At 41.4% G+C, this 144,179-nt stretch overlaps 2 protein-coding genes across 7 annotated transcripts; both read left to right on the top strand.

Annotated features, from left to right (window-relative positions):
• Positions 1–12,583: 12,583 nt before the first annotated feature.
• LOC124137193 lies at positions 12,584–16,409 on the top strand. The gene is made up of 4 exons (XM_046503393.2): positions 12,584–12,723; positions 14,347–14,467; positions 15,149–15,267; positions 16,241–16,409. The coding sequence occupies exons 1-4, from the start codon at positions 12,687–12,689 to the stop codon at positions 16,318–16,320; spliced, it is 357 nt and encodes a 118-aa protein (XP_046359349.2). The 5' UTR covers positions 12,584–12,686; the 3' UTR covers positions 16,321–16,409.
• Positions 16,410–50,867: 34,458 nt separating this feature from the next.
• On the top strand, positions 50,868–124,935 carry LOC124137156 (growth/differentiation factor 7-like). Of its 6 annotated transcripts, none has more exons than XM_048383652.1 (7): positions 50,868–51,081; positions 60,251–60,359; positions 62,977–63,091; positions 63,257–63,262; positions 63,716–63,873; positions 65,849–65,961; positions 69,245–70,235. In XM_048383652.1, exons 1-7 carry the CDS (start codon positions 51,045–51,047, stop codon positions 69,319–69,321), a joined length of 615 nt encoding a protein of 204 aa, XP_048239609.1. In that variant the 5' UTR covers positions 50,868–51,044; the 3' UTR covers positions 69,322–70,235. The 6 variants fall into 6 exon arrangements, with proteins under 6 accessions (XP_048239609.1, XP_048239610.1, XP_046359309.2 ...); XM_048383653.1 differs by lacking the exon at positions 69,245–70,235 and adding an exon at positions 124,320–124,935 and having other exon boundaries at positions 50,869–51,081; XM_048383654.1 differs by lacking the exon at positions 69,245–70,235 and adding an exon at positions 107,596–107,845 and having other exon boundaries at positions 50,873–51,081.
• The last annotated feature ends 19,244 nt before the right edge of the window (positions 124,936–144,179 follow it).

The following is a 144,179-nucleotide window of genomic DNA, read 5'->3' as shown; positions in this document are numbered from 1 at the left end:
CCGCTTATCTCCCCATCATTTATGCGTATGTACGCATGATATGGTTTAACAAAATAAACCATTTGTGAAGCCAAGTTCGCGCCACACCTACTGGTAATGTGTTAACGTGAACCAACATTGTTGACTGGAGAAACGCTTGGCAACCAAGTCTTATTCTCCGTCCTATAGCGAGTGAGAAGTACTGGTAAATAACTCTAACCTCGCCTTTGTGATACTTTGTGACGCTCGGTTACCGGCTTCAATGTCATACACATTAACTGGGGCGCCTTTTGTGTACTGTCAATGACAACTATGGCCTGTTTACTGCACAACCACTGATCACTATGGCCTGTACTGTGCAATATCACTGACCGACTGACCGTACACTCGCTGACCATGGTGAATCTTATACCATGCAGTCACTCACCACCGTGGCCTGTTTACCATACAGTCACTTACCACCGTGGCCTGTTTTACCACGATGTTACTTACCACCGTGGCCAGTTTACCATACAGTCACTTACCACCGTGGCCAGTTTACCAAGCAGTCACTTACCACCGTGGCCAGTTTACCAAGCAGTCACTTACCACCGTGGCCAGTTTACCAAGCAGTCACTTACCACCGTGGCCTGTTTACCACACTGTTACTTACCACCGTAGACTGTTTACCATACAGTCACTTACCACCGTGGCCTGTTTACCATACAGTCACTTACCATCGTGGCCAGTTTACCATACAGTCACTTACCACCGTGGCCAGTTTACCAAGCAGTCACTTACCACCGTGGCCAGTTTACCAAGCAGTCACTTACCACCGTGGCCTGTTTACCACACTGTTACTTACCACCGTAGACTGTTTACCACACTGTTACTTACCACCGTAGACTGTTTACCACATTGTTACTTACCACCGTGGCCTGTTAACCATACAATCACTTACCACCGTAGCCTGTTTACCATACAGTCACTTACCACCGTGGCCTGTTTACCATACAGTCACTTACCATCGTGGCCAGTTTACCATACAGTCACTTACCACCGTGGCCTGTTTTCCATACAGTCACTTACCACTGGGCATGTTTACCATACAGTCACTTACCACCGTGGACTGTTTACCATACAGTCACTTACCACCGTGGCCTGTTTACCATAAAGTCACTTACCACCGTCACCTGTTTACCATACAGTCACTTACCACCGTCACCTATTTACCATATAGTCACTTACCCCCGTCACCTGTTTACCATACAGTCACTTACCCCCGTCACCTGTTTACCATACAGTCACTTACCACCCTGGCCTGTTTACCATACAGTCACTTACCACTGGGCATGTTTACCATACAGTCACTTACCACCGTGGACTGATTACCATACAGTCACTAACCACCGTGTCCTGTTTACCATACAGTCACTTACCACCGTCACCTGTTTACCATACAGTCACTTACCACGTCACCTATTTACCATATAGTCACTTACCACCGTGGCCTGTTTACCATACAGTCACTTACCACTGGGCATGTTTACTATACAGTCACTTACCACCGTGGACTGTTTACCATACAGTCACTTACCATCGTGGCCAGTTTACCATACAGTCACTTATCACTGGGCATGTTTACCATACAGTCACTTACCACCGTGGACTGTTTACCATACAGTCTCTTACCACCGTGGCCTGTTTACCATACAGTCACTTACCACCGTCACCTGTTTACCATACAGTCACTTACCACCGTCACCTGTTTACCATACAGTCACTTACCACCCTGGCTTGTTTACCATACAGTCACTTACCACCGTCACCTGTTTACTATACAGTCACTTACCACCGTCACCTGTTTACCATACAGTCACTTACCACCGTCACCTGTTTACCATACAGTCACTTACCACCCTGGCTTGTTTACCATACAGTTATTTACCACCGTCTCCGGTTTATTGTAGACACTTATCGCCATGAAATGTATAATTATATTTTCTTAAATCTTAAACCTGTTTGTTTACGTAACGCATAAGTGACGTCCCACTGAGGGACATGAAGGACAACTACGTGGAACATGCCAGTGTAATAAACACTGTCATGTATATCAAGTTATCCCTCACCACCTCAAGCACTCGCTGAACATTGTTTTCATTCTTTAGATGCCTCACGAGTGAGATAGCCTCTTGCACGGGCGACAGCGCGGTTTTGCAGTTAGCCGTCAACACCTATGGTTGCGACGGTAGGTACCACATTTCCACATCAAGGTAGCCTATTTTATTATATAAGGGCTTGGTGTATCGATGCTACAAACCAATCCAGTGGTCCGATAAATATGCAAATTAGGTTGCCTAGGTGAAGCTACTTTCAAGCTCTATATTAATACGGTGCCTTCTTTCTCCCTAAACTAGTACCAATACGCTTAGCTGGGGGATAGCTAATGTCCGAAACATGGGGAAAAACATGGCTGCTAGTCATTTGGCACTATATGATACACCTGGGCGGTTCACCCAAATATGTGTTCTTACACGGTTCCTAAAGCTATTTCATTGAGCGAATTTATGTTAGTATACGAATAACATTATATGATAAAGACGTTATATTAACCGTGTTTTTCCGTACCGTAAATATATACGTTGTATTAAGATTATTTTTTTTTAAATTAGCTCGCCTGACTCGCTTAATACAATGTGGATTCCTAATACATATACATACCGTACGGAAGCACACGCGGCTAATAATCTCTATATACCCCTGAAACATTACGCCCCATGCTGTGTTATCTTCATTAGAAAACCTTTCTATAGTCATAAAAAATCCATTGTACGATTCGAGACCGCCTCCGTGGTCTAGAGGTAGAGCGTCCGCCCGGAGAGCGGAAGGTCCGGGGTTCGATCCCCGGCCGCGTCATACCAAAAGACGTTAAAAGATGGTACTTGTTGTTACCCTGTCTGGCGCTCGGCATTAAGGGGCGGCTCGGAGTCAGTATACTGTGTCTGAGTGGGGTATTCATGTAAAACTGCGGCATGGTATCTCAGTGGGCTAGCACTATAAATCGGCATCAGTCCGGACTTGTACAAGCATCCACACAAACACACACACGTGCATGCACGTCGCTATATAAGTGCAATAATCTTGGACGCGACGTTAAACCCCATTCCACCACCACCATTGTACGATTCCGAGTTATCACGTGTATGTGAGCGTGAATCACTTATCAAACAGTGTGTTCCGTATACTTGAGAACGACACCTGGTACAACACTGGTGAAAAAACACTGTATGTTTTACTGGATGGACACAAATACTGCTTCACATTATGTGATGCAAGGAAGCAGAGGAAGCATATTTCTTTGTTTTCAAATAAATGTTGCATATTTGTACGTTACATATCATTTGAAACTTGTTTGTTTTGTTTCTTTCAGGATGTCGTTTGTTCACATCGCTGCCGCTTATAATGGGCTCCTTTTTGCTGCTTCTCCTCGCGCGTTACTGATAGCTGGCATGTCGCCCATTATAGCTAAAATGGATAAAATTATCATTTAACCGCCCACCATGTTATCAAAAATGAGCGGGCCACTGTAACTTGATAATGCCCTTATATTGCGTGACGACGGGCCATTATCACGCCCGTTGTTAGGTGACGTCATAGGATAGGGATATATGACGTCACGTTCAAAAGTGACGTCATCTGGTTTGTTCTGTAACGTTTTTATATTTGTAAAAGTTGGTCAGTGACATTCGTGTTGATTGCAGTAAATGTTTCAAAACCGATATTATTGTTTCTTCTCATTTGATGATAAACAAAAACCATCCATTTTAGCTATAATAACGGTAACGCTATTTTTAAGGGCATTATCATTTGCAGAACCATTCGGTCTTTTCAACTCCTTTTGTCGGGTAGAAATGGAAGACTTCGGGCTTCTGCAAATGATAATGCCCTGAAAAATAGCGTTACCCTTATATTACCCTGCATAATATTAACCTACGCCCAGCCAACATTTTATGACCTACAACAAGCACCACGCAGTTCCCAGGTGGGAACATAGCTAACACCTACATATTGTTGGATTGGTGAATGTTTGAAAGTTTTATTAATGTTTGAATAAAATATTATTATCTTAACCATTGTTTGGTGTTTGAATTAGGAGAGGTAAAAGTGTGGGCACGCCGATATTTGTGTAAGTATGACACGGGACTATTTTATATAATGGGTAGGTTTCTCGGCAGGACAAGGTCAACGGATAAAAAAAACCGATATCCGTTGGGGTCATATGCGGATTGAGATGCAAATATCCAAAGTAGGGACTACTGTCAATGCTTTCAAACAAACATGGCGTCACCCTTGTCATTTGCCGATCGAGTTAATACTGACCATCGGCAATCCCGGTAAACCGCTGGGATAATTGCTATACTTATCGAGAGATGTGATATACTGAATACCAGTGTCTAACTGTGACGTAGCTGAGGCATTTTACAAGTTTTGGCAACTTTCGAGATATAAATTGCGAAACAATTTAGCAAAGGACACAAGAGATGCGGGATCAGTTTTCATATCTGTGCTTGTAGACAGGTCTCTGCGGTTTGGAACCTTTTTCCCAAACAGTTGGATTTGGCAGAATTGTGTACGAATTCTTACCTTGTTTCGTTTTGTCGTTGTGTGTACATCTGACGGCGCTTCGTAACGTTATGGTAGGGCAGGCAGACTCTAAACAAACGTGACGTCTCATAGATTAGGGTTAGAGTAGCTTCCCTTTGATAAAGGCAGTTACTCGAGCGGACAGACCGATGCATTGCCGCGAAAGGTAAGTAGAAACAATTTGTATGGGCAACTGTTCTTTTGCCTATTGGTAGTTACGCTACTGTATATGAAACAGGTTTCAGATGGAACTATATGTTGATTTTCTTCACTGGCCGACGGACACGTCACTTACCTTCTAACGTAATATATATTTATGCGAACATTTAAGGAAAACTAGCAATGTTTAGGTAATGTTTTTCGAGCACAGAATTGAAGAATGACATAATATGATGAAGAGTTTATCACCCTTGTGTGTTTGGGAATGGTAAATATCCTGTATTAGGATAGCCAAGACTCGCTAAATACAATGGATATTGACCATCCCCAAACACACTCATGTGATAACCTCTATTTAAGTGTGAATGAAACAATACAACAGGATACAGGATAACAAGATAACGGAATCTACACATCATGACCAATGAATTGAGATGACAGTTCAGTTCATCCTCCGTGGCTAAAAACAACGTGAGGCGTGAGCTCCAGTCCATCCTGTGTCATTATACACTGCTTTGATGAAGTCACGTGCGTCACGTGATCGGATTGCGATTACCCACACACTGGTGTAAGGGAGGCAAATCCACTGAACTGTGGTAGGGTGCCTAACCTCCCACTTAGACAAATTTGTCTCATACTGGCTACACAAATTAGATTATAGACACAAGATGTTATAAGCTACAGTATATCTTTGAAGCGCCAAATGTATGGCTGCAATATATAGGTACAGAATAAACAGCATGTCTAACAATGAAAAGTTTCCTTAATAAACGGTAAGGATAGAAACTTAGCAATATTATTAATAAAAGGGATACTTTTATTCATGAACAACATTTTTAGTTCAGTTCTAGTAGCATACTTAGAAATCCGGTAACAATTGTCTTCTCATATGATCACAAAACAAACACCCTGTTTCTTGAACACGAATAATGCTGGGTGTAATCGTTCAATTTCGGAATCCATGTTGGTTATATATAATTATCATCCAAAACTGGCTCCCACAGGAGATATCGCTTGGATGAGATCAAGCGATATCTACACTGTAGATATCGCTGCAATGAAATTACATCACAATGCTTTGCAGACCATTGTGACGTCACTGGTTACCATGACGTCACAATCAAATGACATCACTAATGGCTCTGCTACTGAAGCTATTTGCAGTACTTTTTACACTGAAGACACTGCTAATTACTGTCTACAAATTGAAAAAGTTGAAAGAATGATGTTGGATGATAAATAAAATCTCACCCTCGTGTCTTTTGATATCAAATATATCAACACTCGTTGATAAAAGTGGCAAAAATCCTCGGCAAGCCTCGGATTTTTCCACTTTTATCAACTCATGTTGATATATTTGATATCAAAAGACACTCGGGTGAGATTCTCTATCAATACACCACTGTTTAAACACACTAAGGAAAACATTAACGTTTCCATAAATCAGATCCATAAAAGCCAAATTTGTACTCGTTAACGGTGATCTTCCGTTCAATGTCCAACAATTAGCTCAGTAAACAGCTAGAAAAGACCACACAATAACCATGTGATCACCTATCCGCCTTCAAATACCATGTCTGTATGGAGCATATGTCTGTCTATAATTAAAAACAAACGGTCCAGACTTGTAAACAGGAGACTAATGCACACAACATTAATACTGTGTACACCCCTTCGCCATCACAACATGCACACACACGAAGACGGACTATACAGGTCATGTTCTAGACAAAAGCCTGGCTGTGACAGTAAACATTTTGTACCATGCCGCGCCATTTGCATTGCAAATCCAATTTATATAACTGAAGGAAACAGCGACTTCAATGGCTTACCCCGACACGAAACTCAGGGGGATGGGAATAGTTTCTATCTGTACCTAGAGTGTATTAACTATACGTAATCTTCCTGAATACACTGCCAATAACATTCCGAACAACCAAACATTGTTAATTTATTATCATAAACTGACACTCAATACCTGCACACATTTAATAGTACACAGTTCTACACAGTTTTGACCCTTGAAAACCGGGGTAGAGTAGGTCTTCAGCAACCCATGCTTGCCGTAAAAGGCGACTATGCTTGTCGTAAGAGGCGACTAACGGGATCGGGTGGTCAGGCTCGCTGACTTGGTTGATGCATGTCATCGATCCCAATTGCGTGGATCGTACTCATGATATCAATCCCCTGATTGTCTGGTCCAGACTCGATTATTTACAGACCGCCGTCATATAGCTGGAATATTGCTGAGTGCGGCGTTAAACAACAAACCAACCAACCAGCATTACACAGTTAGTTCCACAATAGGGCTGAACATAGTACACATTGTGTTGCTGTTGCCATGCTGAACACTATGTTGGTTTTGCCTCACTGAACTGAACATTCTGAACATACAGTTGTTTGTTTCTGAGTCAATGAGTGCATATGGGTGGATAGGAATGTAAACTTGTACGTACACGTTCCAGATAACAGATTTACATTGTACACAAGTAAGGTGGATCAGGGGGGACAACGCTCTATCGCTTTCTCGCGGTATAGCAATATCCCCTATTGGCCAATATATAGGGCTCGCATGTTTCTATACGATAAAAAAAATTAATGTATATACGTAAGACAACATTAATGAATTGTGAAACCTGACCTTAGTATAACTTCGGGGCTGGCCATTGAATATTCGGATATATAAGTGGGGTGGGTGTGGGTGTAGGGTAGGAATGTTGTTGTTGTCATCATTCGGGTAGGGGTGGGGGCTGAGGTCTTTTTTTCATAAATGAGAGCTGAGATGTTTTCTTTCACATTTCAAATTATGCCCTATGGAGGGGATGGTGAATTATTCTCACCATCTACTTTAACATAATCTAACTGTACAGACGCAGGTGATTTTAAAACAATCCAGGGATTTTAGTGTAAAAAGTAATTGATTGATTTATGGCCCTATCAGAAGTTTGTTGAGACCATCCGGTTGTCAGCGCGTGGCGATAAAGCGAGAAAGCGATAAAGCGTTGCCCTCTCTCGGTCACAATGCTCACGTGGGGCATCAACCGAATCTTAGAGTGACCAGATAATGCATCAACTGATAGCCTAGCCTACAATGTTATGTGGCAATTTGTGAAGCGAGGTGAGATGGGGTTTAACGTCGCGTCAAAGATTATTTCACTCATATGGCAACGTGCATTCCCGTGTGTGTCTGCTTGTACAAGTCAGGACAATTACCGTCGCGATTTTATACTGCAGGCCCACTGACGTTATGATGCCATGCCGCATTTTAACATAAATACCTCACTCTCCTTGTTTTAGCCCCTTAATGACGACTTCAGGCAGGGTAAAAACAAGTACCATCTTCAACATATTTTGCTATGACGCGGACGGGATCGAAACCCCGACCTTCCGCTGTCCGGGTAGACGATCTACCACTACACCACGGAAGCGGTACTGTGGAAATAGGGGCGGTCGGGTATCCTAGTGGTTAGGGCGTTCGCTCGTCACGCCGAAGACCTGGGTTCGATTCCCCACAAGGGTACAATGTGTGAAGCCCATTTCTGGTGTCCCCCGCTGTGATAAAGCGGCGTAAAACCATACTCACACAGTACTGTGGAAATGTGTAATGTTTTATGCTTCAGTGAATTTAACTATTCCATGTCCCGGTCCCTATCAGTTTGTTTTTTTATGTTGCGGTTCTACTGTGTTCTTTCTTTAATTTGAGGTCCTGGTCAGACACCACATTGACACAGCGATATTTATCAAACTGCTATTTGCAAGTACAAATTCATTGTAGATTTGTACAAGACAAGCCACACAATGCAAGTTGCTAATACATACATTATTCTCGTAAAAAAGTACTAACGGAAATTAATATCATCACAGGAATATTCTATAAACTGATGTTTATTTATCAAGCAGACAGACAGGACATATACAAGACAGACAGGTGGACAGACAGAGTTTATTAAAGTAACGAGTGGAACATACAACTGAAGGATAAAGTCACTTGTAAATAATAAAATATCTTTAACAATCAGACATGTATTGGCTTTTGAGAGGCACTGTTATAACACTGGATAGATCATAATATATACACCCTAATACACTGCTAATATACACATAGTAGGAGTGAGTGGGTGAGTATGGTTTTACGCCGCTTTTAGCAATATTACAGCAATATCACGGCGGGGGACACCAGAAATGGGCTTCACACATTGTACCCATGTCGGGAATAGAACCCGGGTCTTCGGCGTGACGAGCGAACGCTTCAACCACTAGGCTACCCGACCGCCCCACATAGTAGGAAACTCAAGGAGAGACAATTAGACGAACTGTTGATATCTAAAATGCATCATACTCCAAAAGTGGTGGGACATTATTCTTATTGTACCTTAGATCTTAGTGGAACTACATTTTCATTGAGAATGTAACTTTTGTTTCCACCACTACACCATTGGCATGACAAGTGCTCTTGCGTGTGTTTGTTTGGCGTGTCTGTTGTGTGTCTGTGTGTTTGGGTGTCTGTTGTGTGTCTGTGTGTTTGGGTGTCTGTTGGGTGTCTACTGTGTTGACCTGTTTCTGTGTGTAGGGGTAGTAGCTTTTATAGCGTCATCTTGAGAAGTACTCCTCAAAATGTCTTGACGTGACGGTGCAATTTCTGGAACAATTTTGGATAACTTCTTTTAGAGGCATTTACAAGTTGGAGTACTAAGGGAGTATAAGACTTATGGATGAACAACTTCTTTATTACAAATAGAAGTTAATAATAATAAAGAAATTGACAATGTTCATTCATAAATGTTATCCTTACTTAATTTTGAAAAGCCGATAGGCCCGTAATCTCGCTTCAGTAGGGTCGGATTTATCATTCCAACTGACGCCCAAAACAAACTTTACCTGAGATAAATCTCCCATTAAAAACAACATGGAATAAAAAATGTTTATAATAGAAAAATATATCCTCGCACTCCATACGGGGAATGATTGTGATTCAGATACCAAGGATAACGTCAGACAGCGGGGGCAGACCAATCAGTTTGTTTTACCCCACTCACACACAAGGACGCCTCAGACAGAATACAAGTTACTTTAAAACAATAGCGTGTGCGACCACCCCTTGCCTCGATACACGTATATCCTCTCCATTGCACAAACGAGGTTAATCGGCGGATGACGTCATGTGGAATACTTTGTCATTCGTCTTTGAGAGCCTGCACCAGGTCTTCTCGGCTGACTGGCCCATGGACGGCGTGGTCTGCGCCTAACAAGTCGATCTATAATGACGGTGTTCAGTGGGGACATCGCATCACGTCACAACGTGGTTGGCACTGCATATATACAATGGATTCATATATAGTTAAAGAATTAATTTTCACAGCATAAATTATCTGCATGAATAATAATTGTATTCGTTATTTTTATCCAACTACTGTTTGCTAGTTCAATACGTTCGAACACGTGTTCGACAACCTGATGTTACCTCAAACATTCCGTGAATGATACAACAATCTATAGCTGATGACCCCTTAGTATGGGTGTTCAACTTCTTTATAATAGTTGTAGCGGCATTAGTAGATTCTAACACTGTTATCAGCAATCGCCACGTGCTGAAGACTGGGGAATATTGTGTTCTGCTCAATGTTGTTGTATGTAAACTCCGTTTCGTTTTCTGGCAAATAATACGCAAGAATGATGAAATAAAATGTTTACTTTTTGTCTCCAAATGCCATTCCTGAAGTCGTTACCATCCTTTGAACATGCGTTAATAGTATACTGACATTGGCTACGTAATATATATGCTGTTCAGTAAGTTTACTGGATCGGAATAAATACATGATCTTTATAATGACATTAAGCTGGTTATTTCTCTTCCATTTAGACGTGGGTACAATGTGTGAAGCCCATTTCCGGTGTGCCCCGCCGTGATATTGCTGGAATATTGCTAAAAGCGGCGTCCATACTCACTCACTCACTCACTCTCTCTCTCTCTTTCTTATAATAATTATTATCATAATCCATATAATGCAAACATGTTATCTTGTGACGAGGCCATGCACAGAACAAAGACTCGGCATGTTCACTGCTCACGATAAGTATTTGTATAATATATTCAAACAAGTTTGTCATGAAAAAAGCTTACTCCTCTCATCTCAAAGTCTATACACATATTGCCTGATTATAGGCACGACTGCAACACATATAAGTATAATCTGTAATATGCAAGAACAAATAACAAAAATAAATGCATATATCTACATGGAATGACTGTGGGGGTTGTATTTGTCATCATCAGAATATTTGATTATAAACTTTCTAAAATCATATTAATTTTGCTATATGATAAAAATATTATCTTGTGTAGAAGTACTGTTGAATGAAAATCAGTAAACATAGCTACGTCGCTAGCAGGATAGTGTATGGGTTGTAAGGGAAATAACTTGTCAACATAATAATAAATATTGTGTTACTAAAGCAGGAGGATACAACCTTGATTTACATTTAGCTCTGTATCATACACATCTTGTGGGGTAGTCAGTATGATGTGTTGTTTGTTGGGACAAATTTTCTGTAATTTACTTTATTTTATGAGCATGAGTGAAATCTGTAAGAAATGATGGACCAATGAATTAACACCTCTGATTACTCAAAGCACTTAATGGTGGGACATATTGTATAAGGGGAAGAAAAATATAGGTATTCTTATTTCAAATGATGATAACTGGTATGTATATTGCAACTGGGTCACTGATTGCTTGATAGATGCATGGTAGATTTTCTTTTGGCATCTTTCTAAAAAATATTGTTAGAATAAAAAAATTAAAATCAGATGTAACTTCAATTTCGATATAAATTTAAAATTTTAAATCAGTTGTTTTATTCTGAACGTAATTTCTTCTTCAATTATTTGTAAAGGCACGAATGTATAAAGGCCTGTCGAGTATGCCTGTGTGCTGCAAAATTAATGTTAGCGTATCTCTAATTTCTAAATACTAGAGTTGAGGTGAGGTGAGGTGAAACGTCTGTTATTGCACTTAATGCGACGTGCATGCACGTGTGTGGCTGCTTGTAGAGGTCCGGACTGATGCTGATTTATAGTGCTAGCTCACTGAGATACCATGCCGCAGTTTAACATGAATACCCCACTCAGACAGAGTATACTGACTCCGAGCCGACCAGTCCTTGTTTTAGCCCCTTAATGCCGAGCGCCAGACAGGGAAGCCACAGGTTAGACCGTCACTTATATCTCTTCAAAAGGAGAGTTATTGCCCTTTGGAATGAAACGATCGCCTATTCTAATGTCAAAGTAGTACAGTTTCTTTTGGACGTAAGTTAATATTCATATTCTTCAATTCATTTTTGGAACAGAATGCATTTGTACCACACACAGAGTGTAGCCGTGTATATTTCGTGAATAAGTGGAGTTAAGATGCTTACTTGTTTAAATGAAAACGATGAAAACCGATTTGTTTCTTTTTACGATATTCTTAAATCTGTGTGATAATGATTGTGTGATAATCTGTTTTCGTCACTTCTTGATCTGTTGATTTTGATAAACGACCTCATCTATTTCTGATAAATCTGCGAGGCATATATTTACATTTAGGACTGCTTTTATCAGATAGTATTGTCATGTATGTTAGTCTCCTAAGATAGGGCCGTAGTGCTAGTTTTCTCAATAATCTTTCACTTCAATTTTACTGCGAAACAAGATTACAAACGTTTGCGCAATACTTCCCCAAAGTTATAAATATCTGCGACATGCATTGCTTTGAACTTCATTCCCATCCTATAATATATGACGCGGTACTTGACAATGCGATGAATATGTATCTCTTATCAGACTCTTCTCATTGGTCGATGCAAAATCTATTTGCATGATATAAGCTTATGCACATACCCACGAGCCAAGAAGACACTGGCACATCATCACTAAGCCCTTCACCATGAACAAGTGGATCATTTCTGCGTTTGTAGTTGCAGGTAAGGCATATAAACTAGTCACTTTCGGGCAGGGGTGCATCGTTTCCTATTAACGTAATGAAAGATCTGGTGCAAGTTGACAAATATTCCCAATATATTATTGTCAAGAAAGGTTGCCCTAGCTGAGCCATATTCCGTGTCAGATGTTGTGACGAGGCTTTTCCAGGAAGAGTGAGTGAGTGAGTTGTGTTTTACGCCGCTTTTAACAGTATTCCAGTTATATCACGGCGTGTCAGCTTAATGTGGGAGGAAAGCCCCAAGTGATGCTTGTCTCAGACGTTTACCACTTCGGTGAAACCCACGAGCACGGTATATGGTTCTGACAAACCTAGAAACATAATCGGGGCGAACCGGGATTCGAACCAACAATCATAGGTTTCTGGCGTACCCAAGGGACGAAACTCTGCATAGCGAATCGCGGCGCCTTAGACGACTGGGCCACCCGTGCCCCCTCCAGGAAGACCATACAAGGAACATAGATTCGGCATGTTCACTGTTCACGACAAGTAATAATTATTGTATATATTCAAACTAGTTTGTCATGAAAGAAGCTAATTCCCCTCATCACATTCCTTTTACATTGTCAAAATTATCATTATCTCTCTAAACTGTGATTACTTTTATAAATTGTCATTCAGAGAACTTGAGTGAGTGAGTGAGTGAGTGAATATGGTTTTACGCCGCTTTTAGCAATATTCCAGCAATTTCACTTCACACATTGTACCCATGTCGGGTCTTCGGCGTGACGAGCGAACGCTTTAACCACTAGGCTACCCGACCGCCGCCCAGAGAACTTGAACAACCATTCCATATTGATATCGTACTTTGGAACTTGGTATGGCTGTAAACAATATATTCGCCTGATTTCTTACACAGTATTTATTCTGTGATCTACAATAATATTAGGTATCAATAAATTCCCGAAATTAAAATATACAGGTCAAAATAAATCAGATTTGATACATGTTATTTAACAAACTCCAAAACTTTGTTCCATTACAAAAAGGATGTATGCTATATTTTTGTCTTTTTTTCAGTTATGTTATAATTAGAATACAACTATATTTACTGAATAACATTACATGTTTTTGCCAAATTGTAACCATCACATTGTTCATCCTCTGCTTAATGGAAGCAAGGATAACTCTATATCACTGCTACGGCTGTATTAACCTACACGTGCATCTGCATAATTTGAATGCTACATCACTAAGACAGATATATGTATCAAACATATAAAAATGCAAATATCGAACGTTTGATATTGGTTAATTTTTTTAAAATAATCATTACGATCATAAAACATACTAGTAACTCATTATATCGATTATGACTTAGGTTATCGTCCTGGCGAAACCAGGATCCTTGTAATATCGACATTTCATTGTCGCGAAACATGGATAACTCGAATATGTCAGTTTCACTCTCAAGCACAACTTTTTTTATATTAAATCAGTTTGTCATGAAGGAATATTCAAATATGAGCAAGATATGTGTGTTCATATTCATCATGTATAATAATGACTATTACCGTTTCACCACAGTAAATATGTTTTGCTGCAACTGAAACGCTTGTTCCTGTCACGAAACGCCTCCTACTACCTGTAATGTTTATCATTGCAGTTTGTGTGGGCAGTGCCAGTGCTGACTGTTCAGTGAACGACTTGTCAGTCATCACTACGTGTGCAACCCAATTTGGAACAGCCTTTACTGCAGCTGGGACGGATAAGTCTAAAGCTTGTGCGTAAGTAATGTTTGTAAATTTCGTAATCCTTTTTTCTTAAAAGATGTCCCATAATCTCAAATGCGTATACATATAAAATGTATACTCTGTGTAACGCATGTTATTGAATTACATACATTGATTATATTGGATATTTGATAATTGGATCTTTTGTTTGATGCAGCGCCATTCCGTAAGTACCGCAAATCTCAAATAACCCAAACGTGTTGCAAATACGTGTATTTTAGTACTTAATTTGCAACGTCTACTGGCCATAGTGAAAATTCATCATGATCCACAACCATGATGCTATATGTTGTATTCCGGGGTAGAATAGGTCTTCAGCAACCCATTCTTGCCGTAAAAGGCGACTATGCTTGTCGTAAAAGGCGACTAACGGGATCGGGTGGTCAGGCTCGCTGACTTGGTTGATGCATGTCATAGATCCCAATTGCGCGGATCGATGCTCATGATATTAATCACTGGATTGTCTGGTCCAGACTCGATTATTTACAGACCGCCGTCATATAGCTGGAATATTGCTGAGTGCGGCGTAAAACAACCAACCAGCCAACTATATGTTGTTATGTTTCTTAAGCGTATTTCCGCCGCCACATCACTTCTCTAGTTAACGGTATGATTCATCAGGCACTACGTCCAGTCATGATCAAATGTTAAGCAACGTGTGTACCCATCTTTCAGCGCGTTTGATGCATTCATCACCTGCATCAACAAAGTGAGCAGCGGTTGTAAGAGTGACCCATCATTCAGTCAGGCAGTCAACCAGATAAAGAGTCAAGTGGCAAGTTTCGGATGTTCAAGTAGGTTCTTTATTATTTCTAATTATGCGCATGGTTGATACATTACGACAGTAATAAGGGTGGATAAGAATGTATTCATACTATCCCAATCTTTAGAGAGCACTTGAATACTGACATAATAACTTGAAATGGTGAAGTGAGGTGAAATAGGGTTTAACGTCGCGTCCAAGATTATTGCACTTATATAGCGACGTGCATGCACGTGTATGTGTGTGTGTGGCTGCGTGTACTTGTCCGGACCGATGCCGATTTATAGTGCTAGCTCACTGAGATATAATGCCCGCTCTCCGGGCGGACGCTCTACCACTAGACCACGGAGGCGGTCAACTTGAAATGAAGCTGTAATGAGATGTTATTGCATGACAGGATCTCCACCCTCACCCCATCTAGTCACTAGTAACCTAGTACCGGTGCCCATGACAGCAGTGCCCGAATATCCTGATAGCATCCTGATGGAATAGGGTTTTCTGACACATTTGGAAAGCAAGTCATTTGACTATTAGGGTATTTTTAACTTTGAAATTAGCCGTTATGACATATTGTTTGGAATGGGTGTTCTTCACTTATTAGACCGCCTCAGTGGTCTAGTGGTTCGATCCCCGGCCGCGTCATACCAAAAGACGTTAAAAGATGGTACTTGTTGTTACTCTGCCTGGCGCTCGGCATTAAGGGGCTAAAACAAGGACTGGTTGGCTCGGAGTCAGTATACTGTGTCTGAGTGGATTATTCATGTTAAACTGCGGCATGGTATCGCAGTGGTCTAGCACTATAAATCGGCTTCAGTCCGGACTAGTACAAGCACACACACACACACACACACACACACACACACACACACACACACACACACGTGCATACACGTCGCTATATAAGTGCAATAATCTTGGACGCGACGTTAAACCCCATTTCACCTCACCTCACCTCTTCACTTATTATTACCTGCTCAATTAATGGAGTTCCTATTATATTTCAGCTTCAGAAGCTGGTTCTGTACAGATGTCGGTGGTTGCTACAATCATGTCTCTTCTCATGGCCTATGTCTGCATGAAATAGATTATAACCATTTATTTATATCTACAAACACATACTAGTATTCAAATGTATAGTTTTTGAATGTGAATAAATGCCAATCAATCATTTTATATTGAAGTTCATTATTATTTTGATAGTCATCTGAAAGGTGACTTCAGTCTTCAAGCACAGCGCTTCAACAGTGACAGCATCTCACATCTCACTTCACATGTTGTGTCAGCACTGTTATTACAATGAGTCGTGAATTTGGTTTTGATTATATGGAGATTTGTAGTTATGAACTATTTTGCATGTATTTCTTTGGAGCATGCATCTCTTAGAAGTACTAACAGCTTGTGGTTTCGAAAGAAATGTGTTCAATTCTGTTTCCCTTGAATTATTCAACACGTGTCACTGGCGAACAGCATGTTTATTAACAGTCATCAAGTTCATCTCTGATTAGATTGTTTAATCTAACATTGTGATAATCGCATGAACTTTGGGATGGGAAATTAGGGTACAAACACATGACATACAACTACCCTTCTGAACAAACAGATATCTGCATTGCACAATGACTGTTATTATCTTATTTGATATCCTGGTATACTTGTGCATGTATACTGGTATTAGATTACACATGCATGACTTTTTAGCAGTCATTATTTGTTACTGAACGGTATGTTTTGTCAATAAAGATAAATACGAACTCGTTTATTCTTTCATGTTTGCAGAAGAATCAATTCATTGTCAAAACATGTTTAATTAATTACATAAGTTACTTTGATCTTCATAAGAACAAAATAGATCCAAATTAAAATGAAGAGAATAAATTAAGCTAGCAGATGGAATAAGAGATGAAAATTATTAAAGTAGGGTAAAACTGCCGACATATATAGATTTACTGATGCAAACACAGGGTATATGGTAAGATGCTTCAGAATTGCGTGCGTTTGAGTTACGCTGGTAAACATATATATTCATTTCCATGGACGTGTTTTCTCGTATAACGCAATATGTCTAAATAAAATTCGTACATAAAAGTAGGCTTGGTTTGTTTTTATACAACCATTATTTACTCATGGATGATACATCCCTTCCCCAGTTTTAAACTAACAATAGACGTTGCTGGAAGACATTATAAAACCCTTCTGGGGTTACACTGAACGGATCAGCCAACACATAGCTAAATCCATGCTCAAATAGCATTTGTTTTACATGATATAGGTGACAGTAGAGGGAGCCCTGAACAGTCCACTATCCTTAATAATTAACACTTCCATTTTCTACGGTATGTTCAACAGAACATGGCCCCGTTCTCATGTCTTGTATTGCACCATTGCATCACATGTGGTACAGTGGGTACCAAAATCGGCTATCAGCTATAATTTCTGCTGACAGGACGGTATGTGTCCGTATTACTGATAGACGAAATACGACCTTTGTACAGATAAAGTGTACACGAGTTCATACGTGGTATCGACACGTGGTCATGTTGATCGAGCAAGTAGCTGGATATAGGCACCCGCCTTCGCATTTTGGCTCCTGAAAGCTTCTAGGGCTTCCGTCCTGCCAAGAGTCAGTCTCCCAGAAATAAAAAGGAAATCCAACTCAAGTGTGGATTAATTTGGCAAGCCTGAAGTATTGTCATGGGCTCTATTTTTATTTTATTTTTTATTTTACTTTTCATACTTTATTTACTTACAGACAGACAGACAGACAGACAGTTAATTCAGTATTTTAGGCATCAATGCCCATAGTACAATGCAGATTGGATATTAACATCGTCACGTGATGTACATGATCATGATTAATTGGATAAAACAAGGATTGGTCGACTTGGAGTCTGTATAATATATCTGAGCGACATATTGATGTTTAACTGAGTATGCTAGCACTGTAAAACCGGCATCAGGTCGGACCTGTACAAGCAGACACACACACACCCACCCACACCCACCCACACACACACACACACACACACACACACACACACACACACACAGAGGGGGGAATAATACACCACTTTGTGAATGAATTGCAAAATGTAGCCAACAGGCTGGGAGATAAACCATGTATAACCGCAAACCACCTCAAGAAGCGGTATGAATTTATTACATATGCAGCGAACTACTGTTGAAGAAAACAAACAAGCACAGGGTATTTTTTATAAAAAAAATAAAGTGTATTGTTGATAAATGATAGTAGGTAACATACATTATATGGAAGATAATGTGAAAATAGTTCTTGGCACCAAATGGTCATTACAAATAATCTGTCATCAGAATGTTTGGAATTAGTGAGCCTCAATCTAAAGTACACGCCGATTGAAATGTAGAGTGGAAATGAAGTATTGAAGAAGAAGACTTCGTGACTGGATGAGGGGAAGTTATGCAAATGAGGTGAGGTGAAATGGGGTTTCACGTCGCGTCCAAGGTTATTGCACTTACATAGCGACGTGCATGTACCCTCGCGCGCGCGTGCGTGCGTGCGTGCGTGCGTGCGTGTGTGTGTGTGTGTGAGTGTGGCTGCTTGTACTAGTCCGGACTGATGCCGATTTACAGTGCTAGCCCACTGAGATACCATGCCGCAGTTTGACATGAATACCCCACTCATACACAGTATACTGAGCCGACCAGTCCTTGTTTTAGCCCCTCAATGCCGAGCGCCAGACAGGGTAACAACAAGTACCATCTTTTAACGTCTTTTGGTATGACGCGGCCGGGGATCGAACCACTAGACCACTGAGGCGGTCCCTATGGAAATGACATTTTAAAAAAAGTGTATTTCTTTCCTTTTGATTCACCTGATGGAAGGAAATAAATTTACCAGAAGAATTATGTTCACTCAGGCAGCCTACAGTTTGAATAATACATATACGACGTACTACATTGCATGGGAAGTACGCGATAAAGCTGCAGGCATATAGCTAATCTAGAAACTCAGTCAATGCCAATACTTTATCCTTACAAAATATTGACCTGGTGAATTTTGTGAAAGTAGATATATTTCCTCATAAAAAAATTCAAACAAAATGAACAAATATGATCGATTATCCACATTGCGAAACATGCATAAGTCACAGAATGTGACAGACGATTGGTTAAAACATGTCCAGATTAAAACACTCACTTCACTTTAAACGCTCCAATTTTAGAGAAACCGAAATGGCGCATTCCTTCAGTCACAGGTATACAGCAGTTGATGGGTACCTGGTAGAGTGAGATGGTTGAGTCGACTGCTCATTGATCCATTGACCGGGGTTAAATATTTTGAGCAAGATTTACGATCTAGATTTTGTGCATTAAAAGTATGCACAATATTATTGGGTGGTAAGGTTCGACGAAATTGTTGACTGCCTTTCATCGTATCTCATTTGGGTGGCTCGATGCTCATGATGTCAATCACTGAATTGTCTGGTTCAGAATGGATTATTTATAGATCGCCGTAAAGCGTTATGTAAATAAAAACAACAACAAAAACACAGCTTGCTAGTCTGTCATACGAACCCTGAAACAAATATATCCATTACAGCCCATGCAAGTCTATAACATTTCGCAAATCTATTGCTAGATTACTGCAATTTCAGGAAAATGAAGAAAGTCTTTTGGCTCCTTTTTATTATATTTCATAACTATAATTTAACAACACCTTTTTTCGATAAAATAGTTCATTACAGAGACTAGAAGTTAGTCTAACAGCATGTATACAGCGTGCATATACAGTATCCTGCGACAGGGACACGCGTCTGTCCCAACAAGACATTCTATTGAAGGCTGTATGTTTGCATGTGTGTGTATTGATTGTGAGAGGGACATATAGTGTCATGAATAACGATTCTTGTTACCCTATAAAAGTGAAATCTCTGCCCTATGTCGTTGCTCCGGTACCTCTGCACAGGTAACACTAAGCAGATATGGGCATCTTTAAACTTTAAAGTGTACAGGTGTTGACGATGTTGAGGTGAACAGGACACACCACGAAAATGAGTCTGTCTTAGGGGTGTGGCGGTGTTCCGGGTCTCGCCACGTGGTTGTGTCTCGTCTCCTTCTGTGACATGTCTATTGCTTGCTCGCTCCGTTGTCCCGTTGTTTAAACATGTTTATATCTTGTAGACAGCACTCAACGTGTCATCTTTGACCACGAGAAGGGATGAGGTGTGGAAGGTGGAAAGGCGACGTACATAGCTCGATAGTCAATCCGTACTAGATAACGATAACCCCCTTCTCACAATGTAACATACACGAAAACCTTTGGCCCGGGCCAAGCCGGACCAAGTCGGACCAACACAAGCCAAACACGTCTGATAGAGATTATGTTGAGAATGTAGAGGGAAAAGGGCTTCACTTTGAGCACTTAGTTTTCTTTAATGTACTGTGACACTATAAAGTGGTATAGGTAGAGATAATACTAATCTATAGATGTAAACACATTTGATGATACATCTGTGTGTTTAAAGTTGATTTTGACAGCCCGGGCCAAGTCGAACCCAACACAAGCCAAACACTTCTGATAGAGACAATGTTGTAGAGGGAAAATGGCTTTACTTTGAGCAACTTGTTTTCTTTAAATACTGCGATCTGAGACACTATAAAGTGGAATATAGGTAGATATTATAATAATCTATATATGTGAATCCATTTCATGTTACATCTGTGAGGTTTAAGTTAATTTTGACAGCCCGGGCCAAGTCGGACCGAACACTTCTAACAGAGACTTTCTTTCGAAAAAAGTAAAAGTGCTTGACTTTAACGGACCAGTTGTCTTTAAATGCGGTGTACTGTGACATTATAAAGTGATATGTAGGTAGATATAATACTAGTCTATAGATGTAACCACATTTGATTATGTGTGTTTAAAGTTGATTTTGACAGGCTGGGCCAAGTCTGACCGAACACTTACTTACTTAAATTAGGAATTTAACGTGCGCTTTCCGACATATGCGTATTTCGCGCACGGGCCCGTCAGGTGAGGCAACTTAGGTGAGGCAACTTAGGTGGGGCTCTTTAGGGTTGCTTACTTAATTTGGAGAACACTTTTGGAATTTTGAAATATTCCATAAAAGGTGTGTGTGTGTGTGTGTGTGTGTGTGTGTGTGTGTGTGTGTGTGTGTGTGTGTGTGTGTGTGTGTGTGTGTGTGTGTGTGTGTGTGTGTGTGCGTGCGGGAGGGTGGGGGGGGGGGGGGGGGGGGGGGGGGGGGGAGACTAAAAGGAGTTTGTGTTTTTATAGGTTTAGAATTTTAGGGTTTATTGGCAGCTTGTTTGTGGTACTTTTATTTTTAAATGCGGCCAAGTAGGCCTGTTTTGTTTAGATATATGCCTAATGCTTTAAAGGTTTGTAAGTCATTTAGGGGGTTCAGTACAGTTGCTAGTGTCATTTGATTGTTGCAATTTAGTGTGGATTGGAGTGTTGTTCTGTGTTGTTGGTAATGTGTGCAATATAGTATTACGTGTTCGGGCGTTTCTTTTAAGTTGCAGTGGGGTTATTTACCGGTTTGGTGTTTTATTAATTCGGTGCAGGTAGGAGTTTAACTTAGTGTGGCCTGTTTGTAGTTTAGTTATTACTCTGTCAATTTGTTTTGTTTTATGATGGATTTTTGTTTTTTTTGAGTGGCTTTTTCTTTGTAGCAGGTGTTTTAGTTTGCAATCAGATTTCTGATAGTTATTTTGCCACTTTTGGAAGATTTTTTCCTTTGTGATACTTTTAATTTCGTTTTTGGATATTGGTAGGTTAATGCTTACTTCATCTAATTTTAGTGCTGATTTGGCTGCTTTGTCCGAACACAGGCCAATCACTTCTAATATAGCACGTTGAGAATGTGGAGGGAAAAGGGCTTCACTTTGAGCACCGTGTTTTCTTTAACTACCGCAATATGAGACAATAAAGTGGTATATAGGTAGATATTATACTAGTCGTTAGATGTAAAGAATGTTTAGTAACTTTAGAAGTGCTAGGACAGTTATTAACACGTGTCGTGTCAGCCCTATGACATTCGCGAATATCCACTTCCAGAAAACATCCTGTGTTGATTTCACATGAATAAGTAAAGATTAATTAGGGATGCCCAACACGTTAATTAATGAAAGAATAGTCGAAACACTGTCATTTCCTGCCCAGGACATCACACCCCTACACGCTAAGTTCGGTGAGAAACCTTCTCATCAAAGAAAACACACAGTCAAGACACTGACTTTTCTACGAGGATTCACGGTATGTAATCATAATTATCAGTTTATTACATAGTTGAATATGCATTACGATTCAAACTCAATTAAATGAGCAAAACTATACGATTGTGGATAGTTGAGTTCTGCCTAGATATGCACGTTTCGTTTTATTATTCTGCAATCCATTTTTAGTATAACCCGCTCGCCCGGCCCGGCCCGACTTTTCTTGGCCCGATTTTTAGGCAATCCCGAAAACCAGCGCTGCCTCAGCCTTAAGCGAGGGTAGGAGGCTGGCCGTGACGGGTATCAGTGTGTTTCTCTTTATCTGTCTACTAGTGTCAACTAGTGCAAGCGTTCCTACGCGTATCTATCTCAGGATAAGGTGTTTCGATTTTTAGATATAAAATTTCAACAGACAAAAATATACAACAGCAGATTTTTTTCATCCATGTGTATTGTCATAGCTACCGATTAACAAGGTTTGTCCTAATGAACATTTCAATCCAAAGGCTTATGAAGCCATGGTATGTATACGTCTAACTTAAAAGCCATTACTAAAATCCTTTTCCATATTGTTAATCATCATCCCCATTGGATAGCATATTTACTGTCAGACAACCTGGACGACATGTGATATCTCATTAATTACTGATGTGCATATTTATGACCTAATCCGTGTCAGGTAAGGTGAGGTAAAATTGCGTTTAACGTCGCGACCAAGATGATTGCACTTATATATCGACGTGCATGCACGTGTGTTAGACTAGAGATGAAGTCTCACCCTCTGCCCAGCTAGGGTCAGGCAAGGTACTAGCACCCCAACTACTATCACTCTGTGCTGACCTGGTATATAGTGCTCCTTGCATGTATCTACCTGTATTCATTTGGATTCCCGCCCACGTAGGAATCTTTGGCAATGAAAACGCAGATAAAGCAGCCAAATTATCCCTTAAATTCCCAGATATAAGCTTAAACCTACCTATCTCAAAATCAGAAATTAAAAGTGTCACTAAACAAAAAATCACCAAAAATGGCAAAATATATACCTAAACTAAAATAGCCAATGAGAAAAGTTCTTAAAAAATACTACACCCATCCCAAAAAATCGATAAAATAATCACTAAACTACAAACAGGCCACACCAAACTAAATAACCACCTTAAAATAGCTAAACTACACGCAACAGGAACCTGCCCCCCCCCCCCCCCCCCCCCCTGCAAACAACAAGAAACACCAGAACACGTACTCATTCACTGCACACACTACCAAACACACCGAACCACACTACAAACCACCCTCAATCTTAACACTGCACTTACTCAAGAATCAATCCTGAATCCACAAAATAAATTAGAAAAATTCAAAGCCTTTGGCATATACTTAATTAAAACAGGACTAATTAGTCGCATTTAAACCCCAAATAAACCCCCAATAAACTAATAAACCACATCACATAAACCAAAATCACATAAACTAACAAACCACTCACCACACACAGCACCCTTAGTTCGCCTCCTACCCACTCTTGGCATTCATTCCAAATCTCAAAATTACTATATAAGCAACCCTTAAACGCCCCTCCTGGGTTGAACCATCACTTCCTTTTCCCTCTTAGGGAAACACAGGCGGGCCTGTGTACGACATACGCTTGCAGTCGGAAAGCGCACGTAAAATCTCCAATATAAGTAAGTAAGTAATCTACCTGTAAACTCGTATATGATCCGAGTTATAAAGTTCACGCTATCACTTCCTACCGATGACCGTGCACCGAATCCTAGTCTGTCATACATGATATATTATAAGTGTATTCTACGAGTGAGACAAACATAAACTTGTCTGTCTGTCTGTCTGTCTACAGACCCTGAAACAAATATATCCAATGCAGCCCATACGAGTGTATATTTGTCAAGTCTAGATTACTGCAGTTTAAGGAATAAAGTAAGTCTCTTTAATGGCGCCCATTTTAATTATATTTCATAACTATAATTTGATTAGATGTTTGTCTAACCTAATTATCGCATATAGGAATAAAACACCTACTAGTTTCTATATGTTCCCAAAGTGCAACGAAAATTGATCCCCTTTGTCTGTTGAATGAATGGAACAAACGTTCGGCGTAACACCTCTAATCAATAGCCCGCACTGGGCAGGGCCCTTCCTCACCAAGCTATCTATTAAATATAGAATACTAAACGAGCTCCCGTGTAATACCAATTTTATGAAACGAGTGAATAGTTGTGGTATGTGACGAGCGAAAGCGAGTCAGATACCACAACTATTCACGAGTTTCATAAAATTGGTTTTACACGGGAGCTCGTTTAGTATTTTATTTATTACTTGCCATTTATAACGTTTTTAGAATTATACTGTTGAGTGTGAATAGGCTGACACCTACACGATCCACGCCATAATCCAATTGAGTTTAACACAATAATACTTCAAACACGTCAAAAGTTGAAACGTATGATATGATACCATACAACGGCCCACCTTTAGAATTCAGGCGTCCGTTCAACAAAATTATCGTAGCGTTAAGGTTATCGCAACTCACATACTTTAACTTAGACCAGCGACTGTCGTTGTGCTACAGTACGATCGCCTTGTGGAACGGGGCCTTGCACCTCAAAGTTTACAATCACGTCACAATGCCCAATGACGTAATTTGTGGAAATTTGTTGCAAGATCCTTCGGCGAAACAATGCCATGTGACGTCAGCCTAGCAACAAGGTTGCTGGGGTCATCGAGTGTGCATAAGCTCCTCTCAGTGATCTATTATCTCCACACGCAATGTCGTTGAATAAGCCAAGGGATGTTGAGAGCTTTCAATATTTGTTCGTAAAACGTGTTCCGGGAGTACATAAGCACGTGTTTTAGTATTACACATTGTGTAATACAGCTGTATGTTTATTAAACGGGTGATCTCTTCACGGGCAAGTAATAATGCCAATTAACCCCTCCTTATGTGGCCGGATCTGACGTATTGGCCACTTATTATTATATTATTATCCTTTTTATTCATATCTTATGATTTGTATTATAATGTTCATGTCTTATAAGCTCAAGAAGGCTGGAAGTTGGCATTATTTTTCTGTCTTATGTTTTTATATGTAAACAAATAAACAACTTAAGAAAAATAAACTAACGTGGGTCACTGGCCTTAAACCACGTTATGATACACCCCATCAATCATGATCAATCAGGGAGACAGGTCCAGATCATCGATAGAAGCGTACGGGATGTGCGTCTTGGAGTGGCGTCGGCTGCAACCGCCGCCTCACCAACGACTACGTCGACTGTGAAGAATCGCCGTGCGACTTCCTGCCTATACATGTGCAAGAGACAGAGCAGGTCTCCGTACCGGGAACGTTTTGCCCACTCTGTCCCGATGTCCCGTTCTGTCATATGATTGCCGGGAACGTTTTGCCCACTCTGTCCCGATGTCCCGTTCTGTCATATGATTGCCAGGAGCGTTTTGCCCACTCTGTCCCGATGTCCCGTTCTGTGATTTGATTGCCGGGAATGTTTTGCCCACTCTGTCCCGATGTCCCGTTCTGTCATATGATTGCCGGGAATGTTTTGCCCACTCTGTCCCGATGTCCCGTTCTGTCATATGATTGCCGGGAACGTTTTGCCCACTCTGTCCCGATGTCCCGTTCTGTCATATGATTGCCGGGAATGTTTTCCCCACTCTGTCCCGATGTCCCGTTCTGTCATATGATTGCCGGGAATGTTTTGCCCACTCTGTCCCGATGTCCCGTTCTGTCATATGATTGCCGGGAATGTTTTCCCCACTCTGTACCGATGTCCCGTTCTGTCATATGATTGCCGGGAATGTTTTCCCCACTCTGTCCCGATGTCCCGTTCTGTCATATGATTGCCATTACTTGTATCTTTTCGATGGATATTCCCCATCAACAATAAACATGGTTGCTGTCTCTTAAACTTCACCCGTGAGTTTTGTCTTTTGTCGTCCACTGAGCTGTGCCGCTCGAAGGCAAAACGTATCCTCTTGGACTCTTGGATTCTCTGGCAAAGTGCAGCCTTACGAGGCTTACGAGACACGAATGTACATAAAAAATATCAATTCCTATTAAAGTCATGTGTTTGCACACAAAAAATGATTGAACTAAAGAATATGTAATAATTGAGATACAACAATGAGTAAATTATAGCATGAAATGATGAAAGTAGCACTTAGGAAGAATGATTTTACGTTTGTACATGGCGTAGAGAGTTGTGGAAAAAAGATAGATCATCATTAATAGCATAATTTATCAACAGGGTTCGAATTAAGAAATTTTACAGAAAGGATCCTACCTTAAGTCGGAGTAAACAGGACATGCAAATAAAAAATGACATCCGTCTTCAACTGCTTTTATATTGTCGTGTTTTCACAAGCAAGGGGTTCCTTGGCGTGTTTAGCGGTCATCTTCAATTTCAAGTGAAATATACAATGTACACGTAATCACAATGAGCGTTATAAAACACATGTGTCACGGTGCGTTGTTAGTGCCATACCATCTCTGTGTTATCAAAGCATATGTTTTCGTAATATACACACTTTTATACAACGACAAATTTAACAGCCAGAGACATATAACACACAGATCAGCGATTATCATATACAGTGATTATGCACAAACCAAATTAAATGATTCTTAACAATAACTCGTTCCAGAAAATACGCCATAACGAATTGCCTCACGTTTTATTAAATAGAATTGTTCGTTGGACATACTTATTGTCCAAACGAAAAAATATCTTGTTGTGAAAACATGAATTATCTAAGTCCATCCTTTCAGATAAGAATATTGTACATTAACGGTAGCCAAGGATACGCAGCCTTCTGCTTCCCCAACCGCGACATCAGCAACGCCTTTGAAGCCGACGTCATCGTTAGTAATATCAGACCTCTACTCCAGAGAATAACAAGTCTCGATTATCTGCTGAAACACATTATATTAGGCGTAAAAGGCAAAATAGCAGTTAAAATCACATACATGCATCAACGAAAATCAGTGATGACACCAGGTGTTCGCGAACAGGCAAGCATGTCGTGTCCTAGAAGCAAGTGAAGTCATTCCCAGTCAAGAAGCCATTACATAAATGTAGATGAAGCGCTCGTAGAAGGCGTTTGTCCAGTCGCCTCATACTTCGCCACTTTGGTGTCATCTTTTTTTTCTCGTTATTTCAATCATTTAATATTTTTAGAAATTTGGGGTTATTTGTCTCGTAATTTCAATCATTTTCTCGTTATTGCAATTAGTTTCTCGTTATTTCAATTGTTATGTGGTTATTTCAATCATTTTCTCGTTATTTCAATTTATTTTAAAAATCGATTTTTTTAATAATAAAATAATACTTAACTTGAGATAATGAGAAAATAATCAAAATTACAAAAATGAAATAACGATACAAAAATTTAAACACGTCAAGGTTAAGGTGGTTGTTGGCGCTATATTAAATTACATAGATATAATAAATGACATATAATATGTCAACATAGCTGAAGTTTACTTTTTGGTGACAGAGTGGTGTCTAGCTTTTAACCACCACTCCCTCGTAAAAGACTATAGCACTGATATCTGAATAAAATTGAATTCCCAAAATTCCAGGTTCGCGTTATTAACTTGCTTTTTTACCTTATTTTGTACTTTGCTGGATAAAATGCAAAACGTTAGGTACGTCTCTTGTATTCATTTGTTTATGCTGTCGTATTCATTCAGTGCTGGTAAAAGCGGTTAATCAACTTAAATGCAGATAAATACGTCTGATATTATGAGATAATATATCTGACGGATGGTTCCGAATGACTGCTTTAGTGATATTGAACAAAATGTATTCTCCCCTATCTACTTGCCTTTGCATGTGTTTGTGACGCGTGCCACCGCTGGGGCAGGATACGCTCACCTTTCAACGGACACCCGGTGGTATCATGCTCGCATGCTCATGAAATAGTCGGAATCGCTTATTTGACTCTGGTTTTGTCTGAGATTTCCCATGAATAAGGAAAGGGTTTTGCCGCTTTTGTTTGCCAATTGGGTTCCAGAGAGATTGGCATTGACATTCATTTCTAGCAAGACCTGCAAATGATCTCAACATTGTTAGGCCAAGGTGCCGATACTGGCAATTATGCTTGTCCCAGGTGAAAAGTCCATAAGAATGAAAGACACGACGTGACTAAGCCCTAGGATTACTATGACACAGGGGAACTCAGGCGTACGATAGAGAACATTACACAATGTACACACAAAGATTCCCATGTACTCTCCATGCCTCGCGTATTAACCTTGAAGCTCGAAAATCCATTGGGGATGAGTTGCATCTACTACTTAGAAATATAGATGAGATTGAAAGGATTTGAAAATGAAGGCATGCGACATGGACAAGTGTCTGTTTGCGAGGAAAGAGAAGGCAGGTCATGTTGATATAGTTCATTGTATCAGGTCCTGAGGAGATTCTTCTTCTGTTTTGGAAGTGAGACAAGTCTCTCAGGTCAGGAAATGAAAAAAGCTTTTGAAATATATACCTTCATAGCTGAGGCAAAACAATCCTGACACCTCTTCATCAATCTTTGGCAAAACCTTTCAGAAATTTATTCCAAAATGTGCAGTCCAGGTACCTCAGCAATGGAGGTGTTTCAAGTATCTAACAGTTCGGTTCAGTTATTCAAAGATGCGAATAACACCCTATATTCACAGTTTGGTTGACCACGTCCCTGGTTTTGTTGCTCGCTTCGTGACTTCAGTTGTCAGGTCCTTGAAACAACGCAAAAAGAATAAAACAAATACATCAGCCAAAATGAAATGAATGGGATGCAGCTGTTGAGGCACTGAAAGTCCGGAAACGATTGGAAAACCATAGCGATCTGAATCGAGAAAAGCGCCAAGCTTGTGTATTGGGAAGATAATGAATAAATGAAGTGAGACAGGGGAGAAGGCCAAACATAACCAACGAAAGTACATCTCAACCATCAAAAGATATGGGTTTGAGTGAACTGTCAGTTTCGGGGCTCCGTGGCTTCGTACAAACTCGTTATGTGACAACGAAGTCCATTTCAAGGCCCAAACTTTTGGAGATGGCAAGTGGACTGAACTTATATTTGCAGGTCTGTTTATGTGTGTAGGACATGTGACTGCCTTGTGTTTAAATTTAGCATAATGCAGTTGTTTATTATCTTCATATAAACATATATTTTACCTGAGTACAACACGTTATTTATTTAGTATGTTAGCTAATTTTTCGGCTTGTAAGGTGCTTGTATGATTATTCTACGCATTCGGTATATTATTTCTGGAGGTAGTTTAAAAATCAGATTATATCGCAAAATATTTTTGAAATGATTGCATATTTTACATATTTATTTGTTTTAACATTCCGATTATACATCAATATATGACGAGAGTACTAAAGTATTACGTACCAAATTATACATTCATAAACATAAAACAAAACAATGCTGTTTAAGTTATTCAAACAAAATACAATGTAAAATATCTACACAAAAAGTATCGAACGTAGAATTTACAGAACGAGGGTCGTGCTTTTGTTTGTTGTTTAAAATGACGCCAAAAGACGGTGGTCTGAAAATAATCGAGTATGGAACAGACAATCCAGTGATTGGCATCATGAGCATCGATCCACGCAATTGGGATACGACCACATGCATCAACCAAGTCAGCGAGCCTGACCACCCGATCCCGTTATTCGCCTCTTACGATAAGCATAGTTTGCTGAACCCCTACTCTACCTCGGATCTTCACGGGTCATGATTACAAGAAAAACATATTTATAAAATTAGTAGCCTTGGTATTTTAAAATGATGGATTCAACACGAGATATAATAATGAGAGATTAAGTGGGGTTTAACATCACCTTTTGTAATTTTCAAGTATCTAACAGCAAAGAAACCAGTTAATGGCTTCACCATACTGCATCAGTTGGGAATCGAACCCGGGACTTTGGCCCGTGGAGCAAACGCTTCAATAACTAGAAACGTGGGTACATAGCCAAATTAACTAAAACAGGTCATAACCCGACATTCCATAACAGTTTCCACAGACACGACGCTCGCCCAACTAAATAGGTTAATGGCTCTAAACTTCTGCCTGGGGTCCCAAATGAGTCATGCTTGCCACGAAAGGCACATTCGACAACGGGTTTGCGAATGACGCCACGCCGATTTCGCAATGCCTATAATGACCCTAAGACCCTATAAAGAGCAATTGGACGCACATGTTTAATTCCTGAGAAGCCATACCATATAAAACCAGCCTGCGCTACAATTAAACTCCTTGACAACATGTTCATGTTGTGTATGTATTATGAAGTAGAAGCATAGTACTGCATGGAAGTGCCACGCAGATGAGGACAACGAGTGTGGCGACAAGTCACTTACTAATTTAGTTTTTAGTTGTTGTTATCAACGCCACAACGCGCTATTCTAGCAACATGACTACTGCCCGTGAATAGTCGCGTCTGGACAAGCAGAACAAGGGATCGATATTATGAGCAGTGATCCACGTTGTGGGTACTATCGTAATCAACCAATCGCCGTTCATCCGTATCTTTCAAATGTATTTTACTATTGCTACTATTTCTATTGCTACTTTTACTATTAATAACTTAATACTTTACATGAATATTTATTGACAATATTCGATTTCGTTCGGTCCTTTAAATTGATTGACGTTTCGCTTCTAAATATATTTCCGAACCTGCAACTGTTCGGTTGAATTCTATTTTTGCTTTGTGAGTAGCTTGGTGATCTCGGGTAAGCGCGTTACAAATAGCATCCGGGCTGGCCTCGCGACATGCGTGTTAACAATGTTTAAAGGTTATTTTGTATGTCCCACTCCATGAGGCAACTGTTGCATTGTTGTGTCAAGTTATACATCATATTTATCAGAAATACATATTTTTATTGGAAGGTTGCCATTTCTATTAGTCAAGGTATATAGATAAGACTGCACCTAATTGCTTCCTTCAGAGCAATATATATGAGATGAACATGTGAACGTTCTACGAGGCTACCATTCCAACATACAAAGTAAGGATTTCTCATTATGTCGAAATTCTGTGATCGACCCCTCGAAATAACATTGAACTCGGTGGAGACTTGTATAAACTTTTATTAAAGTCATCTCGTAAATATATACTATCCAATTGCATCCATCTTACTATCATTCAAGAATAATATCATAAACATTCCGGCATGACTCACAGCGGTGCCGACCCGTGAAGATTCGGGGTAGAATAGGTCTTCAGCAACCCATGCTTGCCGTAAAAGGCGACTATGCTTGTCGTAAAAGGCGACTAACGGGATCGGGTGGTCAGGCTCGCTGACTCGGCTGATACATGTCATCGATCCCAATTGCGTGGATCGATGCTCATGTTTTCAATCACTGGATTGTCTGGTCCAGACTCGATTATTTACAGACCGCTGTCATATAGCTGGAATATTGCTGAGTGCGGCGTTAAACAACTAACAAACAAACAAACAAACAAACACAGCGGTGCCTGCCTTATTGTTGTCAGATACACATACTGAGTGGATATAGCAATAAGTATTTCTTTTACTTATTCTTATACTTATTATATTGACATAAAGGTTCCTCAAATTACACAGAAAGGGGTAATGGTGATCCTTGTTTTTGTCGCTTCAGGTTCCCCAATATAACGCACGCTTCATGTACGACAAACCACAGTATATTGGCCCAAAGGATGTCACCGTACTTGTCATCATTGCAGTAATTCGGAGCCTGAAATAAATATATCCAATTCAGCCCTGACAAGTCTATAACATTTTATTAGGATAATTACTGTTTTTTATGTAAACTATGTTCATTTCAGAGACTAGATGTTAGTCTAGTGTTATTAGTGCCCAGATAATTCACTTATTCTCACTTTCCTTATTCTTAGTCCCTACCAACCCACTGTCACTGTTGTCAGTACCCACTAACCCACTGTTCCCGTTGTCAGTCCCCACTCACCCACAGTCACTATGTTCAAGACCCCTTCATTCACTGTCCCTGTTGTCAGTCCCCACTCACCCACTGTCCCTGTTGTCAGTTCCCACTCACCCACTCTCTCTGTTGTCAGTTCCCACTCACCCACTGTCCCTATCGTCAGTCCCCATTCACTCACTGTCCCTATGGTCAAGACCCCTTCACTCACTATCCATATGGTCAAGACGTCTTCACCCACTGTCACTGTTGTCAAGACCCCTTCACTCACTGTCCCTGTTGTCAAGATCCACTCATCCACTTGCCCTGTTGTCAAGATCCACTCACCCACTGCCCCTGTTGTCAAGTTCCACTCACCCACTGTCCCTGTTATAACTACCCACTCACCCACTGACCTTGTTGTCAGTGTCCACTCACCCACTGTCAGGCAAACCATGTATATCACGCCTTTACACATGCAGCGGATACAGTTACACCAATAACTTAAATGTAAACACACATGCATAATACACCCCCTTTCATATGCCACATCAATAACTAGCTATTACTTACATGTATGTAATACGTTCATCCTCATCAGAAGCACCTTTACTTTGACACCCTGATCAATATATGTCTTTGGAGAGTTTACATACAGTGTCTGCTACAGATCGTGGTTGAAACAATTTGAAAATATGCAGGGAGTTTATATGTCTTATATAATAAATATTCACAGTGCTGCCCAATACAAATTATAACAGCAGCTGGACTATTGTTACCATGGCCACACGGAGTCATGTGCAGGTCAGTGGCTCCTAATCAGCGCGAGAGAATGGCCGGTTGGCCACTGAAGCTTTTAATTAACATTGTGTATGTGGTGCAAGATACTGCAGACTGACCAGAGGGGTACCGTATTCGATACGTGTCAGCTGGACAGAGACTTGACTGGTTAAATTTAGAATACATATTATTGGTCGGGACTTGACCCTCCGCTGGGCAGGTTGGCTCTCTCACGCCTTGTTCTCAGATGCTGGCTGGCCATGTCTGTCTCGTTACCATAATCATCACTATATACATTTAGATGTTGTAATTATTTTATCACAAATAAAGTGTTGTGGACCCACTGATGGACTGTGTTTAAAGGGCAGATATCGCAAACAACAAGCCCGGGATACATGGGACTTTTTATGTTCCATGGCATTTATTCCACATAGGATCGTGCAGTGAGGTGAGGTGAATTTGGGTTTTACGTCGCGTCAAAAATTATGGCACTTATATAGCATGCACGTGTGTGTGCGTTCGTGCGTGCGTGCGTGCGTGCGTGCGTGCGTGCGTGTGTGTGTTGGTGTGTGTGTGTGTGTGTGTGTGTGTGTGTGTGTGTGTGTGTGTGTGTGTGTGTGGCTGCTTGTACTAGTCCGGACTGATGCCGATTTATAGTGCTAGCTCACTGAGATACCATGCCGCAGTTTAACATAAATTCCCCACTCAGACACGACTCCGAGCCGACCAGTCCTTGTTTGTGCCCCTTAATGCCGAGCGCCAGGCAGGGTAACAAGAACTACCACCTGTTAACATCTTTGTTTGCCCCCTTTGTTTGTTTGTTGTTAACGTCGTACTCAGCAATATGCTAGCTATATGACGGCTGTTAGGAAATAATCGAGTCTGGAACAGTCAATCCAGTGATTGGCATCATGTGCATCGATCCACGCATCGATCCAAATGCATACGGCGACATGCATGAAGCCTAAAACCCGATCCCGTTGGTCGCCTCTTACGACACACATGGGTTCCCGGATCTTCTAACACGGGTCTTGCTTGTTGTAAGAGGCTACAGAATAGGAAAAGGCAGACAGACAAGGTACTTTGATCGATTGCCTCGGATTGTGTCGCTTACAATGGACCACTTGTTTTTAACAAGATTCCATAATTAATAAACTCTGTGATATACCCAGTACCACACACAAACACAATATATCATTGCTTTACACGTTTTTTTTCAGTAGCAACCTTGATCCCTTTGTAACGGTTAATATATTTCTATATATCTGTATGCATATATTATCATAATGACAAACAGGGAAAAAATGAGACGTCCCCTGACGAGGTATCTAGAGTCCATTCAGTTCATATGTGTTATGCAAGCTTGGAATTGAACAAAGGCAATTACGAAGAATTAGCCGTATTTGTATCAACATGTAGCTTGCGTCAACAGGCCTAGTCGCATAATATGGGAAATTAGACATTCAGATGATTGTATTTTATTGTTCCTTCGCCTGTTAACAATCCCTTGGGCTGCCTCTGTCATCAACTAATAACCAACGATATAGGCCAGTGATCCTCGGAGTGATGTCGAGTGAGATGACATTCACTCAACTAATAGGATCCATGTCCCTTTGCGTAACGCAATTTCTCTTAATTGTTTTGAGGACCTTGTCAGTGGTAACGTTGACGGGTAGGAACTATCGTTTCAGTGAAATGCATTAATAATGGAGCAAATGTAAACCACTACAGACGCGTCGATCCTGGGGACTGATCCCGTTGGAAAGTTAGAGTTGAATGCATCTACATCCCTAACAATAAAATCCAGCTGATTATATGCTCTGCAAAACAAAGAAAAGAAAAAAACTGATGGGTATCGATTGTTTAAAATTGCAACACATCATTGTCGTTGACTCAGGGTCCGTATGGCACACATGGATCAGTAGATTTTCAAGATGTATGTCATCTGTTCCTAATATCCTGTATGTCCAAAACCGAATGGTTGCGTCGTCCCATTGGAAGCAAGCCCAAATTGTGGCCTGGAGAATGTTCACCCACTCTGCCTGCAGTTATTGCAACCGTGCCAAGTGTCGGAGGGTCTTGTTCTTGTTGCTTACGTGCTCGCAGTCGTTGATCCAGTGTATTTTTATAAATGTTCGATCGGGTTTAAGTCTGGAGACCTGGAGGGCCGCCATGGCAGGACCATAGAACCACGGTCCCTAGGGAAAATGTCGTAGGATCCGACGAAGCCGGATGTTGCTCATACCCTTATACCCCGCCATGAACGTGACAGGCTGCACGTGGATTTCTAGGAGGAATATAAATCCCTCATACCCCGCTTCGATGAAAAAAACTGCAAGCTTTTTGCGGAGTCAATGAATGTCACTTGACATAACACTAGGTACCTTAGCTCAGTCGAGCAGCTGTTTTCTATCAGTTTTGAGTTTGTTGTAGCAGGATCACTGGATAAATGGGGTTTTATGTGTCCCGCGTTAGGTTTTATACGAAGCCTTCGGCTCGTGGTATAAAACCTAACGCGAGACGCATAAAACCCCATGCTACCCTCGTGATCCTGCTATAACTCATAATGTATCCCGCCTTGGAGGGAAATACATTTCTCAGCGGGAGTATATATCTTTTATACCCCGCTTCGAAGCAAAACCCGAAGAGCTGTTTTCTACAAATTTGGAATTTGTTTTTATTATTTTACAGCCTCATATCACGTCGCTATACTGCTACAACTTATATTATTCTCGTTTTGTTTACATGAAAACATGCTTCACTTCTGTGTTTCAAGACTGTCAATAGGATATATCCAAACAAAACAACAAAAACTTTATTGTGTTCAAGTGTATATTTGACCAGCAGTGACAGCTGAAAATGATGAGGGATGTTCTATTTTTCAAGACCCTGAGTGCAGTTTGAAATTTGAACTCTAGTTTGTCTTATTGAAATGTGATTATGAAGACAAGCTGAAGTAGAGCTTTTTTTGAAAGTTTTACAATCAATACTGGAATTGTTACATTTCTTTCGATACCTTCATTAGATATTCTTCTTGCCATTACAAAACGTGTCATTAACGGAACATCCTACCTGCTGGACTTCCACTCATCATTATTTGAATAGGGTCACAAGACTATAATGTTCGGTGGGAGGGTTTCGTGAACGGCATGATGGACCATATTTAAAGTGAAAACGAAATAATGATACAGGTTTGGGTTATAGAAAAACATTGATGATGTTCAACCTACACATTGCACATTGATAGTTGGGCATTTTCTTCTGAACTGCCATTACTAGAGGTAATTTGCTGTTGCGGTAATAACTTTATCATGATTTCGCGTCTTAAATGGTATTTGCAAATTTGTTATACTTGTTTGAAGGGATACGTTAATGTGCATTTTATTGTCATTGTCGAACCACTTTTAGTTGCCTGAATGTATTTTTCAGACAAATGCATAACGACGGCTGGTAAAAAGTTCTAACTCTTAACTTTGGTCCATAACAAATCGAACTAGTCAATGTAGTAGTGAGTAATGTGAGTAGTTCACTGCAAGTGTATTTGGTCTGTTGGGGCCGTTTTCATATTAGTGACAGCCAGTTGAACGTGATAGGGGTCCAAATGGACAGAATTGAAAAAGAACGGGTACCGAGCAGTCAGCAAGTTTTTTTACTTTAGAGTTTGTTTGTTTGATTTTTAACGCCGCACTCAGCTTATATTCCAGCAATATGACGGCGGTCTGTAAATAATCGAGTCTGGACCAGATAATCCAGTGATTGACATAATGAGCATCGATCTACGCAATTGGAATACGATGACATGTACCAACCAGGTCAGCGAGCCTGTCCACCCGATCCCGTTAGTCGCCTTTTACGACAAGCATTGTCGACTTTTACGGCAAGCCGAAGACCTATTCTACCCACGGGTCTTTTGACTTTAGAGAAAAGTACTCCCCAAGAAATTCATGACCGCATGTCAAAAGTGTATGGGCATAAGTGCCCTCGGTATTCCACTGTTACACGCTGGGCAGCTATGTTTAAGGATGGGAGAACAAGCCTTGAAGATGACCCTAAGTCTGGACGTCATTCAACTTCCATAACGATCAAGGACAATGATGACATCAAAGCTGCCGCAAATGGTTTTGTTAGGGTGGCTTCAGAAAACTTTTTCCTGATTTAAATTGAAAAGCTTTACTATCGATATAAGACAATTATTGTTTCAAACTAGGTTTTCATATATGTGGTTGTCTCAGGATTGCGGCGATATGAAATGCTTCATGGTTATATTCAAACAACGATGTAAAGATATAGAATTTAAAAACTGGCATTACAAAATCACAAATTCATCTTTCCTTGAGGTTTATTCATCTTTTAAATCACTACTCGAACCAGAAAAATATCTACTTCAGCATGTGAAAGAGATCTTATTTTCTGCACATTTCCTCAGTTATATTGTGGAAACTTGGCTGCGGATTTTTTTATGAAAATTAATTATCATTAATTAAATTAATCATGCCAAAACATATACATTTATTAACCCCATATGCGATGAGAGCAAGTGTCAGTATTGCCACTTTTGGTAGAATCACCTAGCTACGGTTGAATAGGTACAGGCTGCCTATCAGAACGTACTAGTTATGTTGGTTGGTTGGTTTGTTGTTTTACGCCGCACTCAGCAATATTCCAGCTATATGACGGCGGTGTGTAAATAATCGAGTCTGAACCAGACAATCCAGTGATTAATATCACGAGCATCGATCCACGCAATTGGGATCGATGACATGCATCAACCAAGTCAGCGAGCCTGACCACCCGATCCCGTTAGTCGCCTTTTACGACAAGCAGAGTCACCTTTCACGGCAAGCATGGGTTGCTGAAGACCTATTCTACCCCGGAATCTTCACGGGTCTACTAGTTATGTGGTCCTGATTGCCTGGTACATTGTAAACCGACCTCGTGGATCACTGGCTCATCTAGTCTAGCAAGTTCCTGAATTAAGTTCACTTACTCAAGCGGAACCTCGCATATACACATTTCGTAAGGCTTCCAACAGATCTCAGCGACAGACATAGTCCGAAGTGAATGCTTTGTTTGTTTATTTTTAACGCCGCACTGAGCACTATTCAAGCGGCGAAACCGCATTATCAGTGGTTCATATTGGGAAAGGGAGATAACTCTAATTTCAATCTGGATTTATCTCCGTTGTGTTTACGAAACATGGCGTCAGTCACGCTGAACGTTGTCGTTGGTCCAATTATTAATTGGCCATCTAATCCCAAAGGTTAACCGTATACGTAGTTAAATGGTTGCCGGTGCTTGCCAATGGAATTAATATCTCGTAAATATTCGTTTTCAACAAATGTGGGTCCTCTTTATTTTCTTAATAGAGATGACTGCACGTGCGCCCACATTTTAGAAAGTCGATAGTTGTCACATGTTGAGTGTAATATGTACATATTCTTTGGTTTGTTTAGTGCTGGTAGCAATTTTCTAAAATGTGGGCCCACTTTACCCCCGTCATATATGGTGATCCAAACAAGTGGGCCCACATTTGTATAGGACTACAGAAAAGCTATATTAGGTTGGCATGGTGCTGATAATCTATTTCTAAATTTGGGGAGGTATGTTTTGCAACAGGAAGGACCAGATTTATAAATCGTGAAGTTACCATTAAGTTAGTGATAACTTTTTTCTATAACGTGGGCCCGACCGCCTCCGTGGTCTAGTGGTAGAGCGTCCGCCCGGAGAGCGGAAGGTCCGGGGTTCGATCCCCGGCCGCGTCATACCAAAAGACGTTAAAAGATGGTACTTGTTGTTACCCTGTCTGGCGCTCGGCATTAAGGGGCAAAAACAAGGACTGGTCGGCTCGGAGTCAGTATACTGTGTCTGAGTGGGGTATTCATGTTAAACTGCGGCATGGTATCTCAGTGGGCTAGCACTATAAATCGGCATCAGTCCGGACTAGTACAAGCAGCCACACACACACACGTACATGCACGTCGCTATATAAGTGCAGTAATCTTGGACGCGACGTTAAACACCATTTCACCTCACCTATAACGTGGGCCCACATTGTTCCCGTCATTTATGGTGATCGAAACAAATGGGCCCACATTTGGACATCGCTTAGCTTCATTAGGTTGCTTAATTAGACCTGATAATCAATTTCTTAATGTAGGCCCACATTTTCCGTCATACTGATTGCAACAGGAGGGACCACATTTATAGATCGCTACGTTACCTCCACGATAGGTACACAAAGTCTATGAAGTTTCAATAACGTCATCAACTGATCACTCTCGTTCCAATTAAAGTTTTACGAAAATAGTTACAACGCAAGAAACGTACTTCAAATTACATTTGAGAGACAATTACATACAATCCACGTTTTCAAGTATAACACATCAATCTAATCATAAATGTCGGTGGCGATATAAACCTGAAAATTATATCTATTTTTGAATTGAACTCGGTCATGATACAAGCCTATATGACGTCAAAACATTTCCGGGAACTTGTTCCATAAAAGGAATAACTCATGAATATCAATGACCCCACGACCTAGTTTTGCGATGTTTGTACACGTGAGTTTTGCTGCAGTTTTTACGCATTTGTATATTCTAATCCAATTAAAAGCCCCAATACTCATTTTAAATAGTCAAAATAGTAGTTCGTTCTACAGATATTTGACGTAGAACACGTCCCATTTTAATTCTGGAAACCCAAAAGTCCAGAAACTCTACGGTCTTTGCCCAGTCTCGGTTAAAGGTATTTACAAAATTAAACATGCCGTTTTCATGGGAACATACCAAGGAAGAAAAAATGAAAAAAATATTGTTTAAAAACTCAATATTTAGACTATGTCGCCCATGGGCCTGCCCATGGGCGAAGTCTGGCCCATGGGTAGGCCCATGGGCAGGCCCATGGGCGAGAATATGTTCCTTTACTTAAAACTCATGTTTTTGTTTCGCAAATACATTTAATGTATTCATTCAAGTATCATGACACAAAATTTAACTCATTTTAACTTAATTCAACGATTTTATAACGATATTGAAATATTTCGCCCATGGGCGAGAAAAAGGTTTGGCCCATGGGCGAGTATATGTTCCTTTACTTAAAACTCATGATTTTGTTTCGCAAATACATTAAATGTATTTATTGAAGTATCATGACACAAAATTTAACTCATTTTAACTTATTTCAACTATTTTATAGCGATATTGAAATATTTCGCCCATGGGCGAGAAAAAGGTTTGGCCCATGGGTAGGCCCATGGGTAGGCCCATGGGCGAGAATATGTTCCTTTACTTAAAACTCATGTTTTTGTTTCGCAAATACATTTAATGTATTCATTCAAGTATCATGACACAAAATTTAACTCATTTTAACTTAATTCAACGATTTTATAGCGATATTGAAATATTTCGCCCATGGGCGAGAAAAAGGTTTGGCCCATGGGCGAGTATATGTTCCTTTACTTAAAACTCATGATTTTGTTTCGCAAATACATTAAATGTATTCATTGAAGTATCATGACACAAAATTTAACTCATTTTAACTTAATTCAACGATTTTATAGCGATATTGAAATATTTCGCCCATGGGCGAGAAAAAGGTTTGGCCCATGGGTAGGCCCATGGGCAGGCCCATGGGCGAGAATATGTTCCTTTACTTAAAACTCATGTTTTTGTTTCGCAAATACATTTAATGTATTCATTCAAGTATCATGACACAAAATTTAACTCATTTTAACTTAATTCAACGATTTTATAGCGATATTGAAATATTTCGCCCATGGGCGAGAAAAAGGGTTTGGCCCATGGGCGAGTATATGTTCCTTTACTCAAAACTCATGGTTTTTTTTCGCAAATACATTAAATGTATTTATTCAAGTATGATGACACAAAATTTAACTAATTTTTACTTAATTCAACTATTTTACGGCGTTATTAAAATATTTCGTCCATGTTTACGTCAGTCCCTTTCAAGCATCAACTAACTGTTTGCAAAGTATATTGTATCATGTGAAATATACTTTATATTATATCATTACATTACTATTTAAAAAGGGCATTTTGTTGGATGTTTCCTTTAGTTCTACAAATTTCACCTGTTTTACATATTGTAGCGATCTTTAATGAACCCGGCCTTACCTCTCAAAACGTTTTGACAGTTTATCATACGAATTCATGTGCGTGTACTCCAATTCATTGGAGTTATTTTCCACAACATTAAATTTTAGTTAGTTTCTATTTCATTTCCCATTTAATGTCCCGTTGATACATCACACTGGGCAATTACGTGACACCAGGTATGCAATATACAGGTACGCGTGCGCGTATTTTAATGAAAAAAACTATTCGTCTTTTATTGCATAACGTTTGGCTGAATATCTTACATTCTAACGAAATCTCGAAATAATTATTTAATTACATGCAGTGTCGAACTGACCAGTGGGAATTATGTTTCAATGCGATTGAGGAAAACGTGAGTGAATATTGTGACACTAAAGCAACTTTTAACTGCATTGTCACTTTTGGTATGAAAATGGTAACAGTTCAGAAAAAACAACAGCCTCCTTATGATAATTCTCATTAGTACGTTGTATCTAATTACAGTGTCGGCCTTATTTACAGGTGATTCTACAATACCTGCTCTCGGTCAATTACGATCTACCACACCACGCGTGAATAAACAGTTATGCAGGTGTTGCTGTGGGCAAATACCTAGCCTGAAAATGTTTATTTTTTTTAGGATACATGTTTTACAAATGTTCGTTGATATGTGGATATATTAAGCACAAAGACAAAAAAATGTTTATGAAAGATGAATTAGTGCCTTGATATATTCATCGAGATGTGTATTATCGTTTAAGGGGGTCATTCAATAAACGTATGTTTGGAGGAGATATCAAAGGAGCCGCCCAATATACACAGTGTCGTCCGGTGAACTACCACCCCACCCTGTCCATTAGAGTTATGTAATCGGTACACAAATATATTTGATGCGGTGTCAGTGCGGAAGGAGTTTGAATTACGTCCGCCAGTTGTCACAGAAATCCTCAAAGTATAGAAACAATAAACAAGGTCAATCCGTACTAATTACCTAGTGACGCACGTAACAACGACTGTCAATAGGGAAAATGGTGAAAACAAATTGAAATAGATTTTAATAAAACATTACTGTACTACATAACTCGCAAAAGCGGTGCCTAAAATTTTTGACCGTGTTATGTGTGTTGTAAACTGACGAATAGCAAGTAATTGTCATGCTGTACGCATGGTTCCATATACAAATTCAGTTATACAACCGGTATGAAACTGAGAACTGAGATACCAAGTACAACCTGCATTCACACACGGAAGCAATATACTTGTGTGTATGCCCTCTCCTCTAAAAAATGTATCACTAAAGTATTTGCATTGTAATAAATATAGTAATGATAAAACTTGGTAATTTGGTAGGTCTCCGACAGATATGATTTTCAGTTTTTTTACACCTTTGATTGATACGGATTACGAACCTGTAGTCTAGTCACTGTCTCTAATGTATCTGCTTGTTCAAATGTCTTGTAATAGCACTGTTCCTAAAATACGACAGTTTCTTTTATCGGGTATAAATAGTTGATTCGTCTTGTCACGCAGTCATTTTTTACTTGATCGAATGATTTCCACAAAAAATTACGGCAGAGAGTTTTGTATTTTATTATATTTTTAGAAGATTTTAGAAGATGCTTACATCACTGTATCTCAGAACGTAAAACTGATAACATTCAAACATGTAATTAGTACACAGTTAATTGTTACATATAATTTCCTGCATATTCCTTTTTGAACAAAAAGCCTGCATGTATACTGATATCGGTGTCCACTGTTAAAAGGGTATTAGTGCAGTCAGCCATGGTAAATGGAGAGACAATAATAAGGTGATTAGTTATAGTCTGTTGCAGAATATGCGGTATAAGTGTAGTCATTGATACATATACACATTACACATATACAGATGAAATACACGATATGATGCAGTGCAAGAACAAATTAAGATACGGTTTCTATTAAAAATAATTATACGATTTTGGATTTAATTAGCATGTTTAAATTTTCAGGCCAACACGGCTGAGATACAGCATCGGCATACTCAACTGGAGTTGTTTTCTGCCGGTCGTAAGTTCATTGTTTGACTGAGCACACTCGTGTCGGGGTTGCGATATTTTCTTCTCTTTGTTGGCAACCTGCCACCGGTCTGAATTTTGAGAAAGGTCTCAGCATGGGACTGTTAATTACTTGTAGATGTTGGGTGCGGTTAGGACCAAACATTTTCAGCTCAGAGTGTTAGTGGTCCTGGAACCCATAGTGTCAAACAGGTTCTGCACAAAACGTCCATCAGATTCTATTGTTCAGCAACATTGTCACTGAATTTCAGAACTCTGGCATGATATAATAATCAAGGATTTCGAAGGTGAACGAGGGGAAAGGCAGACGCACGTGGATTTACCCTCAGGTTATTATTGTCTGGAGTTCACATTTTGGGGCATTTCATATACTAATTGAACAGAGTTCACCTGCACATGTCCACTTTAGTGATACAGACTGTAACCAAAAATGCAATGAGCCGTAGCTCTTAATCCCTTATAACAACGGTAACAACAACCAGGGTGAGGACACAGTAAGGTTAAACCGTGTCCAACAGACAATCTGAGGTGGCTATCTCCCATCAAGTCAGCTCTGTTTTTAAGCGCATAGTTATGTTTTTACATATTGAAATAAAAGGAATGAAAAAAATTATATTTAACAAACCTACACATTACCAAATACAAAACTGTATAACCCTCTCTAGACTTCGTTCCAATTAACCTGGATCATTCAACTCGCTCGCGAAGGTCGTATGCGACTTTAAAGTGAATACGTCTACAGTGTACAAGTAACTTTTAACTGTATCATATATACTCATGATAAGCAATTATTTTCGTTCCTAATTCGAATGAGCACATTCTGAGGCTAAATCTGCAAAAGGACAGATAAAATATTTCTTTGTACAATGCAAACGATACAAACGTAGCGGCTGATAATAGAGACAATGATTTAATAATCTGCAATATATCAAGTGTTCTCGTTCAATCTATTGTACATATTGAAGTGATTGTAAAGTTTCAAGGAGTACTAAAATGTTGTGGTATTATGAATGTATTTAGAATATGAATAGCGAAAAACAGTCACCATATCGGATGTACATGTATAACTTGTCTTCCAACACCACGCTTGTGCCGAGGCCCATGGTCATAAAACTAATCGGTCCCATAAAAGGAGCAAATAGTTTCGCAGATACTTCTTGCTATGGTTCACTCACAATTGTCAGACGACCTAATCATCAGTCAGACCAGTCAAGTGTGACCAGCGTACCTGCCTGGTTTTGGCTCCTAATTACTGAACTGCCCAATACTTTCATACTGTGGGCAAAGTAAGCGGCCTCGTTGAGTGATACAGACTAACCAGATTATGATTGTGTTTGTAAGTGCGTTTAATCTGTGTCGGGTTGCAGTTGTTTTATTAGTCAAGACTACGGGTAGTTTATTCAATGAAACCTTTTAGCCGTTGAGTTTGTTTTGCATTCATTTCATTAAATACATTGTTAGGTAGAATAGTAACACGTTATACGGATAAAACATCTCCCTAATCTGAGTATAATCTCACATGTACTCTAAGTACCGTACTATATTACTTTGCGGAGACACTGAGTATAATTTTTTAGTTGTCATTGTATGCTGTCTGACTGACTTTATACAAATCCCTGCATTCAATAGACCCGTGAAGATCTTCAACAAACCATTCTTGGCGTAAAAGGGCGACAGCGCTTGTCGTAAGAAGCGACTACCGGGATCGGGTGGTCAGGCTCGCTGACTTGGTTGATGCATGTCATCGTATCCCAATTGCGTGGATCGATGCACATGATGTCAATCACTGGATTGTCTGGTCCAGAATCGATTATTTACAGACCGCCGTCATACAGCTGAAATATTGCTAAGTGTGGCGTTATACAACTAACAGACAAACAAAACACAAAAAGAGAAAGTGTATGAGTACTAAAACTTGCAATAGATATGCCTACCCTACGTACACACATGTGTCCCATTCGACAGTCTACAACACACGTATAACTGTCAAACAAGTTTGGGTACCCTTTCTGTTCAGGCAAGTTATTTAGTTCGATAATTTTATATTAAAATCCTTTTCAATTTGTTTTCATCCTTTTCCCTATTCCATGCATGTTTATGTTGCTACATCTTATTGCTCATGTTTCCAAGTATTGTAAAACACTTTAATGTTTCTCCTTCTTAATCTAACGTTATAATATTTCCGGTCATTGCCATCATCTAATACACAAGAGATGATACCAAGAGATATTTTATTCGGTTTTATGGTCTATGCGGTCTTACAATTGATTTTATTAGTCTTTAAATCTTATGTCTAGTAAATATTTTCACAAACAGGGCTGTTAACTGATATAAGGAATGTAACATCCAGTTGAGGACTGAATACGACGTACGTTAGTCTGGTAACGACATTTCTACAATTAATATTTTGAATAAGCCGTTAATACGCCAGTTGTGACAGGGATGATGGTATGGTAGATGTAGCAGACATATTGACAGCCGTTGTTACGCGAGTCACTAGGTTATTAGTACGGCATTGGCCTTGTTGATTGGTACTATACTTTCTGTGGCCACTGGCGGACGTAATTCAAACTCCTTCCACACTGACATCGCACCAAATATATTTGTGTACCGATTACATAACTCTTACTGACAGGGTAGGGTGGTAGTTCACGCGAAACGGACGACACTGCGTATATTGAGCGGCTCCTTTGATATCGCCTCACAACATACTTTTAATGAATGACCAATTAAACGATAATACACATCAGGATCGCGGAGAAAATACAAGCTTCGTTCGCGTTGAATATATATATCAAGGCACAAATTCATCTTTCATAAACTTTTTGTGTCTTGGTGTTTAATATATCCACATATCAACGAAAATATGTAATACATGTATCCACAAAAATATACATGTACAGGCTAGGTATTTGCCCACAGCAACACCTGCATAACTGTTTATTCACGCGTGGTGTGGCAGATTGTAATTGACCGACAACAAGTATTGTAGAATCACCTGTAAATAAGGCCGACACTGTAATTAGACACAACGTACTAATGAGAATATGAGTATTATCATAAGAAGGCTGTTACGTTTTTCTTAACTATTACCATTTTCATACCAAAAGTGACAATGCAGTTAAAAGTTGCTTTAGTGTCACAATATTCACTCACGTTTTCCTCAATCGCATTGAAACATAATTCCCACTGGTCAGTTCGACACTGCTTGTAATTAAATAATTATTTCGAGATTTCGTTAGAATGTAAGATATTCAGCCAAACGTTATGCAATAAAAGACGAATAGTTTCTTTCCATTAAAATACGCGCACGCGTACCTGTCACGTAATTGCCCAGTGTGATGTATCAACGGGTCATAAAATGGGAAATGAAATAGAAACTAACTAAAATTTAATGTTGTACACGCACATGAATTCGTATGATAAACTGCCAAAACGTTTTGAGAGATAAGGCCGGGTTCATTAAAGATGTTGGGTGCGGTTAGGACCCAACTTTTTCAGCTCAGAGTGTTAGTGGTCCTGGAACCCATAGTGTCAAACAGGTTCTGTAAAATACGTCAATCAGATTCTACTGTTCAACAGCATTGTCACTGAATTTCAGAACTCTGGCATGATATAATAATCAAGGAATTCGAAGGCAAAACCTTTTCTCGCCCATGGGCGAAATATTTCAATAAATCTGTAAAATAGCTGAATTGAGTAAAATTGTGTTACATTATGTGCCATGAAAATAGTTAGAACTCCTGCATGTATTTACGAAACAAAAACATAAGTTTTAAGTAAAGGAAAATATTCTCGCCCATGGGCCAAACCCTTTTCTCGCCCATGGGCGAAATATTTCAATATCGCTATAAATCGTTGAATTAAGTTAAAATGAGTTAAATTTTGTGTCATGATACTTCAATAAATACATTTGATGTATTTGCGAAACAAAATCATGAGTTTTAAGTACAGGAACATATACTCGCCCATGGGCCAAACCTTTTTCTCGCCCATGGGCGAAATATTTCAATATCGCTATAAAATCGTTGAATTAAGTTAAAAAGAGTTAAATTTTGTGTCATGATACTTCAATAAATACATTTAATGTATTTGCGAAACAAAATCATGAGTTTTAAGTACAGGAACATATTCTCGCCCATGGGCGAAATATTTCAATATCGCTATAAAATCGTTGAATTAAGTTAAAATGAGTTAAATTTTGTGTCATGATACTTCAATAAATACATTTAATGTATTTGCGAAACAAAATCATGAGTTTTAAGTACAGGAACATATTCTCGCCCATGGGCCAAACCTTTTTCTCGCCCATGGGCGAAATATTTCAATATCGCCATAAAATCGTTGAATTAAGTTAAAATGAGTTAAATATTGTGTCATGATACTTGAATGGATACATTAAATGTATTTGCGAAACAAAATCATGAGTTTTAAGTACAGGAACATATACTCGCCCATGGGCCAAACCTTTTTCTCGCCCATGGGCGAAATATTTCAATATCGCTATAAAATCGTTGAATTAAGTTAAAAAGAGTTAAATTTTGTGTCATGATACTTAAATGAATACATTAAATGTATTTGCGAAACAAAAACATGAGTTTTAAGTAAAGGAACATATTCTCGCCCATGGGCCTGCCCATGGGCTTACCCATGGGCCTACCCATGGGCAAGACCTTTTTCTCGCCCATGGGCGAAATATTTCAATATCGCTATAAAATCGTTGAATTAAGTTAAAATGAGTTAAATTTTGTGTCATGATACTTCAATAAATACATTTAATGTATTTGCGAAACAAAATCATGAGTTTTAAGTACAGGAACATATTCTCGCCCATGGGCGAAATATTTCAATATCGCTATAAAATCGTTGAATTAAGTTAAAATGAGTTAAATTTTGTGTCATGATACTTCAATAAATACATTTAATGTATTTGCGAAACAAAATCATGAGTTTTAAGTACAGGAACATATTCTCGCCCATGGGCCAAACCTTTTTCTCGCCCATGGGCGAAATATTTCAATATCGCCATAAAATCGTTGAATTAAGTTAAAATGAGTTAAATATTGTGTCATGATACTTGAATGGATACATTAAATGTATTTGCGAATCAAAAACATGAGTTTTAAGTAAAGGAACATATTCTCGCCCATGGGCCTACCCATGGGCCTACCCATGGGCCAGACTTCGCCCATGGGCCACACTTCGCCCATGGGCAGGCCCATGGGCGACATAGTCTAAATATTGAGTTTTTAAACAATTTTTTTTTCATTTTTTCTTCCTTGGTATGTTCCCATGAAAACGGCATGTTTAATTTTGTAAATACCTTTAACCGAGCCTGGGCAAAGGGCGTAGAGTTTCTGGACTTTTGGGTTTCCAGAATTAAAATGGGACGTGTTCGTACTATTCTCCACAGCAAGTGCGTTTAGTTTCGAATGTGGGTCCACCTCAAACTTTCGATTAGGCAAGTGGAGTTAGCTCCCTTCTTGAACCACCGATAATGCGGTTTCGCCATTCAAGCTATATGACGGCGGTCTGTAAATAATCGAGTCTGGGCCAGATTATCCAGTGATTGATGTACATCGATCATAGTCAGCTAGCCTGACCACCCGATCCCGTTAGCCGCCTCTTACGACAAGCATAGTCGCCTCTGACGACAAGCCTAGTCGCCTTTTACGACAAGCATAGTCGCCTTTTACGGCAAGTATGAAGACCATTGCTGAAGACCTTTTCTAACCCATATCTTCACGGGTCCCGAAGTAAATGCAGCGTCCATGAAGTAAATGCAGCGTCCATGGTGTTGAGTTGCCATATACAAGTTTGATTTTGTTTTTGTCACACAGACAGGAACCTGTCATATAGAGCGAACTCACGTATGCCATGTACTCTACGTAGTGCGAAGCAGGAGCTTTGATATATATTTTTTTCCAATTGTTGTTTAAAGAGTTATAACTGAAACATAATATCGGGGTGAATATCCTAACAGATACTCCCAAACGCTGTATAAAGTAAAACGCCAATCAATAATGACAGCTCTTATGCTAAATGGATTGTTGCATTGTGATCAGATAACGAGATAGCCCGCAACATCCTCTAGAGGCTGCAGGAGAGGGGCAGGATAATTATCTCTAACGATAAAAGATTACCCCCTGGAATCTAGCTGTAGCACGGCTTGGAGTCAATACAAATCCATTATAAAAGCAACGGTTAGGTAATATGCTTCCACGGTTCAGGAGAATGCTTGAAAATGATATAAAGCATGAATGTATGTGCCAAATGCAAGAACAGAACAAGATACCAACTGTTTTAACAGTCTTACGGTTGCTAAAGCGCACTGAACATATTTAGTTTGTGAACTGCTACATAAATTAAAATATTATTATTATGAGAGAGAGAGAGAGAGAGAGAGAGAGAGAGAGAGAGAGAGGGGGGGGGGGGGGATTTCAGTCTAATATTTGATCTCATCACACCGCAGGGTTAGTGTTCAACGTCAGAATGGTTGTATTGAAAATACGTAATGCAGTTTATTCTTCTTGTTTTCATATTGCTAGTAGTTGTCAATGACACAGCAGTATGTTCGATTATATCAGTAGCATAACTTCATGGCCTACCTATATCCATTTCAATTGAATCCGAGAAAATAAACTCATATTGACAGCCCATGATCACATAATCCACTATGCAATCACGGTGCCTGCAAAGTGTGATTTGTAAACATGTATCGTTGTAGTGTCCGAACAAAAAGGACACAAGACCTCTGATACAAAATCAATATACGCTATCAGTACATCCCATCTACAATCCTGACCACGATATATCCTGGCAAGAAACCAAAATTCTCCTCACCAGAATCGATAACTGACAAAAAAAACTTCCAAAGAAGAAACATACCATGCTTTAAACACAGACATTCTCTCCTCGGTGTTACACTGGTGCATTGTTACCCAAGTCAGTGTTTTGTTTACACGTCCCATCTTTGCAAGACCTGGTCCGGTCGAACACAGCCGCTGGAATCTGGGTCTGGAGTCCGTTGCAATTTAATCCTAGCCATGCGACCCAATTCTAAGAATAGCGAGTCGAGGGCTGGGCCACGCACCGTTACTCTGAAGCAAAGCTTTCAAGGCTACCACAGGCCAAGAGAGAACCACAAGACCGTGTATATGAAACAGAACTAGTATACCAAAATGTCGATATCCTGGACGTCTCGTAATGCTGAACACCACACTGTGAATGATATTTTAAATGAAGGAAAAGGATATTCAGCAGAAACGTAGTAATGTCAGGTTTGTCGAATCAAAGGCAACAGGAAGAGTATCCCTAATTTGTTTTTAACAAGATGCAAACACACAAATACTTTATTAACTGTGTAAATCACACTCGCATATAGGTTCATATTTTCAAGAACAATTTGGAAAACAGCTTCATCCTTAAACAGTAGTATATCGAGAATTGAAATTCCAACAAAACTTTACAAGCCGTGAAGCCTGAGTCGGGACGTTATCGAGCATAATGTTATTGTGCAACTACTCCTGACTCACGTTCTTGATCGATGAATGTTTGGCATTCCCAGGATGCGCTGGCTGTTGCGAGGGTCGGACTTCATCCTTAGTGGCTGGCGTAGAAGCTTTAAGTTACTACTGACATACGCGCTGCGGTTGCCGAAATCCTCATTCAACTCCTGGCGTTGTAAGGGTAACATTGATCTATCAGCCGGGACTATTCACCATGGACAGGGTTATTTTCTCCATCATCGTAGTTGCAGGTAGGGTTTGCTATAATCAAAAATGATACTTTAAGAACATTTGTCATGATATATTTCATAAAGTCTGGCGTGACTGTTTTATAGCGTGTTGGTATGAAATGCTGCTATGTGATAGAAGGATGATTGAAGAATGCTTTTCGTGTCATAAATGTTTTGTAAATAAATGTATTTGCCCGAAATAAGCTGCAGTTATACATACATATACATGCGGTGTAATGTTGCCGTGTCCCTAGTCATGCTTCATGACTGTGGGTATGCATTTTATGAATCCCAAACCAATGTCGATTATATGTCTAGCGCATCAGAATCAGGGAAATGAATAAGAGGAGAGAATTGTATTGTGTAACAAAGGATTCCATAGACTATGTGTAAGCGGATTTATATCTCTGGTTTGTTTGTTCTGTTTGTTGTTTAACGCCGCACTCATCAATATTCCAGCTATATGACGGTGGTCTGTAAATAATCGAGTCTTACGACAAGCATAGTCGCCTTTTACGGCAAGCATGGGTTGCTGAAGACCTATTCTACCCCAGATCTTATATCTTTGGCGCGGTCGGGTATCTTGGTTGGCAGCGTTCGTCAGGTCTGGTGGAAAGTGTCATATTGTGACCCATTTGAATTCAACATATCTCGCAAAGCTTTACACACGCGCGCAGCTTCCTTTGGCTCACTTACATCTCTCTCTTTGAGGCCTGTCTGCTAATTACAGAACTGAGAAGGGAATTCCAGTCTCGTTCTGGGTCCCATTGGATAAACACTTAAACAAATCTGATACCCTGACATCGCTGCCTTACAGAACTTGAAAATAAAACAGTTTACTGCTTTGAAAGATGTTCAAATATTTGATTTGTGACATTCCATTTTCCATGTCACACATGTTAGCTCCTTTCCAACTCATCCATGTGAAAAACAAATGTTGTATTATAGCTTGTTTAAATCACACATGATTCCCATTTCAAAGAAATAATTCCACTTCCAAATCCGACCTATTGAATCAGAGCGTGTGCGTGTGCGTGTGCGTGTGCGTGTACGTCTGTTCACTGAGCGGTATATTATGTTTGTCGTCTGCTTGCTCATCCGTCCTAGAAAGTACGGGAAAATCAGATATCGTGGGAACACCCGCTCAAAGTGGTTGCTGAATACAATTATTGTCAGTTTAAAATGGTCAAAACGTCTTATTGCTTCAAGACAGGTACAGGAACACACATTGTGTAGACAGGCAGACATATCGTCAGACAGAGGGAAAGACAAGCTGACAGACACGCAGAGGACATATACTATATACACCTCTAAAGATACATACATACATACATACATACATACATACATACATACATACATACATACATACGTACATACATCATGCATACATACATGTACATACATACATACATACATACATCATACATACATCCATCCATCCATACATACATACATACATACATACATACATACATACATACATACACACATACATCATACATCATACATACATACATACATACATACATACACACACACACACACACACACACACACACACACACACACACACACACACATACATACATACATACATACATACATACATACATACATACACACACACACACATACATACATACATCATACATACATACATACATACATACATACATACATACATACATACATACACACACACATACATCATACATACATACATACATACATACATACATACATACATACATACATACATCATACATACATACATACTTACATACATACATACATACATACATACATACATACATACATACATACATACTTACATACATACATACATACATACATACATACATACATCATACATACATACATACATACATACATACATACATACATACATACATACATACATACATGCATGCATACATACATACATACATACATACATACATACATACATACATACATACATACTTACATACATACATACATACATACATACATACATACTTACATACATACATACATACATACATACATACATACATACATGCATACTCTACCCGTGAAGATCAGGGTTCGAATAGCTCTTCACCAACCATGCTTGCCCTAAACGGCGAGTAACGGGATCGGGTGGTCAGGCTCGCTGCCTTGGTTGATGCATGTCATCGTGCCCCAACTGCGTGAATGTTGCTCATGATGTCAATCACTGGACTTTCTGGTTCAGACTCGATTATTTACACACCGTCGTCATATAGCTTGAATATTGCTGAGTGCGGCGTTAAACAACAAACAAACAATAGTGGCTCATTTTCAAAAGGTTATTTATGTTTGCTGAACAGTGTGTACGAGAGATATTTAACGACAATCATAGATCAACAGGCGGTAATAATGTACATCCTGTGGATAAGTCTTCCCCGCCCAGATCATCTCCATGTTGCCTTCATAAACCAGGACACTTGCTTAGGAACATGTTTTTAATGTGACGCTTTCACAATATACATCTTTTCCATTGAAATGAACTGACTTTTATGAGCGAACGGACGACGCATTTTGACGTTTATACTTTTTTCACGAGATTGTATTCCGCAAATGACTTTAATATAAAGGACAACTCCCACATTCGCGGGTTAAGCCCTGGGAAATTCCGTCATCCTGTATACGAAGTTAATGTATTTTGACGCACTTACCCTGAATCAGCTATCGTTTGGGAGATGTCTTCTTTCAGCAAGGTGGAAATCAATTCTTAAATTAAAATCGTCGAAATATTGTTTAAGCTGTTTAGGATGCTTTTGTTTCTGCTTTTCGGAGTAACATTCTAGTGGGGCACGGGTGGCCCAGTCGTCGAAGGTGCCGCGATTCGCTGTGCAGAGTTGCGTCTCTTGGACACGCCAGAAACCTAAGTTTGGAGGTTCGAATCCCTCTTCGGCCCGATTATGTTTCTAGGTTTGACGGGCGGTCAGGTAGCCTAGTGGTTAAAGCGTTCGCTCGTCACGCCGAAGACCCGGGTTCTATTCCCGACATGGGTACAATGTGTGAAGCCCATTTCTGGTGTCCCCCGTCGTGATATTGCTGGATTATTGCTAAAAGTGACGTTAAACCATACTCACTCACTCACTCTAGGTTTGACAGCACCATACGCGTGCTCGTGGGTTTCACCGAAGTGGTAAACGTCTGAGACCTGCATCACTTCGGGCTTTCCTCCCACATTAAGCTGACACGCCGTGATATAACTGGAATACTGTTAAAAACGGCGTCATTCCCAACTCATACATACTTACATACTGGTATTCACTGATGCCTCTAAAGTTTTGTCAAGGAATCTCACTTCTGATATACTTGGAGATAACCCTGTGCTATGACTGTGGAATTGTATATTATGAACACAAAACCAATCTAGATGTGTATAAAAGCAAGTCTGGTTAGCTAAAGTTAACAATCATCGTCAGAATATTTGTTTTATTTTAAATGAGAAAAAATTGTGTATAATACAATCCTCCCTAGACTATCATCATGTCGACAGTAGGCAAATTAATGTCATTTTAACCTGAACGAGTTAATACAAAGGGAGTTGAAGGAGATTATGTTTCCCAAATACTTCCGCAGTCCGTATTGTGTTCGCAATGCTGTTTTGCATTCAGGAAGTGGTGCGACTTTATGTATTTTACACTTCTTTTGCCTATGCGGACTTTGCTCTCAGTCTGGGGATATGACGTAATTCTGCCAATAACAGCGTCGTTGGTATTAAATAGGACACAAACACGTTCCTATTGATGTCAAGTTTATGTCCCTCGTGAAATGGTTTTTTCTCTGGCAGGTAAAATGATTCCACACGGGACATTAATTTCATATGTTTATCCTAAAAAACTATGCCAGAGTAACTAAGATAATTCTGCAACTTCATCTATACTTTTGTTATCTTTCGTTCCTAAGTAAACGGGTGTAAATGATGTTGCTCTACTGAAATAACCTTGAAAGCTGGGGGTTAATACCGCATGTTGTGGTTCAAGAGCAGTTACAATTGGGTTGTACACGTGAAGATCCGGGTTACAAATTGATCTTCAGAAGCTCCTGTTTGTCGTAAGAAGTGACAAACGGGATCGGGTGGTCAGGCTCTCTGACTTGGTTGATGAGGAGGAGAAAAGTGTTCAACGCCAACCTATCGTGGGATTGATGGTGTTTAACCCAATTAAAGCCTCGTATAAATGAGGTCGCGTTAAAAATAGCTTGCCAGTGCAATACCGTGTATTATGACGCGATATAAACAGAGCCTGTTGTGTGGGGGTCATGTGTAACATCAACCTGATCTCTCCAGCATCGACTAAAGCATTCTCTGCGTGAAGCACGTACCCAACAGCTATCTACAGCCACCAACAGCAACATCACGTCAGCAACAGCAGCAGGTAAACAACTTTTTACCACACCAACAGCAGCAGCAAGTAAACAGCTATCTACCAGCTCAATAGCAGCAGCAAGTAAACAGTTATCTACCACACCTTCATCAGAAGCAAGTAAACAGCTCTCTACCACTTCAACAGCAGCAGCGAGTAAACATCTATCTATCACCTCAACAGCTCTCTACCACTTCAACAGCAGCAGCGAGTAAACAGTTATCTACCACATCAACAGCAGCAGCGAGTAAACAGTTATCTACCACACCTTCATCAGAAGCAAGTAAACAGCTCTCTACCACTTCAACAGCAACAGCGAGTAAACATCTATCTATCGCCTCAACAGCAGCAGCAAGTAAACAGTTATCTACCACAACTTCATCAGAAGCAAGAAAACAGCTCTCTATCACTTCAACAGCAGCGGCAAGGGAACAGCTATCTACCGCATCAACAGCAGCAAGTTATCAGCTATCTACCGCATCAACAGCAGTAGCAAGGGAACAGCTATCTACCGCATCAACAGCAGCAAGTAATCATCTATCTACCGCATCAACAGCAGCAAGTTATCAGCTATCTACCACATCAACAGCAGCAAGTAATCAGCTATCTACCGCAGCAACAGCAGCAAGTTATCAGCTATCTACCTCATCAACAGCAGCAAGTAATCAGCTATCTACCGCATCAACAGCAGTAGCAAGTAATCAGCTATCTACCACATCAACAGCAGCAAGTAAACAGTTATCTACCACACCTTCATCAGAAGCAAGTAAACAGCTCTCTACCACTTCAACAGCAGCAGCGAGTAAACATCTATCTATCACCTCAACAGCTCTCTACCACTTCAACAGCAGCAGCGAGTAAACAGTTATCTACCACATCAACAGCAGCAGCGAGTAAACAGTTATCTACCACACCTTCATCAGAAGCAAGTAAACAGCTCTCTACCACTTCAACAGCAACAGCGAGTAAACATCTATCTATCGCCTCAACAGCAGCAGCAAGTAAACAGTTATCTACCACACCTTCATCAGAAGCAAGAAAACAGCTCTCTATCACTTCAACAGCAGCGGCAAGGGAACAGCTATCTACCGCATCAACAGCAGCAAGTTATCAGCTATCTACCGCATCAACAGCAGTAGCAAGGGAACAGCTATCTACCGCATCAACAGCAGCAAGTAATCATCTATCTACCGCATCAACAGCAGCAAGTTATCAGCTATCTACCACATCAACAGCAGCAAGTAATCAGCTATCTACCGCAGCAACAGCAGCAAGTTATCAGCTATCTACCTCATCAACAGCAGCAAGTAATCAGCTATCTACCGCATCAACAGCAGTAGCAAGTAATCAGCTATCTACCACATCAACAGCAGCAAGTAAACAGTTATCTACCACACCTTCATCAGAAGCAAGTAAACAGCTCTCTACCACTTCAACAGCAGCAGCGAGTAAACATCTATCTATCACCTCAACAGCTCTCTACCACTTCAACAGCAGCAGCGAGTAAACAGTTATCTACCACATCAACAGCAGCAGCGAGTAAACAGTTATCTACCACACCTTCATCAGAAGCAAGTAAACAGCTCTCTACCACTTCAACAGCAACAGCGAGTAAACATATATATATCACCTCAACAGCAGCAGCGGGTAAACAGTTATCCACCACACCTTCATCAGAAGCAACTAAACAGCTCTCTTCCACTTCAACAGCAACAGCAAGGGAACAGCTATCTACCACATCAACAGCAGCAAGTAATCAGCTATCTACCGCATCAACAGCAGCAAGTTATCAGCTATCTATCGCATCAACAGCAGCAAGTAATCAGCTATCTACCGCATCAACAGCAGTAGTAAGTAATCAGCTATCTACCATTTCAACAGCAGCAAGTAATCAGCTATCTACCGCATCAACAGCAGCAGTAAGTGAACAGCCATCTTTTACTAAAAGCCTAGGCAAGTCTAGGTCACACAAACCAAGTCTAGGCTGCTTGATTAGGACAGCAGAAGAGGAAAGGTTCTTTCGTTAAGTGTTAGTCTACCGCACAGCATCAGTATGAAAATAGGATTTCGTTGCAGTCCCGAAATCCCCCGGCCTTCTGTGTCGTCGCTCGGTCTAACCGCCATCGTTCGTCTGTATCAATTGAAATACAACACCGTAAAATACGTTTACAGGAAAAGAAATGATTCTTTGAAATGGCAGACATGTGGAGGCTTATATAGATAAAATCATTCCGGTTCATGCTGAACACTAGCTGCACAGAATGGTGACGTTACAGAATAATGCACACATTTTCACGTATCTGTTAAAGTGATTGTGGTAATAATCCATGGGAGCTCCTCATTGATTTTGTAAGTCATGCTTGTTGCACTCACCATTCCAAAATTGCTTGTTCTCCTTTGCTGGGTGAATCGTGACCTACTAACTTCGCGATGTACCGACTTGTTGATTATTAGCACCGCAAGCTCCTCACAGCGATATGTTGTAGGCCCTGCAGTGAGCTTGGCAGCGTAAAGGACAACTGGTAGGTCAAGATGCTTCAGTTACGGAATGGAAATAGTCCGTGTTTTAATAACTGTCTTCGATTGCTCAGATCGTTCTGAAGTTATTTTGAAGCATACTGAACAATCGATCAAATCAATATGAATACGACCTTGATTTGGCACAGCAGTGAAATGTATCTCTGTATGAGACGCGAAGTAACACTTACATGTATGTATGGCGTAAACTGACGAAAACGGTCCGTCCATGTACTCGACTGACACTGAGTCCCAGAATCTTATTCGAAAATATATATCCACAAAATAAACAAAATAAAATCCAAATGGAGCCCAGAACAATCCTTGCCAAATCCTTCTGGACTAAAGTTGAACTCTTTTTTTCAATTTTATTCTCTAGGGACTGGGAGAGAGGCTACCCTAGACGTGACCTCAACATTCACCCGACGTATTTGTTTTAAATCTTGGATTGGACGACTAATGGATTTTTACAATTTGTGACTGTAATCCTTTGACAAAATCACAAAATTGAAAAAAAAAATTCATTGATTAGATGTTGTTGTGTCTTTATTGAGAGTTTTTGTTTCATTGAACAATCCATATTGCGTAGGGAAACCATAAATGTCAGTCTGACCTAACATTAAAAAAGGACTTACCCGTCAATATGTTAATATCAATACTGACCTCGTCTGCTGGAAAATATATTCTGCTAGTGGCAGTTAATTCGGTGTTTAGCGACCTGTCTTGTAGTTTTTTGGTGTTTAGAACATTTCGTTCACATGCTTGACTTCAGCGACAGAAAAGGTCAAAATAAAGCTCCGTATAACTGTATTCCGGTATAATGGAACAATAAATGTTTTTGGAGCTAAATATGGATCCTCAACACGGATTGAGGTCAAAGGCCACCTCAAGGATAGGTTGATTATTTTTCAATAATATCCCTTATTCGCCAAGAGCAATTGTTTGTATAATGTGCGAGCAAGTGGCAGTTGGACTGAACACGCTGTACCAACTGAACACAGAACAGCTCTCTCCCCCCTCCCTCTCCCTCTCTCACCCCCTCTCCCTCTCCTTCTTCCTCTCCCCCTCTCTCTCTCTCTGTGTGTCCCTTTCTCCCCTTTCTCTCCCCACCTCTCCCTCTCTCTCTCTCTCTCTGTCTCTTTCTCCCCTATCTCTCTCTCTCTCTCCCCCTCTCTCTCCCTCTCTCACCCCCTCTCCCTCTCCTTCTCCCTCTCCCCCTCCCCTCTCTCTCTCTCTCTCTCTCTCTCTCTCTCTCTCTCTCTCTCTCTCAAGTAGTTTTGTACCACAGATGTAGGTTTACTTCAATCAGTGTAATATTAGAGTTAGTGAGTTGGGTTTACGCCGCTTTTGGGAGGAAAGCCCGAAGTGATGCAGGTCTCAGACGTTTACCACTTCTGTGAAACCCACGAGCACGGGTATGGTGCTGACAAACCTAGAAACATAATCGGGGCGAACAGGTATTCGAACCCACAATCATAGGTTTCTGGCGTGCCCAAGCGACGCAACTCTGCACAGCGAATCGCGGCGCCTTAGACGACTGGGCCACCCGTGCCCCCGTGTAATATTAGACATGCAGGTACATATTGTACACTCCTGCTATCACAGTCGGATAGGTCGTTAAATCCGGAGGTGTTGGTGGGCCCCTTGCATGATCCTTCCTAGCAATGGTATCATAACAATGGTATCATTCCCATGGCATCCATGGTTGCTTATGGTAGACATTAATAAAAATGTAAACGTTCAAAAGTTTTAAAACAGTCTTTAATCAACCACATTTTCCCGGATCGACCCTTGTAGTTTGTCCAGCATGCAGGAACATATGCCTCTTGATTCTAGTCCCAGATCCGCCCTGCTATTCCAGGGGTGTCGTTATTATTGCAGGATTGTCGGTCCAATTACCTTGCTCGTGGATTTCATCAAAGTGGACTGTAAGACCAGCACAAAGTCATGCTCTCCCCACCCCCGTGATGTACCTGGAATACTTTTCAATCAGAAAATAACACAATTCACTCACTGAAATATTCGTAAGCTGCGAAATGTAGGCATAAAGGGAATGTTGACTATTGGTAAGTTGAAGTCATCCGTCTTGTCATACAGCCTCGTGGATCGTTATTGTTTGTCACTCTGAGATGTCTTCCTTCTGTAAGATATGAAATGCACTGCAACTGTAGTTCCGCCTCGTTGAAAATTCGTTATAATCAATGTTGCACGATTTTGACAGCACGACAGAATAATTCCCCCACGTTAGGTTTCTGTTCTTTTCTTGGCAGGTCTGGTATGGAGCTGCTGTGCTGACTGCGACTTTGCCGCTGTGGGGAAATGTTCCGAAAACTGGGGAAACCAAGCCCAAAATATAAAAGACATGGCAACGGTTTGCAGGTAAATACGTTAATAGCTTACGAAAATATATTATGAGTGTCTTTGTTTTCAGTAACCTCACAACCACTGTCTTCGTTGTAAGTACCCACACATTCACTGTCTTTGTTATCAATACCCACACATTCACTGTCTTTGTTATCAATACCCACACATTCACTGTCTTTGTTATCAGTACCCACACATTCACTGTCTTTGTTATCAATACCCACACATTCACTGTCTTTGTTATCAGTACCCACAGATACTGATGTCTTTGTTCTCAGTACCCACAGATTAACTGTCGTTTGTAATCAGTACCCACACATTCACTGTCTTTGTTATCAATACCCACACATTCACTGTCTGTGTTATCAGAACCCACACATTCACTGTCTTTGTTATCAGTACCCACAGATACCGCTGTCATTGTTATCAGTACCCACACATTCACTCTCTTTGTTATCACAACCTACAGAATCCACTGTCTTTTGTATCAGTCCCCACACATTTACTGTCTTTGTTATCAGTACCCACACATTCACTGTCTTTGTTATCAGTACCCACAGATACCGCTGTCATTGTTATCAGTACCCACACATTTACTGTCTTTGTTATCAGTACCAACAGATACTGCTGTCTTTGTTATCAGTACCCACAGATACCGCTGTCTTTATTATCAGTACCCACACATTCACTGTCTTTGTTATCAGTACCCACAGATACCGCTGTCTTTGTTATCAATACCCACACATTCACTGTGTTTGTTATCAGTACCCACACATTCACTGTCTTTGTTATCAGTACCCACAGATACCGCTGTCTTTGTTATCAGTACCCACACATTCACTGTCTTTGTTATCAATACCCACGAATTCACTGTCTTTGTTATCAGTACCCATAGATACCGCTGTCTTTGTTATCAGTACCCACACATTCACTGTCTTTGTTATCAGAACCCACACATTCACTGTCTTTGTTATCACAACCTACAGATTCCACTGTCTTTTGTATCAGTCCCCACACATTTACTGTCTTTATTATCAGTACCCACACATTCACTGTCTTTGTTATCAGTACCCACACTTTTTCGTTGTTTGCTGTCTGTAGTCACATATTCACTGTCTGTGTCGTCAGAACCCACAGATACCGCTGTCTTTGTTCTCAGTACCCACCAATTTACTGTCTGTGTTATCAGTACCCAAAGATTCACTGTCTCTGCTATCTGTAGCCACATATTCACTATCTTTTGTATTCATTTTTCACAGATTTACTGTCTTTGTTATCAGTACCCACTCATTCACTGTCTTTGTTATCAGTACCCTCACATTCACTGTCTTTTGTAATCAGTACCCACAGCTACTGCTGTCTTTGTTCTCAGTACCCACAGATTACTGTCGTTTGTAATCAGTACCCACACATTCACTGTCTGTGTTATCAGAACCCACAGATACTGCTGTCTTTGTTATCACAACCCACAGATTCCACTGTCTTTTGTATCAGTCCCCACACATTTACTGTCTTTATTGTCAGTACCCACTCACCCACTGTCTCTGTTGTCAGAACCCACTCACCCACTGTCCCTGTTGTCAGTTCCCACTCACCCACTGTCCATGTTGTCAGAACCCACTAACCCACTGTCTCTGTTGTCAGAACCCACTCACCCACTGTCCCTGTTGTCAGTTCCCACTCACCCACTGTCCCTGTTGTCAGAACCCACTCACCCACTGTCTCTGTTGTCAGTCCTCACTCCCCCACTGTCCCTGTTATCAGTACCCACTCACCCACTGTCCATGTTGTCAGAACCCACTCACCCACTGTCTCTGTTGTCAGAACCCACTCACCCACTGTCCCTGTTGTCAGTTCCCACTCACCCTCTGTCCCTGTTATCAGAACCCACTCACCCACTGTCTCTGTTGTCAGAACCCACTCACCCACTGTCCCTGTTGTCAGTTCCCACTAACCCACTGTCCCTGTTGTCAGAACCCACTCACCCACTGTCTCTGTTGTCAGTCCTCACTCACCCACTGTCCCTGTTGTCAGTTCCCACTCACCCTCTGTCCCTGTTATCAGAACCCACTCACCCACTGTCTCTGTTGTCAGAACCCACTCACCCACTGTCCCTGTTGTCAGTTCCCACTCACCCACTGTCCCTGTTGTCAGAACCCACTCACCCACTGTCTCTGTTGTCAGTACCCACTCACCCACTGTCTCTGTTGTCAGTACCCACTCACCCACTGTCCCTGTTATCAGTACCCACTCACCCACTGTCCCTGTTATCAGTACCCACTCACCCAGTGTCCCTGTTGTCAGTACCCACTATCCCACTATCCCTGTTATCAGTCCCCACTCACTCACTGTCCCTGTTATCAGTACCCACTCACCCACTGCCCCTGTTATCAGTACCCACTCACCCACCGTCTCTGTTGTCAGTCCCCACTCACCCACTGTCTTTGCTGTCAATCCCCATTCACCCACCGTCTCTGTTGTCAGTCCCCACTCACCCACTGTCTCTGTTGTCAGTTTCCTCTCACCCTCTCTCTCTGTTGTTAGTCCCCACTCACCCACTTTCTCTGTTGTCAGTCACCACGCATCCACTGTCTCTATTGTTGAAAGCTATGTGATATGATTTTGCCCACAGAATATACGGCGAGTTCAAAAATTGTGTATCAGCCCAAAAAGACTGCGATCTGACTTCATTACTGAAAACTACTGAAGATCAAATGAAGCAATCTGGTTTTGATTTGAATTCATGTAAGTACTATTATATTAACTTCACAACGTTTTATACATAATATCAGAGGAACCAAAAACATTTTCTTTCTCTCTTCATCAATTACAACAACCGTCTTAGCGGGAGGTATTCCGCGAGTTAATTGTCCAAATATCCTGTTACATTGTCTCAAAAGCAATCTTCTAAAGCTGGTTTCCAAACCATCAAAGTGTTTTCCTGATTTACCAGGAGTATTTGTCGATAAACGGTGTGTAGCGGAACAGTGCTAGTCCTTAAAATATGGATCAACACCAAACCTAAAAGCATACTTTCGTAGTTTTCAAGTTTTTTTCGACACATATATGTGTGCGTTAGTGTATGTGTGTTTTTGTTTGTGTGCGTGCGTGCGTGTGTTTGTTAGTGTGTGTGTGTGTGTGTGTGTGCGTGCGTGCGTGCGTGCGTGCGTGTGTGTGTTAGTATGTGTGTGAGTGTCTGTGTGAGTGTGTGAGAGCGTGTGTGTGCGTGTGCGTGTGCGTGTGCGTGTGCGTGTGTAGCGATTGCCCACTGAGATTGCTGCCGCAGTCTAACTTGGAGAGTTTAGCCGATCTTTCTCCAGAGCGGAAGAAATACTACATTCATCAGCTTCTGTTTGTTTTTGCTCCTACTAGGTGCTGGTGGTGCTGGTGGTGCTGGTGGTGCTGGCGGTGCTGGCGGTGCTGGCGGGGGGCCTGCTGGTGGAAGTGATTGCGACTTCCAAGCTCTCGGGAAATGTTCAGAGATACTAAGCAAAAATCAGGGGGCAGAAGACTCTGCAACGTTATGCAGGTAAAAATTATTAATCAAATACACCCACTGTCTTCTGATGTCGGTACCCACTCACCCATAGTCCTTTCGGTCAATTATCCACTGTCCCTGTTGTCAGTAGTCACTCACTCTTTGTGCCTGTTGTCAGTATCCATTAACCCACGGTCCATGTTGTTAGTACTCACCCAGTGTCCCTGTTGTCAGTACCCATAAACCCACCGTCCCTGTTGTTAGTATCCACTCACCCACTGTCTCATTTGTCAGCACCCACTCCCCCACTGTCCATGTTGTCAATACCCAGTCACCCACTTCCCCTGTGGTCAGTACCTACTCACCCACTGTCTCTGTTGTCAGTACCAACTCCCCCACTGTCTATGTTGTCAGAACCCACGCATCCATTGTCTCATTTGTCAGCACCCACTCCCCCACTGTCTATGTTGTCAATACCCAGTCACCCACTTCCCCTGTGGTCAGTACCCACTCAACCACTGTCTCTGTTTTCAGCACCCACTCACCCAGTGTCCCTGTTGTCAATAACCAGTCACCCACTTCCCCTGTGGTCAGTACCTACACACCCACTGTCTCTGTTGTCAGTACCCACTCCCCCACTGTCCATGTTGTCAGAACCCACACATCCATTGTCCATATTGTCAGAACCCACTATCCCACTGCTCTTGTTGTCAGTCCCCACTCACCCACTGCCCCTGTTGTCAGCACCCACTCACCCACTGCCCCTGTTGTAAGCACCCACTCACACACTGTCTCTATTGTCAGCACCCACTCACCCACTGCCCCTGTTGTCAGCACCCACTCACCCACTGTCTCTGTTGTCAGTACCCACTCACCCACCGTCCCTGTTGTCAGCACCCACTCACCCACTGTTCGTGTTGTCAGTACCCACTCAACCACTGTCTCTGTTGTCAGTCCACACTCACCCACTGTCCCTGTTGTCAGTACCCAGTCACCCACTGTCCCTGTTGTCAGCACCAACTCACCCACTGTTCGTGTTGTCAGTACCCACTCAACCACTGTCTCTGTTGTCAGCACCCACTCACCCAGTGCCCCTGTTGTCAGAACTCACCCACTGTCCCTGTAGTTAGTACCCATTAATCCACTGTCCCTGTTGCCAGTTCCTACTCACCCACTTCCCCTGTTGTCAGTACCCGCTCACCCACTGTCCCTGATGCTAGTACCCATCAATACACTGTCTCTGTTGTCAGTACCCACTCATCCACTGCCCCTATTGTCAGAACTCATCCACTGTCCCTGTTGTTAGTACCCATTAATCCACTGTCCCTGTTGCCAGTTCCTACTCACCCACTGTTCGTGTTGTCAGTACCCATTTCGCAACTGTCTCTGTTGTCACCATCCACTCGCCCATCCACTCTTGTCAGTACCCAAACCGCCTCCGTGGTCTTGTGGTAGAGCGTCCGCCCGGAGAGCGGAAGGTCCGGGGTTCGATCCCCGGCCGCGTCATACCAAAAGTCGTTAAAAGATGGTACTTGTTGTTACCCTGTCTGGCTCTCGGCATTAAGGGGCTAAAACAAGGACTGGTCGGCTCGGAGTCAGTATACTGTGTCTGAGTGGGGTATTCATGTTAAACTGCGGCATGGTATCTCAGTGGGCTAGCACTATAAATCGGCATCAGTCCGGTCTAGTACAAGCAGCCACACACACACACACACACGTGCATGCACGTCGCTATATAAGTGCAATAATCTTGGACGCGACGTTAAACCCAATTTCACCTCACCTCACCTTGTCAGTACCCACTCACCCACTGCCCATGTTGTCAGTACCCACTCACCCACTGCTCATGTTGATTTTGTATTTTGATGTATATCAGTTTCGTTCATGCTTACTTCTTATCAAAACATGATTTAGAATTCGCTTCAAACCCAATTGTTTCATGATATTAGGAGATGAGACCAGCAGAAGATGTAACTGTCAGCCGACTGTGTGTATATGCTGTGTACCCCCTCTGATTCCCTTACAGAGTCTTTGGTGAATACGAAGGTTGTGTGTCGTCGAAAAAAGGCTGCGATATTGATTCAGTATTGAAAACTATGAAAGATAGCATGAAGAAAAGTGGTTTTGATTCCAGTACATGTAAGTATCATATTACTTTCATGTGGCCATGCGCCACGACTCTCTACAACGCTGTATTACCCATTCTCCATCCCTGTCGCTCTGCCGAGCACTTTATTCATCCCACCCTCCACATATTTCTCTTACGCTCTTCCGAACACTATAGTCATTCCGCTCTCCATCACTGTCCTCTGTCTCTAACGCTCTCCTGAACGCTTTATTCATCCCACCCTCCACATATTTCTCTTACGCTCTTCCGAACACTTTTTTCATCCCGCTCTCCATCCCTGTTTCTAACGCTCTTCCGAACACTTTTTTCATCCCGCTCTCCATCCCTGTTTCTAACGCTCTGCCGAACACTTTATTCATCCTGCTCTCCACCCCTGTCTGCAACGCTCTCTCAAACACTTTATTCATCCCGCTCTCCATCCCTGTTTCTAACGCTCTTCCGAACACTTTATTCATCCCGCTCTCCATCCCTGTCTCTAACGCTCTCTCAAACACTTAATTCATCCCGCTCTCCACCCCTGTCTCCAACGCTCTCTCAAACACTTTATTCATCCCGCTCTCCATCCCTGTCTCCAACGCTCTGCCGAACACTTTATTCATCCCGCTCTCCATCCCTGTCTCCAACGCTCTCTTAAACACTTTATTCATCCCGCTCTCCACCCCTGTCTCCAACGCTCTCTCAAACACTTTATTCATCCCGCTCTCCACCCCTGTCTCCAACGCTCTCTCAAACACTTTATTCATCCCGCTCTCCACCCCTGTCTGCAACGCTCTCTTAAACACTTTATTCATCCCGCTCTCCATCCCTGTCTCTAACGCTCTCTCAAACACTTTATTCATCCCGCTCTCCACCCCTGTCTCCAACGCTCTCTCAAACACTTTATTCATCCCGCTCTCCATCCCTGTCTCCAACGCTCTGCCGAACACTTTATTCATCCCGCTCTCCATCCCTGTCTCCAACGCTCTCTTAAACACTTTATTCATCCCGCTCTCCACCCCTGTCTCCAACGCTCTCTCAAACACTTTATTCATCCCGCTCTCCATCCCTGTCTCCAACGCTCTGCCGAACACTTTATTCATCCCGCTCTCCATCCCTGTCTCCAACGCTCTCTTAAACACTTTATTCATCCCGCTCTCCACCCCTGTCTCCAACGCTCTCTCAAACACTTTATTCATCCCGCTCTCTACCCCTGTCTCCAACGCTCTCTTAAACACTTTATTCATCCCGCTCTCCATCCCTGTCTCCAACGCTCTCTCAAACACTTTATTCATCCCGCTCTCCACCCATGTCTCTAACGCTCTCTCAAACACTTTATTCATCCCGCTATCCATCCCTGTCTCCAACGCTCTGCCGAACACTTTATTCATCCCGCTCTCCATCCCTGTCTCCAACGCTCTCTTAAACACTTTATTCATCCCGCTCTCCATCCCTGTCTCCAACGCTCTCTCAAACACTTTATTCATCCCGCTCTCCACCCCTGTCTGCAACGCTCTCTTAAACACTTTATTCATCCCGCTCTCCATCCCTGTCTCCAACGCTCTCTTAAACACTTTATTCATCCCGCTCTCCACCCCTGTCTCCAACGCTCTCTCAAACACTTTATTCATCCCGCACTCCACCCCTGTCTCCAACGCTCTCTCAAACACTTTATTCATCCCGCTCTCCACCCCTGTCTCCAACGCTCTCTCAAACACTTTATTCATCCCGCTCTCCATCCCTGTCTCCAACGCTCTGCCGAACACTTTATTCATCCCGCTCTCCATCCCTGTCTCTAACGCTCTCTCAAACACTTAATTCATCCCGCTCTCCACCCCTGTCTCCAACGCTCTCTCAAACACTTTATTCATCCCGCTCTCCATCCCTGTCTCCAACGCTCTGCCGAACACTTTATTCATCCCGCTCTCCATCCCTGTCTCCAACGCTCTCTTAAACACTTTATTCATCCCGCTCTCCACCCCTGTCTCCAACGCTCTCTCAAACACTTTATTCATCCCGCTCTCCACCCCTGTCTCCAACGCTCTCTCAAACACTTTATTCATCCCGCTCTCCATCCCTGTCTCTAACGCTCTCTCAAACACTTAATTCATCCCGCTCTCCACCCCTGTCTCCAACGCTCTCTCAAACACTTTATTCATCCCGCTCTCCACCCCTGTCTGCAACGCTCTCTCAAACACTTTATTCATCCCGCTCTCCATCCCTGTCTCTAACGCTCTCTCAAACACTTAATTCATCCCGCTCTCCACCCCTGTCTCCAACGCTCTCTCAAACACTTTATTCATCCCGCTCTCCACCCCTGTCTGCAACGCTCTCTTAAACACTTTATTCATCCCGCTCTCCATCCCTGTCTCTAACGCTCTCTCAAACACTTAATTCATCCCGCTCTCCACCCCTGTCTCCAACGCTCTCTCAAACACTTTATTCATCCCGCTCTCCACCCCTGTCTGCAACGCTCTCTCAAACACTTTATTCATCCCGCTCTCCATCCCTGTCTCTAACGCTCTCTCAAACACTTAATTCATCCCGCTCTCCACCCCTGTCTCCAACGCTCTCTCAAACACTTTATTCATCCCGCTCTCCACCCCTGTCTGCAACGCTCTCTTAAACACTTTATTCATCCCGCTCTCCATCCCTGTCTCCAACGCTCTCTTAAACACTTTATTCATCCCGCTCTCCACCCCTGTCTCCAACGCTCTCTCAAACACTTTATTCATCCCGCTCTCCACCCCTGTCTCCAACGCTCTCTCAAACACTTTATTCATCCCGCTCTCCATCCGTGTCTCCAACGCTCTGCCGAACACTTTATTCATCCCGCTCTCCATCCCTGTCTCCAACGCTCTCTCAAACACTTTATTCATCCCGCTCTCCATCCCTGTCTCTAACGCTCTCTCAAACACTTTATTCATCCCGCTCTCCACCCCTGTCTCTAACGCTCTCCCGAACACATTATATTCATTCCACTTTCCACACAATTATCTGACGCTTTCCCACACAGACACACTGTACTCAGAGAGAATATACAAAGATATGTGAGAGGTATTACCTTTACGAAAGCAAAATTCTTAATCTGCAAAAACAACGTACATCGTATGAAGTTATAGATCATGTACCTGTAAGAGACATATATTTACAATGTTAAAATCTAAGGGTATGATGTTGAAGTCTTGACGAAAGTCAGGTCAACGGAACCTAGAGAAACATATCATTATTTATTCTTGGATCACATGGGTTATTTGTATGCTATGTGATTGATGTTCGGGTATACAGTCATGTGGACGTTTCTCCTCTATCTTACAGGCTCCTCCGCTGGGATGTTTCAAGTGTCCATTGCTTGTGCCCTCCTGGCCCTCATTGCGTCCTTCTTTACGCGATAATTACACCCACTGAGTGCCTTAGTCAACTTTTTTCATCTACTTTTATGTCACTCCATTACTGTTAGTCAACATGTTTACAATGCCAGTTGTCAATTACAACTTTCGTGCTCAATTAATTAACGTCGTCCAACTGTCTGTCAATATACACGAGAATACATTTTTTATAAATATTTTTCTCTTGTGTCTACAAATCTGTATATGTCTGCTTGACCACCCCTCTATCCTATGTGTGCCACGTTCTCCTGCAGGTGGCAAATTACGCCCATATTATTACGAAGAACCAAATTTATTTCACAAGTCTTAAGAAAGAAGGTGTGTGGATGTTATTTAATACAGCAGGTAGCAGCCAAAAGGAAATATAGCAGTGAATATTTGTTTGGGTCACTGAAAATCATCGAGGACGCCGGGTGTTCGCGAAAAGGGTAAATCCTAAGCCCTGCCCCACCGGAAGCTCCAGGCACTGGCACAATGTGCACAATGACGTAGGATTCCGACTGTGACCGATGCCACACAGCAGCACTCCTGCCATACGACGCCTCCCGCAAACAGTCGAGTCTGGACCAGACAATCAAGTGATGGACCAAACAACTCAGTGACACCATAGCGCATCCACTGATTTTGTTGAATCTAAAGACGATATACCAATTTTGAACATCTGTCGTGTACAACTACATTGTAAACAAACCCTAGTTTCTACCGGGAATATCACCAGGTGTTATATTTTGTCAAAGACGAGGAATTTGTCTGAAGCCACATAACTTGTTTTCTTGCCTTATTCAGAAACGAAAGCACCGAGCACCGAATGCATCACAACGACAATTATGATCATCAGCGCTTCCTTTAAAACTAGTCATGTCAATGCTTTGTACCCTGCCCCCTGTAGGTGTTTATTTACAATAAAATCTTCGTCTTCCTCTTTTCCTTACTCCATCATGTACGAGAAGTCGTACTTCATACTGCGCATCCACTTCGGGATAATGCATTTAGAACACCCACCTGCCACATTTGTTTTAGAGGCCTCCGCAACTCGTAGTTGTACTAATTCGTGTAATGAAATATTTACGCAAAACCTATACGTTAAGGTAAGATTTTTTTTTATTGCACAAACATCCTTATGGCAGGGTGCAAAATTTCTCCAAACTACTGTAAACGGGAAATATATAACATTTGATTAGACACAGGTACAAGGATACAGTGAGTGAGTGAGTTGGGTTTAACAGTATTCCAGTTATATCACGGCGTGACAGTTTAATGTGGGAGGAAATCCCGACGTGATGCAGGTCTCAGACGTTTACCACTTCGGTGAAACCCACGAGCACGGGTATGGTGCTGACAAACCTAGAAACATAATCGGGGCGAACCGGGATTCGAACCCACAATTATAGGTTTCAAACGTGCCCAAAGGGACGCAACTCTGCTCAGCGAATTGCGGCGCCTTAGACGACTGGGTTACCCGTGCCCACTATAAGAATACAGAGCATAATGTTAAACGCAGATTGTAATCATGAATTCCAAAGAGGAGAGACCCGTGTTTGAGCTACAGCTTTGGAAAATAGAGATGCATGCGCATGGGTTTAATTCGCTGTGCAGAGTTGCGTCCCTTGGCCAAGCCAGAAACCTATGATTGTGGGTTCGAATCCCGGTTCGCCCCAAATATGTTTCTAGGTTTGTCAGCACCATACCCGTGCTCGTGGGTTTCACAGAAGTGGTAAACATCTGAGACCTGCATCACTTCGGGCTTTCCTCCCACATTAAGCTGACACGCCATGATATAACTGGAATACTGTTAAAAGCGGCGTTAAACCCAACTCACTCACTCACTCACTTTACTGTGAATGTCAAAGGTATGCACTGAAACGATTAATTTATAAACTTACTCTACACCTGAACACAAAGGGCAAGACTGGTCGGTGAAAAGGAACACGGGTGTCCAAGTCAGAGACCACTTACACAAAGGGCAAGAGTGGTCGGTGAAAAGGAACACGGGTGTCCAAGTCAGAGACCACTTACACAAAGGGCAAGAGTGGTCGATGAAAAGAAACACGGGTGTCCAAGTCAGAGACTACTTAAACAAAGGGCAAGAGTGGTCGATGAAAAGGAACACGGGTGTCCAAGTCAGAGACCACTTACACAAAGGGCAAGAGTGGTCGATGAAAAGGAACACGGGTGTCCAAGTCAGAGACCACTTACACAAAGGGCAAGAGTGGTCGATGAAAAGGAACACGGGTGTCCAAGTCAGAGACCACTTACACAAAGGGCAAGAGTGGTCGATGAAAAGAAACACGGGTGTCCAAGTCAGAGACCACTTAAACAAAGGGCAAGAGTGGTCGATGAAAAGGAACACGGGTGTCCAAGTCAGAGACCACTTACACAAAGGGCAAGAGTGGTCGATGAAAAGAAACACGGGTGTCCAAGTCAGAGACCACTTAAACAAAGGGCAAGAGTGGTCGATGAAAAGGAACACGGGTGTCCAAGTCAGAGACCACTTAAACAAAGGGCAAGAGTGGTCGATGAAAAGGAACACGGGTGTCCAAGTCAGAGACCACTTACACAAAGGGCAAGAGTGGTCGATGAAAAGGAACACGGGTGTCCAAGTCAGAGACTACTTAAACAAAGGGCAAGAGTGGTCGATGAAAAGGAACACGGGTGTCCAATTCAGAGACCACTTACACAAAGGGCAAGAGTGGTCGATGAAAAGGAACACGGGTGTCCAAGTCAGAGACCACTTACACAAAGGGCAAGAGTGGTCGATGAAAAGGAACACGGGTGTCCAAGTCAGAGACCACTTACACAAAGGGCAAGAGTGGTCGATGAAAAGAAACACGGGTGTCCAAGTCAGAGACCACTTAAACAAAGGGCAAGAGTGGTCGATGAAAAGGAACACGGGTGTCCAAGTCAGAGACCACTTACACAAAGGGCAAGAATGGTCGATGAAAAGAATCACGGGTGTCCAAGTCAGAGACCACTTAAACAAAGGGCAAGAGTGGTCGATGAAAAGGAACACGGGTGTCCAAGTCAGAGACCACTTAAACAAAGGGCAAGAGTGGTCGATGAAAAGGAACACGGGTGTCCAAGTCAGAGACCACTTACACAAAGGGCAAGAGTGGTCGATGAAAAGGAACACGGGTGTCCAAGTCAGAGACCACTTACACAAAGGGCAAGAGTGGTCGATGAAAAGGAACACGGGTGTCCAAGTCAGAGACCACTTACACAAAGGGCAAGAGTGGTCGATGAAAAGAAACACGGGTGTCCAAGTCAGAGACCACTTAAACAAAGGGCAAGAGTGGTCGATGAAAAGGAACACGGGTGTCCAAGTCAGAGACCACTTACACAAAGGGCAAGAGTGGTCGGTGAAAAGGAACACGGGTGTCCAAGTCAGAGACCACTTACACAAAGGGCAAGAGTGGTCGATGAAAAGGAACACGGGTGTCCAAGTCAGAGACCACTTACACAAAGGGCAAGAGTGGTCGGTGAAAAGGAACACGGGTGTCCAAGTCAGAGACCACTTACACAAAGGGCAAGAGTGGTCGGTGAAAAGGAACACGGGTGTCCAAGTCAGAGACCACAATTCGCTGTTCGTCGATCATGGAAATCTTCGATCGTGGGTTCGAATCCCGTTATCACCCCCATTCTGTTTCCAGGTTTGTCAGCACCATACCCTTGCTCGTGGGTTTCACTAGAGTTTGGGTTTTCCTCCCACATTACGCTGACACGCCGTAATATAACTGGAATACTGTTAAAGCGGCGTACAATCCAACTCACTCACTAACCATGATAAGAACTATCGTTGCTGGTGTTACTCTCTCAACATGGATCAAGGCGCTGGCCTTATCAGTGTTGTATCATGCCAAACTCATTTGAGTGATTAAGTCAGGGAGTTGAGTGCAACACCGCCTTGGACGGTATTTTATTAAAATCTCATATACCACTTGAATGTGTGATGCAACCAGCGAATATTATATAAGCATAAGTATGGTGCAGACAGACCAAATTATCATAATTTCTTGAATTCGAATATGCACACTGGAATATCGTTATAGCGTAGTACCTACAATGTAGCTTAACCCTCTGGGCCACCCGTTTCAGGAAAACGTGGGAGAATCTGGGATTCGAACCCATGATCTTCAAATTTGGTTACAGTGAGTCAACTGGGCCTCTAGTGTCCACTAAAATTTAAAGTTTGTGGAAGAATTACAAGGACGTTGATATATTAAACCATCTTTCACATTTCCTGATTTAACTAAATGTAGTAGACTAGCATCTAGTCTCAGAAATGAACACATCTTACATAAAAAAACAGTTGTTCAGGTATCTTAATAAAAATATAATAAAAAGGAGCCCAGTGACTCTCTTCATTTTCTGATACTGCAGTGATCTAGACTTGCCAAACATTATAGACTTGCATGGGCTGTATTTGATATTAATTTGTATCAGGTTCTGTAGGACAGACTACTATATGTAGATAAAGGTGAACATGATACAGGCGTTCCTCACGGAAGTCATAGAGTTAACGGTTTAACCCATTGTGTTGTAGCCGTTGCTACATCCTGTTGCGATGCCCTCTCTACAAAGATCTGAGAGGGGAACTAAATTCATCACCCGGCTTTGCTATGCACCCAATATCGCTAAAAACACTATTAATTCCACCAGAGCCCTTTGCAAAAATTATATCTAATTTCATTCACAAAATGTTCAGGCAACGAAAATCTGCATCTCCTCCCTAACAATATAATCATAGCAATATTTGTATTCTGTTTTATGTCAATGTTTTAATTAGTCATGTTCATGTTGTGTACCCTGCCCCCTGTGGGTGTTTATGTACAATAAATATTCCTCTTCTTCTTCCTATAACATATGGCCGATGGTTCCAAACTTTACATGGCAGTTGACTTTGACGCGGTGGTTTTGCGAAGTAATATAATCTCAATTTTCTGGCCTGAAGATCACTCATCCTGACCTCTCTCTTCAGCCTGTTTGGCCACCCATCGCCCTCCTATGTCACAATATCATGTGGTATTCGTCAGCCGTTGAAGTGTGTAATTTTAAACTAGGATAAATCCTCCGACAATTGACAGTGGAAATACACAGAGCATAATGCTAGACTAAATGGAACCATTTCTTATAAACAAATTTCAAATGTGATGGAAAATTTAAAAAAAAAGACATTGTAGCTCGAAATAAGAATTAGCACTCAGTTGATTTCATCATATGTTTTATTTTCCATCGGAAATAGCTTATATTCAAAACATGAATGTGCTGGCGCTCAGTCAGCACTCGAAGGATACTTCTTCATGGTTTTATCGTTTAAAATATGATTTGAATATAAAACTTTTAAATTTTACAAAAATCGCATCTTACACAACTGCTTGTGGGTATCTTAAACATCTTATCTTTGAAAAATCAATGTTTGTTTTTTTTTCGGCACAAATTTACAATATTTCAAATATGGTAGGGGCAAATCTATTTCGTATCTCAGTCTTCATTGAACCAACTTATGTTTACAGAAAATTATCCAGCCACAGAATATTTTTCATAAACTGTTTTAGGATTGAGTGATGGTTAAATAGACATAATCAAATTTAAGAACAGATCTTTCATTTTTCAATTACATAAAAAAACATCTATGTATACTTTCTTTTGCTTCTTAGTTTATCTATGTTCAAATACAAATAATTTCATACTTTAAAGCTTGCACTGTTTCGTTCATGCTGAATGGCGGAATGGGTGGTCACCTGATCTGATATTTGGAACTACTTTCCGGGGTTTCCCCAAACTCTCGGTGTTAACAATGAACTCGTTTTCTATTTTCTTTTTTAATCCCTGCATTTATCAGCATTATAATTAATTTAGTATTGTAGCCTGGCCTCGTAACATTTTATCTGACTTAAACATAAAAAAAATATTTGGTTCTGGCGTTGGTTGTCGTATGTTAAATGAAACAAAATGGATTGTCCTTACGATGATATTGATATGGAAGGGCCATCTATGAATACTAGCACCACAAGTGAAGAAAATGAAATCTTGAAAAATTACTGAGGTGAACGAAATTGATTTATTGTTTGTTTGTTGTTTTACGCCGCACACAGCCGCACACAGCAATATCCCAGCTATAAGTCGGCGGTCTGTAAATAATCGAGAGTGGGCCAGACAATCTAGTGATTGACATCATGAGCATCGATCTACGCAGTTGTAATCGATGACATGCATCAACCAAGTCAGCGAGCCTGACCCCCCGATCCCGTTAGTCGCCTCTTAGGACAAACATAGTCGCGTTTTACGGCAAGCATAGGTTACTGAAGACCTATTCTACCCCGGATGATGTTCTTCGGCGAAATCAGAGAACTTCAAAGTAAGCAACCATTGTTGCGATATTATTCGGCGAGACCAATAAACTAAAAAATATGAACTTAAAAGAATAGAACGTCAGTTTTGTTGCGTTGATTGATTGGGTGAGTGAGTGAGTATTGTTTTACACTGCTTTTAGCACTATTCCAGCAATAGCACGGCAGGGGACACCAGAAATAGGCTTCACATATTGCGTGACGAGCTGACGCTTCAACCACTAGGCTACCCCCCCCCCCCCCCCCCCCCCCACCGCCCCGGGTTCATTGAAGTATGAACGATTTAAAAGCACTTGTTAAACTTGCGAGGTATTCCCATGAACTAGCCCTTAGTTTACACGGATATGATTGATCAACTCGATTTCATTTGACATATCTCACATTAACATTTCAGGAAAAAATCAAAACGGTACAGGTCATTATCATTTGCTAACCACAATTCATTGTGGCAAATGCACAGTTAGACTATATGTTCATTCCTACTTCTCGTGGTGGTAGATACTTGTGTGTTTGTTTGTTTGTTTAACGCCGCACTCAGCAATATTCCACCGTTATGAAGGTTATATGTTCATTCCTACTTCTCGTGGTGGTAGATACTTGTGTGTTTGTTTGTTTGTTTAACGCCGCACTCAGCAATATTCCAGCGTTATGAAGGGTGTCCCCCGACTGTGCCCTGTGGGGGTAAACCATATGAAGGCGGTCTGTAAATAATCGAGTCTGGACCAGACAATCCAGTGATTGACATCATGAGCATCGATCCACTCAATTGGGATCGATGACATGCCTCAACCAAGTCAGCGAGCCTGACCACCCGATCCCGTTAGCCGCCGCTTTCGACAAGCACAGTCGGCTCGTACGGCAAGCATGGGTTGCTGAAGACCTATTCGGCCTCGGATCTTCACGGGTCCTTGGTTATGACGTCTGTTTGGTGTCATGAAAGTATGCAGGATACCATGTTTCTTATTCTACTGGTTTAATACAGAATCAAATCTACACTCATAGCACCTGTTTCGCCTCTGTGTTCTTTCCATTCCTCCATTATTTGTGCCTGTTTCACTGGACAGCCAATAGAGTTGAAAAATTGCTTGTCAATACACTTAAGAACCACAGTCTTCAAAACCATATTACAACATTTGCCCCAATTTTTCCAATATAGATGTTCTAATGAAACGTTTGGGATAATATCTTGTTGGTTTCTTTTTGAGGGTCTGTTCTCTGTCAAGTGTAAAGTTATTTTGGTTTCACCAACACTTTGTCCTTGGCACTCTTCTCCTGCTGGGGTGCCAATCAGATCAACAAGGGGTCTCTCCACGTCGGCCATGTTGGTCTTGTGACACTGGCGAAGCACATGTTGAAATTGTGATTCTTTAACTGTGATGATTTAGAAGTCCAGACATTGTTGACGGGGTCACATCCTTGCCGACATCTCACACTGTGTTTAGCTTTCTTCAGAGTAACCCACATCAACTCAGCTGCAGATTTGCATGACCTATCGACTTGCAAAGGATGCTGTGCGACAATATCGGTTCGAAGAGCTTTCAACCCTCCATACTCGCCAGACCTGGCACCAAGTGATTTCCATCTGTTTCCTAAACTAAAAGAACACCTTCGTGGAAAGAGCTATGACGACAACTATGACCTCACAGCTGCCGTGTAAGGGTGTTTCAGGGTGGCTTCAGAAAACTTCTTCCTGACTGGAACTAAACAGCTTCACTATCGATATGAGAAGTTTATTAAAAAGCAGAGGGAGATTATGCTGAAAACTAAAACTAAAAACACTCTCACAATTGTTGGTGTTGTTAGTTAGGCTTAGAACGTTTTGACCAGCCCTCGATTGACAGACTATCACTTCTCAGCCATATTACGAAACCACTGGAAGAGAAATGCTCTTTCCGGAATACATCACATGCATTGGCATATGACATGCCTCAACCTCTGATGTCCCACTTGACAACTTGAAATAAAATTTGTTCACCAGATATCATGTTTATGATAAATTGTTGCAATATTCATTGATTACCAAAAGTGGTTGGTACGCATTTTATTCCCACGTGTATAGCCCCGATGCAACATCAACATTTATGTTGTTCGTTTGGTGGTTTTAGAATAAAGGGTTATTATTTGAGATTAATCACAAGCAATGAACACCGGACTACCTTGTGTTGGCTTGTTGGCGACGATAGTGAGCTGGTACTGAGTCCTTTCTGGGGCTGGTTCAACTTCCGGAGGTTAAAGTATCCACTAGCCTACATCAAAGCAGGCCTAGTTTCCACAAGACTTTGATACAGGCTGGTTAAACTAACACTTAGTTTATGAGAACTCTACCACAACACAATTGTAGTTTGCTTGTTTTCAATACACCCTTCCCTCCTCTGCTGTGGAATCAAGGATACTAGACTTGTTTTAGTTTGATGTAGACTTGCCTAGGCTCTTTTCATATTTATATAATTATGTGTGTGGCGCGGGGAAAACATTGACTAACATTTAGTCTATGAAATCTTATATTACACAATATCCTTCTTGACTCTAAAAATAATAAAAAAATCCCTATGCTGACTTGTTGCAGTTGTTGTTAGTGCAATCACTGGTATGCCTGGAGCTAGTGCCCTGAGTTCTCCAAGTGTTCCATACGCTGGTCGAAAGACCTTTTTATTTCTAATATTGTTTTCACCTTTGTTACATTTTCCGCTGAAAAAATACACAATTTAAGTGAAACTTTAGTCAAGACGAGCATTATGAATGTCTTAAGCTGTTAAGGTTTGGTTGTCATTCCTAATTCATACATATTCTGTATGTTGTTCTTTATGATTGATGTTGAACTTCAATAATCAGCAGCTTGAAAATTGGCAGATTCTTTTATGAAATTCAACTCCTTATAGAATAAGATCAACATTTCTATTGCAAAAACAATTGTTGTCAGATGATTATTTTTTTAACTGATTTATTCAAGATCAACTTCAGTGTTTTAGTGTTTTAACTTGGTTAATGTTAGCAGTGGATGTATGCATTCCTTTTTCATGAGGACATTAACATTCATTACAAAATGCCTCTACCTGGGACTGCGGCCAAACAAACACACACAAACAAACACACACACACACAAACAAACACACACACAAACAAACACACATTATGTACACTTTATAGCTATTTGTGATCAGTGTACATATTTTTTATACCTTTAGATTGTGCAGTTTCATAGTGGGTAGTAAGAATATTTTGTGAATTTATACTTTCTTTATCACAAAATATGTGAATGAGTGAATGTTGTCTCATGTAGTCCTGCACCATGACCGTGGAATATATTTATTTTATGAAAAAATAATAATCTAGAAATGCATACAAAAGCAAGTCTAGCCATCTCAAGCTAGCTCTATTCCACAAATCAGCATAGAGAATTGTTTTTATTTTTAGAGTCAAGAAGGATATTGTGTAATATAAGATTTCAGAGACTAAATGTTAGTCTATGTCTCATGCTGCAGTCAGCAATATTGCCGCTATAACAAGGCAGTCTGTAAATAACTGGCTCAGACAAACCAGTAATTGATATGAACACCATCCTAGTCATTAAAACGTTCGCTCGCCATGCCTTAGACCCGGGTTCGATTCCCGACATCGGTACAATGTGTGAAGCCCATTTCTGGTGTCCCCCGCCGTGACATTGCTGATATATTGCTAAAAGCGGTTAAAACCAACACTCTCTCACTCACTCACTCATCATCAGGAGTAGGGTCATGTTGACCCTTCAAATGAACAAATTACAATCACAGTAGCATGGTTGGAGTTATTAAGTTTCACGACTGCTGCTATTTCAAAAGTAAGTGATTTTCCTGTTCCTGTTGGAGAACAAAAAAGGACATCCTTTCCTCTGAGGTAACTAACAACCACTTGTTTTTGATGATTCCTGAAGTGATCAATATGTAGCTGTTGCTTTCCAAACGCTTCGTCAATAGCATTACCTTTGTCCTAACTGCTTTCGGGCGTCCAGAGCGACCCTAATACAATACGAAAAACAAAGAATGGGATCGTCTTAAACATTTTGTTCAAGAAAAAACCCGCATACACCACCAAGTCGTAACTGTATTAGGGTCGCTCTGGACGCCCGAAAGCAGTTACGACACCTTCCATACCAAAAGTTATACATGTAGTTAAATAGAGGGTATGCAGTTAAATAGAGGGTATGCAGTCAAATAGAGGGTATGCAGCAATCAGCCCATACTTAAAACACAACATCAGTTCTTTGCTTTGTTCAGCTCAGCAGTGTCAGATTCATGACAGCCACATGTGTGGAGATCAGCCACCCAAGGTCATCCTGGTATTCCCCTCAGTATCTCCCCCCCCCCCCCACACACACACACACAAACACACACACACCTTCGCCTCGCCCCACTGTCCCAGCTGTATTTTGTTACAGTAAACTAGATGGGAGCACTGCCAGTGCTAGGCTGTCATCTGAACAAGATTCTCTGATAAGATATTTCGACCGGTCGTCTCACAAAATGACATGATTGTGGAATAGAGCTTGCTAGAGCTGGCTGGACTTGCTGTTGTATGCGTTTCCAGATTTCCATTCATAAAGTAAATATATTTCACAGTCATGGTGCACTGACAGCAAACTACGTTTTGTAACGAACACCCTTAAAACGAACTGACGGATAGGACAAACTTGTGGATTATTAATGTGGTGGCCTTTTATCACCGCAATGCACGTGGGGAATTTTCATGTTATAAGTAGCTACTAATTGGCAATTAAACCAGTGACGTACACTCCTGGGACTTTGTATATGACTGCCTAACTCTCTATTGCGCCCAAAAAGTGACATGTGACATGGAGAACACAGTGTTGAAAGTACGCGTGCATAACAGACAATGCGGGCTCGTCTCGACCAGCATATGGAAAGACTTCTGCCTTTCTGAATCTCATCGTAACAATGTCCTACGAAAACGGTGCCTGGCTCTAGCCAATAGGCATATGACAATGGCCGGATGCACTTGACTATGATGCCACAACACCATGTTTGAAAGCTACTCGAGTTGTAAGTGGTTTAGTGATCGCTGCGTGATACGGACGAACTTGCGGAAGATCGCTTGAGTGCGAATCATATTTCATCACATGGCTGTAATAATATGCTGCCCACTTACTTTCGAATGCGGGCGCGGTCGGGTAGCTTAGCCGTTACAGCGTTCGCTCGATCGTCACGCCGAAGACCCGGGTTCGAATCCCGACATGGGTAGAATGTGTGAAGCCCATTTCTGGTGTCCCCCGCCGTGATATTGCTAGAAAAGCTAAAAGTGGCGTAAAACCATAACCACTCACTACTTTCGATTGCACCAGAGACGCAGTATATAGATGTATGTCGACACCTGTGACTGTATTCGTGTATTGTGCTTGCATGTTCACAGCAGTCAAATGGTATAAGGTCCAAGTATCACATTTCTTCTGGTTATTTCAATCGTTTAAACTACTCTGTATGTTTACAGAGTGTAGTTTAGTATTACGGTCACCGGCATTGTGCTTGCATGTTCACAGCAGTCAAATGGTATAAGGTCCAAGTGTCAAATTTGTTCTGGTTATTTTAATCGTTTAAACTACTTTATATGTTTACAGACAGACAGAGTGTAATTTAGTATTATGGTCACCGGTCTTGCATTCTAGTCATTACTTATATGATATATTCTAGATTTCCTCAGGGGCGGTCGGGTAGCCTAGTGGTTAAAGCGTTCGCTCGTCACGCCGAAGACCCAAGTTCGATTCCCGACATGGGTATAATGTGTGAAGCCCATTTCTGGTGTCCCCCGCCGTGATATTGCTGGAATATTGCTAAAAGCGGCGTACAACCATACTCACTCACTCACTAGATTTCCTAATTGTATTTAAGAAAAAGAATATAATAGAATAGCTGTTAGGATCATCTAATTTCTGCTACCATGTACTGGCATCATGTTCGATGTCTTTTCTGTTGTGGAACTATGAGGGTTGCAATCTTGGTACATCAACTTCAAAACAAATAAAATACGTATTTCATCGCAAATGTAACAATCACAGATTAACCAACATGCATAACCTTTCTGCGATCGTCTGAATATATTCCAGGGCGGTCGGGTAGCCTAGTGGTTAAAGCGTTCGCTCGTCACGCCGAAAACCCGGGTTCGATTCCCGACATGGGTACAATGTGTGAGGCCCATTTCTGGTGTCCCCCGCCGTGATATTGCTGGAATATTGCTCAAAGCGGCGTAAAACCATACTCACTCACTGAATATATTCCGGTCTAGACATGGGTTCAATGTGTGAAGCCCATTTCTGGTGTCCCCCGCCGTGATATTGCTGGAATATTGCTCAAAGCGGCGTAAAACCATACTCACTCACTCACTGAATATATTCCGGTCTAGACATTTGCAAGCCAAATTTACTGCATCTGAATCCAGCTGGCAATGATTGACTATCGACATATAAAAGGGATTTTGTTATGTCTTTCGCTGAAAGCGACCAATCGTTTCCAACATTTGAGTACCATTTACATGTTTTGAATTAACTGTGTTCTATCATTTTGCAATGAAAAGACCCCGCTGCGTCAAATTCATACCAAGGAACTGGTAGAATCATGTATACTATCACAACATTTATTTTAAAAACAGTTTTTGTTTGTTTGTTTCAAGTCTTTGAATGTATTTGAAAAGTGATACACACAAGGAAGAGAATTTATGGATGTCATCTTCTTTACTATGAGGAACACAACGTTTCGGAGTATATACTTACTCCTTCATCGGGTGAATATATGCTACGAAGCAGACAACTTATATAATGTACCTTAAAGTTTGTGCTAATTATACAGCTGGCTTCCATTTGTCCATTCGTCCATTCCCATTGCTATTACCGATCAGCGCCAATTAACTGTTAAGTGTTGGCTTCCATTTGTCCATTGCTAATCACCTATCAGCGGCAATTAACTGTTAAGTGTTGGCTTCCATTTGTCCATTGCTAATCACCTATCAGCGCCAATTAACTGTTAAGAGTTGGCTTCCATTTGTCCATTGCTAATCACCTATCAGCGCCAATTAACTGTTAAGTGTTGGCTTCCATTTGTCCATTGCTAATCACCTATCAGCGCCAATTAACTGTTAAGTGTTGGCTTCCATTTGTCCATTGCTAATCACCTATCAGCGGCAATTAACTGTTAAGTGTTGGCTTCCATTTGTCCATTGCTAATCACCTATCAGCGGCAATTAACTATTGGCTTCCCTTGTTAAGTTTCCACAGTTGTTCACTTATTACTATTGTTGTTCATACAGGAAAGTAATTATGTTCTCTTCTGCATCGTAGCATATATTCACGGGTGTGAATGAGTATGGTTTTACGCCGCTTTTAGCATTATTCAACTATATCTGGACGGGGACGACATGTAATGGCTTCACACATTGTATCATGTTGGGAATCGAACTTGGGTCCTCGGAAGAAGAAGAAGAAGAAGAAGAAGAAGAAGAAGAAGAAGAAGAAGGACAGATATATATTCATGAAAAAGACTTGGGCTTCTGCCCCTCGTCCAGCAGATACAACAAAGATATATATTGACAATGGAAGTAGGAGGCGAAGAAGAAGAAGAAGAAGAAGGACAGATATATATTCATGAAAAAGACTTGGGCTTCTGCCCCTCGTCCAGCAGATACAACAAAGATATATATTGACAATGGAAGTAGGAGGCGATTTCATATTTACTGTAAACATGATTTAATATATTTAGAAATGTATAACAGTTGTGTTTTACAACTTGTTTGTAGCAGGCTAACTAGTTTTAATTCAGATGGCCTTTCCCAATAATATTTATGTATATATTTTACTCTGTTATCTATATATTTGGGACATATTAATAGAAAATGATACTCATCTTCAAGTACGTTAACACTTAAAGCAGAATAAAGCGGTTCTTAACGGACAAAACATACAGTGATTGCACCTAGCTTGAACTGCCAACACGATGAGTCATTTACTGTTACATATATTACCCTTTAAATCTTTAACACAATGTTACGTCCGACATACTGTCATACAATGAATCTTTCGTGATATATGTTTAGTTTACCAGGTCACAGGTGGCAAGCGCAAGAACGTGGCCAAGTGGTGTGATTTGTTGCAACATTTCAGAGATAAATGTATGCGGGTTACTACAAACATCACTCCAGTATATTCTCTCACTCGGGCACTCCATCTAAACTTGACATGAACTGTTTCAAATGTCATAACTAATGTTGTGCAATTCCGACGCTACGATATCTGGTTTCATCTGAAAGTCATGTCTGGATGTTTCATTTTTCAAAATGTTCATGCAAGGACAATCAGGTGATAAGGCTCGCTGAGTTGGTTGATACGTGTCATCGTATCCCAACTGGGTGGAATGATGCTAATGATATCACTCACTGGCCTGGATTGTCTGGTTCAGGCTCACTTATTTACAGACCGCCGTCATATATCTAGCATATTGCTGATTTCGGCGTTAAACAACAAACAAACAAGCGTTTCCTTTCTAGACCTTGAAATAAAACTATTTCCGCTCATTGTGTTCATCAAAGTTTGCAATTTCCTTCTCAGTTAGTCATGTGGGTCTTTTTGTACAATAAACCTTCCTCTTATTTTAACGTCCTTGTGACATGACTACTGACACATCACATTTTTGGTCCAGGCTGTTTCAGTTTCAATAAAACGTATACCATACTTGAATCGAAGAAGAACAATAAACTTCCCTTGGTATTCCTTGAAACAACTTTATCGCCACTTTGACGTTTCATGTTGTATGATACCAAAACAAAATTTAATGAATATAGCTTTTACCTCTTTTTCACAAAGATGATGATGATCCAGTTAAACTTCCAGTGTTCAATTCACAAAAACGGACACAAAGAAATGAAATTTCTTTTTTTCTCTTCCCAGTGACTACTAACTGAAGTCTGACATTATATTAAGAATTGTCATATCTAGGGAATGTATGGCATATATATGTTGATAATGAAAAGGATTAAAAGACAGATTAATTAGTACTTGTTCATAATGAATTAATCCGTGTTAAAATTTGACTAATTGTGCCATGTTTGACATGATAAATAACGGACAAGGTAAGTCACGGCCTCGTCCTGCACCATGACTATAATATTAGAACAAAACCAATCTAGATTTATATAAAAGAAAGTCTATCCAGCATTGGCCAGCTCCTAAATCAGCACCAGGGAAATGATTTTTTTATAATTTTAGAGAAGAGACATATGTTGTGTAATAAATGATTTCTTAGACTATATGTTAGTCCTGCACCATGACCGTGGAATAAATTTATTTTATGAAAAAATCTAGAAATGCATACAAAAGCAAGTCTAGCCAGCTCAAGCTAGCTCTATATAGGGAATTTTTTTATATTTTTAGAGTCAAGAAGGATATTGTGTAATATAAGATTTCAGAGACTAAATGTTAGTCTAACTATATGTGAGTCTAGTCACAGCCAGGAGTATCCATCTCCGTTTAGTCATGTCATACAGACCAGGAAACAAATATATCCAATACAAACCATGCAAGACAATAATACTTGGCAAGTCTAGATTACTGCAGTATCATGGGTGAAAGGCAATCATAGATTTGCAGATTTGTTCAGTCTCTGAAAATGAAGAACGTCTCTGGGTTCCTTTTAATTATATCTTATGACAATAATTTGACAATTGTTTTTTTTGTGTAAAATATGTTCATTTCAGAGACTAGATGTTAGTCTTATCTCCTTCCAAGTGGCCGAATACTCTCTGTGATAGCCTTGCTCCGAGGATGTACTGGAAGTTATGTCCATGGATGTGTAGTACTTCTATCCTCATAATAGGCAAGTCTAGATAAGCGGATATGACGCCAGTCTCTTATAGGGATAACTTGTTCTTATTATTTATTTGATCTAGAAGTTATTAACTAATAAGTGTTGCCTCAAAGACTTGTGCCAGTCTATCTCTGGGAGACCTTTTCCTGTAGAGGGGCGGTCTACAAGTATACACATTCTGATAACATGGGTATCATGTTCTCCCAGAGTGGGCCAGGGAGGGGGTCCACACAGAGCATTCTCCGGACCGCAGGACAAAGTGTCTATTGGCTTATGTCCGCTGTTTATCTAAACGATGCATACAAAAAGCCTCCAGCTGTCTTCCACTCTTGGTGAACTTTAACATGGCAATCTCGCCTGTAAGACCAGAGGTACGTGCCGAGCCATGGCAACAAATACCGGACCAGATAACCATGACCCTCACATACGTACACTAGCCAGATATTCTCATTTTGAGATCGTGGCTTAATGGCTGTCCGTAAGTTGGTTCCAGGGCGCTAGGGAAGACGATTTAACTGACTCTCCGTGCAAGTATCTTGGTGTAGGGTGCATGTGAAGACGAGGTAACTGGCTCTTCTAGTCTGTCTCCCAGACTCTAGAGGAAAAGAAAAAAATCAAGAATGATTTGGCAAGTCTCGCATCCCTGAAATTAAGGATTGTCCTCGGTTCTATTTGAGTTGAATATTTTTAATAGATATATATTTTTAAAATAAGATAAATTTATCTCTGGGACTTAAAGTCTGTCTATGGCTCTCAGCGCATGTATTTTGGTGTAGGCCGGGTGTCTGTGAAGGCGAGTAACCAGGTGTATGTGCATGTATCTACTTATAGGGTGCCTGTGAAGACTAGTTAACCAGGTGTACGTGCATATATCTAAGTGTAGGGTGCCTGTGAAGACGAGTTAACCAGGTGTATGTGCATATATATAAGTGTACGGTGTCTGGGAAGACGAGTTAACCAGGTGTACGTGCATATATCTAAGTGTAGGGTGCCTGTGAAGACGAGTTAACCAGGTGTACGTGTATATATCTAAGTGTAGGGTGTCTGTGAAGACAAGGTTATCAGTCGTATGTGCATATATCTAAGTGTAGGGTGCCTGTGAAGACTAGTTAACCAGGTGTATGTGCATATATATAAGTGTACGGTGTCTGTGAAGACGAGTTAACCAGGTGTACGTGCATATATCTAAGTGTAGGGTGCCTGTGAAGACGAGTTAACCAGGTGTACCTGCATATATCTAAGTGTAGGGTGTCTGTGAAGACGAGGTTACCAGTCGTATGTGCATATATGTACTTGTAGGGTGTCTGTGAAGACGAGTTAACCAGGTGTACGTGTATATATCTAAGTGTAGGGTGTCTGTGAAGACGAGTTAACCAGGTGTTTGTGCATAAATCTAAGTGTAGGGTGCCTGTGAAGACGAGGTTACCAGGTGTATGTGCATGTATCTACTTGTAGGGTGTCTGTGAAGACGAGGTTACCAGGTGTATGTGCATGTATCTACTTGTAGGGTGTCTGTGAAGACGAGTTAACCAGGTGTATGTGCATATATCTACTTGTAGGGTGTCTGTGAAGAAGAGTTAACCAGGTGTATGTGCATGTATCTACTTGTAGGGTGTCTGTGAAGACGAGGTTACCAGGTGTATGTGCATGTATCTACTTGTAGGGTGTCTGTGAAGACGAGTTAGCCAGGTGTATGTGCATATATCTACTTGTAGGGTGTCTGTGAAGAAGAGTTAACCAGGTGTATGTGCATGTATCTACTTGTAGGGTGTCTGTGAAGAAGAGTTAACCAGGTGTTTGTGCATATATCTACTTGTAGGGTGTCTGTGAAGACGAGGTTACCAGGTGTATGTGCATGTATCTACTTGTAGGGTGTCTGTGAAGACGAGGTTACCAGGTGTATGTGCATGTATCTACTTGTAGGGTGTCTGTGAAGACGAGTTAACCAGGTGTATGTGCATATATCTACTTGTAGGGTGTCTGTGAAGAAGAGTTAACCAGGTGTATGTGCATGTATCTACTTGTAGGGTGTCTGTGAAGACGAGGTAACCAGGTGTATGTGCATGTATCTACTTGTAGGGTGTCTGTGAAGACGAGGTAACCAGGTGTTTGTGCATGTATCTAAGTGTAGTGTGCCTGTGAAGACGAGTTAACCAGGTGTATGTGCATGTATCTACTTGTAGGGTGTCTGTGAAGACGAGGTAACAAGGTGTTTGTGCATATATCTAAGTGTAGTGTGCCTGTGAAGACGAGTTAACCAGGTGTATGTGCATGTATCTACTTGTAGGGTGTCTGTGAAGACGAGGTAACCAGGTGTTTGTGCATGTATCTAAGTGTAGTGTGCCTGTGAAGAAGAGTTAACCAGGTGTATGTGCATGTATCTACTTGTAGGGTGTCTGTGAAGACGAGTTAGCCAGGTGTATGTGCATGTATGTACTTATAGGGTGTCTGTGAAGACGAGTTAACCAGGTCAAAGTGTATCTATCTAGGTATAGGGCGTTGGTAGGTGGTGTGATGTAACTGTCTGCCCATGCATGTACGTATCTGCGTGTCGGGTGTCTGTGAAGGTGGTCTGAGTGAACTGTCTGCCCATGCATTTATCTCGGTGTAGGGTGTCTGTGAAGGTGGTGTGAGGTAACTGTCTTCCCATATATTTATCTCTGTGTAGAGTGTCTGATCTGTGACGGTTGTGTGAGGTAATTGTCTACCCATGCATGTATCTGGGTGTAGAGTGTCTAATCTGTTACGGTTGTGTGAGGTAACTGTCTTCCCATACATGTATCTGGGTGTAGGGTGTTTGTGAAGCTGGTGTGAGGTAACTGTCTGCCCATGCATGTATCTGGGTGTAGGGTGTTTGTGAAGGTGGTGTGAGGTAACTGTCTGCCCATACATGTATCTGGGTGTAGGGTGTCTGTGAAGGTGGTGTGAGGTAACTGTCTTCCGATAGATTTATCTCTGTGTAGAGTGTCTGATCTGTTACGGTTATGTGAGGTAACTGTCTGCCCATACATGTATCTGGGTGTAGGGTGTCTGTGAAGCTGGTGTGAGGTAACTGTCTGTCCATGCATGTATCTGGGTGTAGGGTGTCTGTGAAGCTGGTGTGAGGTAACTGTCTGCCCATACATGTATCTGGGTGTAGGGTGTCTGTGAAGCTGGTGTGAGGTAACTGTCTGCCCATACATGTATCTGGGTGTAGGGTGTCTGTGAAGCTGGTGTGAGGTAACTGTCTGCCCATGCATGTATCTAGGTGTAGAGTGTCTGTGAAGCTGGTGTGAGGTAACTGTCTGCCCATACATGTATCTGGGTGTAGGGTGTCTGTGAAGGTGGTGTGAGGTAACTGTCTTCCGATAGATTTATCTCTGTGTAGAGTGTCTGTGAAGGTGGTGTGAGGTAACTGTCTTCCGATAGATTTATCTCTGTGTAGAGTGTCTGATCTGTTACGGTTATGTGTGGTAACTGTCTGCCCATACATGTATCTGGGTGTAGGGTGTCTGTGAAGCTGGTGTGAGGTAACTGTCTGCCCATGCATGTATCTGGGTGTAGGGTGTCTGTGAAGCTGGTGTGAGGTAACTGTCTGCCCATGCATGTATCTGGGTGTAGGGTGTTTGTGAAGGTGGTGTGAGGTAACTGTCTGCCCATACATGTATCTGGGTGTAGGGTGTCTGTGAAGGTGGTGTGAGGTAACTGTCTTCCGATAGATTTATCTCTGTGTAGAGTGTCTGATCTGTTACGGTTATGTGAGGTAACTGTCTGCCCATGCATGTATCTGGGTGTAGGGTGTCTGTGAAGCTGGTGTGAGGTAACTGTCTGCCCATACATGTATCTGGGTGTAGGGTGTCTGTGAAGCTGGTGTGAGGTAACTGTCTGCCCATGCATGTATCTGGGTGTAGGGTGTCTGTGAAGCTGGTGTGAGGTAACTGTCTTCCGATAGATTTATCTCTGTGAAGAGTGTCTGTGAAGGTGGTGTGAGGTAACTGTCTTCCGATAGATTTATCTCTGTGTAGAGTGTCTGTGAAGGTGGTGTGAGGTAACTGTCTTCCGATAGATTTATCTCTGTGTAGAGTGTCTGATCTGTTACGGTTATGTGAGGTAACTGTCTGCCCATGCATGTATCTGGGTGTAGGGTGTCTGTGAAGCTGGTGTGAGGTAAATGTCTGCCCATACATGTATCTGGGTGTAGGGTGTCTGTGAAGCTGGTGTGAGGTAACTGTCTGCCCATGCATGTATCTGGGTGTAGGGTGTTTGTGAAGCTGGTGTGAGGTAACTGTCTGCCCATACATGTATCTGGGTGTAGGGTGTCTGTGAAGCTGGTGTGAGGTAACTGTCTGCCCATGCATGTATCTGGGTGTAGGGTGTCTGTGAATCTGGTGTGAGGTAACTGTCTGCCCATACATGTATCTAGGTGTAGGGTGTCTGTGAAGCTTGTGTCCGTCCACAATTAACCTTATTAACTGGTGTATGCTCAGTGTAGAGGAAGCAAACGTTATCGGTCGAGTGCTGCTAATTGGTGACTGGGGGTCAGACTGACAGTGTTTACGAGAATTCTTCTCTTAAATTTAGAAAAATTGTAATTAAGATTCAAGATACACCATACACTACAATGTTTTTAAAGAGATTTGTTTTCGAAACAAATGTCAGGTACATCTACCATGTCTCAATTAGTATGAGTATTATAAATACATGCAGCCATGGTGACGCCACAAAACTTGAACTGTTAACATAAATGTCAAAGCGTAACTTACTACTCATATACATGCATATTAGCATTTGTATAGATTGGAATGTTTCTAGTTTTGCCATTTGTAGTCCCCAGTGGATGTAAACGCAAAACGTTAACTCAAGAACGCCAGAGAACAATAAGTATCAATTATCTGCCGAATCCAGTGGATGTAAGAAACCATCGGTTATGAAAAGACGATTAATAAATCTCAGTAATTGTATGGAGTAACGGGACATTAAATGTATGAGTAATTAATTGATTGCCTGAATGTGTTCTTTAAATTGGTGCAGCTGTACTCAGAAGCAGAAATGTGAATATGGCAGGTTTGTAGAGGCTTTGGCCTCAAGAAAGATATCCCTAATTTCGCTCCTGTACAGGCATCATCCTACATGTTTGCAAAGACATCATCCTACATGTTTCAGGAATGCTTTCTCGTCGGACCTTTAGTAGTCTGTCTTACAGACCCTGATACAAATATATATCAAATACAGCCTATGCAAGTCTATAATGTTTGGCAAGTCTAGATCACTGCAGAAAATGAAGAGAGTCACTGGGCTCCTTTTTATTATATTTTTATTAAGATAACTGAACAACTGTTTTTTTTTATGTACGATATGTTCATTTCAGAGACTAGATTTTAGTCTAGACCTTTAGCTGCACTCCAGTGATACCTTCTTAACTACGTAATTCACATTCTCATAAGCAGCCTAGATTTAGTTTCCGTCAAGAATTGTAGATTTCGCGTCACCTCCTGACAAACATTCTTACACATGGAGTAGTAAGCTTCTCGGTAAGTCTCCCCATTCCCACAAAATGTCCACCCATCTCACTCGCAATTCAAGGTTCATTAGAAAATCAAAACCATCCCGATCGGTTGCCATGACAACAAGCTAATGTCGAACATGCCATTGAGGCAGATACAAACAAATATTCGGTAATCCTAGGAGGCGCTGCTGCCAGCGAGGGTTGGGGGCTGTTCGCTTCCGCAGTGAGTAGTGGGCGGGGCTCCGTTATATCAGGCCTTCACTCGCCGACAGCTTCATTTAACTTTGGAAGTTCTGACGATAACATCTATCAGAGAGCAATAGTCAACATGAACAAGGTTATTTTCTCCATCGTCGTAGTTGCAGGTAAGTTTTGCTATGGTTAAGAACAACTGTTAATACAAGAACATACATATTTAAATTTGAACCTAAAACGATGTTCATAATGTTATAGGTCTTACAATCTGGTATACTATCTGTTAGCAAGTTGGCATGAAACGCCGTTGAGTCAACGCAACCATGATAGAAACATACTCCTACCGTCGGAAATGTATTGTAATGAATGTTCCATGTGTTATTTGGCGGACATATGCTTTATTCATGTATACTGACGCAAACGGTTTAACTTTGCCGTATCCCGCGTCATGCAACATACCTGTGGGTATGCAATATTTTAAATCATAACCTATCAACATGCCAAGCAAATCTAACGCATCGGATTCAGGAAAATATAAAAGAGGAGATAATTATATTGCGTAACAAATGATTTCATAGACTACATAGCTTGCTGTATCGAGCGGGGTCTTTGGTAGTCAGCCATCTTGTTGGTATCTCGCGGTATGGGGTGGGAGGGCCTTAAACAAATTCTTCAGGTTCCGCGTTCCCGCTGCGCATTTGTCAATGTCAATTTTTGATGCAAGTGGTTGGTATGTCAATCCTGAATACTGCCCCGAGCTGGCAGGCTATTAGACGTACACAAGTCTCAAAGGAATGGAAAGAAGTCACAGAGAGATATACAGCATCTTCATTTGAATAAATCAGAGTCAGTATTAGTAGAACAATCTATAACATCCTACCACCATAATATAAAGGTTTTAAGGACAGGCATATTTATTGGTTCACTACCTGGAGTCTGTACATCGTTGCTTCTGTTATCACATCATAGTCTTGAATTCATTATGGTCTTTTGAATAACAGTTACGGCTGGTGTGAAGGGACGATGAGACGATCATAGCCATGATTATGACAAACTTGATATGTACATTAATGTGTGACCAAGTAGATCTGAATGCATCCTTAAACCATGACAACTGTATAGAAGAACACAATACATAACACTAAATATGAATTGATAATTATTTGTATGCATATCTTTAGTCTTACACATTTACATTTTCCCCAGTATCTGCAATGCAGATTTGAATTTAATCAATTGAAGTAAGTACATAATACTGTCTTGAGACGTTTGTGCAAGTCTAGCATATGGCTATCATATCAATCTAATTTACCCTTTACATATCGTCTCCTTACCTAGACTAGCCAGTGGCGAGCATAGAATGAGCCAACGAGGTTTTTTTGTATAGTCTTGGAGCAAGACTATCCATCTATGACAAGGGAGGATTGGTTTGGGGACGGGGCGGTCAAGGGTTGAGGGGAGGGGTGTATGGAGTTTGAGGATGTATAAGATATGAAAAAGTCTGTCTTACAGACCCTGATACATTTATAATTACAGCCCATGCAAGTCTATAATGTTTGGCAAGTCTAGATTACTGCAGTATCAGGGAAATGAAGAGAGTCACTGGGCTCCTTTTTATTATATTTTTATTAAGATAACTGAACAACTGTTTTTTTATGTACGATATGTTCATTTCAGAGACTAGATTTTAGTCTACCAGCCCCTAGTCTGTCTTTCAGACCCTGATACAAATATATATCAAATACAGCCCATGCAAGTCTATATGTTAGTCTAGATATGAAATTGCATTGAGACATAGAGGGGATATACGCGAAACATTGGGAACTTATTTCAGGCCGTCCCAACAGAGAAGAACGGTTTGAAGTTTTACTTTGACCCACTTGAACTCTACAGAACTCGCATAGCTTTACACACGCCCCAGGGTGCTTGGCGGCGTGGCAGATGAGGGTGACAGTGTAAGACCTTTTGCTTCCGGACATATAACTCGATAGAGACGCGGCAGGAATACCGATATAGAGTCAGATATGCATGTACAGACAGGTACCTAAAGGGACGGGGCAGAAAAAAACATCATTCGTTTCAGAAAAGCAGAAAGGCAGATAGGAAATGAGACAGATGGACTCACATTCACTTAAAGACATATAGAAGATTGGTATACATGTATAGACACGCTGACATGTAGTCAGGCAGGTGGCGAGGCATACATATTCAGACAGACAATTATATATGATCCATGTGCAGACAGATAGACAAATGCACCCACATACATAGACAGACACAAAAACTCACATATACAGATATCTGTGCATCGCCCGTACACTGTGCATTCTTAGAAAACGAAAAAGCATTTGATCGGGTATGGCTTGATGGATTATTTATTAAACTGTATGATATAGGAATAACGGGTAAACTATGGAGAATATTAAGGCTCTCCTACAGCTCTATGAAATCATTTGTGTGTTTTGAAGGATTTAAGTCGGATGCCTTCCCCGTGAATCGGGGAGTAGGTCAAGGTAGAGTAATGTCCGCCTGGCTTTTCACGCTATTTATTAATGACCTCCTATATGAACTTGAAAACTCAGATTCTGGCCTAATTCTGCCATGGGGTAAATGCCCTGGGATCCTTCTTGCTGACGACACTACTTTATTGAGTATCTCAAATAAAGGCCTGCAAAATCTTCTTGATGTCGTTCAAAACTATGCTCATATGTGGCAGCTTAAATATAATGTAAGCAAGAGTGCAGTTCTATACTTTGGATGCCCAAACAATAAGGTTCAAACCACAAATGTATCAATTGGCGATATGCATGTTCCACAAATGAAATCTATTAAATATGCAGGTGTATATCTTAGCACAGATAAATCATCACTTGAACGTACAAAATCTGCATGCGAAAAGTTACGAGTACTCATCAACACTAACCATACTAATGGGCTGTACTTTGGTGGTCTGAATCCTCTATCTGCAGCATGTATCTGGGAGAGGGTAATCTTATCATGTGGCCTCTATGGATGCAGCGTATGGGGTAAACTTCCTCTTAAAGAGTATGAAATGCTTGAAGTTGTACAACGTCAATTTTGTAAAAAGGTTCAGGGACTACACAGGCGCACCCCAAGTATTGTTGTATTGGATGCTATCGGCATCATGCCACTACAGTATTACATAGATAAAAGAGCACTCTACTTCTTAGGAAAGCTGTGCAATGCAAAGTATAACTGTGTTTTTAAAGTTATGTTTCTAGTTCGCCTGGGTCAATTTATGTGTACAGATAGTTTTACATGCAATGTATGGAGTAGAAAATCTCCGATATATAATATGCTACAACTTGTACAGAAGTATAACCTAAGTAATACACTTGTTAACTATGTCAATAACTGTCAATTTATTAAAAAGAAATGCTGGTCCAAGGCCGTGAATGATGCTATTAAATCTCATCGAGATGATGTATTTTATGTCCATCTTAATTCAAGACTCAGTCTGTCAAGATATGTTAGAATAAGACCAAGTAATAAACACTATCTCTGGAAACTAGCCCTGGAGAAGTATGACCATTTAACTAATATTGCAAGGCTTGTATTCTATGGATCAGCTGAAATTGTCTCTAGAGAATGCTATTGTAAAACTGTTGCCAGTGATATTGTAAAGCACGTGTTTATGTCCTGCACGATCAATATGAATGACCGCAATTTACTTTTTAACACTATATGTGATATCCTGGATGTAAATGTTTTTGTTGAGATTTGGGAGAAAGATGATGATATTATTCTTGCGTTCTTACTTGGTGGATGTCCAATAGAATGTATTATGGAGCTAGAAAGAGATGTGTGGGCAGAAGTAATAATTAATGTAAGCCGCTTTATAAGGAAATGGCAATGCCTGCTAGAAAACTTGTATGTTTTTGCACATGTGTAAACACACCCCCAATTAATGTTAAACATGTAACATAATCATACCTGCATATTGTAATCTTCATTCAATTGGAGGAAATAAAGAATATCTATCTATCTATCTATCATGTATACATCCATGTACAGACAGAAAGACATGTATACATCCATGCCCAGTCAGATAGACCGATGTACCTACATGCACAGACAGATATACATATGTACCTTCATGCATAGACAGATAGATAGATGTACCTTCATGCACAGACAGATAGATAGATGTACCTTCATACACAGACAGATAGACAGATGTACCTTCATGCACAGACAGATAGATAGATGTACCTACATGTACAGACATATAGACAGATGCACCTCCATGCACAGACAGATAGATAGATGTACCTTCATACACCGACAGATAGACAGATGTACCTTCATGCACAGACAGATAGATAGATGTACCTTCATGCACAGACAGATAGATAGATGTACCTACATGTACAGACAGATAGACAGATGCACCTCCATGCACAGACAGATAGATAGATGTACCTTCATACACCGACAGATAGACAGATGTACCTTCATGCACAGACAGATAGATAGATGTACCTACATGTACAGACAGATAGACAGATGCACCTCCATGCACAGACAGATAGATAGATGTACCTTCATACACCGACAGATAGACAGATGTACCTTCATGCACAGACAGATATACATATGTACCTTCATGCATAGACAGATAGACAGATGCACCTCCATGCACAGACAGATAGATAGATGTACCTTCATACACAGACAGATAGACAGATGTACCTTCATGCACAGACAGATAGATAGATGTACCTACATGTACAGACAGATAGACAGATGCACCTCCATGCACAGACAGATAGATAGATGTACCTTCATACACCGACAGATAGACAGATGTACCTTCATGCACAGACAGATAGATAGATGTACCTACATGTACAGACAGATAGATAGATGTACCTACATGTACAGACAGATAGACAGATGCACCTCCATGCACAGACAGATAGATAGATGTACCTTCATGCACAGACAGATATACATATGTACCTTCATGCATAGACAGATAGACAGATGCACCTCCATGCACAGACAGATAGATAGATGTACCTTCATACACAGACAGATAGACAGATGTACCTTCATGCACAGACAGATAGATAGATGTACCTACATGTACAGACAGATAGACAGATGCACCTCCATGCACAGACAGATAGATAGATGTACCTTCATACACCGACAGATAGACAGATGTACCTTCATGCACAGACAGATAGATAGATGTACCTTCATGCACAGACAGATAGATAGATGTACCTACATGTACAGACAGATAGACAGATGCACCTCCATGCACAGACAGATAGATAGATGTACCTTCATACACCGACAGATAGACATGTATACATCCAGATACACCTCCATGTACAGACATATAGACAGCTGTACCTTCATACACAGACAGATAGACATGTATACATCCAGATACAGACATATAGACAGATGTACCTACATGTACAGACAGATATACAGATGTACCTTCATACACAGACAGATAGACAGATGTACCTTCATACACAGACAGATATACAGATGTACCTTCATACACAGACAGATAGACATGTATACATCCAGATACAGACATATAGACAGATGTACCTACATGTACAGACAGATAGACAGCTAGAGAGAGATAGACATGTATACATCCAGATACAGACATATAGACAGCTGTACCTTCATGCACAGACAGATAGACATGTATACATCCAGGTACAGACATATAGACAGATGTACCTACATATACAGACAGATAGACAGATGTACCTTCATACACAGACAGATAGACAGATGTACCTTCATACACAGAGAGATAGACATGTATACATCCAGGTACAGACATATAGACAGATGTACCTTCATACACAGACATATAGACAGATGTACCTACATGTACAGACAGATAGACAGATGTACCTTCATACACAGACAGATAGACAGATGTACCTTCATGCACAGACAGATAGATAGATGTACCTACATGTACAGACAGATAGACAGATGCACCTCCATGTACAGACATATAGACAGCTGTACCTTCATACACAGACAGATAGACATGTAGGAACACCATATATGAGCATCTATTTGACGCTTTAAACCTCGGACAATACATATATGTTGAGGACTGTGCAAATGACGAAGGAAAACTTGTGACATAACTCCTTTGTATAGTCCCTGTTGTAGAGGGGATGAACCTTGACAGCTGGGCTGAATTCATCTGTTCTGTATCACGGGATATAAGCTCCTGAAACCTGCTGATCTCTCTGTAGACAGTATATCTCATACATGTACCATGACCAAGACATGGGAAATATTCAGTATTGTCAATTACTCTGCATAATGTTCCTGTAAATATGCTGTGTTAACATGATTCCAAAGGATATCACTCTCCGAAATAAATGGAGGAAATAAAGATCATTCATTCATTCATCCAATGTATACATTCATGTACAGACAGATAGATATGTATACATTCATGTACAGACAGATAGACATGTATACACCCAAGTATAGACAGATAGACATGTATACACCCATATATAGACAGTTACATATGTGTACATCCATGTACAGACAGATAGACACCATGTGTAAACATCCATGTATAGACAGATAGACATGTATACACGCATGTGTAGACATATGGATATGTATACATCCATGAACATATAGATATACATGTATACACCCATCTATGGATAGATAGATATGAATACATCCATGTACAGACAGATAGATATGTACACATTCATGTATAGACAGATAAACATGTATACATCCATGTACAGATATATATGTATACATCCATGAACGGATAGACAGATATGTATACATCTATGAACAGACAGATAGGTATGTATAATACATCCATGTACAGACAGATGTTTATCATATAATGGGTAGGTTTCTCGGCAGGATAAAGCCAACGGATAAAAACGATATCCGTTGGGGTCATATGCGGACAGAGATGCAAATATCAAAGGTCAACTAGGACTACTTTCACTGTTTATAAACAAACATGGCGTCGCCCTCGTCATTCGGCGATCGAGTCAGAAGTAACCATCGGGAATCTGGATAAACTACAGAGATAATTGCTATCATTATCAAAAGAACAGTCTAATATACTGAGAATCAGTGTCTAACTGTGACGTATCTAAGGCATTTTATAAGTTTTGGCAACTTTGGAGATATAAATTTTGAAACAATTTTGCGAGGGCACGAGGCCTAGCCAAGCGGGATCAGTAGCCATATCTGTGCTTGTAGACCTCTGCGGCTTAAAACCTTCTCCACAAATTAAAATAGTTGGATTGGGCCGAATCCTGTTTGAATTGTTACCTTTGTTTCGTTTTGTCGCTGTGTGTACATCTGACCACAAACCGACTGTCAACAACGTTAAATACAATGTTTATTCCTAATGCAGGATATTGACCATCCCCAAACACACTCGCGTGATAACCTCTATATACATCCATGAACAGATAGATAGATATGTACATATCCGTGTGCAGACAGGTATATATGTATACATCCATGAACAGACAGATAGATATGTATACATCCATGAACAGATAGATAGATATGTACATATCCGTGTGCAGACAGGTATATATGTATACATCCATGAACAGACAGATAGATATGTATACATCCATGAACAGATAGATAGATATGTACATATCCGTGTGCAGACAGGTATATATGTATACATCCATGAACAGACAGATATATATGTATACATCCATGAACAGATAGATAGATATGTACATATCCGTGTGCAGACAGGTATATATGTATACATCCATGAACAGACAGATAGATATGTATACATCCATGAACAGACAGATAGATATGTATACATCCATGAACAGATAGATAGATATGTACACATCCGTGTGCAGACAGGTATATATGTATACATCCATGAACAGACAGATAGATATGTATACATCCATGAACAGACAGATAGATATGTATACATCCATGAACAGATAGATAGATATGTACATATCCGTGTGCAGACAGGTATATATGTATACATCCATGAACAGACAGATAGATATGTATACATCCATGAACAGACAGATAGATATGTATACATCCATGAACAGATAGATAGATATGTACACATCCGTGTGCAGACAGGTATAATGTATACATCCATGAACAGACAGATAGATACGTATACATCTATGAAAAGACAGATAGGTATGTATACATCCATGTACAGACAGACAGCTTTGACATTTTCAGACGACAGGTAGAGGCTAACGTGCAGACTGACAGACACGATAGATGCCAAGGTGTATGCGGTCATAGAGACACACAAGCAGATAGATAGAAAGGCAAGCAGACAGGCAGTCGGATAAACAGTCAGACAGAAGGACATGTATATGAAACACTATTGATACTAAGTACCATTATCCATGTCTTTTGTGGGATGCCCCTCTGTTGTAATTGAACCAGGTGGAGATGCACCCTACTGGCTCCATCGCCGGGAACTATGGCAACCTCTGAATCAGTTTCCTCATGAACGAGTGTGTGCAGCAACCAAACTACTTGCCAGTGTTTCATTCATCCGGCTGAAACGTCAGAGAACGGCTTCCTCTATGTACATGAAAGAACGTACTTGCTTTACTACTGAATGGCAGGGGAGTGGACTACACAAAACCAATTAGTTTGTGACTTTGCTACAACTGAGACAAATGTATTGATTCAACACATAAACACATGAACACATAAACACACACACACACACACACACACACACACACACACACACACACACACACACACGCGCACACGCACACGCACACGCACACACACACACACGCACACACACACGCATCACACACACACGCATCACACACACACCCTTACAGTTGGCGTGAACACAAATCCAACTATATGGTTCTTGGTGTGGACAAACATTTGGTTTGTCAACACTGCAAAGCATCACTGAAAACCCATACACACACATACACGCACACAGACACACACACCAAAACAATTTGATTTTTACGTTGACAATGAATAACAACTTGATAACACACCCAAACCACCATTATTGCGAAAAGAAACACATAAAGTTTGTTTCTTGATGTTATTTTGTGTGAGACACTCATTAGCATTCGAAAATGTGAACATCCAATCCAACTTGAAGCTACGAAACAGGCAACTATTCAGCTACATGTCAAACCCATTACATCATTATTTGTTTCAACGAAATTAAGCAGCCCACATCACCCCCTCAGGGTAAATAGCCTGCTAAATCACCCTGGACGGTCGGAGGATGGGGCACGCCCAGGGCTCTTAGATGCCGCCTGATTCTGACTGAGAGTAGGTCACAGTGCCTATATACACTCGCTGCGTGAGGCGGTTACTCCAGCCAGTTGCTGGTGCCTAGATCCTACCTCAATACTGGCGCAAAGGCTATTTCATAGGCATTTTTACATCTTTGTCACGTATATATGATACTTGTAACACATGTTATATTTGGGATAACGATTTCTCAGTAAAGTATCGATTTTATTGAGTCCCGTCCGGGATTCGAACCTACACTGCCACCTTATCGCCAGCACACAAAGTCAGCGATCTAACCCACTCAGTCACCGAGACTTCCACAAAAATGAAAGTCCGACTGGTAGTCTAGATCACGTACTTTGTGTACCCCTCTGACAAGTGATAAATTGGCACGGCCTTGTGTGCTGGCGATAAGGAGCCACACTCTGGCAGTGTGGGTTAGATCGCTGACTCAGTGTGCTTGCGATAAGGAGCCACACTCTGGCAGTGTGGGTTAGATCGCTGACTAAGTGTGCTGGCGATAAGGAGCCACACTCTGGCAGTGTGGGTAAGATCGCTGACTTAGTGTGCTGGCGATAAGGAGCCACACTCTGGCAGTGTGGGTTAGATCGCTGACTTAGTGTGCTTGCGATAAGGAGCCACACTCTGGCAGTGTGGGTTAGATCGCTGACTTAGTGTGCTTGCGATAAGGAGCCACACTCTGGCAGTGTGGGTTAGATCGCTGACTCAGTGTGCTTGCGATAAGGAGCCACACTCTGGCAGTGTGGGTTAGATCGCTGACTTAGTGTGCTTGCGATAAGGAGCCACACTCTGGCAGTTGGGGTAAGATCGCTGACTTAGTGTGCTGGCGATAAGGAGCCATACTCTGGCAGTGTGGGTAAGATCGCTGACTTAGTGTGCTGGCGATAAGGAGCCACACTCTGGCAGTGTGGGTTAGATCGCTGACTTAGTGTGCTGGCGATAAGGAGCCACACTCTGGCAGTGTGGGTTAGATCGCTGACTAAGTGTGCTGGCGATAAGGAGCCACACTCTGGCAGTGTGGGTAAGATCGCTGACTTAGTGTGCTGGCGATAAGGAGCCACACTCTGGCAGTGTGGGTAAGATCGCTGACTTAGTGTGCTTGCGATAAGGAGCCACACTCTGGCAGTGTGGGTAAGATCGCTGACTTAGTGTGCTGGCGATTAGGAACCACACTCTGGCAGTTGGGGTAAGATCGCTGACTTAGTGTGCTGGCGATAAGGAGCCACACTCTGGCAGTGTGGGTTAGATCGCTGACTTAGTGTGCTGGCGATAAGGAGCCACACTCTGCTGGCAGTGTGGGTTAGATCGCTGACTTAGTGTGCTTGCGATAAGGAGCCACACTCTGGCAGTGTGGGTTAGATCGCTGACTTAGTGTGCTGGCGATAAGGAGCTACACTCTGGCAGCGTGGGTAAGATCGCTGACTTAGTGTGCTTGCGATAAGGAGCCACACTCTGGCAGTGTGGGTTAGATCGCTGACTTAGTGTGCTGGCGATAAGGAGCCACACTCTGGCAGTGTGGGTAAGATCGCTGACTTAGTGTGCTTGCGATAAGGAGCCACACTCTGGCAGTGTGGGTAAGACCGCTGACTTAATGTGCTGGCGATAAGGAGCCACACTCTGGCAGTGTGGGTTAGATCGCTGACTTAGTGTGCTGGCGATAAGGAGCCACACTCTGGCAGTGTTGGTTAGAATCCCGAAAGGGAGTCAACCCCAAAACAATACAAGAATCTCTACTTTACTAAGAAAGTGTTAACCCAAATATAACATTTGTTACATTTGACCACTTTCTAAATGGCATTGTGTGTTTATATGAGACTTGTTGATCAGTGGCAATACATCTGCGTCGTTCACACACAAGTAGGTGTGTTTGTTATTGTCCTTGTCAACACGGCAACAACAGAGGAGAACCTACCCTTTCCGCAGACATCCGATGTTTCTACACGTATAACGTACTGACCATCGCGTTTGGGGAGTTTTAATTGCCGTCGTGTTGAGATAAGATCCTGATTTACACTTATGTCAATAGTTAAGATAAATGTTTATCTCCATTCTGTAGAACTATATAATGTAATGGGCAATTAGCTGAACCTAATAAACGAAACATCTGTCTTAACCATCAAAGGGAGTTATTTGAACTGTTCTCTGCATACTCAAATATATCAGAACCGACAGCTTCGTAAATGGAATACGTTGAAATGTAAGTCTGGAACGCGTATGAGATATATGCATCAATATACTCGATTCTGTTTGGTCAAGAACAATTTTCAACTGACACTAACACACCAGTGATTAGGACAATCGATACGTCCGCCTTGCCACAGGATAATGCTGTTGGATTTGCATCTTACTATGTCATTGCGACACATCAAAAAATATTATTTATGCTGAAAAGCTATGAAAGTTGCTATTGAGAAATGTATACGAATATATGAACATGTATCACATAGTTTCTATTCACTATAATTGACATGTAACCATGATTCAGCACAGGTACATTAGGATATTAAACTACTTTTGTCATCAACAATTTGCAATTACACACAACTAAATGTTTTCCCATAGACTTCTATAGTAACGTTATATTTTTTTTTAAATAACTAAGCATTCAACAGCTATTACCTGCTCGTGTGTGCACAGTTTGGCCTTAGAGTAGCAATAAAAACATAAAAAATGACTTGCTAAGCCAGCTCCTTTTGCGAGTACAGGAATCTAAACACACCACCCCCACTTTCGCACCAAATTTCACCTACTTGAAAATAGCTGTGGTCACAATCAGCATAAGTCATCATGTTGAAAAAGACAGTACTAAATATAGAAAAACACGGTCAGTTTTAATAACGGGATGGATGTACATTTGAAAGACATAAAAATCTTACAGAATATCCTCCAATCACAGCCTGCAGATATCTCTCGATCTGCACTGAAGGAAAACCGCACTGTCCAAACTGGTTCTGATTTGGTGTAGTAGAACCTGTAATGTCAACCTGCCGTTGCTAAAATGCCTGTATTCCTACCTTGAACCAAATCTATTTAGCTGTGGCTTCGCGGCCTGAACATGTGTAGCGTAAACATGTAATCAGTGACAGCTTGACGACAAGCAGGTTGACATTACTTAAAAAATGTACAACTGCCTAATCATTCGCCAGATAAACTCTAGTAGGCCGACGAACACAATTAATATGCTAAACACCCTTCGGTTCTCTGAGATACAGTAATGTGAACCTTACAAGAAGGATGAGGAGAGAGTAGTTTACAGAAGTAATCTGACAGATTGTTGATGGAGCAAGAGACGGACATATTGTAGAACTAGTATATGACAGACTGACACTGACAGGTTGTAGATACAGAGCGTAGCTGACAGATTGTGCACAGGGAGCAGCTGATATATTATGAATACAAGGAGTAGCTGACAAATTGTCAGCGCTTCAAACCAGGCATTTTTTCTGGAATTAAGAGCCACATATTTCTTTTTAACCCAAAAACATTATTTTTTAGAATACCCAGCAGGAAAGTACATTTGAAAAAGAATATAACAGAAATAGGGAATATTAAATGGTCTGCCTCTTAACGCTACTCATTAAACATTACATTTCATTTTGTACCACAAGAAATATTAGTTGTTATCAGGGGATGTTGCCCGTGACTACTAACCCGTGATGAAACCATTTTAAAGGGACCCTTAACAAATGGTTACACACACGTGAACAGTAAACTCCCATGGAGAGAGAGAGAGAGAGAGAGAGAGAGAGAGATAGAGAGAGAGAGAGAGAGAGAGAGAGAGAGACTGGTCTGGTGGTCAGACATTGATTGGAGAGAGAGAGAGACAGAGAGAGAGAGTAGAAAAGGATTCTTAAGAACCGACAATTCGTAATGACCGACTTTTCAGTGTACTCGATTCAGGACACCCAGCGTGATTTGTGATTTGGGATGCCAGTTTACTTCTATATAAGCTAAGCATGCGTTTTTTATTTACCCGGCAGGTCTGATTTGCAGTTGTTATGCTGCTTGCGACTTTGCTGCCATGGGAAAATGTTCCGAAAGCCTAGCAGGCAAAACAAGTGGCCAACAAGACAAGGCAGCTTTCTGCAGGTAGGTTCACACCTTTCTTCCCCTCTCCATTATAATTATTCAACAAGCGTTTCCCACGACTCAATGCCCGTGGTATTAGTATCCATACAGTATATGGTTGTGTGGCCACTGACCGCACTTTGACCGCCCCTACTGTCAGAACCCGCACGTCGTCCCCCCTGCTATCAGTCCCCCCCCCCCCCCCGCTGTCAGTACCCGCACGTTCACCGACCCTGCTGTCAGAACCCGCACGTTCATCGCCCTGCTGTCAGTACCCGCACGTTCATCGCCCCTGCTGTCAGTACCCGCACGTTCACCGACCCTGGTGTCAGTACCCGCACGTTCATCGCCCCTGCTGTCAGTACCCGCACGTTCATCGCCCCTGCTGTCAGTACCCGCACGTTCATCGCCCCTGCTGTCAGTACCCGCACGTTCACCGACCCTGCTTTCAGTACCCGCACGTTCATCGCCCCTGCTGTCAGTACCCGCACGTTCACCGACCCTGCTTTCAGTACCCGCACGTTCGAATTCACTGCCCCTGCTGTCAGTACCCGCACGTACAACGCCCCTGCTGTCAGTACCCGCACGTTCATCGACCCTGCTGTCAGTACCCGCACGTTCACCGGACCCTGCTGTCAGTACCCGCACGTTCATCGCCCCTGCTGTCAGTACCCGCACGTTCATCGCCCCTGCTGTCAGTACCCGCACGTTCACCGACCCTGCTTTCAGTACCCGCACGTTCGAATTCACTGCCCCTGCTGTCAGAACCCGCACGTTCACCGACCCTGCTGTCAGTACCCGCACGTTCATCGCCCCTGCTGTCAGTACCCGCACGTTCACCGACCCTGCTTTCAGTACCCGCACCCACCCCCCACCCCCAACCCACCCCACCCCTGCTGTCAGTACCCGCACGTTCAACGTTCACCGACCCTACTGTCAGAACCCGCACGTTCACCGACCCTGCTGTCAGTACCCGCACGTTCACCGCCCCTGCTGTCAGTACCCGCACGTTCAACGCCCTGCTGTCAGTACCCGCACGTTCAACGCCCTGCTGTCAGTACCCGCACGTTCACCGCCCCTGCTGTCAGTACCCGCACGTTCAACGCCCTGCTGTTAGTATCCACCCACCCATTGTGTCTGTTTTCAGTACCCACTCACCCATTGTCCCTCTTCTCAGTACCTGCTCACCCTTTCAGAAGAATGCTGAACTGAAAATACACCTCTTAGCATTGTGTGATAATGTTTAGTATGGGATGGGGCTTATCAACATATAATAAGTATCAGGTTAAACCTAATGTTACATATAAGTAAAAGAGTATTAGTAACATGCCGACTGTATATAACTTTAACATGATCTATGCATTTGCCTACAGATTTTACGGCGAATTCAAATCCTGTCTGGGGTCCCAGAGTGACTGCGATATTTCAGATACACTGAAACGTATGGAAGATAGCCTGAAGCAGTCATCTGGTATTGACTTGAGCACATGTAAGTATTGCATTACCCTTACAAGATCTTCAGGTACAATGTGTGAAGCCCATTCCTGGTGTCCCAAGCCGTGATTCAGATGGAATAAATGCTAAAAGAGACGTAACACTACTCATATTACAAGGTCTTAAATATGGCATTATATCAAACGAAATGGACAAAACATCTTAGCATGGTTTTTGATTAGACTGTCATTGTACTGGTCATCAGATAATCATGTGTTCCAGTAATTGTACTGGTCATCGGATAATCATGTGTTCCAGTCATTGTACTGGTCACCAGACAACCATGAGCTCCATTCAATGTACTGGTCATCAGATAATCATGTGGTTCAGTCATTTTTCTGGCCATCTGACAACCATGAGCTCCATTCATCGTACTGGTCATCAGATAATCATGTGGTTCAGTCATTGTACTGGTCATCAGATAATCATGTGGTTCAGTCATTGTTCTGGTCATCTGACAACCATGAGCTCCAGTCATTGTCCTGGTCATCAGACAACCATGAGCTCCATTCAGCCATTGTACTGTCCATCTGACAACCATGAGACCCAGTCATTGTACAGGTCATCTGACAACCATGAGACCCAGTCATTGTACAGGTCATCTGACATCCCTGAGCTCTATCCCGTCACTGTACTGGCCATCAGACATCCCTGAGCTCCATTCAGTCATTGTAGTGGTAATCAAGCAGCCACGAGCTCCAGTCATTGTACTGGTCATCAGGTAACCATGATATCCAGTCATTATACTGGTTATCAAACAACCGCGAGCTCCAGTCATTGTACTGGTTATCTGACATCCCTAAGTTCCATGGCCTTCGGGTAATCTTGAACCACAAAAGCCGCCGACAGCTAAAGCTCTGTGACCACCACTTGTCAGTATAATTTATAGGTGCAATGCATAGAAGACTAGAGGTACACTAGCATTCTTCAAAAACTGATATCTTAACATTCAAAAAAAATTTTCTAGTACAACCATGTGCATTTGTTGTAAATTGTATGTTATAAACTAGAGATTGTTTGGAAATTATTAATCCATACCGATTTTTAATTTAAAGCATACTTTCTAAGCTTTTTAGATTGTGATGTGGCGTCGTTACATTTGTCTTTTCAAAGAAAGAGTAAAATATGTCATAGAAAAGAATATTATAGTCGGACTCGTGCTGTTGACTGTGTTTTGGGCAGATATTTCTCATGAATACGGAAGGTTTTTGTCGTCTTCATTTTATTTACATATCAAAAGCAAAAACAAATACTTTCGCCAATGTTCCATCGGCTCCGCAAAACTTATTTTAACTATGAATTACGGTAACAAGGACGTAGCGTAGTGTTCGTAGAATTGGTACGTTTCAAGGTGCATTTTGGACGTTTAAGTTCATTATTTCAAACGTAACAAGATACTCCATGACTAAACTACCTGTAACTCCAAAAGTAATTTTGCAAATTATGAGATTCATGTGGATCAGCTGCATGTTGTATATTTGAATGATGTTCGGGTATACAGTCACATGGACGTTTCTCCTCTATTTTACAGGCTCCTCCGCTGGGATGTTTCAAGTGTCCATTGCTTGTGTCCTCCTGGTCCTCATTGCTTCCTTCTTTACGCGATAATTACACCCACTGAGTGCCTTAGTCAACTTTTGCTGTGTCCTTCCATGTCACTTCCATTACTGTTAATCAACATATTTTCTATATCAGTGATCAATTAAACTGCTTCTACTCAACAAAGTAACGTTGTCGAAATGTCTATCAGCATTCACTAGAATAAAACGATTTTTTATAAATATATTTCTCTTTTCTTTATGAGGGCGGTCGGGTAGCCTAGTGGTTAAAGCGATCGCTCGTCACGCCGAAGACCCGGGTTCGATTTCCGACATGGGTAGAATGTGTGAAGCCTATTTCTGGTGTCCCCGCCGTGATATTGCTGGAATATTGCTAAAACGGCGTAAAACCATACTCACGCACTCTTTTCTTTATGTGTATATAATATAATGCCGTTACAACTGATATGATTATGTCAGATTATTCCATTTATGAAAAGCCAATCAAACCGGCATACAGGATCGAGTAACTTTTAATGCACACGTGTCATACAATCAAACGGATGTTGGACATATTTCGATTTTGATCAAAGTAATCTGAATAATTTGGGATATACGTACAAGTGCTATTCTACCTTACATTGGTTTCGAATTAATAATAAAACCGCTGACTCAAATCTATTTGATGGCTGCGCATTCCACAAATAACATATACACCTGCAAAACAATAAGCACCGCCCCATCTCTAATTTTACATGTTAAGGTATTGGTTGGATATATCTGCATATGGCTTCATAACTTTATAAACAATATTTAAATGTGTTTTGCCATAAAAAAATATGTAGGCATATAATATTTTGTAACAGAAATGTACCAAGCAAATTTATATGACTTTATTTGACAATTATAGTAGTATCACTTTTTAGAAGTGATTTTTTGGCGATCCACTCTGTCCTATTTCAATAACACCGCCTCACCCTACAACTCCCCTCCCCCCCCTCCTCCTCCTCCTCCGACCATACCGACCACACACACACACACACACACACACACACACACACACACACACACACACACACGCGCACGCGCACGCACACACACGCACGCACACACCGACACACGCACGCGCGCGCGCACACACACGCACGCACACGCACACGCACACACGCACACACGCACACACACACACACACACACGCCGATCGTTGGTCGGTATCCACTTAAACTTCGTGTGTATTAACAATTCAAAAGGAAACGAACATGGCGCCAAGAGCACCAGGAAACACCGGTTGTACGGGTCACACTGCATAAAAGTAACTCCATTTATAACAAACACCGGTGTAAAAGGCACCAAATGGAAAATTGTTTTAAGTTGTCAATCTGCTGAGTATTAATGTCGGAAAGTTATTTTTATTTGTCAATCTGCTGAGTATTAATTTTATACGTGCCATTTGAAGATAATAATTATGTAGTTTTGGCTCAGTTTTACGTGTAACAACGCCTTGTACTTTAATAGCTTAGAACATACAATTGCATACATGTACAAGTAAAACTGTTTCCGCGTTACAGATCACAATGAGGTCAATTGCGAGCGATATTTTTACCGAGAGCATATGCTCTTGAAATTACGTGGAAAGAACCTATAAATAAGGAGGTTATCCTCTGAATCCTTCATGGGCGTGCACATAATTATGTACATAAGGACTGGCAATTGTAGCTTATTGTAGATAATTGTATGGCTGCGTTGTAGTTCTAACCTTGACCTTGAACTGTACTGGCGCCAGGTCTGCACTCAGTGAATACTTCTACAATATGTTTTTAGGAGTATGATTAAAAAAAATTGATTTTAAACTTTTACAAATTAATAACAATATTTTTTTCGCTCAATTCACAACTGATCTTTGGGTAACTTAGGCAGCTTATTTTTGAAAATCAATAAATTTGCATTTTGTCGGCACAAATTTACATTTCTTGGATGGGGTCATGTGGTTGTAAATTTCTTAACCCAATCTTCACTGAAACAATTTAGTTTTACACGTAATTACTCATCCACATATTAATTTTTACAAATTGTTGCAGGAATGATTTAAATAGACATTATCAAATTTAAGAACAGTTCTTTCAATTTTCGATTTCATAAAAAAACAAACTGGGTTTGGTTTACCGCTCAGTTTATAATCTTTATTTCTCACTGATTTAAAACATACAATTTTTTTCTCTGGAAAGAAAACAAATAATAAAATGTATTTTGGAGGGGAGAAAGGGGTGGGTTGGGGCACAGCACCTTGCGATGAAACCTAATTCTTACTTCAAATGCTCAAATTATACAAAATATTAACGTAAATGTATGTTAAAACAATGTCGATATGAGTATGTCAAATTTGACATTTGAAACCAATTTGGAAAATAAATACAAGTGACATACGATGACCCTACATACGTTTAAGAAAGATGATTTTCAATAGAAGTAAAGGGTATACTACAAGTACCACAAACTATACCGATACGACACTCGTGCTAAAAACCTTCACTTTCACTCTCATACTTTCATTCAAAACGCACGACAGTCGTTGATCCATCATCGCCTTAGGAAGGGGATCAGAAATATGCACCAGTCAGACCAGTACTTGGAACTATGAGCTCCAGGATTCGATGAACGCGATTTGCGATTTGCGTCCGTTGGGCACGTCGGAAACCTATGATTGTGGGTTCGAATCCCGGTTCGCCCCGATTATGTTACTAGGTTTGCCACCATACCCGTGCTCGTGGGTTTCACCGAAGTGGTAAACGTCTGAGATCTGCATCACTTCGGGCTTTCTTCCCACAATAAGCTGACACGCCGTGATATAACTGGAAAACTGTTAAAAGCGGCGTTAAACCCAACTCACTCCCTACAACATGTGAAGACGGTTTCATCAATTGGTGAATGGACCTGTGCATAGTTCTCAAGCCAAAGCACCCGTGTTTCCGGAGACATCTGGTGATAAATATCAACGTTTACGCCACCCCCGAATATACGTCCTACTCAAACCACATACAATTATAAACTTTGTGAATGCAATACATAACACTGAACGCTATGTATAAATGAATCAGAGCATGGTTTTGAGATACGATGCAGTGTGTATTCGAAAGGATAAATACAGGCAGAGGGGAGAAAGAGGGACCAGGGCCCACTTGCACAAAACGATCTTAGCGCTAAGACTATTGTAAGCCTATGTTAAGTATGGGAGTTAAGATCATCTTAGCGCTAAGATCGCTTTGTGCAAGTGGACCCTGGAGAGACAGCGAGGGAGGTGTATACTAAAACAATAACCGTTAGCGCAGTTAGATACCGAGGAAGTCGAGTCATCGTGAGTGAGTGAGTGAGTATGGTTTTACACCGCTTTTAGCAATATTCCAGCAATATCACGGCGGGGAACACCAGAACTGGGCTTCACATTTTGTACATATGTAGGGAATCGAACCCTGGTTCTCGGCGTGTCGAGTGAACGCTTTAACCTCTAGACTACACTAGATATCACTGCTACATGGTGTTTCTTCTTCATGTTTGTTTGTTTGTTTGTTTATTTGTTGATTAACGCTGCATTCAACTCGAAATAGCCTCTCGTACTCCTTGCACCTGAAACGATCTGATGTCGCATTCAGCTATATTCAGGCTCTGTGACAGCGGTCTGTAAATAATCGAATCTGGACCAGACAATCCAACGATTGATATCATGAGCATCGATCAACGGAACTTGGATACGATGACACGCATCAACCAAGTCAGCGAGCCTGACCACACGATCCCGTTGATCGCCTCTTACGACAAACATGTGTTGCTGAAGACCAATTCTATCCCGGATCTTCACGGGTCATCTTCTTCATGAAGTCCGCAGCGTGGTGAATTGAATGGCTTCAGTGAATAAATTTATTAATTTTAATATATATGTTAAAACGCAGCAGTCATCATACATAGATGATATATCTGTTAAGAGAATGTTTTCTCCGTTAAGTATATATCCCAAATAAGTTTTAAACAATCCCCGTGAGAGCGTGAATCTCGTGCAGCGCCAGTTCGGATTTCAGAGTCACGTGATTGAAAGGAACGAGGGATGGGCAAGTACGCAGTCCGAGATCCGGTCTCCAAGTCTGAGCACTGTGAAAACAAATCACTTGACACGATAATTCAGTCAACAACACTTGTTCCTGTTCATACGAGGAGTGTAACATCAACAATTGATACACACGTTCTAGATTAACATTTATACCAAGATATATAGTTATCTTATAATTATTTAAAAATATATATCTACAAAATAGAAACTAAAATCCAAAGGAACTCAGACCAATGCTTATTCTAGACGTGCCAGATCATTCTAGACATGAGTTTGATTCGAGTTTTAATTTATTCTAAATGGTCTGAGAGACAGACTACATCCATTCCACAACGACCATTTAAAATATTCAAGTTCAATACGGAACTTTAATTAGAGTTTTCCATACTGTCGGATTTAGTCACAATTATCAATTTACATAGATTTCATTATATTATCTTCAACTGCATATTTGTCCGTGCCAGTATGAGCATTGAAGTCACTCCCTAACACAGCTACATCACCAAGTTGGTTAGTCTGTCTTACAGACCCTGATACAAATATATATCAAATACAGCCCATGCAAGTCTATAATGTTTGGCAAGTCTAGATCACTGCAGTATCTGAAAATGAAGAGAGTCACTGGGCTCCTTTTTATTATATTTTTATTAAGATAACTGAACAACTGTTTTTTTATGTACGATATGTTCATTTCAGAGACTAGATTTTAGTCTACAAGTTGGTGGAAAATAGCCAAAATCTTGAAACATAGACAATTCACATGTTAGTCATGATACCACGATGAGTTCACTGTATGGATGTGTACTCACCCTATCAGTAAGTATCTAGAAGTGATTTTTATGTAAAATGATATACAGTTATCACAAATATTAAAAAGGTTATGTTTTGCTTGTTTGTTGTTTAAAGCCGCACTCAGCAATAATTCAGTTTTGTTACGGCGGTCTGTAAACAATCGAATCTGGACAAGACAATCCAGTGATTGACTTCATGAGCATCGATCCACGCAATTGGGATACGATGAAATTCATCAACAAAGTCAGCGAGCCTGACCACCAGATCCCGTTAGTCGCCTCTTACGACAAGCAGAGTCGCCTCTTACACCAAACATGACCTTCACGTGGTGAGCTTCATCCAAACGCATCCGGTTTAAATGTAACTTCAAATGCCACATGCAAACGCCCATTCAGAATTAATAACAAAAACAACAGGTCACCGGGTAGCTTACTGGTGATAGCTTTCGCCAGTCACGCTGGACCACGGTAACATCGTGACCGAACATATCGACAACCCTAAATAACGTGAACCATAAACATAATGCAGTAATAAGCTTTTCTAGACATGGACAAGGTACCGTGCAGTTTGTGGATGTACGATTGTTTTTAATGTCTTTGCTATCTCCGCACTCGCATAACAGGACCCGTGAAGATCCGGGGTAGAATAGGTTTTCAGCAACCTATGCTTGCCGTTAAAGACGGCTATGTTTGTCTAAAGAGGCGACTAACGGGATCGGGTCAGGCTCGCTGACTTGGTTGATGCATGTCAATTCCATTTGCGTAGATCGATGCTCATGATATCAATCACTGGATTTTCTGGTTCAAACTCAATTATTTACAACTGGAATATTGCTGAGTGCGGCGTAAAACAACACACAGACAGTCACGGGGAGGGTCGTGTTCGATTCCCCGCATGGGTACATTGTGTGAGGCCGATATAGTAAGTCCTCCAACGATGTTGTTGGAATAATATTCACAGGTACAACCATACTCATACGTTCACAAAGAGGTTAAACTTGCTCAGTTTATTATAACTGCACAACAGTTACGAAGAATATAATGTCACCGTTGCACCGTGAGCATTGCCCTCAATATATCCAGAAGAACGCTCAGCATCTTGCACGGGCACAGGTGTAATTATAATGTGATTTTTTTCGGTAATGGGGAAAAATGTTCCACCTGTTTTATCACCATATGTTTCATAGATTTTACTGTCGGGTAAGAATGTCTACATTCCTCCGCTACACGTTTCCTTGTCCTGATAGGTGGTGGTGCTGCTGGTGGAGCTGGTGCCGGTGCTGATGGTGGTGCTGGTGGAGCTTGTGACATTCAAGCTCTTATGGATTGTTCAGATATACTTACAAGAACCCAGGGAGGTGAACAAGACATGTCAAAGTTATGCAGGTGAAGCAACTGAACCGAACATATCTGACCACAGTCCCCCCTGGTTTCGTTGTCCTCTTGTCAGTGCTCCCTAGATCCACTGTCCCTGTTGTCTGTACTCCCTAGATCCACTGTCCCTGTTGTCAGTGCTCCCTAGATCCACTTTCCCTGTTGTCAGTATCCCTGGATCCACTGTCCCTGTTGTCAGTGCTCACTGGATCCACTGTCCCTGTTGTCAGTATCCCTGGATCCACTGTCCCTGTTGTCAGTGCTCCCTATTCAACTGTCCCTGTTGTCAGTATCCCTGGATCCGCTGTCCTGTTGTCAGTGCTCCCTAGATCCACAGCCCATGTTGTCAGTATCCCTGGATCTGCTGCCCTTTTGTCTGTACTCCCTAGATCCACTGTCCCTGTTATCAGTGCTCACTAGATCCGCTGTCCTGTTGTCAGTATCCCTGGATCCGCTGCCCCTATTGTCAGTGCTCACTAGATCCACTGTCCCTTTTATCAGTGCTCCCTAGATCCACTGTCCCTGTTGTCAGTGCTCCATAGATCCACTGTCCCTGTTGTCAGTATCCCTGGATCCACTGTCCCTGTTGTCAGTGCTCCCTAGATCCACTGTCCCTGTTGTCAGTATCCCTGGATCCACTGTCCTGTTGTCTGTACTCCCTAAATCCACTGTCCCTGTTGTCAGTGCTCACTAGATCCACTGTCCCTGTTGTCAGTATCACTGGATCCGCTGTCCCTGTTGTCAGTGCTCCCTAGATCCACTGTCCCTTTTATCAGTGCTCCCTAGATCCACTGTCCCTGTTGTCAGTGCTCCATAGATCCACTGTCCCTGTTGTCAGTATCCCTGGATCCACTGTCCCTGTTGTCAGTGCTCCCTAGATCCACTGTCCCTGTTGTCAGTATCCCTGGATCCACTGTCCTGTTGTCTGTACTCCCTAAATCCACTGTCCCTGTTGTCAGTGCTCACTAGATCCACTGTCCCTGTTGTCAGTATCACTGGATCCGCTGTCCCTGTTGTCAGTGCTCCCTAGATCCACTGTCCCTGTTGTCAGTGCTCACTAGATCCACTGTCCCTGTTGTCAGTATCCCTGGATCCACTGTCCCTGTTGTCAGTGCTCCCTGGTTTCGCTGTCCTGTTGTCAGTATCCCTGGATCCACTGTCCCTGTTGTCAGTATCCCTGGATCCACTGTCCTGTTGTCTGTACTCCCTAAATCCACTGTCCCTGTTGTCAGTGCTCACTAGATCCACTGTCCCTGTTGTCAGTATCCGTGGATCCGCTGTCCCTGTTGTCAGTGCTCCCTAGATCCACTGTCCTGTTGTCAGTATCCGTGGATCCGCTGTCCCTGTTGTCAGTGCTCACTAGATCCACTGTCCCTATTGTCAGTATCCCTGGATCCACTGTCCCTGTTGTCAGTGCTCCCTGGTTTCGCTGTCCTGTTGTCAGTATCCCTGGATCTACTGTCTCTGTTGTCAGTATCCCTAGATCCACTGTGCCTGTTGTCAGTATCCCTGGATCCACTGTCCCTGTTGTCAGTATCCCTGGATCCATTGTCCCTGTTGTCAGTATCCCTGGATCCACTGTCCCTGTTGTCAGTGCCCCCTGGATCCACTGTCCATGTTGTCAGTATCCCTATATCCGCTGTCCTTGTTGTCAGCATCCCTGGATCCTCTGTCCCTGTTGTCAGTGGTCCCTAGATCCACTGTCCCTGTTGTCAGTATCCCTGGATCCACTGTCCCTGTTGCCAGTGCTCATTAGATCCACTGTCCCTTTTGTCAGTATCCCTAGATCCACTGTCCCTGTTGTCAGTATCCCTGGATCCACTGTCCCTGTTGTCAGTATCCCTGGATGCGCTGTCCCTATTGTCAGTGCTCACTAGATCCACTGTCCCTGTTGTCAGTATCCCTGGATCCACTGTCCCTGTTGTCAATATCCCTGGATCCTCTGTCCCTGTTGTCAGTGCTCACTAGATTCACTGTCCCTGTTGTCAGTATCCCTGGATCCACTGTCCCTGTTGTCAGTGCTCATTAGATCCACTGTCCCTTTTGTCAGTATGCCTAGATCCACTGTCCCTGTTGTCAGTATCCCTGGATCCACTGTCCCTGTTGTCAGTATCCCTGGATCCACTGTCCCTGTTGTCAGTGCTCCCTAGATCCACTGTCTCTTTTGTAAGTATCCTTGGATCCACTGTCCCTGTTGTCAGTATCCCTGGATACACTGTCCCTGTTGTCAGTGCTCCGTAGATCCGCTGTCCCTGTTGTCAATATCCCTGGATCCACTGTCCCTGTTGTCAGTGCTCCAAAGATCCACTGTCCCTTTTGTCAGTATCCCTAGATCCACTGACTCTTTTGTCAGTATCCCTAGATCCACTGTCCCTGTTGTCAGTATCCCTGGATCCACTGTCCCTGTTGTCAGTATCCCTGGATCCACTGTCCCTGTTGTCAGTATCCCTGGATCCACTGTCCCTGTTGTCAGTGCTCCCTAGATCCACTGTCCCTGTTGTCAGTAACCCTGGATACACTTTACCTGTTGTCAGTGCTCACTAGATCCACTGTCCCTTTTGTCAGTATCCCTAGATCCACTGTCTTTGTTGTCAGTATCCCTGGATCCACTGTCCCTGTTGTCAGTGCTCACTAGATCCACTGTCCCTTTTGTCAGTATCCCTGGATCCACTGTTCCTGTTTTCAGTGCTCACTAGATCCACTGTCCCTTTTGTCAGTATCCCTAGATCCACTGTCCCTGTTGTCAGTATCCCTGGATCCACTGTCCCTGTTGTCAGTATCCCTGGATCCGCTGCCCTTTTGTCTTTACTCCCTAGATCCACTGTCCCTGTTATCAGTGCTCCCTAGATCCGCTGTCCTGTTGTCAGTATCCCTGGATCCACTGTCCCTGCTGTCAGTATCCCTGGATCCACTGTCCCTGTTGTCAGTGCTCCCTGGATCCACTGTCCCTGTTGTCAGTATCCCTATATCCGCTGTCCTTGTTGTCAGTATCCCTGGATCCTCTGTCCCTGTTGTCAGTGCTCCTTAGATCCACTGTCCCTGTTGTCAGTATCATTGGATCCACTGTCCCTGTTGTCAGTGCTCATTAGATCCACTGTCCCTTTTGTCAGTATCCCTAGATCCACTGTCCCTGTTGTCAGTATCCCTGGATCCACTGTCCCTGTTGTCAGTATCCCTGGATCCACTGTCCCTATTGTCAGTGCTCACTAGATCCACTGTCCCTGTTGTCAGTATCCCTGGATCCACTGTCCCTGTTGTCAGTATCCCTGGATCCTCTGTCCCTGTTGTCAGTGCTCACTAGATTCACTGTCCCTGTTGTCAGTATCCCTGGATCCACTGTCCCTGTTGTCAGTGCTCATTAGATCCACTGTCCCTTTTGTCAGTATCCCTAGATCCACTGTCCCTGTTGTCAGTATCCCTGGATCCACTGTCCCTGTTGTCAGTATCCCTGGATCCACTATCCCTGTTGTCAGTGCTCCCTAGATCCACTGTCTCTTTTGTAAGTATCCCTGGATCCACTGTCCCTGTTGTCAATATCCCTGGATACACTGTCCCTGTTGTCAGTGCTCCGTAGATCCGCTGTCCCTGTTGTCAATATCCCTGGATCCACTGTCCCTGTTGTCAGTGCTCCAAAGATCCACTGTCCCTTTTGTCAGTATCCCTGGATCCACTGACCCTTTTGTCAGTATCCCTGGATCCACTGACCCTTTTGTCAGTATCCCTAGATCCACTGTCCCTGTTGTCAGTATCCCTGGATCCACTGTCCCTGTTGTCAGTATCCCTGGATCCACTGTCCCTGTTGTCAGTATCCCTGGATCCGCTGTCGTGTTGTCTGTACTCCCTAGATCCACTGTCCCTGTTGTCAGTGCTCCCTAGATCCACTGTCCCTGTTGTCAGTGCTCCCTAGATCCACTGTCCCTGTTGTCAGTATCCCTGGATCCACTGTCCCTGTTGTCAGTATCCCTAGATCCGCTGTCCTTGTTGTCAGTATCCCTGGATCCTCTGTCCCTGTTGTCAGTGCTCATTAGATCCACTGTCCCTTTTGTCAGTATCCCTAGATCCACTGCCCCTGTTGTCAGTGCTCCCTAGATCCACTGTCCCTGTTGTCAGTGCTCCCTAGATCCACTGTCCCTGTTGTCAGTATCCCTGGATCCACTGTCCCCGTTGTCAATATCCCTAGATCCACTGTCCCTGTTGTCAGTGCTCACTAGATCCACTGTCCCTGTTGTCAGTGCTCCCTAGATCCACTGTCCTGTTGTCTGTACTCCCTAGATCCACTGTCCCTGTTGTCAGTATCTCTAGATCCACTGTCCCTGTTCTCAATATCCCTGTATCCGCTGTCCCTGTTGTCAGTATCCCTGGATCTACTGTCCCTGTTGTCAGTATCCCTGGATCCACTGTCCCTGTTGTCAGTGCTCCCTAGATCCACTGTCCCTGTTGTCAGTGCTCCCTAGATCCACTGTCCCTGTTGTCAGTATCCCTGGATCCACTGTCCCTGTTCTCAGTATCCCTGGATCCACTGTCCCTGTTGTCAGTGCTCCCTAGATCCACTGTCCCTGTTGTCAGTGCTCCCTAGATCCACTGTCCCTGTTGTCAGTGCTCCCAAGATCCACTGTCCCTGTTGTCAGTGCTCCTTAGATCCACTGTCCCTGTTGTCAGTGCTCCCTGGATCCGCTGTCGTGTTGTCTGTACTCCCTAGATCCACTGTCCCTGTTGTCAGTGCTCACTAGATCCACTGTCCCTGTTGTCAGTGCTCCCTAGATCCACTGTCCCTGTTGTCAGTGCTCACTAGATCCACTGTCCTTGTTGTCAGTGCTCCCTAGATCCACTGTCCCTGTTGTCAGTGCTCCCTAGATCCACTTTCCCTGTCGTCAGTGCTCCCTGGATCCGCTGTCCTGTTGTCTGTACTCCCTAGATCCACTGTCCCTGTTGTCAGTGCTCACTAGATCCACTGTCCCTGTTGTCAGTATCCCTGGATCCACTGTCCCTGCTGTCAGTATCCCTAGATCCACTGACCCTGTTGTCAATATCCCTGGATCCACTGTCCCTGTTGTCAGTGCTCACTAGATCCACTGTCCCTGTTGTCAGTGCTCCCTAGATCCACTGTCCCTGTTGTCAGTGCTCACTAGATCCACTGTCCTTGTTGTCAGTGCTCCCTAGATCCACTGTCCCTGTTGTCAGTGCTCCCTAGATCCACTTTCCCTGTCGTCAGTGCTCCCTGGATCCGCTGTCCTGTTGTCTGTACTCCCTAGATCCACTGTCCCTGTTGTCAGTGCTCACTAGATCCACTGTCCCTGTTGTCATTGCTCCCTAGATCCACTGTCCCTGTTGTCAGTATCCCTGGATCCACTGTCCCTGCTGTCAGTATCCCTGGATCCACTGTCCCTGTTGTCAGTGCTCCCTAGATCCACTGTCCCTGTTGTCAGTGCTCCCTAGATCCACTGTCCCTGTTGTCAGTGCTCCCAAGATCCACTGTCCCTGTTGTCAGTGCTCCTTAGATCCACTGTCCCTGTTGTCAGTGCTCCCTGGATCCGCTGTCGTGTTGTCTGTACTCCCTAGATCCACTGTCCCTGTTGTCAGTGCTCACTAGATCCACTGTCCCTGTTGTCAGTGCTCCCTAGATCCACTGTCCCTGTTGTCAGTGCTCACTAGATCCACTGTCCTTGTTGTCAGTGCTCCCTAGATCCACTGTCCCTGTTGTCAGTGCTCCCTAGATCCACTTTCCCTGTCGTCAGTGCTCCCTGGATCCGCTGTCCTGTTGTCTGTACTCCCTAGATCCACTGTCCCTGTTGTCAGTGCTCACTAGATCCACTGTCCCTGTTGTCAGTATCCCTGGATCCACTGTCCCTGCTGTCAGTATCCCTAGATCCACTGACCCTGTTGTCAATATCCCTGGATCCACTGTCCCTGTTGTCAGTGCTCACTAGATCCACTGTCCCTGTTGTCAGTGCTCCCTAGATCCACTGTCCCTGTTGTCAGTGCTCACTAGATCCACTGTCCTTGTTGTCAGTGCTCCCTAGATCCACTGTCCCTGTTGTCAGTGCTCCCTAGATCCACTTTCCCTGTCGTCAGTGCTCCCTGGATCCGCTGTCCTGTTGTCTGTACTCCCTAGATCCACTGTCCCTGTTGTCAGTGCTCACTAGATCCACTGTCCCTGTTGTCATTGCTCCCTAGATCCACTGTCCCTGTTGTCAGTATCCCTGGATCCACTGTCCCTGCTGTCAGTATCCCTAGATCCACTGACCCTGTTGTCAATATCCCTGGATCCACTGTCCCTGTTGTCAGTGCTCACTAGATCCACTGTCCCTGTTGTCAGTGCTCCGTAGATCCACTGTCCCTGTTGTCAGTGCTCCCTAGATCCACTGTCCCTGTTGTCAGTGCTCCCTAGATCCACTGTCCCTGTTGTCAGTGCTCCCTGGATCCGCTGTCCTGGTGTCTGTACTCCCTAGATCCACTGTCCCTGTTGTCAGTGCTTCCTAGATCCACTGTCCCTGTTGTCAGTGCTCCCTAGATCCACTGTCCCTGTTGTCAGTATCCCTGGATCCACTGTCCCTGCTGTCAGTATCCCTAGATCCACTGACCCTGTTGTCAATATCCCTGGATCCACTGTCCCTGTTGTCAGTGCTCCCTAGATCCACTGTCCCTGTTGTCAGTGCTCCCTAGATCCACTGTCCCTGTTGTCAGTATCCCTGGATTCACTGTCCCTGTTGTCAGTATCACTGGATCCGCTGTCCTGTTCTCAGTATCCCTGGATCCGCTGTCCTGTTGTCAGGATCCCTGGATCCGCTATCCTGTTGTCATTTCCCCTTGGTTTCGCTGTCCTGTTGTCAGTATCCCTGGATCCGCTGTCCTGTTGTCAGTATCCCTGGATCCGCTGTCCTGTTGTCAGTGCTCCCTAGATCCACTGTCCCTGTTATCAGTACCCACTCACCCACTGTCCCTGTTAGCAGTACCCACTCACCCTGTGTCCCTGTTTCCCACTTACCAGTTTATAACGTGATGTTATGATCTAAACGTGTCAGAAATGATTACAATCCAGTAATGATTGACTTTAGGATCGGACATGCTGGCCTCGTTTCAAAACATATTCTGTGTATAAGATTTAAGCAAGTTGGTTACATAATTATCTACTAGTATCCCACTGTAGGAAATATGCTTTATAAATCTAACATGTTTGACAATGTCTTTATCTTACAGCGTCTTCGGTGAGTACAGAGGTTGTTTAGCTGCTCAACCAAACTGTAATACCTCTGCTCAACTCAAATCTTTGGACGATGTTGCGAAGCAATATAATTTGGACCTAACTGCATGTGAGTATTATATTACATTACAAGGAATTATAATGACATGTTGATGAAATGTCGCGTTTTCACAAAACTCAGTTTGTCCATATGCATATGATGTGTTTCTTGTTTCTTGTTTGAAGAACTGTTCAAGCTGCTTGGAACTTTAGAAATGGAAATTTAACCTTTTGTCATAACATAATAAAAAGCATAAATACAAGAGACTGTGGTGCTGGTTGAGCAAACGTTTATGCAAGAAGCATAACAAAACACGATACATGGAAAATACTTTGGAGAGTTAACAAAACCCATTAACTGAAGTAACTAGAGTTACCTTCCCATGTTAAACATCCCCCTAAGACTGCCAATGTGTGATACATACGAGATTGGTAAAAGCTTTGACTAGAACTGGAGCACAATGTTACGACCAGGCAAAAATGAGTTGGTGTATGTCAAGTGAGAGTTGTCACTCATTGGACGCCACAAGCACTTGCCGAATCGATGAGGTTACATCACCAGCGTCATAGTAGCGTTTGAATGTATCTTACGACCAGTTACCAGACTCGCTTTATCGTTACATCTCACAAAAAGCCAGGACAGACAGACTTAGGTGTTGTTGTTTGCAAAAAAAACCGGTTTCATCACTGATTTTTAGTATCCATTCATATAATTGTCACAGCTCGTTTGCCTTTTACGCCCTGGCGTTGACATTTTATATGGATTGTATGGTAGGGGTGAAAATATTCATGCGGTCATGACCTACATGTCTCGTACTTGTCATAGGTGACCAGAATACTTGCGACTACCAGGGCCTCATGAAATGCTCAGAGATAATGCAGGCACACGAGGGAGGATCACAAGACAAGGACACGATATGCAGGTAAAACATCTAAACAAACTCAACAACTGTCGCAGTTAGTGGCTAATGACTAGCCCTCTTTCATCAGCATTATCTTGCCCCCTACAGCAACAGTCCACACTTAGCATCCATGTTAGCGTCATCAGCTAACTAATTTTTCTACCAAAAGCTTCACAGTGGCCTATTGGTGCCACTTTTGTAAACTTCTCGTTATTTCAATCATTTGTTTATTTTCTCGAAATTTCGATTTTTGTCTCGTTACAACGATTACATTTTCGATATTTCAATCATTTTCTTGTTACTTTTGATGTTTGTGTCGTATTTTTTACTAATTTCAAGGTTATTTCCAAAATTCGAAATATCGAGTTTTTCTCGTTGCTTTAATTATTTTCTCGTTATTTCAATAATTATTATCGTTACATCGAGTTTTATCTTAAAAGTTTATCTTAAAAACTCGAAATTTCGAATTTCTTCTCGTTATTTCAATTATTTTTTCGTAATTTCGATTATTTCAAAATTAACATGAAAGAACTTTGTACCAAATTCGGATAGCCGAAAAAAAAATGGGCCATCACATTTGGCGTCCAAAACCTGAGCAATGAACTCCTATACCTAAGACGTTCGGACTCCACCCCCGGCTGGGAAGAATGTGGCCACAATATTCTGCGATTCGAAGGCGGTGGTACTGGTAGATTATATTATCTACCCCACAAAACGGAAATGACAGGTCAATATTATGCCAACGTTATTGTCTGAATTGAGAAGTGGAGTTCTGCTGTTGCAAGACACTGAAAACCACAGCGGCACAGACTGTTATAAAGGAGTATGGCTTTGAACAGTTCCGTCATCCCCACCACAGTCAAGATCTTGTCCCGACAGACTATTATTTCCTTATGTCTCTATGTAATGCCTTGAGGACTTCAAGTGTTCCTCACTTTTGTATGACCATGGAAAGCGTGACATTTTACATTCTTGATTTATAGAATTAACACCTAACAAGGGCTTTGTGTAAGGAGATCCGTGAAGATCCGGGGTAGATTAGGTCTTCAGCAACCCATGCATGCCGTAAAAGGTGACTATGCTTGTCATAAGAGGCGACTAACAGGATCGGGTGGTCAGGCTCGCTGACTTGGTTGATGCATGTCATCGTATCCCAATTGCGTGGATCGATGCTCATGATGTCAATGACTGGATTGTCTGGTCCATACTCGATTATTTACAGACCGACATCATATAGCTGGAATATTGCTGAGTGTGGCGTTAAACAACAAATACACAAACAAACAAACTTTATGTAAGGAAGTGTGTTGAGGATAAAATCTTACATACTGAAGTTGGATGAAGAACTTAACTTGAATTACTGGCTGTGTATAAACAGTTATACCTTACTTTATGGATGTGCATACAAAAGTACATGTATGTTGAGAATGATATGTATACTACTCAAGAGAAGTGAAAGAACACCCCGGGGCGGTCGGGTAGCCTAGTGGTTAAAGCGTTAGCTCGTCACGCCGGGTTCGATTCCCGACATTGGTACAATGTGCGAAGCCCATTTCTGGTGTCCCCCGCCTTGATATTTCTGGATTATTGCTAAAAGCGGCGTAAAACCATACTCACTCACTCACTGAAAGAACACCCAATTCTTCCATATTACTATAGTTAATCTGTCGTCCTTCCTTTGAGTCGTATACAATATTGTTACCCTTTGAAATGTATTTAGCATTATCCATCATGGTCTGCATAATGAACTATTTCAAGTGAATATACACTAATTGAGAAGTCTTATACTTTCTAACGTCTTGCATATTCTCCTCACAGAGTCTTCGGTCAGTACAAAGGTTGCCTTTCGGAACAGAAAAACTGTGATACTTCTCCGGGCTTGAAACTTCTAGAAGATAGCATGAAGGAAATCGGAATTGATCTAAACACCTGTAAGTATTAATTTATGTTGACTTCCCAAGGTTTCATACCATTTTATCAACCATAGAAACATGTACACGGTGTATAGATGTCTAGGTAAATATAAGCCTGCTTTTCCAACGGCCATATGGGGAACGATGCTAATATTTTTATAACACGTATAACATGCACATAAATAGATACACTATATCCACTGAAGCATTATATGTGTCTTTGGTAAATTTATCTTTGCCAACGGCTTTTCTGTTACTTATAATGTATGAAAAATTGTGGAACAGTCATAAAGTCATATATTTTTGTAATTGCCAGATGCATGTAGTTCAGCTGCCGACTGTATATATGTTGCACGTCTGAATCATGTTCATGTGGACTTAACCCTCTATTTTACAGGCTCCTCCGCTGGGATGTTTCAAGTGTCCATTGCCTATGTCCTCCTGGTCCTCATTGCTTCCTTCTTTACGCGATAATTACACCCACTGAGTGCCTTAGTCAACTTTTGCTGTGTCCTTCCATGTCACTTCCATATCTGTTAGTCAACATATTTTCTATGTCAGTGATCAATTAAACTGCTTCTACTCAACAAAGTAACGTTGTCAAAATGTCTATCAGCATACACTAGCATAAACCGATACACAATAATTACATCCACTGAGTGTCTAATAGACTAACATCTAGTCTCTGAAATGAACATATCGTACAGAAAAAAACAGTTGTTCAGTTATCTTAATAAAAATCTAATAAAAAGGGAGCCCAGTGATTCTCTTCATTTTCAGATACTGCAGTAATCTAGACTTGCCAAAAATTATAGACTTGCATGGGCTGTAGTTGATATAAATGTATCAGGGTCTGTAAGACAGACTAAGTGTCTAAGTCAACTTTTTCTTGTCACTTCCATTATTGTTATTCTACATGTTCATAATGTCACTTCAAGGTTTTTGTACTAAACTCACACTAACGTCCTCTAAATGTCTGTCAGCATACACCGAAATAAATCATCTTTTTTATATGAATGTGTTTCTCTTGTGTTTATGTGTATAAGTTTGATATGTGTATGTATTTGAACAATGACAGCCAAATTTTATAAAGGCTTAATTCCCTCTGTATCCAACGTTGTGCCATAAATGACGACTAAAGGATGACAAATGTCACCTTCTTGAGACAGCCTTTATAAGACTATTCTTCTAAGTGTTGATTAGGTGAGTGAGTATGGTTTTACGCCGCTTTTAGCAATATTCCAGCCATATCATGGCGGGGGACACCAGAAATGGGCTTCACACATTCTACCCATGTCAGGAATCGAACCAGGGTCTTTGGCGTGACGAGCGAACGCTTTAACCACTAGGCTACCCGACCACCCTCTAAGTGTTGAGAATAATGTGTGTTGAATGTGTGACAGGAATGTTCCGGTGTATCGGACAAGCCAGTGATGTAACTATGACCAAGGATCCTCGCCATTGGGGCACGATGGCGCACAATCAGCCACGTGACTGATAAAGTAGTGGAATGCTAGGGTCTGTTCTTCTCCCGGACTCCACGCGTCAACCATTAAGTAGATTGAATATTGTTTAAAGGGCAAGTATAGTGAACAAAATTATTGCGATCGTGTTGCGAATATCAATTGTCGCAGCTATATGAAGTCAATTCCCAAGAGATCGTAGAAAGTACTCGTAAATGTCTATGTGTAAGTGCTGAAATCACACGCTTCCTAATAAGAATCCCAAACAAAACTATTTGAGGGCGCGATTTAAGCCACCGGCGCAACGGTGCAGCAATGCGTGACAATTGTCTTCATTGTCTGATATTTTGCCCGACTTGTGATGCTCGGATCGGATGCGTCAGGAAGCGGTCAATCTGAAAGTGTTGTTATTTCTGTTAAGTCTACAAAAGATAACATTGTCTACATTGCTGAATGTGTGAAACGACGTTTCATCTTGACATTGTGAATAATTAAAATAACATCTAATGTCTGTAACGATCTTTTTAAGGCTAACATCCTATTTGGGGACCATAAACTTCCTACCTGTCCAGCAGTGTTCATTTATATAGAGAATACTACACTCATTCTCGTTAGATACCATTTTTACGAAACGAGTGGTCATTCTATGGTATCTGACCGAGCTTCGCTCGGTCAGATATCATAGAAAGTTCACGAGTTTGGTAAAAATGGTATCTAACGAGAATGAGTGTGGTATTTTATTTATTACCGACGTTAAATATATATTTAACTGTTAAAACATAACAACTTTCGTTCGTTGACAGACCAAACTGAAACCGGTTGCAAAATCATTTTAATATACACCCGTACATCCAGCATTCGTTTACTTTAAAATAATTATATCAAATAAACAATTGATAACAAGAATGTGCACTGTATAAAATATTATATTATCACATTTAACATTTCCATTGTGATAATCGTCAACCGGTTTCTGGCTGGCGAGAAGTTGTCTCTTCTCCATCTTAAGGGTAAAGGAGGTTTCTCTGGAAACATATCCAATGAATGGAAGGTTGACGTCTGGTCGTAATCGATCCTTCTTAGAATTGGAAATAAACTGTACATGAACCTGCTAAAACTGTCTCCTGTCTGTAATTCCTTTTATGGCCCAAATCGTACTAAATGATTAAAATGTTCACTCACTCATTGATATAAAATCTATATGATTTTAAGGAGCGTCATACGACTCTTGGATAAATGGTGTCAGCAGTGTTATAGGTCTAGTGTAAACACATTCAAGGCCTAAGATACGGTTTCAAAAGGTTTTATGGTAGACATACAGAGGATATTTCCAAATTTGACGCATCCGTGACGCATCAGTGACGCATCAGGCCCGATGAAGTTCTCAATTTTGACTTGTACCATACGTTCCTGTATTGTTTCAATTGAACAATTGATTTGCCTTTGCATGTGTTTATGACGGGCTCAATCGAATCTGTTTCGGCAGACAATCGAGAGTGATTATTCTCTGGCGATGACATTTTAAACTTAATAAGTCGTAATCTTACAACCGTACAGAGATTTTTTTTATAATTATGGAAAACGATTTTTAGTCGCTTTGTCTAAGTAGCTGTTTGCATGCCATGTATTGTCCATATATATGTCATCAGTAAATATTTCCGCGCATCGAAAGATCTGCCGTATAAACAATTTCAAGTCGTACTAGGACTATATTTATAGTAACCTGAAGGGATTAGATGTAAATATTTCAAAACCAGGAATTTGGCTAACGTCCCAACACCTGCTTTCTTGGCTTTTTCTGCTTTTCTCTGACCCTTAACAACCGAGTACATATCCCACAGGCAGAGTGAACAACCTTTCCTTTCATCGAGGATACAGACAACGATTCACCAGCGCTCACGTAGGATAGTCCATAATATATCATTACTCTGGTTAAGTAATCGGTAATTGTCCCTTACATGACAGTGCTGTACTTTGCCATTTATTTACTACGAATACGTCATACCTGGTACTCCCTAGCGGTCGACACACAGCCAGGTCATATAGTTCATGAATGTATAGTATTACTAATCCCATGATTACACTCAACCTATAAATGATATATTTACACTCAACCTATTAATGATATATTTACACTCAACCTATAAATGATATATTTACACTAGACCTATAAACGATGAAATTACACTTTGCCTATCAATGATATATTAATACTAAACCTATAAATGACATATTTTCACTTATCTTAAAATGACAAATTTACACTATACCTATAAATGATATATTTACACTTGACCTATTAATGACGAAATTACACTATGCCTATAAATGATATTTTAATACTAAACCAATAAATGACATATTTACACTTATTTTAAAATGACAAATTTACACTATACCTAAAAATGATAAATCTACACTATACCTAAAAATGATAAATCTACACTAAACCTATAAATGACATACTTTCACTACACCTAAAATTTGTATATTTACACTAAATCTATTTTAAATCTATTTACACAATATATAAATGATATAAATGATCTATTGATGATCTATTTACACCTAGTCTATCAATGATATTTTAACAATAATATATAAATGATATGTTTACACTCAAACTTAATGATCTATTAATACTAAATATATTCGGAGTATATTTACACTCAATAATGAGCTTGTTCTATAATATCTAAAGATAACATGTTTACGCTTTAGCGACAAGAAATATAGTAGTGCTCTACTATCCACTAAATTTGTGTACGTATAGAGTTTAATATATCATTGAATCACAATGAAAATCATGCATTTACGATAAACCTTTTTCTGTCATATTAATGTTGGGGGGCAGTCGGGTAGCCTAGTGGTTAAAGCGTTCGCTCGTCACGCCGAATACCCGGGTTCGAATCCCGACATGGGTACAATGTGTGAAGACGTGATATTGCTGGAATTTTGCTAAAAGCGGCGTAAAACCAAACTCACTCACTATTAATATTGAAACTGAGGAACCCTATATAGCTACTCTAAACCTTTCAACCATACATCTGTGTGCATACATCCTGAGAAGTTATTGAATGTCAAAGTCTAGCATAACGTGTTGAAGATACGATTAGAATCAGTAATAAAAGGCCTTGGAGAGTCCATTAAACTCAATAGTATGAACTGTCGTTTGTGGTGTAACCCTTTCCACATACACCAGCAGGCCCTTTCCGAGTTGTATCATACCACACCAATGTATATATCATTGAGTAAGTGATTGAGTTTGAAACACCGCTTCTAACTAAACTAGTGTCCAAAAGAAACGATACCACCTGTTTGCAACGACATCAAAGAGAAACTAAACAATGCAGAAGTTTAGGATTGGTGTTATGCTTTTGAGAAATCCTTTCACAACATCTGTACAAAAATTTCTTTTCAATAAAATCTGTACAACCAATATGACAAGCCTTTAAAGATAGGTGGGGTCGAAAAATGAACATTTCGTTAGAGCACTGATCACAGAAACAACGGGAAATGTCACACCACACGTCTCAAAGTCAAGTCAGTAGCGGGTATGTCCACCGTGAGCATCAATACATGCCAGAACACGCCTACGGACTGATGACGTCAAACGTCTGATGACGTTGGGAGTGATGCGTTGTTATTCCTCGAGGAGACATCGTTCCAAGTCCTGGACGTTGACTGGAGGCACACGGCGACGTCGGATTTGCCGATCGAGGTGGTCCCATAAGTGCTCGATGGGATTCATGTCCGGTGAACATGCGGGCCATGGCAAAACCTGTGTGTTGGCGTTGGCAAGGAAGTTCTGTGTCAATCTTGCTGTGTGTGGCCTTGCATTGTCATGTTGGAAAAGGAGTCCACGAGGCTGTTGCTGAATAAAGGGCACCACAACAGGCCGTAGGATGTCATCAAGATAACGCTGTGCATTCAGGTTTCCACGAATTACGACAAGCATCGTTTTGACGTCACCACATATGCCACCCCAAACCATTAACCCTCCACCTCCAAACGGCCGGACCTGTTGGGTACAGTTAGGCGCCAAACGTTCATCAAATCGTCGGTATACAAGCTGCCGTCCATCGTTTCTGAAGATGAGGAATCTGCTCTCATCAGAGAACATAACACGTGCCCAGTCCCGCCGTTGCCAACGTCGAACTCGCCTGGCCCAGATCAGTCTGTTGTTCCGGTGTCGAGGCGTCAGGAGCGGTCCGCGGTAGGGATGACGTGGCCGGATACCATACTGCCGTAGTCTCCTGTAGACGGTCTGTCGACTGATCCTGTGTCCCAGTGCTGTAGCCGCCGTGGACGTCGCTGTTACGGTGCGGTTCCTCAGGTGTAATATCCGGATGTAACGATCTTCACGGGGCGTGGTTACTCGTGGTCTTCCACTCCTGGGCCTGTCTGGCGTCTGACCTGTCTGACGTAACCGCTGCATCAACCTGGTGATAGTGATGCGTGCGCAGCCCAACCTTCTGGCAACGTCGACGTGTGACGCTCCTTGTTGGACCATTCCAACGGCTCTCTCTCTCTCGATGGCTGTCAAACGTGGCATATCTTGTGTTCTTTTTGTTGCTGTGATATCAACGTGTCTGATCAGCCGTTTTATACAGTTTTTCTGCACGTGCAGAACATGCTAGAGAGGGAAATGTCACTTTCACGAAATTTACGTTTTTTTCCCGGAAGTGATCACGTGTTCCCGGTATTTTTTATCGACTATGCTGTGTTTGGGATGTGCAACACGAATTGGCATGTTTTCATACTTGACAATTCACTTAGTAAAAAACAATTTTGAAAATAAGTTGGTATCGTTTCTTTTGGACACTAGTTTAAATTCCAGATTAATTTCGAAGTGACAGCCGAATAGTGGGGAAAATTATTAGAAGTTAAAGAACACCCGATACTTTATATTACTATAGTTAATCTGTCAATGGCATAAATCGGATGTTAACTAACTTTTGAGTAGTATCAAAAATAGCGCTGACGGTCGACCATTAACACTTTGGTTAAATCAATCACCATAGGGATATGTTTTTGTTTGTTAGTTTGTTCGTTTGTTGCTTAGCGCATAACTCAGCAATATATGACGGCGGTCTGTAAATAATCAAGTCTGGACCAGACAATCCAGTGATTGACGTCATGAGCATCGATGCACGCAATTGAGATACGATGACATGCATTAACCAAGTCAGCGACCCTGACCACCCGATCCCGTTAGTCGCCATAAGTATGGCACAGACAGACCAATGATAGTAACTTGGGCAAATCTGTGATTTGAACCCTCGACCACCTTTGTCCACTATAATCAAGATAATGACGGAGAATTACATGAAAAATGGATTTAGATTTGGATATGAGTCACAAAATATGTAACTGAGTTGTCATAATTGTTTGGCATTTATTGCCACATATGAACCTAGATAAATTGAGATCATTTTGCACTAAACGTTTGTGTACTTAATTGCGTACTTCCAGAGTCCAAACGTGAATCATCAAGAGGTTGAGATGAATATGTTCACCATGGAGGCTGCAGCACTCGCAGCCCTATGACGAATCCCGTGACATGACTACGTACTTAGGGGATAGCACATATTTGATACGGGAAATGCCTTAACGCCTAATGTGCCGCATGCCTTAGTTTAGCCCGGACTCATCTGATAACACGATAACAATATCTTGTACAAATATTCATCAATTACCAGGGCTCCCTTCCACAGAGTGATCTTAGCGCTAAGATGAACATAGCTCCAATATATTAACATAGGCAGTCGTAGCGTTATTATCTCTTTGTGGCCCTGTTCTTTGCTATTTGGTTGCTCTCCAATACACGGGTAACTTGTCTGACAACATTTCATAACAGATATAACTGCTGATTCCATAACTTGATTCCATCTGGGGATGGCAAAATTATAAATTTAGACAGGAGCTCAGTCCACACACCGTGTTCATGTAAAACAGTCCACAAAGGACCGACCATCTGGGTTTTGTCGAATCAGTTTAACTTAGAAAATAAAGCATCTTCGTAATCATTGACGATTCGGAAGTAAATCATAAACGCTGACATGTCCTGAATTACACATTGCCATGCAGATGGAATACAGCCGTCCCGTCAGCCCTGGACAGAATCATTGGTAGATATATTGATCGTATTTATAAGTCGAGCTTTCTAAACATTTTTAATCTGATGGTGATATGACGAAATATTGTTTGTTTGTTTGTTGTTTAACGCCGCACTCAGCAGTATTCCAGTTATATGACGGCGAAGAAACATTGGTGGAATATTATGAACAAACAGCTACTGTTCTGCTCACATTTGTTGGTCTCTATATACAAGTGTCTGCACGGGAAATACAATATGTAGATCTCTACAGCATTAGGGACTTGGCCCAAATGACGCCAGCAAGAATAACGACGCACTGGGAACTTGTGTACAAATCACTGCCACTTTCAATTAGTGGAAAGCGTTACAAGACTAGTAATACTGTAGCCAAGGACATAGCGATACGGTGAAGTATAAATACGTATTATATGCAACCACACAGTATGTCCCGCCACTTGTCTGTCACACACGAGGATGTGTTTCCCGCGAACAGGGCAAACAGAGTAACCTACGGACAAGCAGCGTTGCATATATTCAGACAGCGTATTGAATATTACTTGTGTATTGTCTGGAATAAACGTGCCACTATTGAGCAGGGATTTTGTAGCTAAGATGAGATGTTCCGTCAATGAATATATGAGCGTGTTGGAGAATGTAGGCTACGCGGAATGTAGGCGTTGTGATTCCAAGCTACGATGATACGCTCGCTAACCTCCACATTCTGCACTGGCTGACGTGTTTGCTGCTGCGGCAGATTTGCCAACCAGGCAACCCTTGTTTATTGACCGCACGATAAATAAGCTGTACAGATACATCAACCTGACTGACTTTGTGTAGGACGGATAGACTAACATTTAGTCCCTGAAATAAAGTTATTTTATTTAAAAATATTTATCTACACAATGGAAACAAAATAAAATACAAATGGAGCCCAGAACAATCCTTAATTTAAGGATTAGGCTAGACATGAGAGAGAGAGAGAGAGAGAGAGAGAGAGAGAGAGAGAGAGAGAGAGAGAGAGAGAGAGACAGAAATTGAAAGGGGGAAGGAGGGTTGAGATAAGAGAACTTATGGATCAGAGGGAGAGAGAGTAGGAATTTTTGATGGAGAGAAGAAAAAAACGAGAAATCATTAACGAAGGGGAGGAGGATTAGGGGAAGGGAACTTCACAGGTGCGGAAGAAAAATCGAGAGATGGGAAAGGAATTGTGGAGAGAAAGAAAGAGGGATAGAGACAGAGAGAGGGACACAGAGAGAGAGGGACAGAGAGAGGAAAATGGAATTGGGCGAAGGAATTGAAAGGGTGAAGGAGAGTTGAGATAAGAGAACTTATGGATCAGAGGGAGAGAGAGAGTAGGAATTTTTGATGGAGAGAAGAAAAAATCGAGAACGAATTAACGAAGGGAAGGAGGATTAGGGGAAGGGAACTTCACAGGCGCAGAAGAAAATTTGAGAGATGGGAAAAGAATTGTGGTGGGACTGGTACGGAGTGAGCAGAGGAATTGATGGGTTCAAAAATTAATGGTGGAGAAGGGAGAAGATTGAAGTCGATTGCGAAGAAATAGAGGGGATAGGATGCTTGGAGGGATGGGATGTAGGATTACAGGGGAAAACACCTGAGGTTGGAAGGGGAAAGGAGGGATGGAGGGGAAGGGATTATATGGATCCTTAACAGAGTTCTACTCCAGCACTGGCATGGATACATCGCTGGTAATGGCGGAGCTCCAGTACGTAGCAACACTGCACATGGAAATTGGATCGGTGAAGATCCGTGGTAGAATAGGTCTCCAGCAACCCATGCTTGCCGTAAAAGGCAACTAACGGGATCGGGTGGTCAGGGTCGCTTACTTGGTTGATGCATGTTATCGTATCCCACTCCCAGCCTGATATCAAAGTTTGAAGATCTTTATCTCATTGAAACTGACCAGATTCCAACCGGTGTAAACCATAAGCTGCGACATCTGGGGCGGATAAATGACAAATATGGATTAAAAGATTACCTCACAACTGTAAAGAATACAAGCCACAGAAGGGCCCTTACCAAGCTCCGACTGAGTCTTCACAGCCTGGAAATTGAGAGGGGGAGATACTCCAACACTCCAGTTGAAAATAGGTTCTGTCCGCACTGTGACTGCCATTCCGTGGAGGATGAGGAACACTTCCTGCTCTCATGCCCACTGTGTACAGACCTTAGGAGAAATCTCATCTCACTGATAGAAATAGGCGACCCTTCCCAAACTGATAAAACCAACCTCCTAAAACAATTGATGAACCCACCAAAAGAATGGCCAAGTCTTCTTGCCAGGACTGTATTCCACCTGTTTAAGCTGAGGCCACGAGAAATACTATTCTAGTCCATCAATGCAGTATCAACATTAAGTGTACGCTGCCAGCCACCTCATGATATACGTAAATGTGTATATGCTGTAAGTGAAATAACACGTAATGCCTCTATGTATAATGTACATCGAGTATCTCTACCTTTCATGTCTATAATTATATACATGTACATATGTAGATAGTTTGTACCCTACCCTATGAGGGTGTTCTGTACAATAAAAATTCTTCTTCTTCTTCTTCTGTGTGTAACCTGCAAGCCACCTCATGATATACATAAATGTTTATATGATGTAAATGAAATAATATGTAATACCTCTATGTATAATGTACATCGTGTATATCTACCTTTCATGTCTATAATTATATACATGTCCATATGTAGATAGTTTGTACCCTACCCTACGAGGGTGTTCTGTACAATAAAAATTCTTGATTCTTGATTCTCTTGATTCTCTTGACTCTTATTGTCATAAACCCACACGGGTTTTCTTTTAAAACGCTCATCACAATCATCTATGAACAGGTGCTGCGAATTGAGAAGGAGTGTCCTGCTTATCTCAGCCTCATCACCAGCTCCGTCATAATTCCATCAATTTGCTTCATCTCTTAGTTAGGCCGTGCCAGCAGGTTACACACCCGCGAAACATCATGGAAGATTAGGCTTGTCATGGGTGGCTCACATACCGGTATGTTCATGAACAAGTCTGTAAGAGATTAAGTTATTTTAGATGCCGGTACTGGAGCTCCTCCAACTTTGTCTCCCACGACTGTTTATCCACTGCACTACAGCTGCTCTGCAGAACGGTGTCAGGTTGGATGGGGGCGCACTGCAGGGGCATATGGTAAAATAACTATTAAATGCGTGTATGAAGAGATCGGTATATCAGTCGCTCATATAACCCTTACAGGGAGATGGTAAATTCGCTAGTTTCCTGTTTTGAATGGGAATGCAAGCTTAGCTAGATATGAATCATCATTGCTATTATTTATTGTTTACTTTTATGAAATAGCAAAATCTAATGTGTAATAAATATGAGTATGAATTTATCTATGCTAGATACGCCTATAGTGTTGAGCTGAATTGATCAAAATGAATTCAACATGGAACAAAAATAACTAGGCCACATTAACAACCATCCCTCTTCGGATTTGGCAACGGTTATTAACATGGTTAAGGCAAGAGGTTGAGACTAAACACAATTCTCTAACTATTGTATTGCAAAGGTTTAAAGTTGATGAGCAAAGGGGGAACTTTACAACTTTCCAACATTAATGCAAAGAAGACTGACAACTGAAAACAACTAAGTCTTTCAAACATTAGTACTCGGCAGATTGACAACTTAAACCACTTTTCCAATTTTAATGCTCAGCAGATTGACAACTTAAAACAGCTTTTCCACATTGATGCTCAGCAGATTGACAACTTAGAAAAATCTTAAAACATTGATGTTCATCAGATTGACAACTTAAAACAACTTTTCCACATTGATGCTTAGCAGAATGACAACTTAAAACAACTTTTCCACATTGATGCTCAATAGATTGACAACTTAAAACAACTTTTCCACATTGATGCTCAACAGATTGACATCTTAAAACAACTTTTCCACATTTATGCTCAGTAGATTGACAACTTAAAACAACTTTTCCACATTGATGCTCAGTAGATTGACAATTAAGAAAAATCTTCAAACATTAATGTTCAGCAGAAAGTCAACTTAAAACAACTTTCCCACATTGATGCTCAGCAGATTGACAAATAAAAATAACTTTCCGACATTAATATTCAGCAGATTGACAACTTACAACAATTTTCCATTTGGTGCCTTTTACACCGGTGTATGTTTCAAATGGATTGGCATTTCTGCCGTGTGGCCCATATTCTGAACGTTAACTACAACCGGTGTTTTCTGGTGTTCTTGGCGTCATGTTCGTTTCCTTTTGAATTATTAATACACATGTAGTTTAAGTGGATACCGACAAACGGCAGGATTCTTTTCATCATATGTTCATCACGGTTGTGTCGCTCTAGTAACGTGATTTCCTCGCATATTATTCGGCTACTGGGAGTGTGATTGGTTTATTGAAATTGTATGCTGCTGTTGGACAAAATAATTCATATAAGGGGGAATATATATATATATATATATATATATATATATATATATATATATATATATATATATACATGTGTGTGTTAGTGTGAGTGTGTTAGTGTGAGTGTGTTAGTGTGTGTGTTAGTGTGTGTGTTAGTAAAGATACTGCTTGTCGATTACTAAATACTATTCTTTGAACTTTAAGATTTAGCAACATCACAGTTAAATTTATTGCGACAAATTGACGTATAAATAGCTTTTGACGTTTCAAAATATAGATATTTCATAAGAAATGATAATATTAGTATAAGGAAGAACAAAATATTATATATAGCAATAATTTGGTTGTGAATATATGTGTTGTGAAAATAACCCTTGTATCAATACTTCACTGTTCTGACTTTTTTACCTGATTTCAGGCTCTACTACTGACAACGATAGTCTATGTATATAATGTTATATGTACAGTATAATAAATATAATATTGTGGTATTAATCATTATTATAAGCTTTAGGAGAAAACAACAAGAGTTGTTTCAAATAAAAACCAGTCGACAGAAGATTGTTACCTGAGGAGAAAGCCATTCTTCGTCGTTCCAGTTGTTTGCAGTTATATCATATTTGTTTGTCAATGATGGATCAGGAGCGTAATCCGAAATTGCTGGCGAACCAGGACAATTTTTTCAAATAAATATTATGGCAGAATTACAGTTTATGACATAAGATGTTTTTTCACGATATTCATAGTGATGCTTTCTTTTTCACGACAATATGTGTGTGCTTTGTGAATCACGATGGAAGCGGGAAAGTAATATTGTTATGCATCATATCACTGAAATATTTACATACAAACACATTTATGCGCCGATTTTACCATTACGTCTAGGATAAGGGAATACGTCACAGGTTTGGCATTTCGAATGGGAAAAAAACCCAAAAGTAATCAACTCATAAATGTTGTTTTAATAACCGGTATGGTTTTTAAATATATGGGAATACAAATATTATAAAGATGCGTTAAGTTAGATAAACTCTCTTCTCTTAGCTTATATGCTTCGGACGAAAGTATTGAAATTATGTAGGAATGAATACAAGCGCAAAAACGCGACATTTCGTTGACATGGCTGCAGTCATGGAATGCAGTAATCTGCAAAGCCAATTAACAGGTTTACATAATTAACTGATTACTTCCATTATTGTTTGATGGGAGCTGTAGGATATGTCACAAATGCGTTAAGCAAAGCATTTCCGCCCATACTATGACTATGTTACTGAACAGCAGTTACACAGTCAGACAAACTAGGGGAACTGTAATACATGGGTGATTCTTGTGGTGTTGTCTGTGATTAGTCACGGAAGGAGGGACAGTGGCTGCAGTGGACTAACATCTAGTCTCTGAAATGAAATATTTTGCAGAAGAAAACGCTGTTCAACTATCCTAATAAAATATAATATAAAGGAGCCAATAGGCTATCTTCAACTGCAGTAATCTAGACTTGCTAAATATTATAGACTTAAGGAAGATAATTTATGAATGTCAAAGTGTTTTTTATGAGGAACAAAACGTTCACAACGTGCATTTCACCTGATGAAGGAGTAAGCATATACTCAGAAACGTTGTGTTCCTCATAATAAAGAAGTTGACATCCATACATTCTCTTCCTTATGTGGATCACTTCTAAATGCCGTTCTAAGACTTATTATAGACTTGCATGGGATGAATTGGCTATATGATTCTTTCAGAGGCTGTATGGACAGAAATGTATTAATTTTGTTATTTTGCACATAAAACAAATTACATGCGTCTATCCCTGTTACTGACATATGAAGTGTTTGGCTGACTTGCACTGTCTGGCCTAGTGTGACTGCAACTGCGAGTGTATGATTTGACCTTTGCCCTCGTGTGAAGACCTTGACCTTTTCAGCAGAATTATAATAGTTTTATCGTTCGAATTTCGAATGAACGACTGTGACATACGTTTAGTCTAACCTCGACACCAATCTGACCTTAAAGTGCTAATATGAGTGATTAACCTTTACATTTGACCTTGACCTTACAACCAAGTGAACGGCAGAATATATTTAAATGTACTATACGTGTACCATGATGAAATTAACAATCGCCAGTAAAAAACTTTGACATTTGTATTGAAGGGATAAATAAATATTTACACACAAAATTTCAGCAACCGCGTTCAAAATTACAATTCCGTTACTATGCCATAAATTATAGACTCAAAGCAAATTCGTAAAAAGATAAAACAAAACGAATATTGAAGAACTGTATAATTGTTTAAATGATATAAGAGTGGCAGAACGTTAGGAGAACATACAATCCAGTCAATATCGTTGTCTGGAATTCGTTACCATTCCAGCAATTTTCCAGATGAGGTGAGATGAATAGGGGTTTAATATCGCGTCAAAGATTATTGCACTTAAAAAGCGTCGTGCATGCACGTGTGTGTTTGTGTGGCTGCTTGTACTCGTCCCGACTGATGCCGATTTTATGGTGCTCGCCGACTCAGATACCATACCGCATTTCAACATGAATACCACACTGACTCTGTATACTGGCTCCGAGCGGACCAGTCCTTGTTTTAGCCACTTTATACCGAACGCCAGGCAGTGTAACAACAAGTACCATCTCTATCACTCGACCACGAGGGCGGTCTGCACATGTATGTGCAACATCCAGAGCACTTGCCTCCATGCTGATCCTCTGCCCTAAGGCAAGAGGAGTTAACTCCCTTTGGCGGGTGGTTGATTTGACAAGAGAACACAGACTTTGTAGCATTTGTAAAAATGATTGTATTGAAGATGAATATCATTTTTATGTGTATGCCCAGTCTATAATGATTTACGAGGAAAATATCTAAAAAAAATATATTATTACCACAATCCAAATGGTAACAAAGTTTGTAAACTAATGACATGTTATTGTACAGACACTATGAGAAATTTATCAATGTTCATTTATCATGTTATGAAACTATGAAAATGTCTGAATTTGTAACGCGCCCCAGACAATGTACTATAGGCCTTTGATCCGATTAGTACCATGAATAAAGATTTGATTGATTTGACAAGGCTACCATGAAATAACCAATCTTTAAGTAATTATAGTGTAAGAGTAAACGCTTCATTGGCGTGTCATTAATTAAACGGTTAATGTTGCGTAATAATAATAATCGAGTCTGGACCAGACAATCGAGTGAATGATACCATGAGCATCGATCCAAGCAATTGGAATACGATGACATGCATCAACCAAGGCAGTGAGCTATGTTTTGTCTTCTGAAAAGAGCAACAAAAAAAACATCTATCAATAAACTGCACTATTAAGGCTTTGGATGTGATGGTACTTCAATACTGGTATATGATAGTGAAATCTGGGATATGAACATTTAGAAGTAACAGATTCAAAACAGAACAAATTCATAGTTAAATTTTTGAAGATAGTAACTGCTTTTAGGAACTCTAGTCCAATTGTTCTGGTAAAAGAACCAATAAGAGTCCAAATGTCAAAATGATTCAGTAGTTATATGAACTGAATTACGTCTAATTCTCCAGCGGCACGCAATGTGTTCTAACTGTTCTTACTATGTTCCCTCCGCGAGAAGGACGTAAAAAATATAGACGGCATAAAAATATCAACTGTGTAAATGTAACTTCCACACAAATGTCAATGCCTCTAAGTAAATACAGAAATTCTAATCACAGTGTACTGATAGAGACTGATAGATGGCGTAGGCTACCCATGAGAACAGAACATACCGCATGTGCGACGCTCCATGTATTGCAGATAGATTTCACTATCTATTTAAATTTCCGTATATTAGTTCTCATAGACATATGTATTTACAGGGAAGACATTTTACTTGCCCAGCGTATTTAAATATTAACATGTGTTAATCCCTTCGAGACTAAAAATATGAAGAAACTTTCTAAATTTAATTTCAAAGTTCACTTCTGTTAACCATACATAATGTCGTATATTATACCAGTATTTATGTGAATATCTTTCATCACGTGTAATTATTGTAAATATTCTGTAAACTATGTTCCTTTTCTACCGTTGGTGGTTATGAGAATGAAATTACTTGCAAATGATCTGTTAACACTCCATAAACTCACTTTGTAATCTTCCAAACACACCCTCGTTCAACCCATCGCATTTAAAGCTTCTTTCAAGTCAAAGATGGTTCTCATAGATACTACTTACATGCATGCCTTTCTGTTTGAGGACAGTATATACGTTAAAGACACATACAGGCAAAAACAATTTGTGTTCACCAAAATAACATATTAGTGTATTTTACCAGTTTATTTTAATGACACTACACCGAACCTTCATCAGGTAAAGGACTTACTGATGCAAGGACGGGATATATGTCCAAAACAAACCCTCTTTCTTTCAATACTTAGATTAAATGTAATACTATATCGTATTGTGCTTATGGTGATAACAAATCAATCTATCGTTCTAAAGTATTACAGAACACAGGGTATATCACAGCATATATCACATTAGTATTTACGAAAAACAATCAAATCCTCATTTTTTTCAGATTCGCCGAAACCCCGAGATACTGTTTCTAGTCATAAAACATATATTACTTAATGGGTGGATGGATTCATAACAATGTACACCTGCCCTTACTCTCTCCCAAAATACGAAAACGTTATAGTAGTAGTCGTGGTGGTAGTAGTAGTAGTAGTAGTAGTAGTAGTAGTAGTAGTGGTGGTGGTGGTAGTAGTAGTAGTAGTAGTAGTAGTAGTGGTGGTGGTGGTAGTGGTAGCGGTAGCGGTACTGGTGGTGGTAGTGGTAGTGGTAGTGGTGGTAGTGGTAGTGGTAGTGGTAGTGGTAGTGGTAGTGATAGTGGTAGTGGTAGAAGTAGTAGTAGTAGCAGCAGTAGTAGCAGCAGCAGCAGTGGTGTTGGTGGTGGATGGGGAGCGGGAGGGAGTGACGGAAGGGAGGAATTCCTTGTGTATGTAAAAGCGACCAAAACAATTTCTATAAACAAATCACCACTAAAAGTCTTTTTGAGTGCGGCGTTAAACAACAAACAAACAAACAAAAACGTAACCTCCAAATTGTCAGACATCCTATTTGTCAGACAGCTTATACCAGGATTAGTCCAGGTTGGTCGGTCAAGCAAAAGTTACCTGTTTACCTGTTTACCTGTTTACCTGTTTACCTTTCATTAAAGTGGGACAGACCAGAAAACACATATTTTTGGAATTTACAAGATAGGTTTATTATGCACTTATAATCATCAAATCATACCAGAAATCACACTTTTTGAAGTATTCATTACATTATTGCATTATTGCTATATACACAACACACACTGATCACAGTTCTGTACAATGGCTGTTGTCAGCTCAGCTTCACCAAATGTTCAACAGTAGGGTAGGGTACACATATACACAACACACACTGATCACAGTTCTGTACAATGGCTGTTGTCAGCTCAGCTTCACCAAATGTTCAACAGTAGGGTAGGGTACACATATACACAACACACACTGATCACAGTTCTGTACAATGGCTGTTGTCAGCTCAGCTTCACCAAATGTTCAACAGTAGGGTAGGGTACGCATATCTATTGTAAATTTGGTATTCACATAAATTCTGTTTTTGTATTGATATGATTTCTATTTTCGTATATTGATATAATTTCATTTTTATCTTTGGCTGCTCTGTTTATATACGTCCGAGTAGCTGTCCATCTCTCAGAAATAGACTTAGTTTGGCCTCCCTATTGCATCTCTTGGCTTTAGGAGATCTATGACAGGGTCTGTTGTTGTTGCATTAAGTGTTTAAGAGGTCGCCTTCTGCCTAAACAATTTCGGCTGACCTGTCCCTCTTTGGGACTCCTGTGTGTGAGTAGGGTACACATATCTATTGTGAGCTAGCGGGTCTAAGTGCAATTCTTTTTTTAACCAAGCCCGGGCATTCCAGTTACAAGTTAAGTGAGCAATGGATTCAGGTTGATTTGAAGATGGACAAACCTTTTCATAGTGCTTTTTGTGACCGAGTCTGAGGCGTGAAATTTGCAATTTCAACTTTCCTTTCATATGTGTATTAGTTTGGCTTTTGGTGGAGACTACATGAGACGGTACCTATACGATATTTGAGATAAAACTCGGGTTATGGAGAAGATTAATCTATTTCATGTGTACTATTCTACCTAATATTGTATTTAACATTGTTTGTTAATCTTCACTGAGTTTCCTGTATTCTATATCATTGGAAAAAGACTTCTCCAAATCTTTGCTAATAAAACACCCGCAACCCGACACAGATCAACAGCAACTTACAAACACAATCATAATCTTGTTAATATGTATCACTTCGGGGTTGGAGTCGCATCGTCCGCCCACAGTTGGGAGCAGCTCATTAATTAGTAGGTAAGACCAGGCAGCTATACTCGTCACAATTGACTGGTCTGTCTGACAACTGGGTAGTCTGACAAATGGGACGTCTGACAATTGGGAGTGAACCAACAAAAAACATCCATTAGCTCCCACCTTTGACACAAAAACATCACAAGACTAGAGAAAAAACTTCCATGACCTTGAACTTATTTATCATCTTGTATGCCTCTCCCGTGATCATGAAGTGAATATTTCTTTTTACGGGATAGACATTATTCGACTTATTGCACAACCCACTTGAAATACAACGGAATAAAACTGATATTGCAACACCAGAACCCATTGACCCGGTGACGCTGTATCTTGTGACTAATCCTCTCATGACTCTACGCCCCGTCACGTGTTCATATTTCGACATACCCTAAAGGTGCGATGGCGGTCCCGCGATGGCTGGGAATGTGAACGTGTGAATCCAGTCATTATTCAACTCAACCCAAGCGTCACACACATAGAATAAAAACCGCACAAGCCCCCGGGGTTGCGCAATGTCGGTACTAGTGTACTTACATTACAGTAAGGGAGCTCGAGGTGAGGTGAAATTGGGTTTAACGACGCGTCCAAGATTATTGCACTTATATAGCGACGTGCATGTACGTGTGTGTGTGTGTTGCTGCTTGTACTAGTCCGGACTGATGCCGATTTATAGCCCACTGATATACCATGCCGCAATTTAAAACGAATACTCCACTCAGACACAGTATACTGACTCCGAGCCGACCAGTCGTTGTTTTAGCCCCTTAATGCCGAGCGCCAGACAGGGTAACAACAAGTACCATCTTTTAACGTCTTTTGGTATGACGCGGCCGGGGATCGAACCCCGGACCTTCCGCTCTGCGGGCGGAAGTTCTACCACTAGACCACGGAGGCGGTGTAAGGGAAGAGAGAATGATATGTACAGGGTCTACGAGCAATGATCAAGTCTGTATTTAAAGATAGTCATCGAGTCCCACTAAAAGCCTGGAAGGCGTAAACTGACACGTGGCATAAATACGTCAAGTGGAATACACGTCAGCAATACAACGTCCTTATTAAAGGTATCGCAAAAGCAAATAAATTCAGTAAAAAGTGTATGGAGCCCTGTATTTTTGTAACACAAAGTAGAGACCCAAATCGTTTATACACTCGTTTATTTGTATTTGAACGCAAACATGAGATCATGTGTTTTTTACATGCACACCCCATATACTGTTATTCAGCGGGCATTCATAAGAACAGACTCGTCCAGACCCGGGGAAGGTCTTCAGCAACCCATGCTTGCCGTAAAAAGCGACTATGCTTGTCGTAAGAGGCGACCAACGGGATCGGGTGGTCAGGTTCGCTGACTTGGTTGATACATGTCATCGATCCCAATGGCGTGGATCTGTCTTCATGATGTCAATAAGTGGATTGTCTGGTCTAGACTCGATTATTTACAGACCGCCGTAATATAGCTGGAATATTGCTGAGTGCGGCGTTAAACAACAAACTCAACTCATGGGAACAGTTTCATCTATATGAGTTCTACCGTGCTTCACAGGATAGAGCTTGACGTTTAGAAACACATTTTGTGACCGAGCATAAAAGCAAATTCACAAATAAACCTGTATCTATACATGCTCATGTAATAACTAACGTGACTTAGCAGTTCTTTTCTAGCTTTTATAAAACCGCCACTGCGCATAATGTATACGCGTTTTGTGTCCTAAAGTACACCAACAATCCTTATTCAATCCGTATTCAATCTCTTTCCAATACGTTTCTACTTAGATGTGTTAAATCATAGTAAGTCGTGCCAATAAACAAGTATTTTCTTTTCGGGAGGACGTACTGTTATTCTGC

The sequence above is a fragment of the Haliotis rufescens genome, unplaced genomic scaffold (genome assembly GCF_023055435.1).
Source record: "Haliotis rufescens isolate VD_foot unplaced genomic scaffold, xgHalRufe1.0.p SCAF_5, whole genome shotgun sequence".
Classification (NCBI taxonomy): domain Eukaryota; kingdom Metazoa; phylum Mollusca; class Gastropoda; order Lepetellida; family Haliotidae; genus Haliotis; species Haliotis rufescens.
Note: the sequence above shows the minus strand (reverse complement) of the source record. Positions and strands in the feature narration are given on the sequence as shown.

Coding starts and splice junctions, on each gene's coding strand:
- LOC124137193 (XM_046503393.2), top strand. CDS start 12,687: ATGAACAAGTGGATCATTTCTGCGTTTGTAGTTGCAG. Junction 14,468..15,148: donor GATAAGTCTAAAGCTTGTGC/GTAAGTAATGTT, acceptor CCCATCTTTCAG/CGCGTTTGATGCATTCATCA. Junction 15,268..16,240: donor GGCAAGTTTCGGATGTTCAA/GTAGGTTCTTTA, acceptor ATTATATTTCAG/CTTCAGAAGCTGGTTCTGTA.
- LOC124137156 (XM_048383653.1), top strand. CDS start 51,045: ATGGACAGGGTTATTTTCTCCATCATCGTAGTTGCAG. Junction 60,360..62,976: donor GACATGGCAACGGTTTGCAG/GTAAATACGTTA, acceptor TTTTGCCCACAG/AATATACGGCGAGTTCAAAA. Junction 63,874..65,848: donor GACTCTGCAACGTTATGCAG/GTAAAAATTATT, acceptor ATTCCCTTACAG/AGTCTTTGGTGAATACGAAG.